Source organism: Cygnus olor, chromosome Z, assembly GCF_009769625.2.
Source record: "Cygnus olor isolate bCygOlo1 chromosome Z, bCygOlo1.pri.v2, whole genome shotgun sequence".
NCBI lineage: Eukaryota > Metazoa > Chordata > Aves > Anseriformes > Anatidae > Cygnus > Cygnus olor.
Genome location: NC_049198.1, coordinates 61719144 through 61834461, shown reverse-complemented (window position 1 = coordinate 61834461; position 115318 = coordinate 61719144). Strand labels below are relative to the sequence as shown.

Here is a 115318-nt window from a genome sequence, read left to right as displayed (position 1 = left end):
ATTAAAGCCACTAGCGCTTTCTAGGTGAAACAGCTACTTAAGGTTTATCTCTAATCAGGAAAAGGTGTCTCCGTTTCCTCATAATGTTCAACTATATTTCATCATTTTTTTGTTCACTTCTAGTTTTGGTCTTCCTTCACTAATTCATACCTTCCCGTATTTTGTCTCTTTAACCTTCCTAATACTGTGAGAGATTTTTCCACTTTCATTCTTACCTTCTCTTCAGCCCAATCATAGAATCTTTCCGGTTGGAAAAGTCATTTAAGACCATCAAGTCCAACCATTGGATGGACTTAGCACTGCCAAGTCTACCACTAAACCATGTCCCTAAGCACCACATCTGCACATCTGAATACCTCGAGGGATGGTAGCACAACCACTTCCCTTGGCAGCCTGTTCCAATGCCTCACAACCGTTTCAGTAAAGAAATTGTTCCTACTATCCAACCTAAACTTGAGGCCGTTTCCTCTTGTCCTATCTCTTGTTGCTTGGGAGAAAAGGCTGACCTCCACCCTTCTACAACCTTCTTGGAGGTACTTGTAGAAGGCAATAAGGTTTCCCCCCAAGCTTCCTCTTCTCCAGGCTAAACAACCCCAGTTCCTTCAGCCGCTCCTCATTAAGACTTGTTCTCTAGACCCTTTGCCAGCTTCATTGCCCTTCCTTTGGACACGCTCCAGTACCTTGATGTTTGTCTTGTAGTGGGGGGGGGCAAAACAGAACACAGCATTAGTCTGATTATCTTCCTGTGTAGACAGTCTTTATAATCAATTCTTTCCTTTTTGATTAATCTTGTTCTAATATGTACCTCTTACCTGAATAAGACTGTTGTCGTTTTTCTCACCACATTTTTTTTTTCCCTCTTTTTTCTTCCCGGGTGTGGGGAGGATGGTGGTACCTAAATAACCTCTGGTCTCTGAGTTCTCTCTGTTAGCCATTTTCTGTGATTTTATTAATCCCTGCTGCCCGTCTCTGAGCTCTTAATTAGTCCACACCCATCTTCATTGACAGTATCTACAGCTGGATAGCCTGTATGATGTGAGACCTTGTAAAACAGAATTACTGCTTGTTTTCCTGCATGCTCTTTGCTTTCTTCTTCTGAACTAGTGACGGAAAAACAATCACTTCAACACGTTATTGTTCTTGGATTTGTTTTCTGCCTATTTAGCAAGCCGAACTGTTTCAGCAAAGAGTCAGACAAATGCCAGGGCTAACACAAAATAATGAGAGGGTGCGGTTAACTGCTACTTTATGGGTGTTTGGGATCCTACAGAGCAAAGCATGTGGGATCTCCCTTTTCAGCAACAGCAAGTCATTAAATCAGGTCAGCTACCTTGTGAAACTTTATCCTTAGACACTCCCTCCATGCTGTAGCCTGATATGTTAAAGGCATTAATTGTGCCAGGAGCCTAATCATTATTACCCTTCTCCAGTAAAGACTTAAAAATGAATGAGTGAATAAGGGGAAAAAAAAAAAGACATTAGGAAGACATTAAGACATCTATGGTCTTCTGCTTCATTTGTTCCCCCTGTTTTGTAGAACCCCAAGTCTTTTTCTTTAATCTTTACCACCAAAGAATGTTTTTTTATTGCAATTTCATAAACTTGCCTGGTTGTACTTCAAACTCATGTGTTTGTCAGCCTAATACTCTTCTGTATTTTTGGCTAATCCTCCCATTCTTCCTTAGTTATTAGCCTAGCTCATTGAAGAGCTTAGGTAAACTAGAATTCTTACAATTCTTTGTGCTTGACTACCTTGCATATACATTTTTACAGAGTTTCTTCAGGGACTACAATCTCTCCTAAACTACCTTTCTAATAAACATATTCCCCCCCCCCCCCCCCCCCCCCCCCCCAAATTTACTTATTTATCCTTTGAGTTCACTAAAATCTGCTTTCTTTAAATTTGTTACGCCTTTTTGAAAGGAATGTCGTGACACCCACGTAGGACAATCTGATAACGGTCAGACCTCCATTAATATATTGGAGTTGGAAAGGAATCTAAACAGAACAATATAAATACAATGATTGTATTAATAAGATTTTAAATGTTACCATGCAGCACACTCATTTTTAATTACTTGTGAGTTTGTGTTTAATCTGCCCAAAAAAGATGCTTAAAATATATATATATATATATATATTTCAAATAGAGTCAAAAAATCCTCACTAACAACAATGAAAGTGTTTTCTTCATAAAATACCCTTTTTCAAATGCAGTCAATTTCTGTCAGATTATATGAAATGTTATGTGGAAGGCAACATGTTTTTCCATTTTCTAAATTTAATTGTTTAATGCACATTAGGCAAATTAATGCCATTATGCTTCTCCTTGAGCAATAGAATTAGAACTATAACATTTTCAAGATCCATTTGCCAATTTATAATCCAATCTTCATGAACAAGATAGAGTCTGTCCAGTATCTTGTGCTTCATTACTATCTTCACTTATCCCACATCACTAAGGAAACAGCATAATTAAAATTAGGTAAATACAAATGATCAGATAGGTCAGGAAAGCAAATGAAATAGTGAATATTTGACACAATATTTCAGTTAGTATTGGTTACTGAATTTTCTTCATACAGTAAATGGTTGAATTATTGAATTAATAAATTATAACTATCATTATTAAATGCTTTAGTCAAAATTCATTGCTTTCGTCTTCTTGATCCAGAGGTTATTCAGCTGTAATAGTTCTTCATAGTTATTAACAAATTTTCCTTGGCATGGTTGCTTTTTCAATTCCAGCCTCAGTTCCCATCGATATCATAATGTTACTTCCATATATTAAAGTTTCCCTCATTTTGCAAGGTTACTTAGGTTACCTGCTTCATTCTTTCAAACATTTTAATATTTCTTTCTATTAACATCAGAAGATTTGTACTTGTTGCCCTTCTATCTATATTCACAGCTAAGAGAATTTGATGTTCCCTACTAAAATTACATCTTTGATCATTCTGTTTATCTGTGTGTTAAGTATCTGTTCTACATTGCTTTCAGCATTCTAGTAAGCCAAGGATTTGAACCCTGCAATAAGCATGTCTTAGAAGTTTGACTCTCCCCTTAAGAAGAATATATACAGAAAATGTTTGCTTTGGAATTATTTTGAATATATATTTATATTAAAAATGTCAGTGAGATGAACTTTCAACTAAGGTTAGAAGGTGATGAGACTGTTAAGTGTTCTGTATCAGTTCCAAGTTCGCCACACTATAGGCAACCAGTCCTTTCTCATTGAGCCTGCTTTCTGTTAGCTTGCTCAAATTAAGAAGACTATTTCCCATTACAGATCATTTGTGCAGCCAGTCACCACTGAGGCATGTTGTAATAGCTTCAAAGATTCCCTCTGGACACTGCAAACAGGCTAGAATACCATTATCATGTGGTTAGCTGAGAACAGATTGTACATATACAATTCAAAAAAGAGTGAATTATTCTTCCCACTCAGGCATCTTGTTTCACAGTAGCTTAGTCCTGAACATCCTTCTGCTTGGAAGTTTGTATTGTTTTATTCACTATTCGTGTTGGAGGGTGGAAGGGGTTCTATAAATAACATAATAACATCTCTCTCTCTCTCAAAAAAAAAAAAAAAGTACTTTTAAATTCATATTGTTTTCAGCTTAAAATGCATCATTATTTGTTTCTGAATGAATTAACGAATAACCTCAGGGTAGTTAGTAACTGACTCAAGATCTTTAATTTAGTTCCTATTTGACCTGTCTTGCATTTCTTTTAACATTCACAGATCATTTTGCCAAAAATAATTCATGTGTTCATGCACAGAGTGTAGTATATGCTCTTATCCATTTATAGTAGGAATTGAAATTGTTAGAGTAATGTTTGTTTTAAAAGGGTGACTTGAATTACTCCTTTTGTGGTTGATTGCGTGTGCATGTGAGAAGTATACCTGATTGTCTTGTCACTTGGTCTCCTGTTATTTGGCTACTCACTGCTTTCCTGGTAAGTAAGCCTAATCACTTGGAAGGAGGAAAACTTCCATACAACATTTTTTGGGAAAAAAATACCTAGTGACTTATTTATAGTGAGCATACTGTACAGTCTCTATTTTCCCATGCTGTGGTATTCTTAGACATCCACATTTTTCAAAGTTTTAACATAGTTGTCTTGAGGTAAGACATCTTAAAGGTTACACTGTGACTGAAATTTAAACTGAAATAATTTCACAGAATGACATTTCCTGGTGATTAATGATGAAGGGAATCTCTTATATCACCATTTTCTCCTCATCACTCATTTATTCCTAGGAAACCCCTTGCATTTTGAGAGCACTAATAAATCTAAGTTAAACTAAGGGCCTAATTTAGAGTCCATGGGAGTCAGTGAGAAGGTTTCTTTGAAAGGATGACTTTAGCAGATTTTGGATCATATCCCAAGTGACCAGCTACAATAAGGTCTCCCCAGAACCTTCTCTTCTTCAGGCTGAACATCCCCAGCTCTCTCAGCATGTCTTCACAGGAGAGGTGCTGCAGCCCTCTGATCATCTTCATGACCCTCCTCTGGACCCGCTCTAACAGACCCACATCCTTCTTGTGCTGTGGGTCCCAGATGTGGATGCAACACTCCAAGTGGGGCCTCACAAGGTCAGAGCAGAGGGGGACGATCCCTGCCCTTGGCCTGATGCCCACTTCTCTTTTGATGCAGTCCAGGATGCAGTTGTTCTTTTTGGCTGCAGGTACTCACTTCTGGCTCATGTTGAGCTTTTCATCCACCAGAACCCCCAAGAGATTCTCTGCAGAGCTGCTCTCAGTGAGTCTGTGCTTATGTCTGGGATTGCCTCGACCCAGGTGCAGCAACTTACACTTGGGCTTGTTGAACTTCATTAGGCTCAACATGGGCCCACCTTTCTAGCTTGTCCAGGTCCTTTGAATGACATCCCTTCCTTCTGTTGTATCAACCGCACCACTCAGCTTGGTGTCATCTGCAAACTTGCTGAGGGTGCATTTGATCCCGCTGTTTCTGTCATTGATAAAGATGTTAAACAGCACCGGTCCCAAGACAGATCTCTGAGGGACACTACTTGTCACCAGCCTCCACCTGGACATGGAGCCACTGACCACTACTCTCCGGGTGCAGCCAATTCCTTATCTACTGAATGGACCACCCTCCAAATCCCCATCTCTCTAATTTGGAGATCAAGATGTCATGTTAGGCCAGTGAATAACTGAGAACTTTTAACCCCCTAATCCTTGCTGGTCTTAATATAAATCAAGACATCACCTTTGTTTTTCAAAGAGACCATTTTGGAAGCTGAACATGCTTAGGTTAAGAAGTAGGTTAAGAAGTAGGCAGAAGAACATCCTACAAAAAAAAAAAAAAAAAAAAAGATCATGGACTCATAGATGATTTGGATGCTGCAAGGACCAGCCTGTGTGTGCTAAGACTACACAGTAAGTATTCTTAATTAGTGACATTAGTGTAATGAAGAAAAGGAAAAGAAAATTTATTTATTTATTTATTTATTTTTACAGGTAGCAAGGTAAATTTAATTATAAGGATGCAAGAGAAAGATTCAGAGGAGGTATAATAGTTACCAAATCAGTGGCAAAACTTATTTATGCAGTCTAATAAACTACATATGACAAGAAGCATTAGTGCTGTTCTGCCCTAAGGGAACAATATTAATTAAAGACTGCTGGCACTTAGTCGCCTTTCCAATTTGGGAATTATATTCCTTCCCTTAAATAGGTGATTTCTAAAATTTTATGTGTGCAGATGCACAACATAATATTCTGGACAAATTCATTATTTCTCTAGGGCAGTCGGGCACAAAGACATATTTCAAATGAATGTCAAATACACGTTGGTGAACATTAGAATTTAGTGATGCATGTTGTGTTCCATTATCTGCTTTTGAATATATTTGCACGTGTATAATAAATCCTCATAGAAGATTAATTTAGAAACTACTCTTTGCTATATAGTATGAAGAGGAGAATATGGAGACAATGTATATAACTGTATATTTAGGAATAAATAATGGATATCAATGTTCTAGCTCCAAAGACCAGAATACTGGAATTGTGCTAAAGATGATCCCTAAGGCAGTGGTGACTTCATTGTGGTGATCTGTGTTGTGTCTCTACATATTTCAGAGGCAGTGGGTGATACTCAGATAGAGACAGTCCAAGTCCCAAGACTAACAACCAGTAACCCATATTTGCATTTGCAAGCGTTTGCTCATGCAAACTATCCACTTACATCAGTAACTGTGTGCCAGTGTGAGTTAGTGTCTGGGTTTAGATGGACCAGATAAATAAAGAGCTAGAGACAGGATTATTAATCCCATTATGGAGATGGATGACTGTGTGATACAAATATTGAATGACTTGCCCAGGCATGGCTATGGCTTTATCATAAGAACAATAAAGCCATGAATCTAAGACATGAATTTAAACATCTTTTCCACATTTCAGTAAGATGTCCTATCTGGGGGATGGCATTTTCTCTGAAAAGTTGCTTTTTGAGCTAATTATATTGCACTGTGAAGTTCCTTAGATACTAGATGGCATGTTCTCTGCCATATGTATTGTTTCTTCTTTTTCTAATTGTTATGCAGGTTACAAGGTAACTGCTTTTTAAATGTCTCAGTCACCAAAATTACAAATTTGCAGCTATCTGCTAAGTCAAATTGACTCTTTGCTTCTTTCTCACAAAGTTAGGTAAGATACTGTTCGAGCAAAAACTACTTACAAGATAGTTGGATATAGGCTATTAGAGATCTATTCCTGTTATGCTTTTTACTGTATCATCTATGGAGTTAGTAGTTAGGTTAGTGTTCACTAATTTAATTGATTTCTTTTTACTGTGTTGGATGATCTCCAGGTTAGACCTGTAAAACGGTCTTCTACTACATGTACGTTTTCTACAAGAAGGAAAAAATTGTAGTTTGTATCAGGTTTATGGTATACAGCATCTGAATCACTCAAGAAGGGGTATACCCATTATTTTTTTTTTCTCAAAACTGACTGTAAAATGAAACATCAGGGCTACAGTAGAAAAAGTGGACAGCTATCAGGAAGTTGTCAATATGGATATTTTTAATTTACCACTTTAGGTATTAAAGAAATCTGTTGGACTCTCTGAAAGTTGACTGTGAAATTTCAGTTGAATTTAACACTCTGTGCCAAAAGCTGAATTGTTAAGATTGTTGAGATTATTAATTATTACTACCTTTTACAGTATATAACAGTAACCTCTCAGTCTATGACTTTGATGAGCAGGATGAAATTAATTAATGTATAGGCTGCTAATGACTGAGCAAACCACAAATCATTGCTGCAGTCCCATTGATTCTGATAAGGTTGAGGTGAATTTGGGTTCAGAAGTCTAAGATGATTTCACAATAAATGTTGAAGCAATAATAGATATAAAGCTGGATTATTTTAAAGAGGATTTTAAAACAATCATGCTATCATTTAAATGTTCTCTTTGCCTTAACACAAGCATATGTCTGACTTCCTAGATTTCTCTATATGAAATTATAAAAGGCATATTTTGCACTGCAGTGACCCAACCAGTTTAATTGTACAATTTTTTTATACTGAACACGTTATTTTATTTTATTTTATTTTATTTTATTTTATTTTATTTTATTTATTTTTTTGTCAGGAACTTACTGTTTGTTATTAAAATCTCCAAAGCCCACTGGTATCATGTTGACAAATTTATTTCCCTTTTTCTATTTCCTAATATATATTTCTTTCATTACCTTAGTGAATAGTGTCAAATTTCTGCAGTTACTTACATTAAAGATGTGATTTGGGAAGTCTAAATATTGAAAGTGTATATTAGAAACCAAACTGTCATGTAAAAGAAAAGAGGGAATGGCCTCAAGCTGCACCAGGGGAGGTTCAGGTTGGAAATGAGGAGACATTTCTTCTCAGAAAGAGCAGTCAGGCACTGGAACGGGTTGCCCAGGGAGGTGGTGGAGTCACCGTCCCTGGGGGTGTTCAAGGAAAGGTTGGACATGGTGCTTAGGGACATGCTTTAGTGGGTGATAGTGGTGGTTGGGGGATGGTTGGACCAGATGATCTTGGAGGTCTTGTCTAACCTTAATGATTCTGTGATTCTCTGATTCTGTTTATATTTAAGAGATTAATATATGGATTGGCACTCATGCAAAATAGGATATTTAATGTTCGTATATATTTATTTTATAAAAGCAGGATATTTAGAGATTATTTAGTAATATCTAATATCCATATGAACACTCTGCTCAGAAACAATCATTGCCCAAAATTTAGTTAGTTCTCTTTTTGAATTGGACACATAACCACTTGAGCCATGAAGTTCTTTTTAGCAACAGGTTCCTGTGAAGAGTGTAGTGAGTAAACTGGCCCTTTACAGCAGTGTGGTATCTGAAGTACAGTGCACATCAGGTCTAAATTATTTATTAGAAAATACATTAGAAATTATGGACATGTACTGTATATTCTTTGAAATTCATCATTAAGCAGTTTTTTCTTGGACAATATTAATCTGCCAGAGAATTAAATCCATAATGTGTGAGGCAATGGAATAAGTTTTAGTGATAGGAATCACTTACAGTTTATGTATGCTTTATTGCTTTCACAGAGAGTCTAAAACTGCAGTAAAAACAAACAAACAAACAGACAACAAAACAATAGATATAGACTGTTGGATGGTCCCAGTGGCTTCTTTCAGTCACCTCTCCTTTTCTGAGGATACTTTACTTGTCCTTTTCTGTATGTACAATTCCCGTATTTGCTATGTAAATATAAGAGTTTGCAGTTGGGTTGATCACATGGTGGTACTTCACCATGTGGGTCATAAGCAACTGTGGGTGTTCCCTATAACATGACTTATTACATGATATATGATATGGCAATACCATATCGTGTATTATAATGTGGTATTATTCAAGCACAAATACAGGCTGGGCAGAGAATGGATTGAGAGCAGCCCTGAGAAGGATCTGGGGGAGTTGGTTAATGAGAAGCTTGACATGAGCTGGAAAAGTGCTCTCTCCAGAAAGGCAGTCATGTCCTGGGCTGCACCAAAATCCATGTGGCCAGCAGGGTGAGTGAGATGACTGTCCCGCTCTGCTCTGCCCTCATGAGAACCCACCTGGAGCACTGTGTTCAGCTCTGGGGCCCCCAGCACAAGAAGGATGTGGAGCCTTCTAGAGTGGGTCCAGAGGAGGGCTATGAAGATGATCAGAGGGCTGGAGCAGCTCTCCTGTGAAGAAAAGCTGAGGGATTTGGGTTTGTTAAGCCCAGAGAAGAAAAGGCTCCAAGGACACCTTACCTTCCAGTACCTAGAGGGTGCCTACAAGAAAGCTGGGGAGGGACTTTTCTCCAAGGGTGTGGTGACAAGACAAGGAGTAATGGCTTTAAACTAAAAGAGGGGAGATTTACATTAGATGCAAAGAAGAAATTCTTTATTCTGAGGGTGGTGAGGCACTGGAGTAGGTTGCCTAGAGAAGCTGTGGATGCCCCATCCGTGGAAGTGTTCAAGGCCAGGCCAGATGGGGCTTTGAGCTTTGGATTGTCCTTTGGTCTGGTGGGAGGTGTCTCTGCCCACGGCAAGGGGGGTTGGAACTTGATGATCTTTAAGAACCCTTCCAACCCAAACCATTCTGTGATTCTATGATTCTATAATCCTTAGCCAAGCACATGATAGACTGCAGAGCCTGCTCTGGCAGAAAGCTGAGATATTTTTGCTTAGTTGCATTCTATCCCGTTTAAAAAAGCAAACAAACAAACAAACAAAAAAACTGATGGTGTGAAAAGACAAAGAAGATGAAAATAAATACCCTTTCAAACTATTTTTAGTACCTTTTCTCTCTCCTTCAGTATTGTTTCTCAGGGTACTTCCACTAGTGCGCCACTGTGGACGGGTGAATAGCAGACAGCCAAAGTTAATGCACCACAGCACCATGTTCCTGAAGAAAAAGGATTTTTGTTTTTTTCATCACTTGAGAACCAAATGATCAATAAATATTTGCTTATTTTTGCTACTTTTTAACATCATGAAAGCACAGAAGATCACTGTACAAGAAATGTGAATTGTGCTATAGTTACACTTCGGTAATTCAGTGGTGTTAGGATGAAACCACAGGAACCCAGTTCTGATTTCTATGAAGGCAACCAGACTCTTGCAGTTTCAGCTGGAACTACTTCCTTTTTTAGCTCCATCTTTAAGGATGAACCTCTTGGAGCACAGCTTGCATCAAATATGGACACATTTCTTTCAGAGCAGGCATAGCTGGTGCATCTTGCTTTCTGGATATCTAATTTAAAATACATTACTAATGATTTTTTAGTAGTTTTGAAAACTTGGAATTATCAGTGATTTCAGTTGGAATTACTCAACTATCCACAATACAGAATTCTGAAACACGTGCCTGAATCACCTCACCTTTAAAAAGGAAACAAAATTAAGTAATTAGCCACATTGTATAGGTTACTGTACATAAATTGGCTAAAAGACTCTACAAATAATATCTTTTGCTGATTTGATATTGTGCTTCTTCCTAATGCCCTCCTGGATTTGTCATTTTAACATACTGTATCAAGCTTTCTTACATGACATCTGTTGTATTACTGGAAGGATCTCTTTGTAGTAATCTTAAAAGAAGATTTCTAAAATCCTGGTCCAACTTCAGATAAATTTGTAGGAATTGTTCCAGGTGAACTGCATGCTACCTGAAACTAGACCACCCATTTTACACGTATTTAGCAGCTATTCTACATTTTTAAAACAGTTCAGATTAAACAGAATCAAACATTTTGGAAAAACATTTCAGATTTCAAGGAAAAAAACTGTTAAAACACTGTCAGTCAGTTCTCAAGAAATATGTTTTCTAAAGCAATGGAAATGCGACTTCTGTTGTTATTTTTTTGTTGCAGATGCCACAATAAATGAAAGCATAGGCTGTCTTCAGATCTGTTTAAGACTGGAAATGAATGCAGACCTATGCTTAAAGGTGCTCATGTGTGTATGATAGGCTTTTTCAACAGACCTGCATATATTATCACCTCCAGACATGCATTACAATGTAAAACACAATTTGCATTCAGGATCCTTCACAAAGAGCTGTCAGACTACTAGATATATTGTGGAATTGAGAAGCAATACAGCAACACCCATAAACGTTACACAGTAATTTGAGATGTGAAATGAGTACCTTCCTGGTTAACATTGCAGAGAGAACTTCAGTTAGCCATAAGGATTATATGTAAATGATATAATAATTAATACGACTATAATTTTTAGATATTTATTTAAAAATAAAATAGATATTTTTCATAGGTGTTTGCAAAACCAATTTGGATTCTTAGCAAAGTAGCATTTTGCTAATACATTCTCTATTAGCTTTGCTGATTTTATGAAGAGTTTCCAGATACTTTTAGTGACAATTAATAGGCTAAATTTGATATTATGTTATCCAAATAACAACATGTTACCAAAAACTATTGCATTGCTCACCCACACTAGGAGTTGCACTGCAGCACAACTTGGAACAGATTCAGTGGAATAGCATACTAAATAACCATTAATATATCACCTTGTATTTGCATGTTTCTGGCATGTTGTCAAAGATCTGAAGAGTTCTCTGTGGACCAACAGGTGTGTGCTACCTGGGTTCTCTGTATTACAACTCAACTCTGGAGGAGAAAAAAGGTATAAAGGTTTTTATCTGGCTTACTTTGTCCATTGAGCTTCTTTTTGTTTCTACATGGAGTGCTCCAGAGATAACCCCGTCATGTGCTTATTAATTACACCACCAACCCTTGAAGTTTTGGGCATTCTCTCTCACCTGTCAGCAAGAATCAAAAGTGTTTACTCCATTGAGGGACATGGACTGAATTCCCATGAGATATGCACAGAAGAAAAACTGATTTTCTTCCTCATCTTGTCTTCAGAGCTCAACACATTTGTGTTCAATGAAGTCAGTCCGTAAGGACACAGAAATGAGAAGCTTGATTCAATTGCCCTCACATATGTGCCTAGGATCTAGTTTGCCTTAGCTATCCCTGTAGTAGAGGCAGATAAGCTCACAGGGCCTATGGTGGACTTGAATCCTCCTGGAATGGCAGCTGGTTATTTTAACACCAGTTAGGTTATTTTACAGCATTTCAAATGATATTTGGCATCTTTGGGTGGCCAATTGTATCAGATACAATATGACAGTAGATGGATCTCACACTTAGGATTTCTGTATGAAATTGTTCCTGTGTTCCTGGTTACAACATGGACTCATCCACAAGCGTTGTTATGATAGAGGTTAACATTTCCATTGTAAAGAAAAAAAAAAAAAAAGGAAATGGATCAGTTATTAACCATTGGAAGTTGGCTTTCATCTTAGTCATCAGTTATGCTCTTTGATGATATATTTTCGTTCTCTGCCCGAGTGCATGGAGGACACACTGAGGTGTGCTGAGGCTCAACTTGCTTTGACTTCTCTATGACTCCTTACTATATTGGGACAACTTAAGAGGAGAGTGGAAATGCAACAAAATATATGATAATGAAAGGACTGTCTTCTCATTAACAAGATAGATCACTTCTGAAATTTTGTGCAGTGCATAAAAATGAAATGCAGAAAAGGACAAACTATTTGCGGCATTGCACTATCAGCTTTTTATCAAATACCAGTACAGTGTTCTAGCTGGGTGCAAATTAGCTTGCACACTGGATGGAACAGCCTATGTTCCTGTTATGTCACTGGGAAGTTCACTAGCCTGATAGTGCTTGAGGTGCTAAACAAAGTTGAAATGGTTATCAAAAAGAAATACAGACAAGACATAATGTGGACCAAAAAATAAATAATATATATATATATATATATATATATATATATGTTTCCTAGGCTTGTTAAAGAAAGGTCCATTTTGATTTTTCAAGAAGGCAAAATATTTTGTCTCCCATGAGCTAGCAGTGATAATTTTGCCTAGGAAAATGTGCCATGTACAGCCTTTGCTTTGATTTTTCCTGGAGTTATGCTCAGTAGATTTCTCTGTGAAAAGCATTTCACCTGTCCTTGGATTTCAACAATGGACTACAATACACCTCAGAAGGAAAAAAAAGAAAGAACTTATCTTTATTTTTCTTAAACTCTTTTTAATATTATTTCTGGTACTAGTTATTAGTGTGTCATCATTCACTCAGTCTTTGAAACAGGAAACTGAAACGAAATAATATGAACACATAGCTCTATTTTCAGTCATGTTCATGCAATTAAAAAGGGGAATTAACGGTATCATGTCTCTTATTGCCAGATATGTTATTTCCTGTATAATTAGTGTAAAACTGTATCAGATTTTTAGTAAAAGATTTTTACACACATGATATTATCAACTTCTAGACTTGAAAATTACATCTGCTGATAGTTGTGTACACACGAGATGGAGTATGTGGATGTTCAGATGATTTAGTCCCAATAAGTCTTCATGGATCTTGATACACTGATTTTACATTCTAGGATCATGGTGAGAGAGGGAATGGAAACATATTTCAGAATAGTTTTTTAATGTAAATGGTATGAGTTACAACTCTTAAGTAGCAGAAAAGAAACCCAAGCAACCGTCATAACACACATTATGTCTTGCATTTAGTTTCAACAGAATTTTTAAAATTATTATGGAGATGAGTGCTTTCCTCTACTCAGCAGAATGTTAATTTTCTTCTCTGAAGACATATTTACTGGAATAGCAATAGCATCAACATCAGTTGCTGAGTTCACTGGCTACTCTTCAGGTGCTCTATCATTTCAGTAAACTAGAATTATTGTTCTCTAGGATACTAGTAGCACTCAATGGTATATAAAAAAAAAAGATATATTTTAGTGAAAATAAAGTTTAAATGAATTAATTTAATTTTACTTCATTATGTAATTCCCATCTAAGGAAATGCTATTAATTAAAAATCCTGATAAATACACTCATACTACATGTAAGCCACTTGGAGATTTTTTTGAAACATATTCTCTAATGCATTAAATGATGCTGTACTGTACTGCAAATAGCTTCTGCTAAATAGATTTTTTAATGAGAAAAATCAAATCTGGGTAAACTGGTGAGATGAAATGCCTAGTCTAAAGACATATAATATTTTTGTAGGCACAATAAAATTTGTCCAAAGTTTGTATTTTTCATCTGTGTTCTACAAATAAAGATGTTGGTTCAATGACTTTTTTTGTCCTGTGAAAGGAAAAAAAAATGTCTTGATCTGTTCTTTACTACTAAGGTAGATCAATTATCAGATGTCTGTCAGGCATAGCACTCTTCAAACAAGAATCCTCGCTTGATTGTAAGCATGCTAAGCAAGCTGGAGACTATTTAATCCAAATGACAATGTTTAATTTTATGTTATTATAGGATATTATATTACTGAATATTCTGCATGTTGCATATTTTCCCCACTAAAATAATTTACACTTGAAAACCTAAGAACTTTGTCTTGTTAATGCCTTCATATTTTTCTAAAGGGATCTAGTCTGAATATTCCCTTTTGCTCTTGACTTCATACAAGTATCACATAAACATTTTTAAGTCTTATATTCTTCGCTCAAATTGGGCAGTGCCCAAAGAGTAAACAAGATCTAATTTACTTTGGAATATTTTACTTTTTTTTTTTTTTTTTTTTAACTTACCTTTTCAGTACATTACTGACACAGGAGATTTTAGTTTTGCTACTGCCTATTACATTTTAAAAGTGGTGTGTAAAACTCAATATATTCACTTACAGTTCCAGACAAATAAGATTTAGCAATGCCTATATTTTATATTTTGCATCCTATAAATAACCGTGAAAAAAATGAAATGAATCAACTGGAATTAACCTGGCATGCAAGCAGAATGACTAGATTGCAAAGGACACTGCTCCCAAGACATGTAGTTTTAGTAATATGCAAAATTTTAAGAGATCACCCCACCTCTGGGAAGAATAAATGTAGTGTATGAATTTGCAAGTTAATACTTTTTGCTGTAGGCTAGTATTTCCAAGCCCCCAAAAAACTCTCTGTAGAAAATTAATGAGGCCTCAGTGTCTGAAAAGTATTTATCTAAGAATGGAATATATTTATTTCAAATTCTAGAAGCTTCTATGAATTGCAAATTCAGACTATTTCTCAGATATTCTAGTGCTCATTCTTTTCTTAGATATAATTTTACTTGTAAAATGTTAAACAAATGAACTATCAGTTAAAATAACTTCTAAAACCCCGTTTGTAGTGATTGACAGCCTTACTTGTATTGCTGAAGTCAGAGTGATAAATCGTAGAAATATTTTTTCCCCTTGAATCTGCAGTCTTAGATTTACAGCAATCTATTGCCAATACTGAACTGTTACTAGAATATGTATTTTTCTAAAGTCAGGAATTTTGCAACATTGATTTTTTTCCCCATAGTTTATTCATGCAACGAATGTGATGACAGCTGTCTCACTGGTATTATCTATTATCAAGAAAAGCAGAGAGCATAATTTATTTTCACCACATGCACTTCTGCTTTATCTGTTTTAAAATATGAATATCCTCTCATTAAGATTGAATAGAATAATTTGCCTTTAGCTTGCATGTAACCAGGACTCCAAGTAGGAATTTCTGGGACTGAAGTCAAGGGAACAATTCCCAATGGCACTGATGGGTGGTGGATTCCACCCAGGGCATTACACAAGATCATATGAATACCTCAGAATAAAAAGCTCATATGTATGTTGGTGAGAATCGTACTTTGACAACAAAAGATACACTGGATAACGTTGACTTACAAGATGATACAAAACCTGAAAAACACTTCACAGTTTATTGGATACCTTTAGATCTGTTTCATTTGATGTTTTTTTCCACCATTTGATGTGGTTTCCTAGTATTAACGAGTTTCTGCCATCCTATGAAATGATTTTTTAATATGAAAAAAATTATAATCTTCATCCTGCAAAGACTAAAAAAAATATGAGCAGACCTCCTGAAGTCAACAGGCTAATTCATATGGAACAACAGCTATTCACATGCTTGTGAGTTTTCAGGTTCAGGTCTTAAATTTGTTTTGTGACTTCTCAATAGCAAGTTTTAAAATTGGCTTGCAGTCATTCTACATGGTAGAGAAACATATGTCCTTCAGGTCTCAAAAATTCATATATTGAGAGAGGAAATGATAGTTGATGACTATCTCATGGTTTTTTTCTATGACAAAATGATCATATATATTTCTAGAGAAAATTCAATTTTATATGAATAAAAATAATTAATATTCAAGTGAAAGGTGGATGAAATTATGAGAAAGGCGACTGAATTTTTTTATTTATTTATTTATTGTAATTTCCCTGGGGGTTAACCCTACACACACAATTTATTTATTTAATAATTAATCCTTTGCAAAGATAAAAAGAAGTGGATTGGGCAGCTCTTTGTCTTGACTTTTCCTTTTGCTCCTGGACTGGAGTTTATACCTACCTGCATGCTTCTGCTTCCGGCTGTTCTTGATCATTTTTGATTGTATGCGTATTAGGCCTCTACAATGATATTTTGCATGTGCTTACATCTAAACATAAAATTATTTTAATAAATTCACTGTTTCTATGCACTCCAATGCTTGATAGGACTGGATTTTTAATAGCTTCTACAGTGACTTTAAATCGTATTTAGATTAGGCCATTAATTCATTTCTTCCAGATCAAGCTACTCTGGTATTAACTTACTTGGTTCTACCTTCTTTTTGTATGGAAGTTCAGTGCTTTTTTCTTTATTGCTTTTTCTAAACTCAGTTTGGGTCTATCCTTATCCCACAGAGCTAGGAAGCAATGTAACAATATAAATATCATCCCCATAAGGAAAATGATGCTTATTCTTGATGCTCCCTAATTTTACAGAAGCAGAGAATTTATAGATTGACATAGAAGCAAGAGTTATTTTTGGCCTATTTTGTTCCAGTTACATGGCCATTGGAAATCTCTTTGGAACAGATTAAACAAGCATCTGGTTAAATTAATGTAGGTATGGTCTTGAAACAGGGAGTTGGAGATAAGGATCTCTAAGGGCCTCTTAAGCATTATTTTTTAATTTAACTGTCTTTGTCAGATGCCCACAATACATGTATTGACAACTTCGAATTTATGATTTTAAGATTTAATTAATAATTTCAAGAAATGAGGACTGTGGATCACAAACATAAAGATCAAATTTATCAGAAGTCAGAAAACAGTGTTAGACAAAGTTGCATAAAATGCTGGTATTTGTTTTTGAAAAGGCTACAAAACTGGGAGAGAAAATGATTCCTTTGAAAAGTAATACTGTTCAGACGGAGAATAAAAGAATGTTCAATTCTTTTTTCCTTTGTCTGAATGTTAAAAATATATTGGGTAAACACCACCATTTAATTTTGAAAATACTGTGTGTGGATACAAATCTATTTCCTCCTGCTGGAATTTCTTAGCTGATTTTTTTTTTTTTCTTCACAATGATCTAAAAGACTGAGAAAGTAACCTATTAGAAGTTACTATATATATATACACACATATATATATATATTTACAATGGGCTCTCTGAGGATGGATAGCATATTAACCAAATGAGAGGAATAAGCGAAGACTTCATTCATAATTTCTAAAAATCCTTATGGTTCCATTTAGCTTTGGCAGAGGAAAAAATAAGAGGCACTAAACTAGTTAAAACTTGAGAATTCATTGTATGAAAATAGATTATTTTGTAGAGTATATGGTAATTTATATAATTTGAATATCAAAAATAAAGCTACCAGAAAAAGTACAAAAGAGGAAGGGGGAAGGAGTGCAGGAGGGAGGGAGTGTGCACCTTTCACCTTTCAAGCAGAAAAGAAAATATAATGAAATAATAGCATAGACCACAAGCAAAGCTACAGCCTACGTTGATAGAAACTTGAAATAAATTTTATATAGATTGCAAGTTATATCTCTAAAAGGCTCTAGTCCATGAAATTACTAGAAATTACTCGAAATAATAGTAGAGAAATTACAGTAGAAATATAAACATTTAAATTGGTAATGCTGAAAGATGTAGCATTATTGACAGATAATTGTAGATGTTATTAAATGTACAACTGGAAGGCAAATTGTGGAATTATTTCAGCAGAATTTATGCTAAGAATAAACAGCCATAAAGTGGATCAGATCATAAAATCTGGAAGATGTTACATCCTAAGAGAGAACCGCACGGCTGTTTACTGGAAGGATTAGAAAATATTAAATTAGAAGCATACTATCTCAGATACCTTTTCAAGGCTTGGGATTGTCCTTTAAAGTCTTTCTACTCCTTTTCCTTTGACATCTTGTTTCAGCTACTGATATTTCCTAATAGAATCCAAAACTTTTTCTTCATAACCTTTCTTCTGAGGCCTGGGAGGAATTGTTTAGCCATAAGGATAGTTTCTTATGTTTATTCAGGATTGTACAATATTCAGCCTAGTGTATGTGCTTATTCATGCATTTCCTTGTTCAGACTTTGTGAGTTTCAGCCTGGCAATTCACATACTTTTTCTTTTCCTTCTGGTGTTATTGATTCTTGGGGAAAGAAGTAGAATGTCTACATTTTGTACTCCCAGAGCTTTTAGTGTAGTTTCAGAACTACACTAGGAACAGAAGAGCTACACTCTTCTCACAATGGAAGTATATTTGTCCAGACACCTCAGAGAATTTCCTTTCATCTCCCTCTCTCACCTCCCAGCTGAAATATTTCCTAGCATGATTTTCTTTGTTTTTAAGGGTGGCTTTCATTATTGCTCTAGTTCAACAGCTTCTAAACCTTAGAGAGAAACATCATGATGAACAGCTTTTATGCCCTACTACCCATGAAATCAATGTTCATTCTCTTGTTTGCAGCTTACGGTAGGTAACGGACCTGGTATTAAACGCCTTTATGTACTGTGGTTTCCACCTAAAGCTACACTGCAAGGTGTTCTTCTGCCACATGGGAAAACAAAAATATGGTGAATTTGAATGGAAAAAAATATAATTTCAATGCAGTTTTTTGAAAAGAGAAAATTGCTTGTATTTTTCAGAATCGGATGCACAGAGATCCTTCTTCAGTGGTATGTTGGCTTCCTAAAGTACTGTACCAATCTTAAGATAAGGGAATTTCCAAATTTCAATGTCTTGTGATTCACTTCTTTTGTCTGAAACTGCCACTTCACTTTATGAAGACAAAAGATTACTACAAATCCAAGACTGATGTATGTTTTAAATCTTAATTTTTAGATAATATAATAATAAAATTTCTTGGAATACATTCCATGTTATGAGATATAATCACATAGCAGTTAAAATGCCAGAAGAACTTCAAAATATACAAAGATTAAATGATGGACACGGGGAAGAACAGTCATATAGAAAATGATGGGCTGATCATAACTACACAGACCCTAGTTTATGACATGTCTGTGCAAAACTTCAGCTTAGTGCTTCGTAGACGCCAAAAAATAACATCAGATGTTAGAAATCATTTAAAAAGCACTATGAAATAAAACAAAAATACATATATTGTTCTGATCCCCTTATCTCAGAAAAGCAGTACTGGAACTGGTGGAAAAATCACGGAAGTGTGACAAGGATGACCAAAATATGGAACACATTCTTTACATGGAATGACTAAAAAAAGTAGGAATTTTCAGTCTGGGAAAAAAAAAAAAAAAAAAAAAAAAGAAAAAAAAAAGAAAAAAAAGGAAAAAAAAGGAAGGATTATAGCAGAAGTCTGCAAAATCGTTTTCATCATCATTAGAAGCATAGAAGGATCAGTAAATTCAGCAGGTCTTCTAAGAAAAAAGCCAAGGCTGGGAGGAACCAAGTCCAAACCAAATAAAATTCTTCAGACAACTGCTAAGTTTTCTGTGAATATTCTTACTACGGGATGTTGTTGATGCAAAAATTTGACATTAGTTTAAGTGGAGCCTTGGACTAGGATTGCGAAAGAAATCTGTCTTCTTTTTTGTTGATTAAAACAACACCTAAATTCCTGGAAAAACTCTTCCCACCCCTCCCCTCTAATTTCTTTACAGAATGTCTAATAATTTAGATATAGCAACTCATTTGTAAAAAAAAAATATATATATATATAAATAAAAAATAACCCCCCAAACATATAAAAACAATTCACTTTGTATCTATTTACCTACCCTTTCCACATAATCCAATATTTTATAAAGCAGCCGCCAGTATTTGTAGACTCAAGGATTTTCATGGAAAAGTAGTTCATAGAAATGTCCTTGATTTTTTCATAGTAATCATTATCCCCTGTGCTTAGTATTATACGAACTATACCATTAGTTTTTGTGAATAAAAAAGACAAGTTCTGTGGAATTAGCCTTGTTCTCAGTATATTATTAGTGAATTTCTGCAAAAATGTATATAATAATGTCAACAGAGAGCACGCAAGGAGCTCTCAAAACCAGACTTGTATTGAATTAATGAAAAGGTAATGATGTTAAGGAAGCCAAGCAATTAATATCTCATCCCTCATGCTCTACCTGACAGAATAAGTGGTTTCTATTTCTGGATGGAGCATTTTTTTTCTTTCTTCTAAATCCATGTGAATCCAATTTCCAGAAATTTAATATTCGTATCTCAAAAAGATATGTACAGCTTCTTTAGGGTTACTGCTCAAGTAAAATAAAATTACAAGCTTTCTAATTCAGAGCTCGTGGAAGAAGCTCTACAAAACCCACAGCATAAACACAAATATAAACAAAACCAATGGGATATCATTTTGCATGTGAGTTAAGAGCAAAGTTACTTTTTAGGGCAATGTTCTGCCTTTATTTCATGTCTGTTCACTGATCTCAGCTTTCAGAGAAAACATAAAATAGAGCAATCAATAAACTGCAATATTTGTAACTAGAAAACCATACAAAAACAACCCAAATCTGAATATGAACTGTACTACTGTAAAACCAGTTAATGCTAACATGAGGCTAAGACTTGTGTGATGATGGATATGATTCGCTTCTCTTTAACTATCTAACAAAAACTATACAGTCCCATCCATTTCTGTCAGCACCTTATAGGGGAACACAAATCTTAATTGAATTCTCTACTTCATCCTACACAAAAACAAAACAAGGAAACAAACAAACAAACAAAAACACAAATAACAACAAAACCTCCACCTTGGTCTAGGTAGCAGAGTCATAAATCTGTCTGTCAGCTCTGTATTTGATCAGTTCCCCAATTTCAGGAAACATTTTAAATGTCAGTGGGCAGAATGCTATTGATTAGGTGGACAACTAGAAAGCCAAGGAGTTCCAATGAAAATGGAAATCCTGTAGAATCTGTTTAGCTTGTTTAGTAGAGTGACACAACTCAAGCGCCTTCATGCTTTTCCAATAATCAAACAGCTGGTTTGATAGAAATGTCAAAATGGAAGTGTACTCACACTCTGTAGATAGAACAAGGTTGGAAAATGTCTTCTAGAAGGTAAACAAGGTGCACAAATGACATAGATTTTGGTATGTAAGGGTAAAGGAGGAAAAGAAACTCATCATATTGGACAGTCGAAATTAGGGTATACACACTATAGTGGTAGATACAGAGTCCAAGGGCTTCCTACAGAAAGGTGGCACACAGGAGGCTGTTGTGTTTAAATAGATGGAGCTCTTGATGTGTGCAAGAAAGCTGGTTTATAGAGACTACAGAATACGTTCTCCTTAGAAGTAACAGAGTATTCTTGATAATCTTACAAAACATTGAACGAAAAGTAATTGGCTTTGGGAGAGAGTGGCAATCATTCAGCAAGCTAATTAATGTTTCCCCTGTTCTGAGTACAGTTCTGCTTCCCCACATACTCTGCATTTAAATTACCTCCTACTATATTTGGTGACCTTGGACCATATTCAGTATAATAGCATACAAAGTAACTTGGTGCTACTGTGAAAAAATTTGTCACATTTTTCAGACAAATTTTCATGAGAAGCAGACAAAATACAGACAGTGGTAGAATTTCCTTTGGAAAACATTAAAGGCCATTAAATGACATATATGAAGGAGTAAAAGATCTAGTAGATGATGAGGGGGATGCAGAAGTGTCAACCAAAAAAAAAAAAAGTTTATTTTGCACTTTTGCCAGCTGCTTCTAATAAACCTTTCTTGTCTGCTTTGTTGTTCATGTAACCTATTCTGGAAATGATTAGTGGGCAGAGTGGGTGAGTCAGTTATTGAGGAGCAGCAGTTAAAACAATGGCTGGAAAATTTACATTCTGCATGACAGAAGAGTTGCTTCATTAATGCACAATGTGTGCTAAGAATTAGTGCTTTGTGACTAATTTACTGTTGATTTTCTAAGGTAGAATTCAAACAACTCATAAATTAGAGAACAGGATTTGAGGACAGTGTATTGGAGATAAAGCTTAAAAATTTAGATTCAAGCAATGGACTATTCACTGTTTTTCTTCCAGAGAAAGGATTAGGAATTACTATAAATGCCGGTGATGCCAATTCATTAATCATTTAGCAGCTGGCATATGAAAGAAGTACAATTTATAACACAGTTTGGGATGTATTAGCAAATCCAGCATTTAAAAAATCCTAGAACTTGACTAACTGCTTTTATGAAAAGAAGTCAAAATATTGCAGAATAGCTTGAAACACATAAATGGTTTATTTGTACTCACAGACTATTACTTTACAAGACAGAAAAATAAACACAAAGAGGCAGTACCTCAAATACTCAAACAATTTGAGTATGTTTATATCATAGAAGCAGTTTTTCTGCTTTTTTCCAGTTCAACTTGCAGCCAGCCAGTTGAGACATTTCTGAAACATTGAAAACAGTAAATGAGGTAAAGAAAATATGCAAAAGTATGCATTATTGAAAAAAAAAAACTATTAAAAAAATCCTTAAAATACATTAATAATTAAATTAATTTTGCAGGTGTGCCGAAATGGCACCAGTGAAGATCGACATGTCCTCTTTCTGAACTTTCTGCAACTGTGATTTCCACAAGCTTTTAAAAGCTCATTGTGGTCCATTAGTTTGGAAGGAATCAGCCAGAGCACACCACTTTTCTGTATCTCTTTCTCATCTGCAGTTCTTCTAAAGAAAAATTGAAAACAGCAAACTGCCAAGAAGTCTATTCAACCAAGAACTTCAGGATTGTGGAGAAAAAGTAGAACAATGTATGCATGTAGCTCAGATGAAGCAGCCAAAGTCTGCTTTTGCTTTTTTACTTAAAGCACAGACATCCTGTCAGCTGCTTAATGTCGTATGATGAACGAGGATGATGTATTACAGGGATTCTCAAACTGGGCATGCTTTTTGCCAACATCATCAGCAATGACATTACTATACCAACAAGAGCATGAATTCCTATGTTTTTGTTGGGCTTCAGTCATGCAGTACAGAAGGCAAGCCCCACCTTTCTCTCACATGGTGCTATGTCTAGGTGCCTTGGTATGTTCTCTACGCTGAGGACTAAACACTGCTCCTAATGGTTTTAAAATTTTGGAACCTACACGTGTACCTCAACCCCAATCTGCAAAGTCCAGCCAGGTAAGGCTTTCTGCTTCACAAACACCAAGTGCTGCCAAACTGCATGAACTTTAGAACAAATGAAAAATACCCAGTTTTGTTTGTTTTCCCTGTTTGTACAGGGAAAACACATTTACATCAGCCAGAAACGGATTTCCTTCACTGTCTCTCCACAAAGAGCTAAGAGCTGGCTCATGACTCTGTAGCTTACTTACATTACAGGGATTTTCATTTTGCACAGTTGGAACTAGAAGAATAAAACTTAAGCTAAAAGTTAGAGCCAAACAGAATTTAGAAGATCCATAAGAAATAATTAATTTACTGCAGCAGTTTGTATTACTGCCTGTTTAACTCTATTTTTAGGTGGTGAGATCTTCTTAAGTGCCTGGATTAAGTTACAGGATTCTGAATGGCAGAAAGGACTGTGATCAAGATACCACAGTGAGAGCAAACATTCTTGGCTTGTTCAAGTCATAAGAGTGGGAAAAAACAACAACAACAACAACAACAACAAAACACTACTTAGAATTCAATATGCACTTAAAATATTGGATGGAAGGAGGAATATTATGATTATCCATTCCATGTGTGTGAAAATAAGTAAGTTCTTAAAGATCTTAGAGATCTGGAAAAGCTGTTGTTAAGGGAAATCTGATCTGTAACACTGAAAAAACAGAAGGTATGTCTGTGGGCTCTTTTAGCACAAGTTCTAAATTTAATAGTATCTGATAATTAAGTGTTCCTCTATGCCATGGTGAAATTAAGTTCATCAGAAAACACTGCATAAATGAAATTGTGTAGGTTACTAGAAATAGACTTTGAATTTTCACTGCAAAACAATAGATATTAAAATGAAAGTTGAAAATTCACAGGGAATGAAATATCTCAACAAATTTATCATAAAGTACTTAAAAAAAAAAAAAAAGCTTTGGAAAGTTAAGAGGCATGGTATTAGACAAGCTCTGTTATTCTGCTGTGTGCACAGGAGTTTTTGAAAGATTCCCTGACAGCGATAATGTTCAGCCTAGTATTAACACTTGAGCTAATTTTTTGTTCACTTGGAACAACATTTGTTCGTGCATACCTCACATTATAAAGCTGAAGCCACAGCATTCCTTTCTGATTTTGTGTACTTGATGGTATGCTATGCCTGTGTTTTCTTACTAAGAGTGCAAACACATTTTATACATAGCAATTACCTGCTTTGTTCAGCACTGACCATAATTCCAACCACCCCAACAGATGCACTTTTTCTTCAAATTTCCGATATATGGAAGACATCTTTCCCTTTTGCATTTGTTCTTCTGCTAAATGGTAGTATTGAAGGTTATTAAATAATATGCTGAGTTGAACAAAAGGAAAATGAATTTAATTTTTGAAGTCAGAAATGATAACTTTACTGCAAAAAGCCCCTACAGCTTTTACATACAAAAGTCTGTATACATCAATAAGTCTGTACACATCGATAGGTTGCAATAGACTCTTTAGTAAAGGCCAGGGAATGCAATATTAGGATTTGTGAGAATCTGTCCATTTCTGATTAAGGCTGATGTCAAATTCGAGGATAGATTCTGCAAAACAAATCTGGAATCACAGTAATACCATGCTTATTTTTGTCTCTCGTTAGCTGCTTACAGGAGTGGAAAGCTTAAGTGCCTGACGGGATCCTGCAATAGTAATATTAGTAAGTATATGCCCATTCCTGTTTAACAAAACCAACTTTTACAGATGGAAAACTTGTTGTACAGCAAAGTACAGATCTGTCTGTGGGCACTGCACCCTACATGGTGATGAAGAAAACCAGGTGAATTCCTGTGAGGAAGTGAGATCTCCTGAAGGAGAATCGGCGATGTGCATGGGACGGGAGGAGTTGTTCACAGGACTTGCACTTCTGTGAATGAACGACAATGATGTTACCAAGGTCCACCTTGTATACCGGCACACAACAAAAAGGTTAGCATAAATGCAATTACCAGTGGTTTTAATTTGCAAGATCACAGCAAAATCTTTCTTATTGGGTGTAACAGTGCAGGTTGCCTAGAGTTTTTTTGGCAAAGGGAGTTAAGACGTCCATTGAGGCTAGGTTACAATAGTTGGTGAAAGAGGACTGAGCGCTCTTAAGGCCCCTCTCAGCTGTATTGTCTTCAATTCTTTTGTTCCACAAGGACTTCCAGAAGTATCTGGAAGGATGCAGCACGCTCCAAATTGACCCTGAAAAACGGTCTGGGCAAGCAATGCCCAGGGTCTGGCAGGGGCTCCAGCGCTTCTTCCTCCCACCCGCTCTCCTGCCGAGACACGGGCTTTCAACGAACTTTTAAACACACTTTTAAGTCTCCCAGTGAAAACGCAGAGACCATTTTTATGGGAAGTCTTACACTTTGCGGAGCCTCGGGGCAACCTCGGGCAGCGCGAGGACGGGGACGGCAACGGGCCGCCTCTCTCGGCCCGGCGCTGCCCAGGCAGCGGCAGAGCGGCGACGCCCACGCCCTCTCTCATTGGCTACTTCCCCCGCCCTTCAGCGGGCCTCGACTCTCTCCTCCTTTCGATTGGTTGGAATGACTGCCAATCTCTCGCCTCACGGGCGGGAGGTGCCACAGTGAGCCCCGCCCTCCCTCCCGCCCGCCCGGTGCCGGGGCCGCGGCGGGGCCGGGGCCGGGGGCCATTTTCTGCCGCCGGTTGCCCCGGGGTGCGTTCTACGCCTCGCCGGCTGCCGAGGCGGCGCGGAGCCGGTGAGTCGCCCGCCACGAGCTGCCCTGCCTGTCGGCCTGGCTTATTTTTAATTATTTTTTTTTCCTGTTTTCCTCTGAAACGTTCCCTGCGAGCGCTGCCTGGCGTGTGCCGGGGGCTGGCCGTGGGCGCAGCGCCTTGTTGAGCACATGCTGTGGGGATAAAGGACTTACCTGCGCCCTCTGTGCGCTGCGGATAACTGTGCAGCAGGTGCGGGTTATCCTAAGCAGGGTTGGGGTGGTAAAGCCCAAGGTGAGGATAGTGAAGGTTTCTTCTTTTAAAAAAGAAACTAGAGCTTTTTTTTTTTTTTTTTTTTTTTGTTAACTAATGTTTAAGAGATGTTCTGCTGCCCTCAACATCTTTCTCCTCTCAGTCTCTTCTTAATGCAGAAGTTTCAACAAGTGAAACAGCAATCGCAATGGAAATAAGTGGTATTGTATTATGCTGGGCTGAAACAAGCTGGTAAACAGTGGAGGGGTTCATTAGCAGAAGTTGATTTTCAGCTAAAGAAATGAATCTTTTGTCTTGCTACTTGTACGTTTGAATCAAATTGATTTGCTAATATAGTAGTGTTGGCTAATAAAATGTAAGTGAATTTCAGAATCTAGAACTACCAATTCTGATGCAGTGACACTTGTACAACTCTGATACAGTCACATCTTCTGTATCCTGCATGATCAGGGTGAAGGTTTTAAAGATTAGTTAGGAGATGCAACCTGTGTGCTCTGAAGACTTGCAGGCACTGTCGTAATAACCTTACTAAAGTTGTTCTTCCCCACAAGAAAAATTATTGAACCTGCTAAAGAGTTCTTTCTCATCCACTTAACATGCAGTTAACAGGACTGAATTTACTTACAGTGCTAATTTTTTCACTTTTCAGCAATCATGTAGCTTCTAGAAATAAACAGGTTTAATGGAGTTGATAGAGTGTTTCAAAACTTAGTGTACCAACTACACCTGCAAAGTTACATCCTACAAAAATAAGATTGTTTATGCTTCTATAGTGACTATGCTGAGTTGTTTGAAAGTTAGAAGTGTGAAAGTGACGAGTATTTGTAGCATCTTTATTTTTGTCTTAAAATTGAGCTTTAACAAAGAAAATGTAACAAAGCATCCCGGTGTTTAGGATAAATTTCATTTTGTTTGGACTTTGAGATAACAATAGATCAAATGTGAGGAATAGGGAAGTGTTAGTTGTTACTTTTCTCAAGTATCGTGTAATGACACAAAGCATCTCTATAAAGAATGAGGTATTGATTAGCTGTATTAACTGTCTGATTTATATTAATAAATTATACTGGCTAATATAACTTTTTCAATCTGTTTAAACAAGAAATACCTATATGCTTTTTTTTTCTCCTTAGGTCTTTATTTTTAACTGCTTGTTTTGAAATGGCTATGGGTAATAAATCAATTGATGACACAGACAAATCACGGGAGGAAGGAGTTTTAAGGGGTGTCGTTTTCCAGTTACAGCTCACTGATTCAACCAGAACCTAATTGCAGGAGTTTTTGCCCAGTCCTACCCAACCCGCAATTGCGAGAAGCGGATGCAGAGCTTAGAGGGGGAGTGGCTCAGTGGTTTTCCGTGGCTGACTCGTTAGATTAGCTTAAACGGATCATGATACTTGAGAGTTATTCAGCAGTGAAAATGGGATGGGATATTCTCAAGGAGAATCCAACCTGGAAGGATAGGCAGAAGCATTAAGAACTGCAACGTGCCGTTTGCTTTGTTTCTGGGCCTTTAACATTCTTTTGAAATGGTTTGCGACTTCGATATGATAGGTCTTTACTTTTTAGTAAATCATGGAAAAGTAAGTTTTGTCTGATTGTCTTACTTTCTTGCAAACCTTAATTTGAAGATTGTTGGCAGTACAGATGCTTTGACTCCCTCAAGGCTGCTGCAGAACCAGTGCAGTGAAATCAGTCTGCTGTTTGTGATCTTGTTTTTCTATGCTTAGTTCTGAGTAGCATCCTAGATAATATCACTGGGATTCTGGGAACTTGTGTGCTGCAATTGAAATAATTCAGTGAAGGAAAAAATATGTGTGTTTATTTAGGCTAAGTATTAGTGTAAATAAAAGCACAATAGTTTGTTTTTGTTTTTTTAAATAAGTCAAAAGTTAGGGGAATAGGGAGAATACCAGTCTGTACTGTAGGAGTGGTTATGATTTTGATGACTTACCTTTGTGAAAGCAGTAGTTTTAAATGAATTTCTGAAACTTCTAGTAAGTAGTAGAGTACTCATCTGTATTCAGAAAATACAGATGAATGCTGTATGATCTTCCCATTAAGCTTATTACCCTCTTCAACTTCTACCATACCAAGACTTTTTAAAATAACTTTTTACTTAAAATCTGTTGATAATGTAATGTAATTTTCCTGGAGTGGATATTTTTTCAGATTGCAGGGGTGTAATTGCCGGGGTGGCAGTTCATGCCCTTTGTCAATGTTAGCTTCGAGTATTAAGCTGGTGAGAATGTGGAATATAAGAATGGAGGGTAATGTCCTTTTCAGTGGTACAAAAATCCTGCGGTGTCTTCTGACGAGCAGGACCTGGATTCCATGGTGAAGTGTGTGGTTTGTCACACTGTAATTTCTATGTTTATTTATTGACTATTTCTGAGAAGCCAGTAAACTATGTACAGTAACACTAAGTAGGTGAACCGGTCACAGGTAACAGTACTGTCTGGGTGGTAATTAGCCTATGGAGGTCTATGAACATTTTCTCTTTGAAAGATGCCGTAAGTTTACTTGAAACACCAGCTATTGAAATTATGCGGGGTGCTTGGTCTGATTTAATGTCTGGCTGCTGGAAGAGTCCTCCTTTTTACTGCCAGGTGTTTCTTCTCCTTGCTCATTCCTGCCTGCTCAGTTTTGTACCTCTTCCCTTGCTCTGCCTCTTTCTTATGTATCCTGAGTGAATTTAGCTGCTGTTCAATAGTGAGTTTGTGTACTTCCTGCATGGCTAGTGAATTTAATAGTTTTATAGCAGGCTTTAAGTTCGGAGTTTGTTGTGAATTAAGCAGTTAAAGCAGCAGGTACCTGTGGCCAGATGCAGCAGGAGAGGAGACCCTTCATGCTGAGCCATTGTATTGCCTAACTGTATTTTCCAAAACCGTTTCAGACTTAGATTGTCTGTACTGTAGCTTTAAAACTGACCTTTTTGGGTTTGGTTCCTCTTTGAGCATGAGGTGTTAATGAGCTAGTAAGTGTTCATCTGCTGTGTTTGGAAGGTTGCCTGAGATATATTTTTGTAGAAAACTACTGTAGCTCTTTGGAGGTAGGGGCTTCTCGGCAGATTACGTTTGTGATGCTAGAATTTGTGATTTAGTATGACCCACCTCTGCGGCCTAGAAGGCAGTGCTATTGAAAAAATGTGTTGTTTTCCACAGAAAATCTCTCAAGTACCATTTTGACTTAAGACACTAAACAATTTCCATTTTAGGTATTTATATTTGGCCTTACATGGAGCAGCTAGCATTTCTATATGTAAAAATAGGAAAGGCTTTTTGTTTCAATAGCTTTTTAATGTAATGGTATAATTTTGTTAATTATTTATAACTTTATAAAGGTTTGCTTTAGAGGAGTTCCAATATCTTAAAATGGAGTTGATAATTATTTTCAAATGATTATGATATTGTGTATGTAAGTTTACATGTAGATGATATCAATGTAAATGAAGATATCGTAAAAAAAAAAAAAAAATAACAACTGTGCTGTAGTCTCTGGAAGATGCAGTAATATTGTAGAGATTGCTGTCAGGGGCCTGATAAGGATCATGAGAGGTATGTGTCACTCCAGCCTGAACCTGTATTTTCTTACTTGTGTTACACTGACTGGGAAAAACAATGTGTTACACTGGTGGAGGGAAAAAAAAAAAAAAAGGAAGTCCAGTAAAAAATATTGTGCCATTCTTTCTCTTCAAGATTGCCTCAAACAAACGATACTCATTATAGTGTTCTAGGAGCGGGTTCTCAGGAGCAGGTTATGAAACTTGCACTTTTTACTTCTGTTCAACATTTTCTTTAAATAGGCTGAGCATCTTTAAATCTGGAGAGATAACAAGTGCTGCAACTTGAGTTTATGGGTAACAGTAACTGGGTAGAGATGAATGTTATCAACAGCCAACTGGAAGACCAAACGGTTAAATTTAATTTCAGCTTTTACCAAACAGAGATAAGTATCTCTGACTTCCAAAAATGCCCTTTTGATATTTGTTTTAAATTTTCTGACTTTCAGCTCTAAGAATGATCCATTGATAGTATTTGGAATGTTCTTCCAAAAACCTTTAGTCTGTTTTCTAAAGAAATAAGACGTCTTAAAGCTTAAAAAAAAGCTGTTTTTTTAAACTTTAAAAAAAAAAAAAAAAAAAATTATTTTTAAAAAGTTTTAAAAAATGACACACAAAAAGATTGGCTATATTGGATTTGCAAGAGTTAGACTGTTGTTCCCCTTGTGTGTCAAGTAGATGACATTGTTATGATTGAATTAAGTTACTGATGAGTAAGTTTCCATTATGTCGAGGTTACTTTTAGACAGTGCTATCCAAGAAATGTGTAATGATACAGTAGTTGGCAATTTTGATACAGTTTATTGATAGCTGGAGAAAGAAATTGCCAGGAGAAATTGTTTGGAAATGGGTTTTTGTTTTTCAAAGCTCATCTCCAAGTAAGTAGTATATATGGAAATCATATACTGAATGTTTCAGTACTTTATCTTTGAGTTGTCTAAGAATTTTGTCTTTACTTCTGTGATTTGGAAAATTAAGAAATAATATTAAGTCAAAATCAGATTGGATATTTTCATGTGAGTTACGCAATTAACTTTTTAACGTTTATTTTTAGGGTTTGTATATGGCAGTCTGGGATTTGGGGGGCTTGATAAACAACTGTCAAAGTGGTGTAATACCAATGTTATGAGCATCTATTTGAATGAAAACTACAGTTATAACTGAATTTATTTTTAATATAGGCTGTAGGAACATCAGCTCTAGTTTTATGGGTCACATGAAGACCATGTGAAGACTTGAATTTCTCTCAATGGAATAAAATTTAAAAAATCACTGTTCAATAACTAGATTATTTTTAGTTTAAGTAAACAATGAATCTTAGTAAATTGTGTATCAGTTTAGAGCTATTCTTCCTTTTAAATACCGTCACAAGAGTTTTTGGAGCTTAGAAACTCTTAGAAAAGTTTCTAAGATATAAGAAAATTAAGTTTCAAGGGCTGTTCAGTTGTGAACCTTTTTGCTGTGAATTTGAAATTTCACAGATGTCCTCTATTGTACAGAGACATGTTTATAAAAATGAATGAAAATGATGCAGTCATCCCAGGGCTAGGCTAGAAAGAAGAGCTTAATCTTTCCATAATGTGTAAAAACAATACCATAAATAGTTTATTAGATATTTGAATGGTGTTTTGATTGCCTCACAAGGGAGCTCTCAATCTGATCTAGATTTCTGACATGTAGTATAAATTACGTGTTTTTTTTTTTTTTGGTACTATTAAATACTTCTGAAGGAGTTTTGTTGAGTAAAATTCTGTTATTCTGTCTGTCTACGCGTACTTGTAACATTTAGGTGAAGACTGAAAACTGAACAGGACTGTTCTTTGTTTGAAATAAGGGCTACTGAGTAGGTGGATTATTTCATAAAAGCTGTACGTAATGTTAGAGGAACACTGTTGGAAATCAGAGGCATTAGAAACTTTCTCTGCATGTTTCTGGAAGGTGTGAGGAGAAGCTTTGCTGCTGGACTAATGAAAATGCCAAAAAACCAAAACAAAACACCAACAACCATGAGACCTTGAGAGTGGAAGTACTGTGAACCAAGAAGTCTGAGGGACTAGCAAAACTGAAGACATGAAAATGGTGGCGGCTTGGGTGATTTGTTCAAATGCTTTGCGCTTAAACATGAAGTGCTTTTTACAGTCTTTTTGTTTCATGGAGTCTTTTCTTTTTCTCCCTATGTCTTCTGCTACTGTATGCTTTTTCTAAAACTGGGGGAAAATGTCAGTGTACTGATACTAGCACTGATACAGGATCTTGTAATTATGCATTATCTTACATAGTTTAATTTAACGTTATGATACTTAAAGGAGAAGTGACAGTTGTTTGTTTCATTTAACTTTGTTATTTCCTGACAGGGAAATTTTTTTAGCAGCTTTGGTGTTCACTTAATATTTTTATTAAAGAGTAGATCTGGAGCATAAAAACTTTCTGGCTGCTTTTTTCCTTTTAAAGGTGATTTGTGTATCTGAGAGAGAATATTCTGGCATACACCTCAGAACGTGTAAGCTTGCATATAATTACAGTGGTGCTGCTGCAGCACCTGTAATCTAGGGATGTCTAACTCTTCTCTGGTTGTAGGCTCTTCTTGAGTGTCAACCCCTGTATTAGAATTTTAATTTTAGGAACGTGACACTGGCTGTGATTAGACTTTGACCCTAAAACTGATTTTTTTGAGCAGTGTTTTCTTACATCATGTTCTGTTGAGTGTGGCTGTGCAAGATATTAGAAACACCCCTGTGGTGATAAAATTTAATGGCACTTTAAAGTTGTTAGCCCAGCTGGCTCTCTTGAGTGAGTCTGAGATTTTTCTTTTTAACCTGTAAATGTGAAAGAAATTGTTTGAGTGTTAGTGTGAGATCTTTGGTAGTGGTGCAACCTAAAGAGCTGATGGTCGTTTCCAGTGAACTTGAAAAATGAGAACTTTTAATACAAGCAATTAGGAGATTTGATCATTTTTTTTGTAGCCTTGCATGATTTCCTTTTTTCTCATAGCTGTTGTTGCAATGCTTTGAGGTTATGAATACTGATTCAAGGATGAAAAGATTAGGAGGACTTAAAATTTCTCTAGTGTAGGTTCAGGGAAAGATCGTTTTGCTTCACAGACTTTCTGTACCAGCATGTGTTTGCTTAATATATGATGTGTTCCTTTGGGGTGGTGTGTGAACTTGGAACAATAGCGGCAAAGCTGCTGACTATACTGAGTGTATAATGCAACAAAAGACAGACCGTATTTTTTTTTTTTGTTAACTCATCCATTTATTCAGAATGTGTATAGTATTACAGTGTTTTGTTTCAGTACCTTTTCTTCAGACTGTTTTCTTTTGATGTTTAAGTGCATACTTGTAAGTAGTTCAAAGGTCATGATCTGTCAGAAGAAAAAAATATAGAACTTTTTCCCACAGTGAATTCATTTGGAAGTGAGATATTTGCTCGTTTCCAGTTTCTGTATGTCTAATTCTTAGGGAATTTTCAGTATTCTGGGTTCTTCAGATTATCCTACTGCAAAACATGAATTTAAAAAAAAAAGAATATAGTGGTGAGTTGAGGCTCGTTTTTATGTCTACATCTGTGTAGTTTCATTAAAACATTCAGCTTTTTGTGTATGTAGAATTTAGTTTGGTAGAGTGTGTGCAAAACAAGCGTTTAAACAAGCTGCGTTTTCTGAGTTGGAAACTCCTTGATTATATAAGCAAGCAAATCAGAAATGCGCAAAGCAGTTCTGTAGAGTAAAAATGTTCTCTCAAGGAAATATTTGAAGAGAAGGCTGAGAACTATCACAAAACGATCATCTAACTTTAGACAGTAGAGTCTTTAGGGAATGGTCTTTGTAATCTTTGCCTTGACTTTGGTGAACAAGCATTTAATCACCTATTGTATTTAGAAATAACATTACTGAAGTTGTAACATCAAGAGCAAAAAGTTTGAGAGAAGTAACGTGTAGATAAACTATAACAACAGGTTGCTATCATGGTGCAGAGCACAGAGCCAAACCCTCTTTTAGTGGGAATAACTACTGTAGTTTCAGAGTTGGTATGGCCATACCAGCACGGTGGTCAATCTAGTTTTGCTATTAAGTTTTGCCTTTGACTTCATACTTCAGCCGATGTAAAGCAGTACTGGCAGAAGTATGTAATTCTCTGTGTACCCAGCAAATGCAGTTGCTCTCATATGCTTCTTCCTTAAAATGGGGATTTTGTTTCAGGATGACATTACTGTAGTCTTATGGCTAATTTTATATTTATTGGGTTGATGTGACCATGTGTTCTCAATCTAAGCAGTATATTGACAGGGACCAGAAGCCTGTCTGTCTTTTACTGTCAATTTTAATTTCTGTTTCTAAAACTGAATCCTAGATTCCTTTTATACTTCAGCAGGTGTAAGGTGTAAGACTTTTCTGTCAGCTGAAACGTGTCTAGCTATTGTTTTCACTATTCTTGCTTGTCTTTACCACTCCTTTCCCTGCTTTTTAGGTGATCTCTTTACAATGCTTGGGAATATCTGTTACATTCCATCAAATAAATAAAACCTCTATTAGCTCATATTAACTTTGCATTTCTATGACCGTTAATTGCTTCCTTACAGTCTCATTTCACTTTCTATCTTCCATCTATATGAATTGAAGACTTAATTTGTAACTAATAGCTATTTTTTCTTGCTGTGCAGTACAATTTTGATTTTTTTTTTTTTTTTTGTTCAAGGCTTTTGTTGCATACAAGCCTTATATATTATGTAGAGTCTTTGAAAAAGTCTTCTGGGTCTTCTCTAACAGTTTGGGAAGACTAATGCAATTAACCCCTTAACATGCTTTATATGCATTCTACATCAGGACTCTTTGAATGCCAAAGTAATTGCAAATGCTGCATGTATATATTTCTTTTTAGTGCTTTTCCTCTAAAAAAGGAGCATTATGATGAAGAACAGAGATTGGCATGAGCAGCATTATTCTTTCATAGGTAAGTGCAATATAAAAAACAAACAAACAAAACCATTAATGTCTTTTTGTAATTTTAAGGTAGATATTTCATAAAATGTTGTACAGGAACTTGTGTGATGAAAGTTGAAGTGATCTCCATATGTCAAATTAACTGCAAATTATTTTATTAGCAAGTATTGTATCCTGCAGAAACTCTGACAGGAATGCGTAAGTGTCTTCCTACTGACATAGTGTGCTAAAAATGTAATGAGCTTATTATGTTCAGTTAGCAGAAATCTGTTGAAAGGTGCTAATTTTAGTTTATATAAAGAAGCATACCCATAAAGTAATTGGAATATCTGTTGGCTCAGTAGCAGAAGAGGGAAGTATTTAAATTACCATATAATAGATTCAATTGTAATTTATCTTTTTGATTTTTGTTTCCTTGTTTTTTAAAATGATCTGGCAAAATCTGTGTGTGGATACAAAAAAAATTTGGAAGTAGATGTTCCTTAAATTGAAAACTCTGTGGTAGACTATTTCTACTGAAAGCGCTTGCTGCTTTAGAAAAGCAGTTACCTTTATTTTTTGGAATGTCACATATCTGAAAGACGTGAACATTGTTTTTGTAAGTGTATTGGTTATCTGTGACAAGACGTTGACAGTGGATAGCTGCAGGGTAGCTTCTGTGAGAAGAGGCCTGGGGCTGCCCTGTGCTGGACACAGCTGCTCCATCCAGCTCCAGTGACCCTACCACAGGACACAGCTGAGCCCAGCAGCCAAGTGTGTGTGCCCCTCTGGGAAATCTCATTTTAGAATGTGTAAAAACTGCTGTGCAGCAGCTGAGGAAGAGTGGAGTGAGAGAAATGTGAGAGAGACAGCCCTGCAGTCACCGAGAAGGTGGACAGCAAGTGCAGAAGGAGGGCAGGAGGTGCTCCAGGCACGGAGCGGAAGTTCTCCTGCGTGGGCTCCTCTCCACAGGCTGCAGGTCTGACCCGGGGCCTGCTCCTGCGGGGGCTCTCCATGGGCCGCAGCCTCCTCCAGGCCACATCCACCTGCTCCACCGGGGGCTCCTCCACGGGCTGCAGCGTGGAGATCTGCTCCATGTGGAACCCATGGGCTGCAGGGGGACTGCTGCTCACTGCTAAAGGGGGAGCTGCTGCCTGTGGGACCTGTGCTGGAGCTGTTGGCTCTTGAGGAATGGACCCCGTGGTATGGAGCCATGTGGGAGCAGTTCTTGAAGAACTGCTGCCTGTGGGCAGGGCCCATAGTGGAGCAGAGGAAAAATGTGAGGAGGAGAGTAGCAGAGAGGATCTGCTCTGCACTGAGCACAGGACCCTTTCCCCAGCCCCTTGCACTGCTCAGGGTGTGGGGTGAGGTGTTAGAGGAGTTGAGAACAAATGTGTGAAATTGAGCCTGTGAAGAATAGGGTAAGGAGGTAGGAATTTTTATTTCTCACCACCTTAGTTCATTTTTAGTTGGCTATAAATTAATTTTCCGCAAGTTGTATCTTTTGTCTGTGATGGTAATTGGTAAGCGGTTAGAGAATCATAGAATGGTTTGGGTTGGTGTGCTGGGTCTGGCAGGGATGGAGTCAACTTTCCCTGCAGCGGCCCATACTGTGCTGCGCTCTGCATGTATAGCTCAGACAGCCCAGGTATCACACACCAGCGTTTTGTCTGTTGCTGAGCAGTGCTGGCACAGCATCAGGACTCTGTCCAACCCCCACCAAGGCTATAGCGGGGAGGGGCAAGAGGATGGGAGGCAACATGGCCGTGGCAGCTTGCCTAAACTTAACCAAAGGGATATTCCATGCCATATAGTGTCACACTCAGCAATAAAACATCTGAAAGGGGAAAGAGGGGGCTCTTGTTATGAAGATGTCTGTCCTCTCAAATAACCACTAGGCATATCAAGGCCCTGCTTCCCAGGACATGGCTGAACCCTGCTTGGTGATGGGAAGTAGAGAGTAACTTATTTATTTTCTCTCAGTGCTTCCGTGTGGCCTTTGCTTATTTTTTCCCACTTCCTTTCCCCTTTAATTAGCTTATCCTTATCTCAACCTGTGAGTTTTTATTTCTTTTCCAGCATACTTTCTTCTCCCCTCTTCTGAGGACGGGGAGTGAGGCAGTGGCTGTGGTGGAGTTCAGCTGCCCACCTGGGTACAACCACAACTGGAAGAGATCTTTAAAGATCATATATCTCAACGCCTTCTCTGGGTGATGGGGATGAGGGGGAGGAGGGACGAACACTAGTTTGATGTCCACAGTTAAGATATTGGCATTTTGATGACCAGATACATAGCAGAAGTGTGTTACTTTACTAAAGGTAATTTTTCCTCTTTAGTTCTTCAGGGTCGCTGGCTTGGAATGTTGGTTTAGGATATCTAACATCACTTGAGCCTGCAAGAGTACATTGCAGCCAAATGTGCTTGTATTATTATTTCTCTTAAATGCATCTACTTGTATTATACCTCTACATTTATTACTTACTATTGTACTTTTCTGTTGCATTAGGCTTATCTAATTGGATTGGAACCCGTATTTGTGTTTTGTCATTGTTCTGGAAACAAGTCATTAATTCCCCTTTGATAGTAGTCATGTTTCTTCACCAAATAAATTTGCTTGCTCTTCATTGTTCAGCAGAAGTTTAGTCAGCTCTTGATTAGTGATTTTTTAAACATCATCTACTTAAAGCTGTTCTGTGAGTATCCCTGATTCAGCAGATGCAGTTATTTGGGTGGTTGTTCATATTCTCTTACGACTTTTTCTGTGCTGGCTCTTTGATTTTTATGACACGGTAATCAGCTGAAATGCGTGTAATAATAATTCTATTTCATGATAGTTGGGTTTGAGAAATTACAGCATCTTCAGTTCAAACCATTGAAAATAAGCTCCTGGTGACCATCTTTAACAAAGGCTGTATAAACAGCACTAGGTACATTATTTTGTTTCAGGGGATGTTTTGTTCTTCTGCCATGTATTCTCAATATTGAAGCAACTGTAGCAAAATAATTCTGAACAGGTATTTAAATCTCCCTGAAGTTTTGGCTGTGTAGTAGCCAATCTTCTCAATTTTGTTTTTAAAACCACTGTTTTCAAATAGAAAACACCAGTCACTATTCTTAGAGGCCAGATAAAGCTGAAAGCTTTCTTTAATTCTTTATTGCAGTAGTAAGTTAACATGCATTTTCTGAAAAAACTGTTGGAATTAGTGTCTGGGCAATGATGCCGAATGGTGGACGGGGGGGGTCGGAAAGCAAATGTGTGACCTAATTAAATGGGGCAGGAGAGAATAAATATTTTGAGTAAATACATTTTCAAGTTCCAGAAGTTACTGAATGAATTGTGGTGTCCTTGTTGTAAGTGTATAAATCATGCATCTCAAACTAATTCAGAAAAGATAATGGAATCATTTTCACTTTGAGTATCTTTCAGTAGCATAAATTACTGTGTAGCTTAAGCATTTCCTTTGGTAAATAGATACTACTTGGGTGAACTGTTGTCTCTTGCAGAGCTGGCATTAGATGCAATGAATGTTTAAATAGCAATTTTACGTCTGTTCACAGAGTCAGGAAGTAGTTTTATAGGGTATTTCATATAGAGCCTTGAGATTTATTTATTTTTTTTAGCTCATCTCAGTTGCACCAATATCTGTAGCAGTTGTGTGCTGGAAACAGACTTTTAACTATGCGGCTGTACTTCATAGAAGATCTGTAAAGCAAATATAGTTACATTTTAAGTGTATGACACATTAAAGGAAGATGTAACTTTGTACAAGGATTTTACTGTCTTGAATAACTTTGTTTTCCTTTGACAGAGTTCTTGTAAATGCTAGTAAATATTGCTGGTTGCATACATTTTGAAGATACATTTCACTGCAGATACTCCCAAGGGGAAAAAAAAAAAAAAAACAAAAACAACTTCACGAATGGGATGAATGCTCTGTTGTTGACTGCTTCCTGACAGTAACCAGCTGGGTGCTCTGCTAGTGATGTTCGCATACTCACACTGTCTAACTGGAGTTTCCTTATACTGATTTTGAAAAGAGGAAGAAATAAAAGTGGAGTACCGTAAACTTGACATGGATAATAAAAAAAAAGACAAGGACAAGCCAGATGAAAGAGTCCCACGGACTTCTGGGAGGTCAGGCCATATTCCACGTGGAACTGGTTCAAGTTCAGGAGTGTTAATGGTTGGACCTAACTTCAGAGTCGGCAAAAAAATTGGAGGCGGTAACTTTGGAGAACTACGGTTAGGTAAGATGACTGTTCTTTATTCATTATTCAAAGCCTTGTGTGTAGGCTAGGCATGAAGATACCTACATGATATCCACATCATACGGCTCTTCAAACTACTTGCAAGCTTCAGATATGTTCATTTTGCCTTGTAGCTCTCTTCGGGGTTGAACCCCAGTCCATATAAGCTTTGTTACATATTAAGACTCCAATGCAGCAGGAGACTTTCCAGGGCTAATAACATTTCATAACTGTGTGCAGTGCTGTCTCACATTCAGCCAGTTATCTCTTCTAAGATGCTGGAAATGCTTTCATAGTTACTGTATTTTGCTCTCTATCCTGACTTCCAGAAGCAGCTTATTCAGATGTATTTGAAGCTAAATGTATATGAAACATATCGTCCACCTGTTAGCCTGGCATGAAATACTGTCTTAAGAGGTCTCTTGGAAGACAGTGCAGCAGGCTCTCCAGAAGGTTTAACAACAGCAAGCTGTTGGATCCCTTGGTTTCCTTTTCACCAGTAATGGTATAGTGAGGCTAAACAGTAAGCTGCTGTTAATTAGGGGCAGTCAGACTGTGTCTGGAGTTTTGGAGAAGGAGGGGGAAGGGGGGCTGGATATTTTACCATTTATAAAAAAGTACACGACAGACATGATGGATATGTGGTTTTGGAAGGGAAGATACAGATTTATTTTTGGGCACTTAAATTTCCATGATGAAAGCATGGTTGTCCAGTGTTTTTAAGATTTGGAAATTCTGTATGTATTAACTAACCTAACTGAACAGTTAATGGCAAGAATTTGCTCCAATATTTATGGAAGACTTGACTTAATGCTGTGTTTAAAGGTTAAAAGGGACTTGTTCAGGTATGGGGCATCTGAGAGTAGGGTGGGCTATGTTGTTGTTGCATTTCTGTTGATACTCTGCTTTTGGTAGAACTACTTATTGTGCTGCAGAAAGATAATAAAAACAGGTTTTAGTATAGTGCTTTCGGGGGGCACTATACTCTGTGTCAGAATGCAAATAAGATGAGCACAGTAATGCTGTAGAGGAATGAAAGAGCATTTCTGTACTCCTTAATGAGGATACTGAATTTAAAACAGTCTCAGTAAGAGGCACTGTAGTTATTTCAGCCGCAATTAAATGAGATTGTTATATATGTGCCTCTGAAAATCAGAAGTCAGGCAGGAGCTCTGTTTTGAACTTGTCTTAAACTTTTCTAAACTCTACTCAAATGATTACTTTTCACTTAAACGTCTCAATGAAATAAAAGAAACCAGTATAATTAATATGTCACATTTACTGCTGAAGGTAACTATGAAATAATTAAGTTGAATATTTTCTTGTCCATTATCTTAGTGTGGTCACAACATGCAGAATTGGCTATCGATTTCAGATTATTATCATATCTATTTTGGTTACAGCAGATACAGAGTGAAATCATCCATTTCTTTTTAAAAGAAATAATATTGAAGTAGCTAAAAATAGTGTGATAGTGAAATAAATTGTGCATACAGGTGAGAGAAAGCGGGGAAAGAGTATTCTGTCCTTCCATCTGCAAAGCGCAGCAGGCTTTTCTTGAACATCTGCTTATTTGTTTCATACATAGATTCTTCAAGTCCTAATTTATTAGGGGTAAGATGTTTTAATCGTATAAACTACTGAAAGTGACAGCTAAGATTGGTATTACAGATAGATTTTTAACTTATTTTTCTGTATGCATTAGTACAGTAGAAAGCAACTTAATGCAGGCATCCCTCCCTTGTTGTGTACAAACCTGTACACAAGCACTTAATTTATGGACTTCATCAAACTTGAATATGTTTAGCCTGTGTCTTAAGGTCCAGTCTTAAGCCATACAGGAGGCATAAAGTTGTTAGAGTGATGAAGTTGTGCTTCAGAAAGTAAGAAATTCAGTTGCAGCCTAGTAGCCATTGCAGTACTACTTCCTCCTGAGAGGAAAGGAATTGCCAGAGTTCTGTGGCTTGTTGTGGTTAGCATGGTAAATTGGCTGTATGTCAAATGAGTATCTGTGATGTGCAACCACTAACTTGCAAAGAACTAAATTATTTTCAATATTGAGCTGTTAAAGTTTTACTCTTAACAGCTTTTTTATATTTCTTAGTTATAGTTAAGATAAGCTTTCTTTTGTTGTCCCATCAGTCTATGTTCCTGCTGGTTGTGATGCATTACATGTTACCTGCTTCTGTGCTTTCAGAGGCATCATCGGAAGCATCAAATGTGATGTCCTACATTATTTGAAATGATAGTCTTGATTCATTATATTCAAAGTTACAATATCCCTTCTGACGTTTCTTCAGAATGTTAAACCTGTCATCACTCCACTTGGGTACTGGAACTGAATAGTTAGTCACTGTAACTGGATTTGTTAACTACTGTAGTAGATGACAGATATCTAGTTAGACTGAATGAGCATGTTCACTGCAAGACTTTGTTTTAAATGTCTTCAATATGGTAATACAATGCAAAAACACAGAGACAGTTTCAAAGCATTATTTTAAAACTAACAAAAAAACTCGATCCTTAAATAAGTATTTTAGGTGCCTGGGATGTCTGCTGTAGTCCCTGGATAGATCATTGAATTCTCCATTTGCTTGGTAATCAGGTTAGGGTGTAGCCTTCAGGTAGCTTGCTTTTTGTAAATTTGATCCCGTAACAGACACATGATCTTATAATTCCTTTTTTCAGCTTTGCAAGAGTAGTCTATTTTTAAAAATAAGGACTAGAGCTGAGATCAGTTTCATACTATAAATGTAACTATATTCACCTTTTTGTGTTGGTCCATTTCTTCCTTTTCCTGTTCAATTTCTTTAACAAAAATGAATTAAATATGTGAAATTTGGACATGAGTAATGTTACAGAGAAAAACAGGGTTGTTGTTAAAATAGTATACACTGGACACATTTGAATCCTGTAAAGAAATTAGAAATGTTAGAAGTGATTAATTATTTTTTTCTTTACCTGATACTTTTCAGTTCTACGTCTATGTAGCTTTAGTGTTACAGTCAGTGCGTAAAATTTTGCAGTAATGGTGATTGAAATATGCTCATCCAGTTGCAGAATTGCTTTTAAACCAGCAGATGCATTTTCCAAATGGTGTAAGTACTTAACTTGGTAATAATACTCTTGCTCTCTTTGTCCTAAGTTGGAGTTTAGTAATGTAGAGAATTGGGGTGTTGGAGGGGAGAAGGGAGTGGGGATGGAAACCCTAGTCAATTCTAACCTGTTAGTGTCTAATGTTGCAAAACCATATAACAATTTCAGAAAAAAAAAAGCTTTCAGCAATTAATCTGAAAACATAGAAGATCAAATTTGACTTGGATACCAGAGAAGGTTGCAAATTGGTACATTACTGTAAGAATGTTGTAAACTTGGTGAAACAGCTGAAATTTTGTCTCAATGAAACTGCCACTTCTGACACTATTCAAGAACCAAGTTCTCCTTAAAGTATGGTATCACAGTAAAAAAGCCGCAGTTTTAAAATGAGTACCAGAATATTTATTATCTTCGACCAGCAGTTCCAAAGAACCTTAAGCGAGGTTTAAATGTAATTTTCCTTGATTTCACAGTACCAAATTCTGCTGTTTTTTTTGTAACTGAAGAGTGTTTAATTTCAGTGTGTTTAATTTCAGTGTTCAGTGATTAAACACTGAAGAGTGTTTAATTTGCCTTTCCTTTTTCCTTTCCTAAAGGCCTGTGCTTTTAGTTACAATTCTTGAAGTGTAAATAATTTATCTTTAATTGGTAGGCTTAAATCTTGAAATGAGAAGATTTATTTTACTCAGATGTGTACAGTAATGATATGTTCATGATGTCAACTTGTTCCATTTATCTTCTGTGTTCTTGGGATACCTAAAGCATTTGTAGGACATGTTGAAAATGTTTGTGTTTGTGCTTTTTAATTTTTTTTTGTTTTTGTTTCTTGTAGTCCTCTTATTGTCATTTTAAAAACAATAATTAAAAAAACTCTGAAACCTTACTAAATTATTTCTTTTTTTTACTTTTGAGTAAGACATTTATGGCACAGTAACCCTGTGTTTGTTACCGTGAACTATAGTGAAAATTATCACAGAAATTCAGTATATTTCAGTAATTCAGACCAAAAATCTTACACTCTCTAAACTATAAATGAAGTCCTAAGACTTGCTGTGAGTTTAAAATGCTATTCATGCTTTGCTTGTAAAGGTACTCTTATTTTAACACTGTTAAAGCCCAAGTTTGCTGAGTGTGTCATCTGTGATTTTCCAATGAGTTCTTGACAAGTAATTTACTTTATTGCTAAGGAAAGTAGTCATGAGTCTTCCGTGTTTTATGAGGATAGTTTTTGGCAGAATAGATCTCCCGCAGCTTTGTTTTTATGAACTGTCACTGCTGAAGTCTCACGTTCTTGTTTTTGTTGTTTTTTTGTTTTGTTTTCAAGGAAACAATTTATACACAAATGAACATGTGGCAATTAAGTTGGTAAGTTAATACTTTTTCGTTAAGATTTGGGATGAAAAACTAATCGGGATTTTCCTTACATATACAATGGCTTTTTTCCTTAATTGAAATCATTAATACTTCTGTGTGTTTTCATAGAGTAGATGAAAGCAGTTAGTGGTAGTCATAATTAAATGCTTTGGCCACATTGAATAATGCCAGTGTTAATTGTCACTATTCTGAGAGCTAAATCAATGTCTTTGAAGTCAGTGATTGACTCCTGCTTCAGCAGTATGCTCAGTGGTCCTCCTAGTAGACTACTTTCTCTTGCCACAAGTAGATAAAAGCCAAATTTAATGCAAATCTGATATCAGATGACTACAAAAAGTTCCAGAAATTCTACAGAATGTCTTTAGTTCGACACTCTTATTCCAGCACCAAACTGTTTTTCATCTGTTGTCATTGATACTTGCACTTCTGATTTGGTAGGCTTTTTATTTGTGATGGTGTGTCAAAAGTTCCCTTTCACTTACAAATATGTAAAAATTATATATTTGTTATGTGATATTGTTCTGTTTTTTCTGCATCTTTCATTAGAGCTATTCAACTTACTTCATGTTTTGCTTCTGGGTTCCTTTTAACTTCTAGGTAAATGTCTGTTTTCATAACCAAGGTATTTCAAGACAGAATTAGTTTACTTTTTGTCCTTGAAATTTTTTTGGGACTGCTGTAAATTTCTTGTTGCTACGGTAGAACAGAATGCTTTTCACAGCATAGAGTGGTGAAATTTTGGGCTCTGTAAAGAGGAAGACGAGCTATGGAAACAGAGAAATAGATGGCTTAAAACTGGAAGTCTAAAAAGTATTATGTTTATATAATCCATGAAAAATGTGTGTGCAACTATCCAATGTTTAGAAAAAATATTACTAGAATAATAATTATTAGAAAATAATTATTTCAGGAGTAGTTACAGATTTAAAAACGGCCAGGTTATACTTTGAAAGAGTAATGCTGGATGCAGTTCAATGGGTCATTGTGTGTGCTTTATACCTCCTCTAAATTCACTTAGTTTTAAAAACAATCTTTAAGTGATTTTTTTTTAATGTCTGGTGAAACTTGGAAGATGTTCTGAGAACTCCTCTAGTTAAAAACTACTTACTGAAGAGCACATTCAGAAACAGTTTGCAAGAGAGTGATATTTTGAAGTACTAATTACTTGGTGTCAAGTGAGAGAATTTTTTAATCTGCTCAGTGATAAAACCATTTTTATTACATATGTTGTTCTTTTGCTGAATTTTTGCTTTTCTGTAGTTTTGCTTCTCCTGTTGGATAGCATGCCAGGACTCTGTAATGGTTAGGGAGGTTGTACCTGCTCATGGCATACATTCTTTTCCTTTTATAAACATTAGTTTAACAGCTTTTCCCCATGCCTAGCATTTATTTGCTTTTTGTGTTTTGCGAGCAGTCATCAGGTCTGTGCTCTTTGTTTTGTTAGCTTAATTAAGGCGCTCATAACTTCCTCTTCCTTTTAGTAATTGTCTGTACCTGTTGTAGTTCATGTTTACTGAATGAGGTAATTTGAATAATGCATGTATTCTAGTTTGAACAGCAACTGGTGGAAGATACGGTTGTAATACCTCTCCTGCACTATACTAAAACTGTATTTTAATTCCTTATGGCAGCATTGTACTATTTACTTACTGGTTTCGTGTGAGCAGCTGGTAGGAGAATCTGCTTTCTCCTATGCCAGATGTTTTGTATGTAAATGTAACCATATACCTTTTTCCAAAAGGATGGTGTGGGTTACTCCTGAAAGCTTGCTGGAGTATCTGTTACTGATGTTTAAACTAAATGGATTTTATGATTATTGTTATGACTTCAAATTTTCAGTGTGTTTAATATTTTCTCTCTTGTGCAGTGTACAAATATGTTCTTCTTCATGATACTTGTGGCAGTTTAGGGATTACTTGTGAAAGAAAAAATTTTAAACTATGTAATTTTGTTCTTACAACCCTTAGGCCTCTCACAGATACTCGTTTTAATTTATGAGGTTTATGTAAAAGTGTGTATTTATTGTAGTAAAACAGCTACTGTTCCAGGATCTTAATGCTTACAACCTATTTTCTTTCATTTGGGCCTTTATTTTGTTGGACAGGTAGTCAAGACTGAAAGGCCAGAACTGCTTTTTTTTTTTTTTTTAAACTGGAAAAAGAGTGTTAAGAATGGGTTTTGTGCTGTCTAACTGTAGGTTTCTACTGTTCTAGTAGTATGCAAACTAGTACCTTTTAATGAGGTAGTTCTGCAATTACATTACCATTTGGTGTACTGTAAATAGTTCCTAGCTAACCCTTTTATTTATTGCTAGATTTCCTTCTCTTAATACATGATTCTGTACTACGTTTGCACCTCGTATTTGTTATTCAGCTCTGTCTTCTCCTTCATTCATCTTCCCTTCTCCTTTGACTAACTTCTCCATTGCCCAAACATACCTCCATGGTAGGTTGCTGAAGCACTAACCAAATATCAACGGAAGGAATTTCTGCTTGAGCTACTTCTGCAAATAGCTTGATTTTCCTTTGTCTTTGTGAAAGCCTACAAATTATGAGGTAGTCACTGGTGCTTTTCATCTGTAATGCTTAGTTCATTGATTCATTAATCATCTAACTTCTTAGATTTTAGTCCATAAAAATTGTAAGAGGTTTGTGGGAAAGAAGATAGCAGTTCCAAGGCTAGAATGTTTTTTCCTTTTTTTTAAATTACTGCAGTCTAGAATGCTACCATTTCAAAACCTCTCTACTTGAAATGTGTAGACGAGTAAATCCAAATCACGTGCAACTCTGTTTAATAGACTGATCTTTTCCTTTAACAAGAACCCTACCTCTTACAGAAAATTTTCCTGAAAATAGCTTTTGTTTGCTTCTTAAGAAAATATCAAATAGAGACAGAATATACACTGAGTTCTCATTGGATTATTAAAAATATGAAAACTAGGTAGTAGGTGAATATTGTGCTTTAGGCTAACAAAGTTGTTGAAAACTTACAACGCTATGGATAAAGTAAAGTGTTTTGTCATGGACCTCGAGATGGAAAGGGCGTATCGTGAAAACTGTAGTAGCTTATTCCATGTCTTTGGAGCAAAAATAATTGCAATAAAAATGCATTATGAACTTGAAATGGATTTTGCATTTCAAATGTCTTTATCCTTTTGTCTGAATGTATAAGCATCCCACAAAAGAAAAAAAGAAATAAGGGAGAAAAGATTATGAATTAAGGAGCTGTTTTTTCTGCTTCTTTGGTAACCAGTACTTAGTCAACTGCATGCTAATTCTTTGATGGCAGGAAAATCTCAAACTCAGGTTGAACCCCAAGCCCCTCATTAAGAGGGAATGCTCTTCTGTGGCAAAAAGAAGCTATCTACATTAGTGAAACAGCTTTGAAATAATAATGGCTTAGATATTCGCCAAAGGATTCATAAGGAACTGTTCCAGTTCTGCAGTGTTCTGTAAATCACATTCACAATGTTGCTTTTACATTCAAGACTAATTATGTAAACCGAAAATATACTCAATTTCTTTAGTAAGAGGAGGAGCTGGCTTCAGAGTCTTTTGGGATTAATGTGGCATTTGAACAGTGCTTCAGTTTTGGATTCCCAAGCTTATTTTTAGTTCCTGAAATCTACTGGAACACTAATGAAAACAGAACCATGATGTGTTACTTCTTTTTTATTCTTGAATATAGTTCTCTTTTTAACAGTCAGGAATAAAAATGTTGTATGTAGTGTATCCTTCACTTTCATCTTACAGTGAAAGTTTACATGTAACATATCTTTTTTTCTGGATTTAAGCTTATGTATCCTATTCTTCTAATTTTCCCGTGGTTCTCTCCATACTTCAAAGTACGATATGTAGGAACAAAACTAATTGTGTATGCATAGTAGGTTATTGTTCTTGCCCTCTCACTAGTTTTCTTGAATGAAAAAAATTATTTCCTTTGTATGTTTGTAGCTACTCAACAGTCAATAAAGCATCTAAGCTACTTACACATGCATGCAATTGCAGAAAACTCTCAATCAGTAAACTCTCAATCAGTAAATAAATTACAACTACATTTTGTTAAATTTTTCTGCATTACTGGAGGCAGTAAAAGTGTTAACACTGTCTATCTCCTAGACAGGATTTTAACTTAGTCTTTATCTAGTGGCCAGCTGGCAAGTAGACTTGTTAGACTGTTTGTGAACCTGTACCTTTTGGAGACTTAAGAACTTTTCTGCTGATGACCTGAACAAGTGCCATTTATTTGAAGACGCGTCAATGTAGATGTTTGTGTCCAAAATAGAATTCTTTTCCCTAGGAATCTCCATTTTTTTTTCTTGGCTATTCACATAAATTTAATATATGCAAGCTGTTTTTCTTCCTCGTTATGGGACCATACTACAATATTGAATAGTGAGAAATTGATAGTGTCTTGTCTTGTTGTGTTAAACTGATGCAGAGTTTTATGGACTACAATATTTTACACTTAGCAAAGTTGCAAGCTTTAATTAATGTATGTATACATTAATGTATGTACATAGTGTAACTGTTAGATTTGTATAATACCACTGCAGGCAAACTGGTAGCAAAATTTTTGTGTAGTTCTGTAAAAGGTTAAAATGTTTTATGCTTTAGAGTGGATTTATTTAAATGTTTGAAAGCTGTATACTGAGGTTAATAATTGCACTTATTTGCTGAGACCCATATTTACAGTAATATGCTTTAAGTGAAATCTGTCTTTAATATGTGATAATAAATTTCAAGTATTCTCATAAACTGGAAGTGAGAGCTTTTGGTGGCCCAGCTAGTGTAGCTTAACAACTGTGTGTAAAGGTTTAACACCTTTTTGTTTTCAGAAAGTTCTTGCTCAGTTCTTTGCAAAAATTTCCAGTAAGCAACTAGAGTGAATGCTGTGGAGGATAAAAACATATATTAAATTGTGCTTAGTTTTTGTAAAAGCTGCTGTGTTGGCCTCTTTTTACTTGTGGTCCTCAACTTTTGGCGTCCTGCCAGAATCAAATAACAAATGGATTCTGACAGGGATTTTGGCTGTAGCACGAGCAGCAATTTGAAACATCTGAGTGTTGGAGGGAGATGGGTTGAGGAAGGGAACTCGGCTTCTTACAATTGCAGATTGGCTTATGGCTTCTATAGCCCGGATGCACGACTTGGAAAGAACATAGGTTAATGAGCTGTTAGCTTCTTGAGAAGATGATGTGAGGAAAGAGATGAGTACCTTGCCCAAGCTTTTCCTGAAAATTGACATTCAGCACTATCTGTTGTTGTTGGTAAGTGTTCGTATTAACAATCTTCCAAGTACATGCTGCAATTCCAGTAGCAGCAGTCGGTGCAGGAATAATTAGCAGTTAATGTCCAAATTGTCACTGACTCACTAGGAGATATCATATATCACAATAAACCAGGCTTATCTTCTAGAAGGTGCTCTAGGAAATTACTTTAACAATCTTATGATAAAGTAGTATTTACTTTGGAAAGGGAAATACTCAAGAAGTTCGTGCTTAGATTTAGGCTGCTTGTGTGTTCCTGTGTTTGATATCATGTCACTTTATTCTGAGATTTTGCAATATTAATAAGTATGACACAGAACTAAGATTTCATTAACCTATGTAAGCAATGCCAGGGAAAAAAGGTTTAAAAACAAAGTTATTTTGGTGCTTTTTTTTGTACTTAAAGTTTTAGAATGATGCAACTTAATCTGTGTTAGGATATGGCTATTTGGTGAAAGGATTTATTTTTTCTCCTGATCCTAGCATAAAACTATTTTTGTTGATAAAAATGCATTTATCATGTATAGCAGGAATGTGGACTGTCTGATTTGTTAAGCTCCATACCGATGCTACCTTTTGTCTGAGAGCTTTGACACATACTCTGGGGAGACAAAGGTTTTTTTTTTTTTTTTTGTTTTGTTTTTGTTTTTGTTTTTTTGTTACTCCATTGAGGGTCTGGGAATCAGTTTGCAAGTTGGACTACAGGATAGTGGAGTGATACAAGATGTAAAAGCCCTCTACACTACAGTGTCACCTGTCTGGGCTTTGTTTCCTAGCTTCCTAATTACCTGTCGGTTTGGAGGGAATGTTCAAACTTTTCATGTATCTTGGGAGCAACAGGGTTAGTTTGGCTGGTAGTAGGTTAGTGTATTAGTTTTTTAGGGTTCAGCAGGAGGCTCAATGGCTTTTAAATGTTGTCTTTGTTTTTAAATCAGGAGCCAATGAAGTCGAGAGCACCACAGCTACATTTGGAATACAGATTCTACAAGCAGCTAGGATCTGGAGGTAAAAAGCAGTATCATTTGTTTTACTGTAATGTAATACAGTATGCATTTTTCACAGCAATTTTCTCATTTAGGGGTGAATCTTATTTAATGAAGTGTCCCTAGGTACTTAAAGCAGGAAAAAGACCCATAATCAGTGGATTAATATACACGTTCTTCTGGTATTGTAAAATTTCTGTTCTTCTTTAAAGTGTCTGAAATCCTCAGACTACTTAATAAACATAAAATATCACACAAATCATACCAAATCATTCAACTAAGCAGTCTTAAAATTTATAAAGTGTTTTCTCTTTGAATAAACACTATAAATAAATTGCTGATCTAATAATATTTTTGTTTAAAGTTGATAAGATATTTAAATAGCTTTAGTCTTAGTTTTACTTCAATTCCATTGATACTATCTGTATGCTGCTTATTATTTTAGACTCTAAAACACATATTAAAAAAAAGCTTAAATGCAGAGGAGACTTGCTTGTTTCATTCCTGTTGGTGCTTTTATACCCAGAAATACCCTTGTGATTGTTCCCTCAGTTGTCCAGTTTTCACCTTTTCCTGCTATAGGTGAGCTATCCCTAGTATTTTTAATGTAATTTTGCAACTTTCACAAAACTATAGGCACTTAGCAAGAAATAAAGCTTCTTGTACTGAAAGTGAGTACAAATCTTCCCTAAATTAGTTATATAACTAGGAAGAATATAAGTTGCTTGAAAATGTTCTTGAATTCCTAGAATAGTTTTTCATAGGTCATGTAGTTACTTTTTTTTTCAATTTTTAGTAATGTTTCTTTTGCAAAATGGGCTATTTTGTTTATACTTTATTTTTACATGCAAACTATTTTTTTTCCTGTCAAAGGCTGTTTTTAATTGTGATCTTAAAGTTATGTTTAATCTGCAATGAAGTGCTGTTTAAGCGGAAAAGTGCTCCCCAAAAGTCAGGGAATACAAAATAGACGTGCCGCTTGTATATTATTGCCTTGAATGTATGTGTTATGATGAATTTTAATTAATACTTTTTAATACTACTTTTATTTTTTAGAATTCAGGATCTTATATTTATTGATACACAGATTGGATGATGTTTCTCTGGTTGAGTAGCTTTCAAAATTTTGTCCTCTTGTTTAAAGATCCTCTGTTGGGAAACACAGTTTCTAAACCTTTTACTTCATGTAGAACTTCGTGTTTGATGCTGTTGCACCAGGAACGTTTCTTCAGAAAGAACTCCTCATAAGATATGATAATGTCTATTCCTTCTAATAGATGGAAAATTAAGTTGCAGACTGTCTCATCAAAATCTTGAGTCTTACATGCTTGCTAATGTGAGAAAACTGTCAGGGTACAATGTCTTTTTTTTAGTAGTTGTAAATTGTTAACGTACACTAGGCTGGTATTCTGAAAGAGCAGATAAATTAAAAGCAGAGATCTTAATCCCTTAGCTAATGAGACAGTCATAGTTGTATAGTCTGTTTTACTTCTGATATTATTCAGTCTTCAAAACTCTGGGTAGCAACAACTTGATCACCTGTTCAGTTACCTTATAGTGTTGTTAAGTGCTGTAAAGGAGAATAAACTCTGATTCTTTGTATATTGACTGAAGATGATGAGGTCTTTGGTGTGACCTTCTCTATGTTTTCCAAGTAACTTTCCAAGTCTTTTTATTAAAAAGTGAAAGCCTCCCACATCAAGCCTAGAACCCTTTTAAGCTTCTTTTGAGACTTGTCTGACTTTCTCAAGCATCCCACTTGAGATTCATTTTAGTGGGTTGTGTGGGATACACCATGAAGAAAGTGATATTCATGCTTCCATATTCCTAGAGAGAAGTTCAAAACCTTGTTGTCTCCTTTTCTTTCTGCAACACTCTTTTCCCATCTTTGCCAGAATTGGCCGCTTATGTGTAGGAACCCATTCAACCTAAGAAACTTGTAGAAGAAAAATTGCAGAATTATATATTTTCTATCCTCATGTAATTTGAGGCAATCTGTTTTAGTTCATTTTTTTTGGCATGCATGTTTCAGTCAGATGTGGGTGTAAGAATTTTTCACATGTGAACAGCTGAAAACCATGATGGAGGATGGACCAAGTGATAAATCTTATACTAGTTCTGACTATATAGGCAGTGTTGCTTTTTAAGCAGTGATTGTATTTTTGTCAGAGAGTAAACTGATGAAAATGTATCTTCATTGTACAAGCGGCATTAGGAGGTATAAAAATAGCTGTCATTGCTAGAAGTCTTAACTGTAGTAATTGTGAGCAGATTGGTTTCTCTGATAAGATATTACTCATTGGAGTATCAGTTCCAGTTGTCTGGAGCCTTCTGGCTTCTAAAAGTCCGTATTTGCAGGCTTTCATCATGAAGTTGTTTTTTTCTCAAACAGTTTTTTATTTATGCAAAACTTTACATAATTTAGGTGGTAGTTAATACTTGAGAGTAAACTGAGTTTGTATTTAATTGTAGTAAATATCTTCCATTTGTTCTCCACATCTCTACATGCATTCATATAAATTAATAGTAAGTGACTACTAAAAATTGGTATAGTGAGTGTGAACCGATTTTTCAGAAGTAACTGTGGGAAAAGGGTATAACATATTAATTTCTTTTCCAATTCTGAGAAGTGGCAGAGCCATTGTTTTCTGAAGACAGATAACTTCATTTTTCACAAATAAGAACTATGAATTCCACAGGTGATGCTACAAACAGCCATGGTGACTGTGAAATAACCTGAGGCTTAAGGGGTACTTTGTAGCTCCTGTGAAATCACAGTTTATTTGGGGTGTTGGCATGGGAAGAAGGCTCTGATGTGAATTAATAGTTCTGGAAGTAAATAAGGTTATTTTCCTGAAATAACCTTCTCGAAGTCAAGTAAACAGTGTTATTGGGCAGTCTATTACCTTGCTTTCTAACAATTTTTAACAGAGTAGCTTGGTGTTTCCTTTATCTTATGAATTCCTTTGGTGGAAAGATTAACATTTTGAAATTCGATATTTTCTTGGTATTCCTTTATCTCTAGCCAGTATTTGCCTGCTACAGGTCTACTTATTTCTATAATATCCATTTTTCTTTCTTTTGTAGTGGATTTGTGACTTAAAGATTAAAAAATAATAACAATAATACTGTGATTAGACTTACTCTTTTGCTTTCTTTTGTTTCTTGAATGCCATGAATGGGTGGAAGATGTGCTTGGGTGCAAAAAGCATTTTGAGAGGGAGATCTCTTGTAATTCTCCTCTCTGACAGAACAAAAGAGTCAAGGAAAAAATAGGCAAGAAATATGCATGTAAAACCAGAAACATTTCAAAACTGTTTCCCTTTGGAAAGAATCTGCGTATAAAGGACGCTAAATCAGCCTCAGATAGGCTTCTTACTGAACATGCCTGTCAATGTTCAGTAGAATGTAGGAGTTTGTCAGGAAAAAAAAGTGAGGTCTCTTTCTTAAACAGGAAACATTTTATCTACTATGGGGCTACTCTTGAAACATTTTGAATTACTCAGAGGAATGGATCTAAACTTCCTAAAAGTAGTTCTTAAATCATTTTAAAGATGTAACTAATTTTGGTCACATCATAATTTACTTTTCATTATAAGTTTTATGTAGACCAGTAGAGATTTTTCTGAATATTGCTTTTCTTTTTTTCTACTATAACTTTGTTTAGTAGTTGTGGGCAGGAGAATCTTGCTTGAAGTTCAAACTTTATGAGTATGGTATGTGATCATTTAGTTGTTGGTATGCCGAAGTTTCTAGCTAAGTGAATAAGCACCAACAGATGAAATTTGAGATACCTTGAATTCTAATATAATTTTAGTTAAAATTATTTTTCTTAAAACCCAGTAAGAAAAGATAAGAAAAACAGATACATCAGTTATAGCACAGTACTACAAATAAAACTCCAGCAGAGTTCTTATCTGAAATTATACTAGGACTTTTAGCATGAATAAAAAGTTAAGTGAAGAAAAAAAAGTTCAGTTTTGTATGCTTTCATTTATTTTGTGGTAGTTATCTTTCACACTAAATCTTTCCCTTCATGATAAGAAGGTGAACTTCAGATATCAGCTCTTTTTCACATTTTACGTCTGTGAATAACCCTTACCGACATAGGGTCTGTAATTTAACCACACCCAAACTCAGTGTGCTTTTCTATTCGGAAAGACTGTGTCAGAGAAATCAGTAGCTGTTGGCTCACTTCAACTTTTGAGGAGTAAAGCTGAGAATTTTTTTTTAATGTGGGACTTAATGGTCCCTCATGAGTGAAAACTTCCAAGGAAGGAAGTTTTCCAAGGAAGACAGGTAGGAATTTACAGTATGGTTCAGTTTTGTCTTAAAATAAAGAGTCTGCATACACGTTAAAGAAGTTGTTTTGTATGTGTTTGAGAGTATAAAAGCTATTCAACTTCTTACTGATTTTTTTTCTTACATCTCTTAACAAATCTGTAGGCCATTGATTGTAATGGCTGGAAGCCTCTACAAGAGAGTGAGATCTCATACCCATCTGACAAGTAGAACAAAGGCAGACAGCTGCTGCTGCCATAGCAAGCTTCTGTCTGCAGTGCTGCTGACTAACTGAGAACAGTGTTACGAACAGTGTTACCTGTCCAGAGCAACAAGGAGGACCCATTGTTAGATTTTATTTTTTTCATTTGAGATAATTTGTGAAAGAGACAAAGATCTGTTTAGCTCTGGATTATTCTAATCCTGAAATTGCTGCATTAACATTTCATGCTGAGTCCAATATTGGTAATATTTTATTTTTCTTAACTTTTGTACATCTGTTCTTTCAGATGAAGTTTAGTTGACTCTTCAAATCGGCAGTTAAATAATGTTTCTTACAGTGCAATCAAAATGTGACACGTGACCAATGAAGGTATAAGAGATGCATTTGTTCTGTGGAAAACAGTATAGTGTCTTAAGTGGTTTTGGCCACTGTGAAAAGAATGCTAAGTACTGCATTCTGTACATGACAATCTTTTCTACAGATGGATACTAGTAGACATGTGGTAATATGTTCTGCATTAGTATCTAAAAATACATGTAGCTTTCTGTTCTGAGGTAATAAGAGCCTACCTTAGACATTAAAAAAAATCATACTACTTGGATGTTTATAATAAAAAAAAGTTACTCTTGGTTGGAGGACATTGCAGTGTGGTTGTAATGCGATTTTCAACGATACAGAAGCCAATAGATCATGTGTGTATATATTGGCTGGTAAAACAACGTTAGTTTAAGAACAGGACTATGTAAGAGAAGCTACAGCCAGGGAAGTAGTAAGCATTTTTGCAAGCTTGTCAACTGAGGAGTAGAATCTACTCACTGTTTTGGCAATTGGGGTCAGCTGAATATTTATTTTAGCATTTGGAGCATGTCAGGATTCTCTGTGTTGATAACTGGGTTTTGATTTGGGAAAGTAGCAGAAGTGGTTTGAAATATCTTTTTTCTTTTAATTTTTTGGTGCAGAATATGTTAAACTAAACATTTATTACAAGGTACTTTCTACACCATTTAATGTTGCTTTGGTAGAGTAGACATTGCTGGTCATAGTTCTTTCTTCTTTGTTGGAAAGTTGTTTGTCAAGCTGAAGGTGAAGAGTAAAGTTGGTGTTCAGTACTCTTTCCTGTAGGTAAAGACCAAAATATTTAAGGTAATGAAAATAAAATTGTTCCTCTAATTTCAGTTCAGACCAACTTGATCGTGGAGGACAAAACGAAAGGTTTGAATGTTCATTGCCAACTTCTCAATTTTTTTTGTACAGCCCTTTCAGGGTATAGAATGCATGATTAACCATCCTTTTAATTTCCAGTATCTGCCCATCTTTACTGATAGGAGAGTGTTTTTTTTCTACTGTTTCGCAGTACACTACTAAAAAAAAAAAAAAATACTAATTCTGTATGGGAGAGGATTTCCTATTGCTACAGAGGTCAATCCGTTGATCACTTCTGACTTATTGCCAGGGCCGTGGCCAGCTTACCTTCATAAGTAAGGGAGGTAGTTTGTTTCCTCCGCAGGGTGACACTTATAATGGAAAAAAGGTGGTTTCAGGTGCTGACACCATACCAGGATGGTATCAGCATTTCTGATCTGATCTGCTCTAACTCCTCCCAACACCACGATGACTCCTAATTCTCAGGGCGCTGAGCCTCATGTCCTACTACCCTCTCCTTTGCAACCCATTGATCCCAGTACATGACAGCTACCAATGTTCTGGTACCATGGCACAGCGTAGTACCAAATGTGATCAGAAAAGTGTCATCCATGTGTCAGTTCAGGATAGCCTTAATTATATACATATACATATTTATGACTTCTTGTGTATTTGGCTTTGAGTTATTGCAGTTTCTTAACCTGCCTGTGTATCTTGCTAGCAGACATTCGATATATACTCAGTGATTTTTTTTGTAATGCTACATGAACGTTGCTTAGAACCATATTCTTAGGTAAGTGGTGGGAATTTGCTCCTGAACTGAACACTGATTTTTTTTTTAAATTCTTTTAGTACTGCTGTCCTACATACACTTTTGTTCTATTTTCACTAGGGATGGTATGTAGAAGAACAAACAGTAAGTGATTTTTGTGTTTTAGGCAAGTCTTTTCTAGCATTTCATTTAAAGAAATGTGCAGAATTTTTGCAATTTATATTTGAAGTATTCTTCCCTAGAATTAGTTCAGGAGATCTGTTAAGAAATGCAGTTGTGCAGATTTAAATTTAATTTACATGTGTATGTGTTAATGATTTTGAGAAATGGTAATTACTGACTGTAAGAAGCCTGGCTTCATACATTACTTCAGAAATACTGAAGTAACGGTGCTTATATATTATGTCCTTGTTTAGTTTGCTGTTTTGCAGTCATGTGCAGGGATGATTGTGGTTTCCATAGCTGTAAAGTGCTGAGTTTCTGAGATTGTATGGCCTTCTGCATATGCTGCTTTGGTTTTCTGTATGCATGCTTTTGTGTATGCTGCTTTGCTTCAACTTGAAAACCACATGCGGCATTATCCTGCAATTCTGTCATCACTTCTTTCCTGGAGGATTCAGGTCAGATGCTGCACTCTTAGTGAGGAATCCTTGTATGGTGGCAGGTTGTTGAATTGAATTGTTGACAGTATCAATACAAATGTGCCGTGGAAGACAGCTCATACTGCATTTCTTCGGTATCTTGAGCTCGGATTATTTCAGTGTCTCTTGAGTTGCTATATATGAAAAGTAAAACTACAAATAAAAGACAGTGAAATGTAGGAAACTGAATACAGGATAGTGTGTTCTATAATTGCAATCTTGTGTATTTTACTGTCATTTAGGACTCTGATTTAACCGACAATCTAAGTAATAAGATATAATAGGTCATTTCAGTAGGTGTGTTTCTCAACTGGATTTGGAAGAAACTATAAAATGACATTGATATTAAAATAAAACGCTGAACAGTCACCTGTCCAATAGCTTTACCAATTACAGATTTTATTTTTTAGTGATATTGAGTTACTGGTCACACATCCCATCAGTAAAAATTTTTGAATCCCCCCTTTATGTGTATTTATAAAATAAGTGTACCACTGTATTAATATTATGTACATTAAAAGATGTACAAAATGAGAAATTAAAGGGATGAGATACAGCTTAAATAGTATTTAATATATATATTGTACACAATCTTGCTCTTTAAAAAAATTACTGCCTCAGTGAGAGTTATGTGCTTGAATATACTTCATTTTTCAAAAAAACTCTTGTTTTTGTACTTTGTGATACAGTGATTTGAATGTCTGGCTCAAAGTTTGGTTTGAGTTTGTTTTAATAACTGTCGTAAGTGGAAAATGTTCCTCACAAAGATATATAGATCCAAATGGAAGAAGTGCATCTCTGGCTGTGGTTACTAAATCGTGGTACTTGTTTTTAATCCCATTCATTACTTATTCTGCTTTTTATATTTAATTCCACTATTTTTCATCTTTCCAGATGTTAATCACTTGTTCTTGAAAACTAATCAGAAGATATTAAATTTTCGTATTTTTAGCAAATAGGTTCAAAATGCAGTTAAACTCTTTAGGAGATTTATGAATTGGTTAGAAAATTCTGTTTCCAGGTGTAAGTGTAAAATAGTTTGCAAGAGATTTTTTTCCAGGTCAGATTGCATTGTTTTGCTCAATGAAATCACTTAAAAATGGAAACATTTCCAAACATCAGTTTCTAAAATGCTGTCTCCATAGCACAAGTTTCTTTTGAAAATCAGCTACATTCTTGCTCATTGTTCAAAATGTCACCTTCACCCTTATGTGACGTCCTATTTTTTGAACAATCTGTGAAGTAGCCTACTACTGGCAGCCACTTGTATTCACAGAGGAGGTCAACATATTTGGAAGTCTTGTCTTTTTGTAAAAGAAAAATATGCAACTCCTCTTTAAGTTCAACTTCTTGAAGATCTTTGCCACAAGATAATTGGTAAGCAGAAGATTTTTCGTGGTTAAGCGCCTGTTTGAGCAACGGTTATACTGACAATTTTTCCATAAAACATGTTGTTTATTGTCATTTAGTGTTGAGAGTATATCGACTCCAGTACATCTTTCTGGTAGTGATTCTGAAGAAAGTTATGTGTATGCTTTTATCAAAGTATAACCTAACAAAAACCATAAGCTGAGTTGTATTTGAAATGTGTAGTCTAACCCACCTGTATGCCAAAACTTCCACACTGACTAATTTGTCCTAATAGTTGTTTGCTTGAGTCTTCAGCAGTATGTTCTTGTCTTCTGATGGTACTTGCTGACAAAGGAATGCACTTCAGTTTGACACCATCTTTTTCTTAATGCATTATTTTCAACCATTTTTACTACAGCAGGAAGATCAAGTGTTTCCTCAAGGGTCTTTGGCTTTTTGTGTCTTGCTATTAACAAATTTTGAAAGACACTGCCAAAGATTTATCATAGAATTTAGTGAAATGATATAAAGGTTGTGGATTCAATAACACATGTCTTGAAATGCTACTGAAAATAATTGTAGAGGCTTGTTTTTCATGTTCTGGATGCTTAGTTTTAAGGTTTTTTTTAAATGTTCAGTTTTTTAAATGTTTTTCTAACTGCAGTTCCTTCATACTATCACTAGCTAATATATCAAAGCATAATAAACACTCAGGGTGAGGTTCTTTGTTAATAAGAGTGGATGTAAATCCATATTTCAAATAGTTTTCTTGATATTTTCCATTTTTGGCCATTTTTTTCTTTGAAAAGATTATCACTGTTTATAATGTGGCAGGTGAAGAGCTTATACTACAGTAGAAGTGTCTGCCCTGCCTTGTTCTTGTTTGCTCATGTTTGCATTATAAGCACTGTTTTCAGTCTGTTTTCTTTTGGAGGAGTCTTTTTGTACTGCTCCGCCATTTTGTGAGGGGTAGCCTAGTTAAAACTAGACAATATAGTCTATAAATCCACTTAACTGGGCACACGTAATCTGCAGCACACTGCAATATGCTGTAAACGGGTGAAGGAACAAGGATGATACGTTTGTCATCTCCACATCTCCATGTTCCTTTGATCATCCACGTGACCCTTCTCTGGACTCACTCTAGTAGGTCTATGTCCTTCTTGTGTTGGGGACCCCAGAGCTGAACACAGTGTTCCAGGTGGGGTCTCACGAGAGCAGAATAGAGATGGAGGATTGCCTCCCTTGCCTTGCTGGCCATGCTACTTTTGACGCAGCTCAGGGTATGCTTGGCTTTCTGGGCTGCAAGTGCACATTGCCAGCTCATGTTGAGCTTCTCATCAACCACCATCCACAAGTCCTTCTCAGAGATGGTCTCAATCTGTTCTCCACCCAGCATGTATTTGTGCTTGGGATTGCCCTGACCCAGTGCAGGACACTGCCCTTGACCTTTTTGAGTCTCATGAGGTTTGCACAGGCCCACCTCTCAAGCCTGTCCAGGTCCCTCCAGATGGCATCCTTTCCCTCCAGTGTGTTGACACCAAGCTCTGTGGTGTGGTCATCAGAAAACTTGCTGAGCGTGCACTGCATCCTACTGTCCACATAGCTGACAAAGATGTTAAACAGCACCAGTCCCAATACTGACTCTTGAGGACCACCACTTGTCTCTGATCTCTACCTGGACATTGAGCCATTGACTGCGGCTACTTGTGTGACCATTCAGCCAATTCCTTACCAATCAAGTGGTCCACCTGTCACATCCATGTCTCCAATTTAGAGACAAGGATATCATGCGAGACAGTGTCAAATGCTTTGCATGAGTCCAGATAGATGATGTCAGTTGCTCTTCTCCTATCCACCAATTCTGTAACTACATCACAGAAGGCTGCCAGGTTTGTCCAGCATGATCTGCCCTTAGTGTATCCATGTTGGCTGTCACCAGTCACCTCTTTATTTTCAATGTGCCTTAGCACAGTTTCCAGGAGGATCTGCTCCATGATCTTGCCAGGCACAGAGGTGAGACTGACTGGTCCGTAGATCCCCAGGTCTTCCTTTTATCCCTTTTTAAAAATGGGGGTTATGATTCACCTCTTCCAGTCAGTGTGAACTTCACCAGACTGCCACGAGTTCTCATATGTGATGGGTAGCTTAGCACCTTCATCTGCCTATTCCTTCAGGACCCCTGTGGCTATATCTCATCAAGCACCATGGACTTGTGGTCCTTTAGGTTCCTTAACTGGTCTTGAACCTGATCTTCTCCTAGAGTGCACAGTTCTTTTTTCTCCCAGTCCCTGCCTTTGCCTTTTGGGACCTGGGCTATGTGGCTATAGCACTTGCCAGTGAAAACTGATGCAAAAATGTCACTGAGTACTTCAGCCTTCTCCATATCCTAAGTAAACAGGTTCCCTTCCAGATAGGGCTCACAATTTCCCTAGTTTTCTTTTTATCACTGATGTACCTATGGAAGCCTTGTTGCCCATGATGTCCCTAGCCAAATTTAATTCTAATAAGGCTTTAGCTTTCATAACCTATCCCTAGCTTCTCAGATGATTTCTCTATACCTCTCAGGCTACCTGTCCATGCTTCTACCCTCTGTAGGCCTTCTTTTTCTGTTTGAGTTTGGCTAGGAGCAGCTTGTTCCTCGATGCAGGTCTCCTGATGTTTTTGCCTGACTTCCTCTTTGTTGGAATATATTGCTCCTGAGCTTGGAGGAGGTGATCACTGAATATTAACCAACTCTCTTGGGCCCCTCTTCCTTCCAGGGCTTTGTCCAATGGTATTCTACCAAGGAGATGCCTGAAGAGGCCAAAGTCTGCTCTCTTGAAGTCCAGGGTAGCACAGTTTTATAAAACATGAATTAATGTTGGAAATATGGTATACTCTATAATTTACATGGTGCTGTATAGCACATAAAATATAAAATATAACATCAAATATAACGTTCTATAACCTTCTACATAAATAAATGAAATAATTTCTGGATAGCTGTTATATTAACAAAAATATAATATACTTTAAGTGTGGCAAAATTGCTTCGAAAATTATAATACTTTAAATCCTATGAAAATACACAGAATAAGTGAGGTTTTATGGTATTGCAGCTAACAGTTAAAGATTATTAATGAAAATAATGATGCAGTAAACAGGCCAACCCCCTTCAGCTATAACTATTTTTTGTCCAAATATAAGTTATTTTTTATCGGTGTTTCGAACTATTAGAATTAACATGGTCATTAAGCTAGCAAGAAGACATTGCATTATCCTTTTGCAGCTATTCCCCATGATAGGAGTTTGTTTTCTTATGTGATCACTTCTTTACAGGAATAAAAATATTTCATTTTAAACTAAGTCTTGCATTTGCTAATCAATTTTCAGAAGTTATTTTAAGAAGTTGGTGTTTTTTGAGTAGTTCAGATGTTGTCTGGGTTAATAATTTTTTTTTCTAATTCACCTTATTTTTCATGAAGATTTATATAAGAAAGCTTCCACTTAAAATCTTTATTGTGAAAAACAAAAATAAAACAGATGTTCTTCATTAATAGCACGTTACTTGTACACGTACCTGGTGATCTGGAGAAAAGACGGAATAATATAATGATGGAATGATGTTAGGTTATTGTTTTTAAGCAAAAGCAAGGTCTAATATGATGAAATCTTCTAGTCCTTTGACCTGTTAATATGAAATAACTTTATAAGTATGGGGGATTTTAGGCATAAGACTCCATTTTTGTATTGCAGAGTTAGTAACTTAATACATTACGCACTACAATTTTTAGGTATTTTGGAACTTCGTTTAGTCAGAAGATCTGGTATTGTAGATAATACAAGTACTCGTCATGTTAAATAAATGGTGTGATTTGGTAGAATATATGTTCTAAGGGTGTTTTTGACCTGTCATCTAAACACATTTCTGAAGCTGGCAACTCTGCCTCCAAATCTGAAAATGCTGCGAAATGAATTCCTGTCTACAATTCTTTTTTCTTCCACCTGTATTCACAGAAGCCAGTTCTAGAAATCTTGATAAAGCCCCAAAATCTTCCGACTTCCATATTTTTGAAGTTCTTTTAGTATTTTAAAATCCTATAAACAGACACAGAACAAATGCAGTGCTAATAGAGGGGAATTTTGTAGTTCATATCTTTAAACGTGAAGATACAAGAGCAGAGATTCTTGGAATGTGTCTCAGACCATCACATATGTTCTCTTTTCTTCTTTTTCTGTTCTTTTTTTCCTGTCTGTGCTCAGTTGTTTGTTTTTTGGACTTATTTCTGTATGTCTGTTGGATATCACAGTTCACTGCTTCATACTCATCCACATTTCCATGTACAATTCCACAATACCATAAAATGGAGGCAGGAAACTTGACTACTAGGGATATCTAGAATTATGATACCCTTTTCCGTACAGACAGCTTTTCTGAGCCATTATTTGATGATTGGAGATGATCTTTTAAAAATCAAGCTTTGTTGTACCATGTTCTCATGTAGCGTGTAATGTGGTTTATGTTACTTCCTTAGTAGGAATGAGCTGCTATTGCAAACTTTCTGGAATGGGTATGATAATGCATGTTAAGTATATAGGGTATAGTTGTGATTAAAATTAAATAAATAAATGGAAGGTCTACCGGTTAGTTGTTAGGGGTTACGTTTTCATTGTTATCACTTGTAGGAAAAGATATCAAGGAAAATGCTCTTAGAAAACGCTGCATTTGTTTGCTTAAATATAACGGTGTTGGTTTTGGACACAGTTACACATCTGTGGCTTGAGTGTAAGTTAGCATTGTACTAAGGTATGGAAAATATGAGATCACAGAATCATTTAGGCTGGAAGAGACCTCCAAGATCACCTAGTCCAACCTCTGACCTAACACTAACAAGTCCTCCACTAAACCATATCACTAAGCTCTACATCTAAACATCTTTTAAAAATCTTCAGGGATGATGACTCAACCACTTCTCTGGGCAGCCCATTCCAACACCTAATGACCTTTCAGTAAAGAAGTTCTTTCTAACATCTGGCCTAAACCTCCCCGGCACAACTTTAGCCCATTCCCCCTTGTCCTGTCACCAGGCATGTGGGAGAATAGACTAACCCCCACCTCGCTACAGCCTCCTTTAAGGTACCTGTAGAGAGAGATAAGGTCGCCCGTGAGCCTCCTCTTCTCCAGGCTGAACAATCCCAGCTCCCTCAGCCGCTCCTCGTAAGACTTGTTCTCTAGACTCTTCCCCAGGCTCATTGCCCTTCTCTGGACACGCTCGAGCACCTCCATGTCCTTCTTGTAGTGAGAGGCCCGAAACTGAACACGGTTCTTGAGGTGCAGCCTCACAAGAGCCGAGTACAGGGGGACAATCGCTTCCCTAGCCCTGCTGGCCACACTGTTTCTTATGCAAGCCAGGATGCTGTTGGCCTTCTTGGCCACCTGAGCACACTGCTGGCTCATATTCAACTTGCTGTCAACCACAACCCCCAGATCCCTCTCTGCGGGGCTGCTCTCCAGCATCTCGTCGCCCAGTCTGTACGTATAGCCAGGGTTGCCCTGTCCCAGGTGCAGGACCCGGCACTTGCTTTTGTTAAACTTCATGCGGTTGGTGATTGCCCAGCTCTCCAATCTGTCCAGATCTCTCTGCAAGGCCTTTCCACCCTCGGCCAAGTCTACAACTCCTCCAAGTTTGATGTCATCGGCAAATTTGCTCAAAACAGCTTCTAGTCCTACATCCAAATTGTTTATAAAAACATTGAAGAGGACTGGCCCTAAAATGGAGCCTTGAGGGACCCCACTAGTGACCATCCGCCAGCCAGATGTGTCCCCATTTACCATAACCCTTTGAGCTTTACCTGTCAGCCAATTGCTCACCCATCATATGATGTTTTTTGTTTAGTTGTATGCTGGACGTTTTGTCCAGTAGGAACCTATGGGAAACCGTGTCAAAAGCCTTGCTGAAGTCCAAAAAGATCACATCAGTTGGTTTCCCTTGATTGACTAGACGGTTGTTAGGCAGGACCTACCCCTCATGAACCCATGTTGGCTGGGACCAATGACTGCATTGTCCCCCAGGGGCGCTTCAATCTGGCTGAGTGCCCTCCCTCAGCTTGCTGGCTGCTCCTGTGTTCGCGAGTTTGCACTGCTAGCTCATATTTGGAAAACTATTAATACTAACAAGTGATGACTACAACAGTTTGTTATCTATGGCATTTCTGTTTTGATAATGCATCTGCAACTTGACTTAATGTCTCATGAAGCTTAAGGATTCATTAATCTCTTTTGGATTTTTAAATGATTAATATAAAGCAGTTTACTCTTGAATGTCGCTTTATCTCCTGAATATAGCCTTAATGTAAAAAGTTTAATGTAAAAAAACTATTTTTTTGAAAATGAGTTTATTTAAAAGCTCTCAATACCTTTTGTAAACCCCATTTCAATTTACTTTTACAAAACCCAACAGATTTTTTTCATTTTCTATAAAAGATTGTAAATTTTTCATGTCAAACGTAATGTTCTTAAGACGTTTAATACTACTGACACTATTTTCACTACTCCTATTCTACCTTTTACTTGTATCTTTTACAAAGTTTTGTTGTTGCTTTTTTGTGCAATATGTATTTTTTTTACTTAAGATCATCTTGAAGTCAGGTAAGAATTTTAGTGTTATGTTCATTAACATTATTTAACCCCTTATAATTACATTGTATCTCTCTTCTACAGACGGACTACCTCAGGTCTACTATTTTGGCCCATGTGGCAAATATAATGCTATGGTGCTAGAACTACTTGGACCTAGTCTGGAAGACTTATTTGACTTGTGTGATAGGAAGTTTTCTCTTAAAACTGTTCTTATGGTAGCCATACAGTTGGTAAGTAGAACAGATTTGAATTTGAAAGTTCATTAGAGTAACTTAGTCTTCAATGGATTAAATACTCATTTCACTTCAAAGACTTTTGCTTAGCATGTTTTAAATTGGTATTTGTGGTTGTGATACAATTTTAGCAGAACGATTGACTTTGTCATTTTCACTTGCTTTGTTCTAATTTTTCAAAAATCACTGCATGAATGTACTATCACTGTCTTCTGAGTCTCTTACCTAATGACAACCTGAAATCATGGATTTTAGTTTGACATACACAACTAAAAACAACATCTTCTTGAAATATAAATAATTGTAATTACGAAAGGAGATGGAAGCTAGGATTCCTAAATAGCATAAATATTTAACCTGTGCTTTCTCAGGAACAAAGAGAAAAAATAAAACTCCAGAAATACTAAAATATAACCAAGTTATTCAGTGAAAAATTTGTCAGATTTTTTGAAGCATTTTGATTTGGTTTCCAGTAGGACAAGTGTGTGTGATGGAAGGAGGAAACAAGGCATTGCATATTTGCCTTGATATAATGTGCTTTAAGTAAATGTTTCTGAAATGTTAAAGGTATTGAGTCTCCAACTCTATAAATAGATATTGATATTTGGGCTATATGTATATTGCTGGAATTCCAGCACTTCTCTTCTACTGGCATAAAGGTTTTATTCCTTTAATATATAGTAGATCTATGTGGAACTTGTTTTCTCACTGTTTTAGTGACATAATTTCTGGTTAATGCAAACTATTCATTAAAACTATGCCTAGTAATATGCACAGAATATACCGCGTGTCAGCTGTTCTTAAAGATCAACTCCTATTATATACTGATTCGTGTCTAATGTCTGGTTTCCTATACATGATTTGGTGTATCTACTAAGGGCATGTGTGTAGTTTTCATTGACTGGGTGGTACTGTATTAAGACCAATAGCCGTTTGGTAAGAGGGGTGACTTCTAAATATAAAGCAAATGTAAGATATTTAGCTTCTACCACAAGTTCATGTGGCAACCTGATGCTTAAACTAAACTTTGTCATTTTTTCGTTTTATTAAAGATTTCTCGTATGGAATATGTCCATTCAAAGAACTTGATATACAGAGATGTTAAGCCTGAAAACTTCTTAATAGGACAACCTGGAAACAAAACCCAGCAAATTATTCATATTATAGATTTTGGTTTGGCAAAGGAGTATATAGATCCAGAAACGAAGCAGCACATACCATATCAAGAACACAAGAGCCTTACAGGAACAGCTAGATACATGAGTATAAATACACATTTAGGAAAAGGTACGTGTGCTTTTAAGTGCAGAAACAAGAATTAGCAGCTGTCATTTGTGTGAAATCATCTTCTTTTCAAGTTGTAATTTTTCTCTACAGTGTGAAGTTTAAAGTACTGTTCAAAATTAGTTTGGACTTGCTAAAATGCTATTTATGGAAATAGGGTTCTCTGGGTCTCTATTGATCATGATTGTGTCTCAGCAAACATTTATGTTATTTTTGTTATTTATCCAGAAGAAGAGGTATATCTTTATATTGTAACATCTTCACATTAGAAGTATGCTATGGGGAAAATAAAGGTAGATATTGTTGAGAAAGATATCCAAGTTAATAGATTGCAGCGATATGGGTTTTCTATGCTGCCTTGCCAGGTTTTTTGATCCCTTTGAAATGGAATAATAGTGGAATATTAGTATAGGAATATTAGGAATATTAGCCTAGTGGAATAATAGTAGTTTCCACTTTCATGCAGATTTGTTGATTTTTTTTTTTAATGGCTATACTGCTAATGAGGCTTTGTCAGAGTAGCTAAATATTATGTTTGTATTGCAGATGTGATGGACTAAGGAAATGACAGGATATATATATAGAGAAATGATTTTAATTGAAGGAATAAATTTACCTGGAAAAAGGTGCACGAGCATACAAGGCAGTCTTGATTTTGTCCCATGGCAGGGACACCTCCCACCAGACCAGTTGTGTAGAAGATTTCTAGTGACAATAGGGCTGACATCTTTGAATTTGCGTAAACCAGTAGCATATAATTGCATGGTAAATAGGTTGCTGTTTGAATTGGTCAGAAAGACTGTTGCACAGTTCTTATAGTTCATGTTAATATGACAAATGTGATACTGTTCATGTTTTTCTTAGAGTGATGGGGGGGTTTAATCAATAAAATCAGACAAGTTCAGTTAGTGGTGAGCAGTCATAGCTGAGGAAATGATGGTAGATGTTTTGTAGTAGTTTGATTTTTGACATTTTTTATAATACTGTCACAATAGATTCCCTTCATAACAATTGTAGCCACATATATTCAGTCTTCATATTTTTCTTCAAAATAGGAAGAAATGAGTTAGTTACCTTGTCTATAGGCAAATTTTTAATTTAATCAGTGTGGAACTGTTCCACCTGTTTATGCTTTTCTCTTGGTTCCTGCCTCAGTCTCAATTTAAATCAGAAAGATCTTTCTAAATTTCTCAGCTACTTACCTGGCTTCCATGCAAATGTAGAGAAAGAATATATATGTTCCTTGCTCTGTATATCCCACGGCAAATATAGACCAGTATTTACAAAATATCATTCAACATCACTTTAGGATAGTAAACTTTGGAATTTTGCTCTATCTCTGGGCAAGTTAAAGAATGTGGAGCTTTTTCAATTAAATAAAAAAAAGAACAAATCTTCAGAACAGGAGAGAGGAGGGTTTAAGTAGGTGATGATGGAAAGATATTTTTCTATGGTGACAATTCAAAAAGGTATTGATTTTAAAATGCTAAACGTTACTTTATAATTCAAAACATTTCAGATGTTTAACCTGATTTATATCTGTGCATTCTTCACAAACAAAGCTGAAAGATTTAATTTATGATGTGCAAACAAACTGTAGGTCTTGGATTTTCCCTCCAAATTCCTAAAACAGCCTCAATTTTCTCCATTATATAGGGAGAAGGAAGCAGGTATATGTATAGCTATGCTGTATGTTCATGTGTAAGACTGACAGTGCATATAAGGTCCCCAGATTATTGGAAGGGTTTATTATTATTACTCATGGAAAGGTTTGAGTTGGAAGGGACCTTAAAGCCCATCCAGTTCCAACCCCCCTGCCATGTGCATGGACACCTCCCACCAGACGAGGTTGTTCAAACCCCTATCCAACCTGGCCTTGAACACTTCGAGGGACAAGGCATCGACAGCTTCTCTGGGCAACCTGTTCCAGTGCCTCACCACCCTCGTGGTGAAGAGTTTGTTCCTAATATGTAATCTAGATCTACATGCTTTTAGTTTAAAATGATTTTCACCTGTCACTGCACTCCCTGATAAAGAGTCCCTCCCCATCTTTCTTATAAGCCCCTTTTAAGTAGTGGAAGGCTTCTAGTAGCATTAGACAATGGCTGAACGGCCACCCCACTCATATCTGGTAAGAGTTATATTTGGGTACTTTTAATCTACATTGAAATAACTTATTACACACCTGCACACTGCATGTTTTAGAGAAACAGAAGAAGTGTTATTTAATGTGTAGCTGTTTTGTATTTGAAACCTGATTTTGGAGGTAGCCTTGTTGTAGATTTTAAAATCTCACTTGCAGTCCCATGTTCTGGGAACATCTTCACAGGGTGGCTAACTTCTTTAAATACGTGTTCTACGGGGAATTTTTAAGAATAGGCTAAATAATAATTGCTTCCCTTTTTAAAGGTGGGAGATTGTGCTCTTCTGACCATCTTTTTGTTTTCTGTGGGGTTGCTTCTGTAGTCAGAATGGAATTGATTAAAGTAAAACACATTTGAGATAATTTCTGCTAGGCGTATGAAGCACTGGTGTAATTCTTGGTATTTATACATCAGGAATGCATGAGTTTAAAGAACATTGTTTGTCAAATATATGTAATTTAAAGTATATAGCCAAGTCTTGTGAGAAGCAATTGAGACTTTTGGCTCTGAGTATCATGGAATGTATCTTGCTTGGCTGAGCTTAGCAAGTGGGTTTATGTTTAAAGGAACAGTGAAACAACTAGTCTGCCTTTCTGTTCCAACGCTGAAGCTTTCGTGTGTTAAGTTAATGAACATACCGGTTTTAACTGTCACTTTGTAGTTGAACAGATGAAATGAAACAGGTGAGAACTTTTGCTGGCAACTTGAGGGATTTTTTTGTCATCAGTCTCCCAAATTTAATTTTCTGATAATATAAACTTCAGCAACTTCTTCACAGCATTGACATGAACAAAAGGTGGTAATGTGCACTTTTGCATATTAAGTGTCTGAAAAAGCAATCCACAGATTTAAAAATACGAATTACTGTTTCTGAAGTTCATGGCTTTAGAGATCATGTTCACATTTGCCATAGCATCATGACCACTGTGGTTCCTTTAGTCGTTATGGAAGTGTCTGCCAACCCTTGGCAAGTAAAGAAAGAATCCAGTAGGGATTCTAGTAGAAGAATTCCAGTAGGGATTCCAATCACGGAATGCTTGGTGTTGGAAGGGAGCTCTGGAGGTCATTTGGTCCAATTGCTTGTTCAGGCTGGGCCATCTAGAGCTGAGGACCACGTCCAAACAGCTTTTCAGTATCTCCAGTGGTGAAGACTTTACAGCCTCTCAAGGCAACCTGGTCATGCTTTATTTGATATTTATTAGAGGTAACGGTCATTAGTTTATACTCATATTTTATCTTGTTATGGCATGCCAGTTGTGTAAAAATAAGAATCTTTTCCTTTTTTTTCCTTTTTTTTTCTTTTTTTCTTTTTTTCTACTTACATTATTTCCACAAAGGTATCAAAATAATTACTGAAAACTGGCCTACTAGAACACTTTTTGGCTTTTTTCCCACTTCTGAAATGGAGTACAATATGCCAGCTTTATTCCAGCAAGTACTTTAGTGTTTGAAAATGGAAAGAAACCTATTCTAATGATACAGCAGTATCATTACTTACTAAAGTGCTATGATATTTTCTGTTTTCACAATAATGATAAATTTGTTGCTGCTCCAGGTCTTGTCAGTGGGTTTTGAACTGCTTGATCTGAAGCAGTCTCTTAATTAAAACAGGTAGAATAGCATATTCCTAGTATATACATATGATGAAAAACCACCCACTCATGCATTGAAAAAAGCGTGGTACATGGAACTACCCTCAAGTCTGCATGTGTTCACATAGTAATTGGATGTGTAAGAAGTAACTGAACTTTTGTAAGCTTATCATGTGCTAGATTTACTATTCTTCACCAGGTAAAGATTTCAAAAATGTCAGTTTTTAAACCATATTACAGCCAAAGAGCTTTAAGATTAGTTGCAATATTTTTTTCATTTAAAGAATAACAATGTAAATATTAACGTTTTCTTGTAGTATCATGAATATTTTTTACTGAGAACACATTTTAAAATTTGATAATGGTGTTTAAACTTCTTAAACATTTTTTTAGAATGTAAATTTCTCAAGGAAGCATTTAATTTGTGTTTTGTGCATGGTGTATCAAATTGGTGTCAGTTTAAGAAGAGACAACCGATTTTAGAGTCAAACAACCTATTTAATCCTTCTTAAATAAGACAATCCTCTTACCCCCAAATCATTTAAGAAAGAAAACCACATAACTTAAAGTTGGTAATTATGTGGAGAACACACCTGATTTTTTAGGGAATTACTTGTCTGATATTAACACATTAGCATAATAAATGACACTTTCTCCTTCAAGGGGAAAGTCTTTTGCATTCTTTAGGTAAAATCTTGAACTCTAGTTGGGTAGACTTATTTTTGTTTAAATGACATGTATGTTTGAAAATTCTGCCAAATCTAACTTTTGTATTGTGAGTAGTCCTATACCTCTCAGCAAAGCTGTGGGGAAGGGTAGCTAGGTATATACTGACTCCTCTGGCCGTGGTAGCTGTGGCAAAGCTAATAGTCTTTTCAGTAGCTAGTCTTACTTTACTGTGATAGGGCTGCTTCTCAGAGGAGTTACATAAATATTTATGTAATTCTTAAATGTAAGTGCAAAAATTTTAGCATGCATATCTGAAATCTGCTGTGACTGGGGACTGTAAGTGATTATACCATGCAAAAGACCACAACCTCATGTAAAAACTTCTTCAGTTCAAACTCAGAGCAGTAATTCTCCTTGACCTGAGTATTTTGTAGGCATTTCTTGGGTGTCAGAGAAATACGACCGCTTAAGACAAATTGAATATGACCTCTTGTGACACATTGAACACTATGAATGGGGCACTTACTTTCCCAGCCTCTCCTTTATGTAGATTTTTAATTTATTTTTTTAAATTTATTTTTATAAGTTCTATGATTTTTCTCTGAAAATGTAGCATTTCTTTAGTTTGTGCAGCAGGACATACAGTACACTGAAGTTATTCAAGTTCTGTTTGTTTTGAATTTCTTAGAGTTGCTGGGACAGTGGAATATAGGATACATTCAGCACTAAAGATACAGGCAATGAGAGAATTTTTAGGACAGTATTTTCAGTCTATAGGTAATCCCTCTCACAATATCAATGGTCTTGTAGCAAAGCTAATGGATATTTTATTGCTGCTTGACTATCCAAGGTTTCAGCTGACCCATGTGAAAAATAAAAGCCTTTTGAGTAAAGAGGGAGACAGACTGTCATGTTCTTATTCTCTTACAGGTTGATCTCAATTATGCATTTAATTGAACTACAACTTACTCTACATTATTACTTATAAACAAGAAATCGTGTTTTCTCATGACCAAAAATATAGTTTAGGATCCGGATTGTTTACAAGTGTCAAAACAAGTGCATAGCAACAAGAAAAGAGTTTTAAGTGTTTGCATATGTTTAGTTGAAACTAGCACAAAATTGCCAAGGCCCAATATTTTGAAGTGTGTATAGAAGGTGATTTATAGTTACCAAGCACTGTGTAGCCAGTCATTTCAATTATCTTTTTTCCCAAAATGTGCATTTGGTCAAATGTTTCTAGTGGCTTTGTACTACACTGGAAGTTTGTATCTAGAATAGAAGATATTTTGTCTATGTGAAAAATAATGTGGATTTATTCAGATAACTGTTTGAAAGAAATATAGATATTCTGCAGCCCTTTTCAGCATTTGGTTGGTGCACTTGCTTCTGTAAATTAACTTCTCTTGGGGATAAAATTATTCCATGCTTCTTCAGTTCCCTTCATATTCAGGAAGGGAGAGTGGGATTCCAGAGAATAAAGATTCAGTATGGGAGCTAAAAATCTCCATCTGTAAGAGTCCTATGAACTTTTTGTATCTGCGGGAAATCTACATTGGTAATTGGGGGATTTCCCTAAATTCAGAAAAATAGTGTACTGGATTTCTGTTCTAATTTATTGGTTAAAAGAAGCATGGTCAAATGAAGTGGTAATTGATATAAAGTGGGTACGTCTAATGGTGTCTGGGGAATGACGAATATCCTTGGTTATATTGGTCTTTTCCTGGTAGCGCTTGATTATTGAAGAGGCAGAGGTTAGTTATTTTACCACGAATGCCTGAGACTCCTGGGAATGAAACAGCTTTGCTCTGTAATGCTAATTGAAAGGCCAAATGAAGAAATTAACGGTAATTTAACAGTAATTATGTTAAGGGGGAAAAAAATGCAACAAAAACAGCAGCAACAGCAACAAAACAAAGAACACCCCTCCTTTGAGCCCCCTACCCTTCACTGGTAGGTCCACTCTGTTGTCAGAGCTGTCATATGTTCTGGATTTAAAATACATTTTTTTAGGACCAGGCTTTTCTGTAATCTAAATCACCAAAAATATTTGTAGATTGGATCAATGCTAGTGCATTTCTTAACGTAGTTTTGTTCACAATAAATGTCTGTACTAGCCTGCATTCCAGAGCTTTTTCATAAACTTGAAGAAAAAAATAATTTCTGCAGTTAAGGGGCCATAGCCTTTCAGGGCCTAGCAACTCTCACTTGTTGCTGAGTCAGTGGGGCAGAATGAAATCTTTTTCCAGACCTAGTACTCACACCTAGAAGATTGAGTAGTCCTAATCACTGTATCATTGCTGAACCTCAGGGGCAGGGTTGTGGAGAGGCAGGCCTAAGAGCTAGTGAGGCTCAAGAACTGATCTTGCATAGATACAGCAAGTGAAATTGCCATAACCTTTATGGAGTTAATACAAAGCAGTATGTCTGGCAAGCAGAACCAGGGTTAGTGAAGTGTTCTGCTATGAAAGAGAAGGGGAATGAATAAAGTGGCTTTTCAACAGCAAGTGGGGTTGAAGGTTTTGTTGGTCGTTTGCTTTCATGCCAGGATTTTTCCTCCTGATTTTTCCTCCTAATTTTTCATAACGAAAATGCACTTCTTTGATTTTCGAGACATTAATTGCTTTTATAGCCAATTTAGTAGAATAGCTTCAAAACTGTGTCCTGAGCAGGTATCAGAGATGTGTTGTCACAGTAAATCAATATGTTTGAAGTGAATTGTAATAGTTATTAAATGATATTGCTCAAAATAAGTATCTCTGAAATACAAAATATACTAAAATTTGTGGTTCTTTGATCTCAGTTTATTTTTGGGTAAGGGTAATAAGTAATATGTAATATGAGATGAATAACTTTTTATGCGTAAAGAAAACCTGGAAATCTACAATTATACGAAACAGTGCTTCTAATACAAAATGATTTGAGATTCTAATTGTCCAAGATTCAGACTTAACAAATGCAAGGTAATTTTCTTTGCTCACATAAAGGTATAACTGAAAACAGTTTGCTTAAAGCCCACATTATTCTTAATGCAACAGTATGGCAAACAATGTGTTTATTATAAAATTGGCAGAATTACATTTTTAAACATAATGATTTTGTTCATGAAGGGATGCTGTTCTTTCCCTCAAATTATGCTATTGTGTGGAATCATATCATTTTGAACAAGATTAGAAACTCTGGGTGATAAATTTCATATCTACAGGATTCGACTCTACCTACAGGACATGTAGGTATGTCACTTGCCATCTGCTTAGTGATTATAGTAAAGAGCCTGAGTATTGCACAGTCTCATGCAGTCATTCCTGGCAGCGAAAACCATGTTTTCTGATCCAAACATATAGTAAGTTTCTGCTGTTTCAGCATTCCTATAGCAAGTAGTAAAACTTTCTTTGGAGGGGGAGTATGGTGTTTATAATGGGTTTATACTAAGACTGAAATGTCTTATTTGGCCTGTTATGGTTACTTTACCATGTAGGCTAAGAGGTAATTTCTGGAGATAGCCTGAGGAATGAGGTTCTAGTCTTGATTAAAACCAACCTATTTGAGTCAAGATTTATGTATAGCTTGTAAACTAAATAATGGGTATTAGTTTCTGACTAATTTAGCTGGCTTCAGGTGACCTCACCTCCTTGAGGGAGAGAGACTGTGCCCTAAAATCTTGTGTTTTTGTTATCTTATGATTGTATTACAACAGATCCTCTCAATCTCATTAATTTGTGATGCACTAGGATCAGCAAATATCAGCAACTCTTCCTCCAGCTGATGCTTGAAATCCTTTTGTTTTTCAGCTTGTCCACTGCTCAGTTTTTGTGGCTTGCAAAAGCCCTTTCTCTAACAACAGCAATAAAAACCTTGGCAGGATTGTCTTGAAAAATTTCATCCATGAGAAAGGATATTTGACTACTATTTTAAGTTAAAGTTATGACCAAAGAACTCAAATGAATTCTAAATAATAATCCCTCTCCAGGATAAAATATAAAACACACAACGACAAAAAAAAAAAAAGTCGCCACCAAGATATTTCCCATAGCAGAATCTTGAGGGCATTATGAACTCAAATGGCACATCCTTGAAATAGTTAGTATGGAACTATTCAACAGAAGTGTCTCAAAGTGCCCAAAGCTCATACAAAAATCATCTTAATGAGAAATCATTTCAGGATAAAAATTGAAAGTTGCTCCTTTTTTAGAAATAGCTCTCAGTGAAATAGCAATTGCTCCTAATATATATGTGTTTTTTGTTGTTGTTGTTTTTTACAAAGCGCTTAATTTTTCATCAGTGTAACCTGTAGAAGTTAGTGCAAAAGGGAGGAATTATTATCCATCAGCAAATGCCAAGTAGAACTTTCCAGATTTATTTTTGTGAGCCATACTTTAGTGTTGTTCATAGATGGGCCTTGGGTTGCACACTTGCAACATTTTTGTATGCTTTGCCACCATTTTCTTGCAGCCACTGAACTGATTTACATAACGCACGCACAGCTTTGCAAAAAACATTTGTTGTGAGCAGTGCTCATGAAGTACCCGTTTTCTCTATGTCCATCCCATAAAGAGCTCTGGACAGAAGTCAACATTTACTGCACATTCTGAAACCTGTCAAACATAAAACTCCGCTGCTTATTTTCACTCCAGTAACTTCAGTAGTGGTATCAGCATTGCATATGCTCAGCAAATGGGATACTGCAGGATCAGCAGAGAAACTTAGAGAAAACTAGGTTGTCTGGAGGTTATTCACTGAGGAAAGACAGCAGTGGACAAGAAGAGTAGCAGAGCGGATGCAAACAAGATGAGTGTTGGTATGGGATTTGGAAAGATGGAGAATTGTGAAGGAGAAGTGACTGTAGAAACACCTCCCCATGGCTGTGTCCTGGTTTCAGTTAGGACAGAGTTAATTTTCCTCCTAGTAGCTGGCAGGGTGCTATGTTTTGGATTAGAATGAGAAGAGCGCTGATAACATGCTGATGTTTTAATTGTTGTAGAGCAGTGCTTACACCAAGCCAAGGACTTTTCAGCCTCTCTCTGTCCTGCTAGCGAGCAGACTAGGGATGCAGCAGAAGCTGGGAGGGGACAGACCCAGGACAGCTGACCCAAACTGGCCAAAGGGGTATTCCATACCATCTGACGTCATGCTGAACAATATATAGGGGTGGCTAGCCGGGGGGGGGGGTGGCCGGCTGCTCGGGGATAGGCTGGGCATCGGTCAACGGGTGGTGAGCAATTGCATTGTGCATCACTTATTTCGTACACATTATTACTATTAATACTATTATTATTATTATTATTGTTGTTATTCTTTTCCCTGTCTTAATAAACTGTCTTTATCTCAACTCACAGGCTTCACTTTCCCGTTTCTCTCCCCCATCCCGGAGAGGGAGGGGGGAGGGTGAGCGAACGGCTGTGTGGTGTTTGACTGCCAGCCGGGCTAAACCACAACAGGCTGGCAGATGTGTGATGAAGCAAGGGACTAGGTGTAGTCCAAGCTCGGGATTATAATAAGTTTTTGGTGTTTTTTTTATTTACTTGCTAGTATGTTTAATTCAGTGTTCAAGTGAGAAGATGGGCATAGAAAACAGTAATAAATAAACTGTTCTTTTTATATTAAGAACTGTTGTTCAGATGCAGTGTATTTGCAGCGATATTTTGTGTTGATCTGGTCAAAGCCAGGTTTGCTTTTTTAACATTCCTGCGTTCAAAATGTAACATGTCATGTACTTTTCTGTTCAATTTCTCTTGCTGTCAAGGCAAGTGGTTTTGTGACAATGCTGAGTAGAAGCAATACTAGTATGTTGGTTTTCTGCCTTCTGTAAGGGAGGAAGTCAAAGTTAGAGGGGAAATTGTGCTTGTTACTACAAAACATAATACACTGTGTAACAGCTCTTTCGACAACAGAGCAGAATGAAGTCAGGTGAAAATGTAAAATTCCTTTTCTACTAGTCCTTAAAGGTTTTTACTAATTCTATTACATTGAATTTTCCTAAGTAGATTTGATTTTACTTTAAAATAATATGGAATGTATTTTGAAAACTTTGAACTGTGAATAAACTGCATTTTGTCTGTTACTCTTCCGTTTTTCAAACATTCTATAAATTTTTTGAAGGAATGCCATTGTACTACTGCAGATGCTACTGCAGATGCAATGTTATGGTTCATGCCAGACACTTCTTTCATTACTTAGACTTTAAGTCAGTGAGACCTGAGAGTAGACTATGCGTACATGTCTCTTTATGCTGCTTTCTGGTCAAATAATAAGACTTCTGAGCCTTCTTCGGAAGACCTTTGGCTTACTTACATATCCAATAAAGTGAGACTGAGAAATCAACCATCTTCCATGATTTTACAGATGAAAAATAAGTTAAGTTAAAGCTTTTTTTAAATTTGTTTCAAGTCCGTAACTAATATATGAAAAAATGTGGGACGAAAGTGCCATTATATATGTAAAGGATCAAAATCTATTTTAAAATAAGATCAATTTATTATAGCATGATAATTTGTTTAATGTACTGCTGAGTTTTATATAGTTGCAGTCTGCATCCGCGTGTTCTGATTTACCTCTGTTCTTAATGTAGGCTATAGTACTTAAGAAGCCTTAAATGTTTGTTTTGCTCTCAAGTACTTTACACCTCTCAATTACTTTTACACAATTTTGAACCTAGGCTTTAAAATATAATGTTAAATTAAGCAGATTGACTTCTAATAATATTTGAATTTTGTTTCAGAGCAAAGTAGAAGAGATGATTTGGAAGCTTTAGGTCATATGTTTATGTATTTTCTCAGAGGAAGCCTTCCATGGCAAGGTTTAAAGGTAGTAGTTTTTTGTATCTTCACTTCCTTCCTGCTTTTAGATCATCAGCTTTTCTTGGTATGATCTTTTAACTTCTGAAAGCTTGTCTGAAAGCTGTATAACTTCATAAGTTTCTTTTGCTCTTTTATCATAGGCTGAAACATTAAAAGAACGTTACCAGAAAATTGGAGAAACTAAACAAACAACATCTATAGAAGTATTGTGTGAAAACTTCCCAGGTAATGTCTGCTGCTAATGAAGATGTTGTGTATTGATGTATTGATTTAGAAAATGAACCTAGTATACGTTATTGTTTTTTAATATCTGTTTTTAAAAATAAACAATACTTCCAAATATCTATCACCATAGTGTGTGTGTGTGTGTGTGTATATATATATATATATATCTTTTGAAACAAGCAGTAAACTAATGCTGGTGTTGTTCGAAAATAATTTTTTAATGTGTCCTTTAGAATTATTTATAATTATTCTTAAAGTGATCAGCTAGTCTACACTTTTGCCTTCAAACACAAAATTTTGGTATTTGCTTCATAACCATTTTGAAAAGAATCTGCTTTTCAGCTGGTACATGATTATTAGAAGCAGCTTGAAATAGTATTAAAAAATATATATTACTTGCAGATGCTTTCCTGTGACACTTATAGTTGTTCTTAAGAGAAGATACCTCCTAATAAGGTATTTGGAAGACCAGACAGAAGCAAATACTTTTTTAAAAGTTGGATTAATAAACAGGATAGGTATGGTGTGGTTGCTAAAATAGAAATAGACACCTTCAAAGATAATCAGCATATCGATAGGCAAAATGGATTTGCTGAGACTAGGTCATGACAGGTTTGATTGTCTTTTATGACAAGACAGCGGGTCTTGTAGACAAGAGGCAGATGTTAAATGCCATGAAACCTTAGTACTTTTGCTTTTGACACTGCTTTTAAATATCCTTATAAGTAATATTAAAAGCATAATTGAGAGGACTCTACTGTGGGACAAAGAGTATAAAACTGTTTGAAGTAGTCAAGAACTTGTCATTGTTATCAAATTGGAAAAATGAAAAAGAATTCCACAGAGATCTATGATGGTTCTGCTCAGTATTTTTGTTAATGCCTTGTATAATTGAGAATTCTTATTAGGCTTCCAAATGATAAATTTGAAATTCATGGGCTTGATAGTGGGGTTGGAAAGAAAGGATTTTGACAAATTATAAATACAGTCTAAAAATACAAGGTACAGTTCAATAGGTCGCAATAGTATATAAATAAAGGATCAAGTCCAGATTAAAAATTACTGGATATGGAAAGGTTCTTTAGGTAATGACTTAACGATGAGTCATAAGGTAAATGAGTGAATAGTGTCATGCTCTTCTATTTAAAACAAACAAACAAAAAAAACCCAACCAAACAAAAACCTGTACTAAACTGCATTATATAAACCAGTTATAAACTAAAAGATACATGAATTGCTATTTCTCCTGTATTTGATTCTGTAAAACTGCAGCTGAAGCAGTATGTTCATTTCTGGGAACTGTACTTCAAGAAATATACTCTATTTTAAGGGTGCAAAAGCAGGGATACTTTTTTGCTATACCTCTTTCCAAAGACTGAAGTGATAGAAACTGTTTTGGCCAAAATAAGACTGTGAGGGAATTAAGTTCCCCTGTACCTTTTGCCTTGGTACAGCCATGAAAGGAATTAGCTTACTACATTCACAGTAAAAAAGACACAGTAGTGGTTGTAATCCACTGTAAAACTGTTTAGAGTTGAATTCGTCTGTTTCATATGCAATGAAGAACAGGAGGGGATTGTTGAGGAGATTGTGGAGTTCCTTTCACTGGAGTTGTGTGAAAACCAATTATGCAAATGTGGCTGGAACTGATTTACTCTGGGCTAAGCTTGGTGTACTAGGTGGCATCTTGAATTTCTTTCCAACCCTCTTATAAAAATTAATTCATTACCATTTTTTCTGATGCTTTCCTTTTTAATTTCTGTGTATTCTATTAAAAAAAAAAAGAAAGAAATGGATTTTAATTACAGAACTGGAGAAATGTCTGAACATAAATTAGTTCACCTAGCATAAACAAATACGTTAAATCTAATGTAGAGGGTATATGTTGCAATTCTTGCAAACAATAATGAGTAAGAGTAGCTGCATATCTGACAGCAACATCACTAAGCTGCATTCCAAATTCTTTTTTCCAAGCTGGTCTCAAACCCTCTTTCTACCCCTCTGCCTCTGGAAGAGTTTAACTTGGTGTAGCTCAGTCTCCTGTGCACTTCTCTGCAATCCTCTGTTAGAGGGCAGGTACCTTCTTTGTACTACAAAATATCTGGTCCTTCACACTTAATGGAAATCTGATGTGTAGGTGAGGGAAGGCACGCGGTGATACTGTGGTTCTGTTTCTCACATACATACTGTAGGCATCAGCGGGTGCCAGTGGAAACTACATTGAACCCTATTCAGCCTCTGACTCTCTGATCATATAGTTGTGTAAGTTTTCTCTTCTGCCTTGGAGTCATTTGAATAGTCTTTTTGGCTTGAGTGTGAGGAGTCATTGCTTTTCTCAGAACGAGTTAGCAGTGTGTGATTTCCCGCCCTTTCATGGGCTTCAGAAGATTCAAAGCAAAGTAGATTTCAAGATCTCTGCCTGTCCTCCTGAATTCATGCTTCAGGACTCAGGTCGGGTGTTTCATCTGATCAATATTACAGCCTGTACTATGTGTCAGGACAGTTGGAGCTTCCCAGTTCAAGAAGCAGTTGTAGATCCTCTCAGAAAGGAAGTTTGCATTCAGTAACTCGTGCTCTTAGAGACACAGTCCACCCTGTCCTATATACACCCCTTCTTTACCTTTCCTTAGGCTTGTCTGTATGCAAAACATTGAAAAAAGTTGAAAAGTGGAGGCATTTCCCTTCTCACTTTTTTGTTACATTATTATGCATGAGGATTGAAAGGTTAAACGAAAGATGAATTGTCTTACATTACCTGTCTTACAGGTGATGCAAAGGTAAAATTCTAGGGGGAATCACTTTGTAGGATGTATTTGGAATGTGGCAGTATATCTTCAAGAATATAATTACTGTGAAGCAATGCTTCTTTCTGCTAATGCACACATGCATGGTGAACCACTATTCATGTTTTGTGTTAAGACAGAAGTTATTTTAAAATACAATAATAAATACTATTTTTGAGTGCCACTAAAATGTGTTACAATTAGGTGTGTTTCTTTTTACGTAGAGGAAATGGCTACATATTTACGTTATGTAAGAAGGCTAGATTTTTTTGAAAAACCAGACTATGACTATTTAAGAAAGCTCTTCACTGACTTACTTGATCGAAAAGGCTATGTGTTTGATTATGAATATGACTGGACTGGCAAACAGTTGGTGAGTATGATTAAGCTATTAATAAGGTACTGTTTTATTGTTTGATCAGTTTTGAGCCACTGTTAGTCTTGAGTTTTAGAATATATCTTATGGCAACTAATTAGAGTTGTGAACACCTATGACAAACACATTTTCTATTGCATTTTGAAACATTGTGTTTTAGTTTGACTTGCTTCATATTGAGTCTCTTTCCAAGTATACTTTTAATATCCAAGAAGACCTCTGTTCAGTCTAAAATGAGGTTATAGGAATTCAGACTGCTTTCTGAGTTGAAGAAAGCTTAAAACTTTGCAAGTGATTGTTGTCATTGTTTATATTTTCTTCCTTTATGGACTTTGTTACTCCAAGCTTTTTTAGAACATAAAGCAGTCACTTCTCTGCATCTGACATATATTCCAGATATGTAGCTTTTCATTATGAAGAAACTCTTTTTTTTTTTTTTGAGTTATTCTATTGAAATGTGATGTAGGATATCAGTTTCCATCACAGTGCATATAAAAGTTGCAGAAAATACTGTGTTTGTATTCTTTAAAGAAATGGTAAAAAGTGAATTTTTCAAGACCTCAGAGCTTTCCTTGCTTCTTCTAATAAATTGGAGAAGAGTTGTGGGTGCAAGTTGCACAATTTTAGATTACACATTTTACCCTGAAGTTCCTTGTGTGACACCTTGGAAGAATTGTGGAATTTTATTGCTAAATATTTTTTCAGTGTTTAACATTTAAAATTACTTTAAGCTTCTTTTCAGATTGTCAGCAAAATATCCCATAAACAAATGCTAACTGCAGAAAATACCAGCTTAAATCCTCTCAGAAAAAAATATCATCTGATAATACTCAGAATTGCTCATGCATGAAATTGTGTAAGACTTGGTTTGCTTTTTTCTTTCTGCTATTGGCAAATTCTTTGTGACAGTTTTGCTTTAATTTTATAGTTCTAGATTATGGGAGACTGACAGATTTAAGGATTTATCTGGATTACAATTTAAGAACTTTTAGTAAGACTTAGAAATTTATTTTTTTTACCAGTTGCTACGTATTATTTATATTTGTAGCCTACTCCATTGGGTTCAATGCATTCAGACACTGCATTGTCATCAAACAGAGAAGCTTATCAGCACAGAGATAAGATGCAACAATCCAAAAATCAGGTAAAATGCTTATGTAAGGCTGTCAGCATTACTATGACTTTTATCTAAAAGTCTGTGCTATGTTGTTGTTACTTTTATTATAACTTCAAAGTAAAATTGACTGCAGTTTTTTTTTTCTTTTGTTTAAGTAGGTCCTTGTTAATATGTTTCACATCTGTAGACATTTCAACATTGTAATAAGTTACTTGTTTTGATGCTATAATATAATTTACCATGCATCAATATTGAATTTTCTCTCTGCTTCAAATTTTTTTTAATTTCTGTTTTAAATCACATTTCCCATTACCCTATATCATCTGGTGGGGTTTTAACATGTATTTCTAACATTTTTACTTTTTTTTTTTTTAAACCAGGATAGTGACCAAGGTTGTAAACACATTAAGAAGCTAAATCTTTGACTATTTATCTAAGCTTAGTTACAAGGTTGTGTCAGTGGGTTTTGTTCATTTTTTATAAGGAATTTTTAGTTTAGATACTTTGTAACTTCTTAATGAAATTTTTATTTTACTCTGTAGGTAATGTTGATATACAATCTGAACAGGAATTGAGTAGGTAGTGCTTCTGTGCTTAAAAAAATAATTTATATTTTATACGTGAATTGCTTATTTTTGGAATTTTTATTTTAATTTTGCATATTTTCCTAATACATTCAAAAAAACGTAGGCAACAGATCATAGGGCAGCTTGGAACTCACAGCAGGCCAATCCACATCATTTGAAGGCTCATCTAGCAGCTGACAGACACGGTGGCTCAGTACAGGTATTTTCTGCTTCTTTGTTTGACTGATTGCTTTCACATTACATATTACTAGTCTCCTTTAATGCATGGCAATGATTCCTGCTTACCTCTTAAGCTTGCTCTCCAATTATATGCAGAATGTACCTATTCTTCACTACTTGACAATTGCCAAACTGAAATTAAAACAGGTGCAGAAAACAATAGGTCTTTTTGTATGTGGAAGATCTGCTGCATGTTTCTTACTAAAACAGAAAAAAATAGTCTAACGCAACAGAATTATATGTCTTCCTGGAAGAATATGTTCCTACATCAGTACGACCAACTGAAGTTTTGACATTTGATATGTTACTTGGTTTTGCTAGCAGCTAATACACTATTAACTTAGTTCATGATTGTTCAAGTCACACTTTATGTTCCTTAAGCAAACTCCAAGTGAAAGCACTAATTGCAGATTTTACTTAAACTGCTACTTTTCTTCAAACACTAGGTGACTAGAAGAATGTTTACCAGGGCAGTACTTATCCATAGAAAAATGAGTAGAAACCAACATTTTTTCTTCAAAGAGCTTTTTTGTCCTGGTGTGCTCTAAACTTTATTTTTTGGTGTCTTGCTCTTTGAACATACTTGGGAGTGGAATGGTTGGAACACTACATAAAAAAAGCTAAATTGAATGGAGAAGGATTCAGAATGCCAACTGCCAAGCTGCATGTAGTTTTGAGCTTTTGGTCTGAAATGAAAATAACTTATTTTGTAATGTGTTATGGGGAAAAATATATATTTTTGTCACCTGATTCATTTTTGATTCTGAGAATAAAAGTTACATACAATTCTTTTCAAGTTTTATGTTTTGGAAAATCGATGTCAATGTTTGAAGAAAGAGTGAGAAGTCCAGGGTAATGGAAACAATGCTGCAGTCTTAATGCTGTGATAATGAAGTGTCTTCTTCAATTACTTTGGAATTTAATTTGAATTTAACATCCTTCAGATTTTGCTGCCTTATGAACTACTGTTACACGTTGTGTAAGAAAGTCTAATAGGTGATAATTACCACTGTGTATCAAGAAAAGTATAAAAATTGTTCTGAAGTTCCTAGTCACAAATATTTTGAAATTTTACTAGTATTATTAACTTGAAGATTATAGTTCTTTCAATAACATCAATTTTAAAGGTAGTCATACATCCTTTGAGAACAGTACAGCATGTGGAATCAAAATTAGATTTGGAGTTGTCTTCCAAAATTATTACATTTCTTACTTTTTTAGTCTTTTACGTTACAGAAATTTAAACTTATTAACTGCCGGTTAATAGAATTTTTAAATTGTATATTACTTCACTGTTCTGGCAATCTTAGCACTTAAACCTTTTTTTTTTTTTTTAATTTCTCTAGTAAAATGTAAATGTTGCAAGAGACTTTTTCATTGTAGAGTGCCTTACATACATTTTGAAGGTGGGTAGAGTGGGAAGATTTTCAAGGAAATGCCAGTTGTCTGCATTTCTGTAAATTTTATTTTTATTATTTTTTATTTTTGACAAACAGTATGGGTATTCTGAGTTCAGATAATGTAGATCACTTGAGAATAAACAGTTACCGTGTAAAAAGAGCAATGTGCAAAACTGCAACCATTTGTTCTGTGTTTGAAGATCAAGTTGTTCAGAAGGATGTTTTCAAGCCAGATGAATTGATTTTTAATGTACAAATGGTCATGCTTCCTTATTAAAAGCAGATATAAAACCACATAGTATAGTCAATTTAGTTTTGAAGTTTGAGCCCTTGAGTGTTGTCAAATACCCAGATACTGGGTATATATGTTGTCAAATATCTTCATTGTAATAATACTAACCAAGTCATGCTAGTGAGTTGGACCATTAGCTAGCTAGTTTATCTAGATTCCTAATTGCCCTCAATAAGCCAAATTTTAAAAGTGCCAGGTACAATTGTTCAAAGTAAGGTTGACTCTGAGAGGTGAAACTGAATTGTGGGTTTTGTTATTTTTTCTTTGTGTTATCCTTGAGTCATTGCCTATCTGTGAGATCAGTTGTACGCAGAATTACCAGATTTTCGTCAAGATATGAAAATCTCTTGGCAGAGAACTTCCTTTTAAAGGAAGACATCAAAAATGTTGGTACACTGCCCCTACAGGTTTCATTTATTGTCATCTATGGGATCCTTTTGTAGTAGGTTATTTAAATGTGTTAATGATTCCTCAGTGTTACTTACTAAATTCAAGTGGACTGTCTGTTGGAGTGTGTGTATGTATCTTAGTATATATGCTAATATTCTTAGTAATGATGTTCAGTTGGAAGCATTCAGGTTCTAAATGGTTCGATAATTAACAGTAATTGTTCTGTTTTTTTTTGTATAAATTTAAGTTATCTTAGATTATCTAGGCCTGTGTCACTGTTAATGTGCTTAATGTATCTGATTTTGGTTTGTAGGATCAGTTCATGTGAAAAGTTCAAATACTACTAGCGAACTGAATTGTAAAAGGAAGATGTCCAGAAATGGTCCTCTCTTCTGCTTATTTGTGTTTGGAATTAGATGAAAATGCAATAGCATCACAGTCTGTCTTTCTAGTTTCTGTAGCCTTAGTAATGAAAGCAACTTCTTATACCTCCCGGCAATTCACTCAGCAATGTATTGTCTTTATTTTTTAGATTTTCCTCACTTACCAGAAACGGTAGTTGCATAATACTGAATTATTTCCTTCTCTACATGAACTCCAAACCTCTTATGCACTCAAAGACTTTAGTCATCGGAACAGAATCATCTAGGTTGAAAAAGATCTTCAAGACCAACCATCAGCCTGACGTACTGAGTCCCATCGCTAAACCATGTTCCCTAGTGCCATATCCATATGACTTTTAAATACCTCCAAGGGTTGTGACTACACCGCTTCAGTGGGCAGCCTATTCCAATCCTTAGCCACCTTCTCCATTAAGAAATTCTTCCTATTTTCCAATCTAAATCTCCCACGGTGCAATTTGAGATCATTTCCTCATGCCCTATCACTTGGCACCTGAGAAAAGAAACCAACACCCTCCTTATTGTAACCTCCTTTCAGGTAGTTGTAGGGAAGGATGAGGTCTCCCCTCAGTCTCATTATCTAGACCGAACAACCCCAGTTGCCTTGGTTTATCCTTGTTTTCTTGTCCCTTCACCAGCTTTGTTGCTCTTCTGTGAACACATTCCTGCAACTCAGTATCCTTCTTGCAGTGAGGGGCCCCAAACTGAAAACAGTATTCTAGCTGCAGTCTCACCAGTGCTGCATAGAAGGTAACAACCACTTCCTTAGTCGTGATGGCCACACAATTTCTGATCCAGGTCAGGTTGCCCTTGGTCTTCATGGCCAGCTAGGCTCACTGCTGGTTCAGATGGCTGTTGACCAGCTGACCCAGGTCCTTTTCTGCTGCGCAACTTTGCAGCCACTTTTCCGCAAGCCTATACCACTGCATGGGGTTGTTATCACTCAAATGCAGGACCTGGCACTTACCCTTGTTGAATGGTCATGCAACTGGACACAGCCCATTGATCTGGTCTGTCCACATTCCTCTGCAATCCTTTCTGCTGTCAAGCAGATCAACAGTCCTGCCTAAGTATCATCTATGAATTTACTGAGGGAGCACTCAATGCCCTCATCCATGTCATCGATAAAAACATTAAACAAAACTGGACCCGAGACCAAGCTCTGGAGAACACCATACTGATTGCTGGTAAACGATTGAAAGAGGCTTGTTGAGCACTTCCCCCACCTCTTTCAGTACCCTTGGATAAATCTCATCCGTCCCCATAGACTTATGAACATTCAAAACATGGAGGAGGTCATTTACAGTTTAGTTTCCCATTGAATTATAGGAGCTTCATCTTACTCTGTCACCATCTTCCAACTCAGGGGCCCGGGTACCCTGAGAATGATTGGCCTTACTAATGAAGACTGAGGCAAAGAAGGCATTAAGTACCTCAGCCTTAGCCTTAGGCATCGTGAAGCTTTTAGTTGCTTATAGAATATTTCATGTACTCATTATCCTGGTTAAGATAGCAATATGTTAGATGAAACAAATCAATTTGCCTAAGCTTTTCTGAATGATAAAGGTAGTGTCAATTATTTTCATTCTTTTATCTGGGTAGTTTCTGAAAGTAAAATATATCATTCTATAGTATCATTAATAATAACTTCATGCTTAGGCATGAAGGCTGACTTTGTTTTTTGAAGAGTGAGGAATTCAGTTACTGAGATTTGTAATAAAATGAAGGATTATTTTCTGTGTCTTCTTGACAATAGGCTGATTTGTTTTATGAGAGAATTTGACTGATTTTTGAACATAGCAAGTTTAGTTTATGTGTATGCCTATTCAAAACAAAAGCATAGGGCTAGCCCGATGATTTACTTTAACTATTTGGGGAATTGGTATTTAGGCTTAATTTTGTCTTAATTTAACTGGCCCTTATTAAGTTTCTAAAAGTTTCTAAAGAAGCATACATCCAAGAAACTAATCTTTCACTATTATTATGGCTTATTATTAGATAGTGGGTCTAATTTTCTTTTTTGTCGTGTGGTGTAGATGACGGTAAGAAACTGTGATTCATACACTTTTTCATATACGTACTCTTCAATTGAACTTTCAAAGACCAATTTAATTTGTATGAACTAAATTTAAATCAAGATAAGATCTGTTATCACAATGCTTAGTTGTTTTAGATTTCTAGTTTAGTAGTTAATTTCCAACTTGCATACGAGTAGCTTAACTTCATCTTTAACATTGTAACAAAATTTGAACCTTAGTTTAAAATAATAGTTTTCAGAAACCTCTGTCCGTTACTGTTCATGGAAAAAAAAATCATTTAGTTCTTGTTAACAAAATTTATAGATGAAAAAAGATAACTTTAATATCTGCATTTTTCCCTGCAGTAGTATACAAATTTATTATGAGATGAATTATGCCTTAATGGATCATCAGCCTACGGAGGAAATCTGGTCCAATTCTACTTATAAGTAAAGAAATGAAAATAAAAGTTTCTCTTTAAACATTATTAGTTTTGTGTACTTTTCCCCCTCATTTCCTAAAGTTTCAGCCTTTTTTTGTAAAGCCTGAAAGATGATTCTTCTTTGTGCCTTATTGGTGGTACACCGAAAAAAAATTGGTGTACCATACCTTTACTGCATGAGTTGTCTTCCAGATGTCTTCTAGACTTACTCTTGCTTAATTTTGTTGGATTCCTATATCTTTCTTCCTGTGTTGAGCTGATTTTTTTGACTATTAGTAGGTAGTCTGAGAGAGAAAAGTCTATGGTTGGTCTAACTTAAGAGCCCGTGTGCCAGGTTTGGGAGTGAAGTGGTAATACTGCTTCATTTGCCCTGTATTACAAATCTTTTGACAAATGCACTTTTTAGTCAGATACTAAGATACTTTACTGTCAATTTAAATACTGACTTATTTGCTAACATCACAGGGAATTTATAGCATTGTAGCTTATTTTAGCAAGCTACAGAACTTAGGACTGTAAAATCACAGTCTTTTAGCCTTACCCATGCTGGAATGAGAGCATTCCTACCTATTTCTTGAGCACTACCAATTAAATGAATTTATTAATGTTTAAGTAAATAAGGTTGATAAATTTTGCACATTTTACTGCTGCAGTTGTGTTAATTCTTGTCGTTTCATCTTAGACCTTTACTAGATCTATCATCTGCACTAATAGACTAGAATGAAACTCAGGGTGTTTGTGATTCTTGAGAAACATGCCTGTTGCTATTTTTGGGGCTATGAATATCCTTTGGTTCACTTACATCTTAAGAGGCTGCATCTCTTTCCAGAAATATAAAGATTGTTTTCCTCTCATCTAAACCAAGCCTTACAGTATGCCATTGTATTTTATTACATTTGGATGCACGTTTGCATCTGTATTATGTATATAGGAAGAAATGAGGTCTCGTCTTTGAGCCTCCAGAGAAATCACCCAGAGGGAGGTAGGACAGTCTCTTGGTACTCTTGGTGCAAAGGTTTCTATAAAGTTGGTGTAGAAGTTTCTTAGAGAAAACTGCATTCTTAAATTGATCAAAAAGAAAATAAACAACAACAACAAAACAACAACAAAAAAAAGGAAGACAAATGCTATCTTCAAAAAGAAGAAAGACTTCTCCTATTAAAGGAAACAGCTGTCAGGAAATAGTGTTCAGTTTTGGAGTTAGTATGAAGACTTTAAAGAAAAGAATCACCAAACAGGTTGTTACAGCTTCAAAAGTGCCTCTGCATCCTCTTTTGTAAGCGCATAAACTTATTGGGAAACCCTTAAAATAACTTTGTTCATCATTACCATATGGCATTTCATTGACCCAAGCAGGTTATTATTACTCCTTTAAAGTTGAAGTCACCTTAGATTACAATGACTTCAACTGTGGTTTAAAAAGTTAAACAAAACAAGTAACAAAAACAGAATCAACCCTGTCAGAAACAAGGAGATTTTTTGTTTTTATGAGCTGCTCAAATCTTGCAAATGTTCTTTAAAGCATTGACAGACGGGGTTCCAAAGAGGCTGGTAGAGTTGTTGACAAAGGCTGATACAAAACAACCACAAATCTTAAACTAGAGCAGCAAATCTTTTTTTTTTTTTTGCTGTTCTGCATCTCCAAGGTAGACCTCTTCCAGAAGTGACAGAAGGGCATAATGTTAAAAAAAAAAAAAAAAAAAAAAAAAAAAGCTTAGGTATATTTTTATTCCTGTTGAAATGTTTTCCTTTCTTTTAACTTTTGTTAAAAAAGGGGAACACATCAAAATGGAAGAGGAAGCTAAAATATACAGTTCAAAAATAATATTTATAGCTAGAGTATTAATGTTGAAAGGGCTTTAGAACTACCTTCATGTTTTGTGAATTTGTATGAAGAATATGTATGTGTTTGATGTATGTGTTTGATTCTGTTTTTTGAATCTGCTCTTCAAGGAGGTAGAGATGAATGGGCACTCCTGTGAAAGAAGTGTGAAGGAGAATGCCGTATGAAGTCTCCAGAGATTACAAAGTTGAACATAGTGTTTTATCATTGAGAAGGATAAAAGTCCTAAATGTTTTCATTTGCTTTTTGTAAGAAAAGAGAAAAATTCTGAGTTATTGCAAATACCCTGCTATTTGGTCCAGAGAATGTCTAGACTGTTTTTCCCTTTTCTGATGAGTGCTCTTTGAGGTACAATTGAAGGACACAAAGGAACCAGAATGCACTAAAGAAGGAGACGTAGGGGAAGACTGACAAAATTACACTCAGAAAACGGCCTGGTGCCTTCCATTAAGGTTCTTAAGAGACATGAGGAAGACCAGCAAGCCTGATGAGCTGCATTGCTTTGCTTAGTCCACTCTATTTGAATGTCACATAGATGTATGTTACTGTATGTTTCATGTCTTTTACTTTTGAAAAAGGCAGAAAGTCGGGGATGCAGGAATAACAGTTGGAATGGATACTTTTATTGTAATTAAAAGACTTACAGAATTAACAAAAATTGAGTTTCGAAGATATAACTTCAGAAATTTATAAATGTGTTTCTGGCACTAGCATAATTTCAAATATCTCTGGTGATTTCAGGTAGTAAGCTCAACAAATGGAGAATTGAACACAGATGACCCAACTGCAGGCCGTTCAAATGTGCCCATCACAGCTCCTGCAGAAGTAGAAGTAACGGATGAAACAAAGTATGTTCTTCTTTCCATATTCTTTAGATCTGGTCTTCTCAGCTACTTCAAAATTTTTCTTGTTTAGTTACTCAAAGAACATTGTCTAAGCTGAAAAGACACTGGTGAGTGGCAAAGTATCATGGTGCATTACTTAATTTTGGCTTTAAACATTTAAGTAATAGACCTTCCGTAGCTTGTGCTTTTTAGGCTCAGTTTTTAATAACACATTTCCCTATACTAGAGAAGTGCATGCATTTTTTATATTTTAACTAATTTTGAAATATTTATTTTAACATAGTGTCTGATTAAAAAAACATATCTGTGAAAGATGTATAATTCTTTCTGTGTATTGTATCTGATTCTCTTTTTTCCCTTACTCTCTTTCTGTATAGCTGCGAGAAAGTGTTGAACATGTGGTGAGTTCTACAGCACAGGCAGGCAGAAATAGCCCCAAGGACTATTCTCCTTATTTTGCTTAAAACTCATTTCAGAGGACTTTAAAATAACAAGTCCAATTGGAAATCATAAAACGTTTTTAATATCATGCAATAACTAACTTTTTACAAACAGATAGCCACCTTGAGAAGCTATTTTGCCTGCTTCAGATCTTGCTTGTTCAAGTTTTGTAGTCTGTGGTGTGCCTTATTCAATTATGTTTAGTGGGTAGTACAATATTTTGCTACGTTGTTTTGGAGGGGTAGAAGTTGTTTTCAGATGTTACAGCATTCAGCTAGTGTTTTAGCATCTAGAAAATAACTCACATGAACAAGCAATAAATGCTATATGATGTTTGAGCTTTGCCCATTACATCTGTAAACAGTATTTACCAAAATATTAGTCTTTGACAACTTGCTAACCAAACCATAATTTCAGGGTACCTTAGAATTACAGTGGAATGAAAGGGGAAAACACTGATGTCGGTTAACCCAAGATGGCTAATATCTATGTATATATATTAGTAGTACAGTCAAACCTGCAAAGCAGTGCAGAAAAAAAGGTTTTGATAGATGAAGGCAGGATAACTTTCAAGATACTTTATTTTATAATTGCACTTGGAATAGAATTTCAGAAGGGTATGGATCTAGCTGATTACAGATGCACAGAAGCATGTAGCAGAAAAATCTAGTAAGCATTCATTAGTAGAATTTGTTTTCTAGGGCCCATTTTCTGTATTTTTAAACAAAGATAAAGTTCATAAAGTACAGTTTTTTATTGAAGTGATTGTTCTGTAGGTTCTAGTTTTAATATGTGTGATTTATGTGCATAAGTAGTTAAAAATCTTGAATGGCAGTGCTTATTGTCCCACTTCTTGCACTATCTTTCTATTGGGCACTGAGAAGACCAGTTCTTTACTTGCAATCTTTGCAGAGTGCTGTACTATTTTTATTTTTTCTCACAAGAATTTAGTTTTCTTATTTCAAAACAAACAAAAAAGGCCCAAAGTCTTGTATAACAAGGATGTTGATAGGCTGCACATAGAGAAATTCCCAATTCCTTCCCTTTGGGTAAGTGCAGTGATAACCTTTATTGTACCCAGTGCATGTATACACAGGAAAAGATTAAATTTCTAAAGCTTTGGGTAATTTTCATCACAATTAAACCTACGTTTACTTATATACAGGAAAAAAAAGAGAATTCTCAGAAACTAGGTGCTGCTGGCTCAATTAAAAATGTAGAAGTTATTTGTTCATTTCACAGAATCACAGAATCGTCTAGGTTGGAAGAGACCTCCAAGATCACCTAGTCCAACCTCTGACCTAACACTAACAAGTCCTCCACTAAACCATATCACTAAGCTCTACATCTAAATGTCTCTTAAAGACCTCCAGGGATGGTGACTCAACCACTTCCCTGGGCAGCCCATTCCAGTGCCTAACAACCCTTTCAGTAAAGAAGTTTCTCCTAATATCCAACCTAAACCTCCCCTAGTGCAACTTTAGCCCATTCCTCCTTGTCCTGTCACCAGGCACATGGGAGAATAGGCCAACCCCTACGTTGCTACAGCATGTTTATATTTAGTGTAATATGAATAATGGAGGGACAAACAAGCTGTCCTTGACTGTTTTTGACCTATACTTACTGTTTTTTATATATGAAATGTCAGTTCTTAATATCCTACTTTACGGATTAATCTTCTTCAGTAGGAAACAAAAAATTAGTTTTCCAGTAGTATCTGTTTAAACTGCAATTTCTTTGTTCGCTATTCTGTTAGAACTTGTCTTATACTTTGTCAGTAATTAAGGCACACCCATCCAAAATTGCCACCATACACCACTGTATACATTCTTTTCTCAGTAAGAATAATTCAGAAGGTTTAAGTAACTTTACATTTTAACATGGTAATTGCAAACTTAATACCAAAAGCAGTTGAGGTATTTGAGGTACATCTGTTTGCAGATGTAACGCTGTTGAATAGTGTAAGGAAATGCAAGTATAGGTTCTTCATGTATGTGATAGAAACTCTTTTGTTTTTAAGGAGACAGTGTCATCAAAAGTGTATCACTCTACCTTTTTTTGTAATCTTTTTTTTTTCCATCTGAAAATGTGAACAAGGTTAGTCCTTTGCTTTTATCTTCCATATGTATAATTTCCTCATCCTCTGAGGACACAAACTTGAATGTTTTCCAGGAATGCTTCGTTTTTTGTTCTAGATGTTTTCATACTTTTAGAAACTTCGCATGACTATATAGCGTTTTAAAATACTAAAGAAAGGGAACTTTCTTTAATGTGCTGTTTTAACTATGAATACAAATACTGCCTAGTTGAATTTTAGATCTGTTTCCATTCCAGTGGGATGCCGCAAATTAGAAAAGCTAAGATTTTTTCATTGAGCACTTAATTATTTTATTCATACAACACTCCATTATTTGGTGTATTATTTGTTTATGTATGTACGCACATGGAGTATAATATTTGAAGTCTATAGCTTGTCACCATTGTGCTCCTCAGATGTTGCTGTGCTTCAAGCCCGACCTTAGAAGTGGGTCTGTCTTAAATTAACTCACTTGTTTTTGTAAAATAGTAGCATTCAGCCCTGTGTCAAGTGTTACTTATTAAAGCTGTAAAACAGGAAGAAAATCAACTTGATCACTGTTCTGCCCTGACACTTGCAGATCTTAGCTTCTTCAGCTGGTCTTCCATTTATCATTGAGCAATTAGCGTTTATTTCCATAACTCTTTGCTAGACATCTTCATCACAACAGTTGCTTCTCTGAAGCATGTGTAATTTGCATAACCAAAAGGCTTTGCCACAGGAGGACAGAGAAGGACAAACAGAAACAGGTTAGGTGATCTGTGCTTTTTGCATCTCACATACTTTTAGTCACTCGAAGCACATACTAATAATTTTACAGTAAAGTGGTGTCACGTGCCAGCTTATAAATACAAAAACACTGGTGCATAAACACAAGTGAAAGCTGAAGTTGCTTTAGCATGTTCTGCTAGGGGGCAGTTGAAGTGATAGAGGGGAGGATATTTAACAAAAAAAAAAGGTGTAAGATTTGGAAAAGAAATGGTAGTACGCATAATACTGAGACTGCTACTTTAGCTACTATCACAAAGGTCACATTGGATTGTACAGAAAAGCAAGTTGTTTCACTAGTTTCATACTTAGAGCTTATACTGCCTGCTAGTATATAAGTTGCACTGTATTTTACCCACAGAGAAAGAAGTTAGGAGTCATTAAATGCTTTCACAAAGAAAAGAGAAATTTCTTTTCTAAAATGAGATTTCTTGAAGTCTCATGCATGAATTCTCATGCATTTTTCATACATACTGAGTATTTGGAGAAGTTTGTGTTTTAATGCTAAACAATGTCCCTCCATCCTTTGTAGATTTAAATTTGTCTTCAAGCAGTGTAAAATCTATACATGATAATGATGCCATCTAGTGACAATATTCTTAAGAACAAGTCAGTATTTCTATTTTTTCATGATGCTCTTCAAGAAATGATACACTATGGATCTTTAACATCAAGGCTACATTTCTTTCATGAAGTAAATTGACAGCTTATTCTGAATTCCCTTAGTTCCATGTAAATGTGCGTATATTTAAAAATGCTGTTTATTTGTTCTTAGAAGGTTTGACAGATCTAGCATTACTAGGCTGTTAAGTATACAGTAAGTATAAAGAATACTTATTTCAGTAAGTTTTCAAATCAATACTATGATTTACAGTGCTCTGTGGAATTTATATTTCTTTAATACTTCCTACACACATTAGTAAGACATTAATTTTCCCATACCAAATAACTGCATTTAGCATGATTAGTTAAATTCCCTGTACTGGAATACAGTTTAATAGCTTCTATCATTTTAAACTGATAGCTGCTAATAGAATACTCTTTATAATAGTATTATACAAAATCCAGAAGACAGAGTTTACAAAAGCAATGCTTTATGTTGGCTAAAGGTAGCACTCTTGAATTCCCCATTACATGATTCTGTTCTCTGATTGACAGAAAAGGAGCAAGCAAAACAAGCTATGGAGCAGGAATAAAGGGCAGTACAAGATTTTCAGCAAAGGATAGGTTAAAACAACTTGCTTGGAAAGAAAGAGGAAAAAAAAAGTCCTTGAATTACACAGAGGGTCTAAGCAGTCCTAAACACTTACGAAGTGTAAACTGCTGTTCCTTGAGACATATTCCATTTAAACTAAATGAACTTAAAAGGTGATGAGTTAAACTTCAAGGTTTGTTTTTCTAGAATTTAAGTTAACTGTCCACTATAATTTCATCTTCCTATATGGTTACTTACATAATTTGTGCTCTGTATATTAACTATGAATCTACAAAATTCTTTTGTAAGCTTTCCTTGAGGCTTCCTAATCTGGAACAAGTTCAAAAGTGATTTACTATCACAGTCCAGGTCAGCATTTCCTGATTTACAGGATCATAGAATAATCCACACTGAAAGGGAGGGACCACTGTAAAATGCTTTGTTTTGATACGGTGTTTGTTGCGTATATACATATATAAAATGCTTGGGAAAAGATGGAGGTGAAAGAAGGATAAAGCTAGTTTGTACTCCATACATCTGCTTATAAATTCAGTAATAGCTTAAGTAATAATGGGTGTTAGTGGTTGTAGACAGCTGGTAAGAAAAAGGGCTAGCGGTTATGGAGAATTTCAGCTACAGATGGTATTAACCAGCCTTCAAGAGCAATTATGTCTCTCTCATAAGTCCTTTAAGGTAAATAATACAGTATTATTTCTGGTAGCTGTACAAATATTATCTCTGCAATTTCCCCTATTGAATTTTAATGTGGGTCTTCCTCTCCCTCAATAACCAATGTTTTTTTCTACTGAAAGTTACATAACTTTCAGAGCAGCCCTGGTCTGCCTCTGCCCACTGCTACCTTTTCAGTGACTGAGCAACAGGGTGCCATTGGATATTTTGAGAAGGTAACTTACGTCACTTACTTTGGATGTTCTCACCCATTTTAGAACTTCATTTTTAGAACCCTATTCTCCTTGATTTTCAAATGCTTTTCCCTTTTCCCGTATTCCAAATTAAGTTGTCAAGACTCCTTTTGAAGTTTAATGACATCTAATGCTTGGTGAACTTAAGGGCTTGCTGATAGGCTGCTGATAGGCTGCTGATACAGTAAAGCTGTAGTTTTCACTTTCGTTGTATTTAATAGTTTGAGAAAAACTCTTCAATATCAGTATTTAGTATAGTGTATAGCAATGCAATTGAGAATTCAGTAACCAAACAGCAGAACTAACAGTGGCAAAATCTGCCATTTAAAATGCTTGCATGTTCAGTTTTGATTATAATTAAAGTATTACGAATACTTTCCTAAGTCAAAGCTTTAATTTCAAAGTGATAGTCAGGAGCTAGGAGTTGCTTAAAATAAGCTAGACTACCATGACATGCAGATGAAACGTTTTCTTTGTGTATTTGTTGCTTTCATCTAGTTTTTCAAAAATGCTTCCTGGACTCCTTCAGTCTTCCTCTCAAACTTCCTCCAATCCTTTTTCCTTTTGTAGTGTTTTCTTAGTTACTTTCAGACTGCCTCTTTCTGCTAAGTGAAATTGGCAGTATTTATCAGTTTCAATTTTAGTTTCCTTCATGTAATATGCAATGAAGCAGAGGAAAAAATGTCAGTATACTTTAATACACTTAAAGCTGTGATTCTCACTGCAGTGCTGTCATCACAGTAATGAATTGGAGTATTCATTTTGTTACTGATGAAAGTAGTTTTCTAAAATATTTTTGGGGAGTAGCTTTGGGGAGGCTTTTCTAAGTTCTGGTTGACAAAAGAAGCTCAAGCTGGGTTCTTGTATTAGGCACGGTAGAGTCTTAAGTGCCCAGTTCAGGAGGTGCAAGTTTAAGATAAACTCAAGCTTGTCTTTGTCATATTAACAGTTAATGTGAAAAAGTGTTCAGGTAATGGAACATTACTTATTTTTACAAATGCATTTTTAAGTCAGTCTGTAATGCCCATGTTTTTCATACCCTCACACAATACTCTGGATTCACTACCTATTTTTATTATAGCTTTTTTCCTTTGACAGACCTTGTTATGTCAACAGTAGCTCTCTGTGCTTCAGTTTTTCACAAATAAATCAATCACATACTTAGAACTTGATTTATTCCTTGTGGAGGTCATTATAACTGAGCTACATACTTCAAGTGAAACAAAATGCCAACAGTTTTGGGGCTTCTTTTTAAATTGTATGTAATTCATGTCACACCTGCAGGTGCTGCTGTTTTTTCAAGCGAAGAAGAAGGAAAACCATTCAGCACCAGAAATGACTAGAACCAAGCAGAACATTGGAAATTGCTCATTTGTTCAACCGCTGTCTTGTGATCCTGAAAAAAAAGAGAAGGCATGAAAAGAAAAAAAAAAAAAAAAAGAAAACAAACTACAACAAAAAACACCTCTGTAATGACTACACGTTTTCCAAGGACTCCCTTCAAAACAGTGTTATATTTCTGTGTTTTGTAGGTTCTCCTACATCCATATTTTGTTTTTTAAATTCGTCTCTTCTGAAAGCTTTAAGGTTTTGTGACATATAAGTACTTTGACTATCAACAAATGGACCAATGAAATGGTAGAAATGACCACTTTCTACAGCAAAACTAAACTTCAGAAGTATTTCTGCCATCCTAGAAAGTACTAGTGGTGAAGAAGTAGTAGCTGAAGACAGATGTCACGAATCTGGTATTTGAGTCTGTAACAGCATATCAAAAGCAGTTTTGAAAAAAAAAATGCAGAAGAAAAATATAAATGCACAGCCATTTAGAAAAAAAAATAATCCTGCATTGACTCCCACTGCCTAACCCTGGTACTGTAGCCAAATTATATCAGCATTACGTCCTCTCTCTGTTACTGTGGTACAATCACTGTCCAGAGATGCTGAGGAGGTTGACAATTAGCTAATGACATTGTCTAAATGTTGATGATACTAATGAACTGAAAGTATTTCCTGTAGCTTCTGGGTTTGGAAACCTGTTTTTGTTATGCTTATATGCTTGCTATTGCAGTATAGCAGAAATGACAAGAGCATTTGTACAAAGAATACAAAAATTTGTATTATGTAACATTGCTTCCAGTAATGTTAGTAAGATTGAATTTACCTTCACAAGAGAGGATCTACAGAGGAATTATAAAAGGAGAAATAAATGTGAATCTGGTTAAAGCAAAGTTGATATTAAAGCCCATATGTTCACTAAGGTAACTGCTGATTGACAACATCTTCAACTTAAAAATATGGGTGTGCCATGTAATATTATAGATATGTTTGTAAATTACTTTTCTCTTTGATTTAGAAGAGAAAGACAATGGAATTGTGTTAGGCTTCTCTCTTCTCTGCATACTAGCCCTTAACAGCGTTTTTTTTTTTTTCTGGAATTTTCTAATACTTCAATGTGTAGCATTGCTAGCACAATAGGATGGCAAGGATGGGTCATGTACTTTTCCCACAGTCCAGTGAAGTGCCTGCAATATGAACAAACCAGCACTTTTGTAGACAAGGCAGCCCATTTTATATTCTCTCTTAAAGAAAATACATGCTTTATTTAAAGCCATAATGACAGAGGTGTGCTTTTGTCATGTTTAGCTGCTAGTTACTTTAAGAAAGGGTATAAAAGATTGAAGTGACTAGACAGATTTGTTGACCAAAAATCAAATTAATTATCTCCATGATTTTAAAGTTCTTCTGAAGCTAACTAGTGATTTGTGTGTGTGTGTGTGTGTGTGTGTATGTGTCCACAGATGCCTTTTCGCATATATATTTATTTTAAACTGTTTTGTGGTAACATTTAAAATGTATATTAAAAATAAATGCACACTGTTAAATTCATTATTGCATTTATGGGGATTTTAATTGTATTTTGTAATTCATTCTTCCTTAATGGCCAATAGTGTAGCATATTGTTTGGGTTATTTGCTCAGTGAATACATGGTATACTTTGATATTTGTCATTATTGCTGTTCATGATATTAAGGTTTTGTTTTATATAAAACAACAACAACAACAAAACTGAACTTGGCCTACCAAAACATACTGTATAACTTTGGTCATAAGTTTCCTCTTCACCTGTTTTCACTGTTGATTATTTTAAACTCATAGAGTTGCCTTTTTTTTTTTTTAATTTGAGTTGAAAAGGTAAGAGGTTTCTTGACCATTCTCATATGAAAATGCATCCTTCCTTTTAGTATTTGACTAAATTTGTTATGTCATAATATTTGTAAATATTTGTGATACGTGTATTTCTCACATACCTAATTGGTTTTGTTGTCTGAAGCTCTTGACCTGTATAGTGTTCGTAGATTCTGAACACAGCACACATATCAAGAAAATACATATATTATGGACTTGAAATATTCAGAAGTATGAAAGCTGTGTATTTGCTGAAATGACCGCTATCCAGGCACTTGCTTTTCAGCAGTATTTTCAAGTGCTTAATTGTAATGCTGAAGAAGGTTTTCTTCTAGCAAAGCAAACTGCTCATTTGTAAGTAATGCAGATTTATTTGTGTTATGAAAATATGTTTTGCATTTCTATACTTTGTTTCCTGTCCAAGCTAATGAAGTCAACGTTGCCTGGATGTCTAAATAATAAAATACACTCCTGTTTAAGTGTAAGAAAAGAGAACTAAAGGTAGACTTTTCCCCCTTTCCTACAGTCTTGGATGAAATGATGGAAAATGTTGTTTGAAAAATAGCTTAATTGTTTTAATGTTTTTCGATGTCAAGAAATTTGAAAGTAAGTTACTCAAAATACTACTTCAACATTGCAGTTATAGGTATGTCTGCTTAGTTAACAGGTGTTATTGTTAAGTTTTAATACACCTAATGATAACAATGGAGAGAAGAGACTTCAGTAAATGTTTCTAATGAGGAAATCTACTCAGGATCTCTTTGGGTTGCTGTCTGTGCCACAAGGAATAAAAGCCATCAGACATACTATGATGTGGAATAGATGTGTGTTAATTTTGAAAGACAGGTATCTAGAAAAGGAAGATAAATACAGTTAATTCTTCCATCACAAACTTTTGTTCAATAGAGGTGATCACTCCTAGCTGTAGAACATTTGATAGCTCTAAAAATAAAAATGTGGCATATAAACTTGAAAAAAGTTAATAGACAAAATAGTTTGCTAGACCTCTAATTCATATTCCTAGGACTTTGCTTTGTAGGCAGTGTTTTCATTTGCTTGTGCTCTTACAGATTTATAAAACTAATGTAATTTTTTTTTCTTTTTTCAAGTTCGTGTTTTAATTTCAGCTGAAGTTTTCCTCTGAACTTTTTTGACACTTGGATTTTTAACACCTGAGAGCTTAAAAAGTACACTCTTGTGCATTTTTCTGTAGCACTTTAGGAGCTTTTAGGAGCTTTTTTGAAGGATAATAATACCTTCATTAATGACATAGTAGAATCAAGTGCACTCTCAGCAAGTTTGCAGATGACTCAAATCTGTGTGGTGCAGTTGACATATGGTAGAAAGAATGCCATCCAGAGGGACCTGGACATGCTTGAGAAATGGGCCCACTTGAACCCAGTGAAGTTCAGCAAGGCCTAGAGCAAGGTGCTGCACCTGGGTTCAGGCAACCCCAAACATGAATACAGGCTGGGGGATAAAAGGATGGGGAGCAGCCCTGAGGAGAAGGACCTGGGGTCGTAGGTTGATGAGAAGCTTCACGTGAGTCATCAATGTGTGTTTGCAGGCCGGAAAGCCAGACATGTCTTGGGCTGCATCAAAAGCAGCATGGCCAGCAGGCCGATGGAGGGGATTATCCTCCACTGCTCCACTCTTCTGAGACCCCACCTGGAGCACTGTGTTCAGCTCTTAGGCCCCCAATACAAGAAAGACAGAATAGATCCAGAGGAGAGCCATAAGGATGATCAGAGCACTCGAGGACCTCTCGTCCAGGCTGAGGGAGTTGGGGTTGTTCAGCCTGGGGGAGAGAAGTCTCTGAGGAGACCTAGTTGCAGCCTTTCAATACTTAAAGGTGGCTTGTAAAAAAAAAGGTGGAGAGTGACTTTTTACAAGGAAGGGCATGTAGTGACAGGACAAAGTGTAACAATTTTAAACTTAAAAAAAAAAAAAAAAAGGTTTAGATTAGATACAAGGAAAAAATTCTTGACTTGGGAGGTGATGAGACACTGGAACAGGTTGCCCAGGGGGTTTGTGAATGCCCTATCCCTGAAAGTGCTCAAGGCCAGATTGGACGGGGCTTTGGGTAATCTGTTCTAGTGACTGATTATCTAGTCCTGTCTAGTAGCACACTGTAATCATTCTGTAATACTGTGTCTTAATAGTGAAGTCTACAAATAACGTATAAAACAGTGAATATTCCTGTACTGGTTGTATGGCATTCAATATCACCACTGAATTCCATGGTTAATATGCTAGCATGTTTTTGAATGCAACTTTTTTAGGGACTTAGTAATAGAGCTCATGGCTCAAAACTTGATTATTAGTGCTATGCATTCAGTAGTTTGAGAGCTATTTGCCCTGCATTTTGATCTATTGTAATTATAGATCACGTATGAGTGCGTTAATAGGCAATAGTATTCTGCAGCTAGTTGCCATTTGTGTATCTCCTATCGAAATAACAGTAATGACCTCATTCCCATCCCCATATAACATCATCTTTTTTTCTGAATACTATGGTGTATTAAATCAACATTGCTGGATTTCATTGGATACATCTGGCATGCTTTGTGTTGCCGTTAGTGTTGAGGTTATTTCTATCAAGTTCCATATTTTCACAGACACAGTCCCTGCCTCAGCTGATCTATTCTTGTACAAGTGCAACACCTTGACAGTAAGCATTTGTATAACCTCCACCCTTACTTAACACACACTTCTTTACCTCTGTTTCGCAATCTAACTGCACAGCTGGTAAACTTCAAGTCTCCCGACAAATTTAATCCCTTGTGGAAACTGGGAAGGACCGAGGTAAGGATTTTTGTGAGCCAGAAGCTTGGCTGGCTAGGATCACCAGCATGGAGCTATTGAGAGAGAGAGAGAAGGAGGCCCAGATTAAAACATTTTGTACTACCTGTGCAGATTAAAAACTGACATTGCAGCTTTATTTTATTTTATTTTATTTTTATTTTTAATTTTAATTTTATTTTTATTTTTAATTTTTATTTTTAATTTAATTTTAATTTTATTTTAATTTAATTTTATTTTTTCCTGTGGGGTTGTATTTCCTGCTCTGGGTGCTAAAATACTTCTTTTCAGCTGTGCTGCAATGCTAGGTACCACATAGAGTGGGCATTTGAAAGTTCTCATAACATGTGCTTTGCAACTGAATAAAATTCATATTATTGGGAATTGTAACCAGGAATGGGATAAGTATTTCAGGAAACATTCCATTTTGTAGTTAAAAGGCATTGTTTTAAAAATGAAACAAACCAAACCAAACTGTTCTTGTGTTCAGTATGTGAAACTGAAAATGTTGACACCATATAAATGTTCAATAGGTGTTTCATGTAGCCAGTTGACAAAAAAGATTGTAACCTTGTTGTGGTTTTTTAAGCTGTAAATGTTTGTATATTGTACAAATTGTTGAAATTGTTATAAATTGTGCAGTAGAGTATTTTTTTGTGAGCATTTCTCATAGAATCATACGTAGCAAAAAAAAATATGCATATTTCTAAATACATTCATCTGCTTACAGAAAAAAACAAACAGAAAACAGCAAAAAACGATTAATGTTCCTAACTAGAAAAAGAGGTCGATTTTAGTAGACATCTTTTCATGATAGCAGTAAGTGTTGTTCTGAGCCTTCCAAATACTTGTGGAAGTCTAGTGTACATGTGTGTAATACTTAAATTAGCACAGTAGCTATAATTACTGCATACTGATGACCAGCTGGAAAATGAGACACTGGTATTCAGACAAAACTGAATTAGACATTGATCATATCTTTCATCATGGACCTACACTTGTGCAGTTATTCTTACTGATCTGGTTTATAAAAACACCAAGCTAACAGCTTATAGATCTCTTTGGGATCCTTTCTTTGAAAAGGATCGTGCTCCAGAAAGGTAAAAGTATTTCTCCAATGGGATAGTTTACAGGAATAAAACTCAGACACAATATGGCCTGGGACAAATTTCATTTCATTTCGATTATTATTTTTCCAGCTGTATAGCTCAGTAATTTTTGAATCTGTATTTGGTATTTTTATCGGTGGGGCAGTGCTAATGATGATAAACTATATGCCTGACTTGACAACAGTGCAAAGAGGGACACAAGTTAAAAAAAAAAACAATTTTGGCCAACACTGTATTATAGGTGATTAAAACAATGAATATAAACTGCATGCCTCAATAGTAAAACATGAAACATTTCCTTTCCTTTTATGTGAAGCTGGTATGACCTTCATTGTTTGAAATAGCAGGAAATTTTATTTCTCAAGTAACTATATTTTAGCCCGATAGTTGTTAAGCACAAAGCTTAGCATGAATAAATATAGATAGAAATTGTCAGGTCACGTTTCAGTGAGAGTTCATGTTAAGCAGTAATATAAATGTAAGAGCTTATAATGAAATGAAATTCATAATGTAAAGGTCAAACCTGCCTATAAGAGTTTCAGGCAAGCTGTTGGACTGAAAAGATTGCAATTTTGTTTTAATAGAGGTAACATGGTACAACAAAACTAGGGCATTTCTACTGGGTAAAATACATGACATAAATTAGGGTCTGATTCAGCAGAAAAAAACCTTCATCTGCTTCCATGTGGGTAATCTTTTTATGCAGGAAAAATTGTCTTTTTAAATATGAATGTTGCTCTTAGATCCAAACAAAATAACATGAAAGCATGGATAAATAGCTAGCTGTTATATTTTTTTTCACTTTAAACTATTAACTTGGCTTTATGGTTGCTGAAGAGTTTGGGTGATTTAAATTCAAGTGTCCAGTGTTAGGATAAGTGAAAAGTTAGCTGATAATTCTTGACCTTGTGCTTGTTTGCAACTTGCCTTCAGCAAGTACACTAAGTTAGAGCAATGCAGCAGTGAACCATCATAACCCATGAAAAAAGGTGCAAAAATCAGTTTGCATGGAAATTCAGGAGATTACTCCTAGTCAGTATTTCGTGTGACGATAGAAGGTTGTCTGACCCAACAGATGTGAGGCTTTTAATGAAGTACATTTAAAGTCATATGGTCTATCAGAAACCACAAGCAGTCCCAGCATAGGATGATAACAAAGACATGTCTAATGAATTTCTGTAAGTGTTTTCACATGTGGTTTATCCAAATATGCTTGGTTCAAATTAAGAGTGAAAACAGATATGGTTTTGAAAAATCTCTGCTGCAATATAGCTATAGTGACTGAATGTATACTTGGTGAGAATCCTGTTGCCAGCAATGATCGCCATCAGTTACTGCAGGAAGAATATGTGAAAAGCCTGTAGTAATCCTTACCCTAGTAGTCGCGTCTTTCAACATTCCATAGTTAGGAACTTCCTCCATCATAAGCAGTATTTTCTTGTTTAATGGTGGATTTTTTTTTTTCCTACCATTAATTTGCCTGATTGCTTTCTGAACTCAGACATCTATGCGTGTCCTCGGCACCATTGACACTGTCATGTGCTGCAGAGAGCTAGCTGTCATGTACCTCTTTAGACACTAGACTTGGAAAATCTTGCTGGTAACCTTCCTAGATTAGTTCAACTGTGCTTATCCAGTATCTGACTACTTTTTTTTTTTTAACTTCTGAAAATATGCATTAGCCCTTCTATTTAAAAACTGGTAGTTCTATGCAACAGTTGCAGAACTTCAGAGGCTGCTTCTTAGAATGCATGATGATAAAATGCTGCCACTTGACTGGGATAATTTTGTTCCCCATTAAATAACCAGCTCTGCTTCTCACAGGTTTAGTTCCTTTATACTAACTGCAAAGGGCTTTAAGATGCAGCAGTGTGCTAGAGCTCTGAGGATTTTAGAAGCTTATCATAGACTGGAACTGATCCACTATAGCAATGCCTGATCACAGTATTAGAGCCTGATTTCAGAAGTGTCCCCTATATTGTTGTGGCATGGTAGTAGTGAGGAAGTTCAGTAACAGCTGCAACATTACTTGAATTGGCACTCTCTGATTGTAGAGTTGGTTGCACTGGCACATTATAAGTGCCTGTAATTTATGGTTCTGCAATTTTTTTTTTAATTTTTTTTTTCCTCCTGTGTGTGTATGTGTTGTTAATGCACTGCCATATTTCATGATGTCAAATAAAATAATCTGAAATAGACATTTTATATATCTGGAATGTCTGTTTTGCGATCTTGCATGTTTTGTCTGTACTTGGTATCTCTTTTTTTCACATTTGCTTACATTGTGCAGACCAGTTAGACTTGTCCTCAACTGGTCATATTTTGAACCTTTCAAAAAACAGTGAAAGTCTCAATTTATGACCAACTAATAAATGGTAAGATGTAGTCTATTCAATTGTCTTTCTCCACACATCTCTCTTTAAAGGTACTTAAGGCAGAAATTAAAAATGTTAGTTTGATACCAGATGGTCCCAGCTGTGATCTTGGAATTTCTCTCCCTCCTCTCCTTCTCACCCCCACCCCCCCCCTTTTAAAGTGTCAATTCTTGGCTCATGATTAAAATCCTGTCTTCTCCCCCCCCGCCCCGCCCCATATTCTGACAAGTGTAGCCCCTAGTTCCTTTGAAACAACAATGTAAATTTACACTGCAGTTGGAGTGCTATTAACTAACATTATGTGTTTGTGCCTGTGATTGATTTAACTTATTCTGTGGATTTTGGCTGTCTTCATGATGTCATTTTCCCCTAGGCTTCTGCTTCTATTTCAGTTCTCATTTTAGCCTGCATATTCACTGACACAAAAGCTTATCTATGGTGTTAACGTTTACACTGGGAATGTACTGTTTTGTGGCTCTATACATAAAAACACTCAGCAATAAAGGACAAAATACATGTTTCTTCCTGCTACCTTAACACCATTGCTTATGGTTTATGAACTGTTTACTGCAACATTAGGCACTTAAAAGCAAAATTCTGGAATCATAATAGCTAGCTTCAGTAAACCCAGTCTTTTTTTATATCAGCAATTGACTACTTTAAATTTCTGGTTGTAAAACTCTGGAGTATCTAGTAATCTAATAATGCTGTAACATCATAAAGGTTGTTATGGTTCCTTGCTTATTATATATTTGGTATTCAGTAAGTATGACACCTCCAGGTATAATACCTGTAACTGTCTGACTGGGGATGGTTAAAAGTTCCAGGTGTACACAAAAGAATTGCTTTAGATCACCGTTTCCTCAAGAGGAAGATACACTTCACTGCAAGCTGTCCATGCAGAAATGATCCATGGAGGAAAGAGCCACTGAGCTTACTTAGATAATCTGTTTCATAGACAAACCAGATGGGAAAAATAAGCATCTCTTTTTCAGAATAACTTTCCGAATAGAAAAACCAGCTACTTTATCCTATATAGTTGTATTTCTGTTCATTAGGCGAAAAAATGTTGAAGTGTTTTTAAACACAATTCAGCCCAAAATATTTATTGGGGTTATTGTCTGAGGAGAGACAATGTCTTTCTGACAAATTCTACACCTTTTGCAAGGTAAACCGGGCTTCTCTATTTTGGATATCCTGTTCTACATAGCTCACAGTAATACTGTAAACAGCCTTGCCTATACATTTTTTTGGAGGTGGTCAAATGTTAAGCATTGTGGGTATGAGCTCCCAGGACACAAAGGGTTCTTCTCCCTCTCTGACACCTAAAAGTCTTGTGAAGTACACATAGCACCTTAAATTGCATTTCCAGTATAGCAGCAAAGTGTCTGACTTTTTTTCCTGGGATGTAAGTGTGAACAAGTTTATTTAAGACTGTGATGAGACCCTTTAATTTACAGGAGGATGAAATGTACTTACATTTGTTGTGATTGGTTTAGAAAGCACGTAGACTAAAGTATACTGAAGGAATCATTGACCTTTTGTGGTCTCTCTTGAGGCTAGGCTCGTCTGCATTGAAAAGTCATGGTATGTTTGCTGCTTTTTGTTATTGTACTGACCCTGGTAGACGGTAATGTATTGAGTTTGAGGTGGCCAGCAGAGCTGAGGGAACTTGGACGAGAGCATCCGCATGCTGGAAGAGCTGTGAAGCCTCTTGAGTGCCTGCAAGAGGTGTGAGCTGGGAAATTACGAGTATTGCAACTCCTGGTTTTGCCACTTGATGGAAGCATTGACTACATGTTTGCAGTTTTGTAGCTGTAGGGCTGGTCTGAGCTCCTGTTCAGGCTCGTTAAATATCAGTCGTGTAAAAGATTGATAGCAATGCAAATGTATTTATAACCACTAGAGATAGTCACCTTCCACCCCAATTAGCCTTTGAATTGATTTAGTGAGAAAAAACATCTATTATAGAATAAAAGTCTTAGAGATTAGTGTTGCATTATTTCACTACATTTGAAATATTTGTAGGTAACAGGGCCTTACAGGCATCAATAAGCTTTATTATATTAAAGTGCTTTTAGCCTACATCAAAAGCAAATTACAAGTTGATGATTTGCTTGCTGAGTAAAATGCAACTACAGGTAAAATGGATTATGTTAGGCCTCTGTGGCATTTATGAAAATGAGTGTATAAAATTTTTCTTCCCATTATTTTATTTGTAGAAGAGATTAATTTATAAGAAATTGTATATAATAAAATCATTCATTAAAAAAAAATCTTCTTGCAAGTTAGCAGAAATCAATTATGGTTCAGTTTTATTTATTTATGGTTTGATTTTTTTTTTTTTTAATTTTCCCTTCTTTGTAAACCCAGTTTGCTGAAGAAAGCATGGGGTGTGAAGGACAGTTCTCACTATGGAGTGCACATCCTAGATATGTACTGATGATGACCGACTAGTACTGCTGGGAGAGGATTCAGGAAAGAAGAGAGTTCTCCACTCGACATAGAGTTAAAAAAAAAAAAAAAAAAAAAGGATTGTAAAATGCCTGTAATGTTTTAATTTAAAGACAGACACAGTTTAGGTCACTTTGAGTCCTTGTTACAGGTGAGAAATGCTATTTCTCTGAAAGGAAAATTTTTCCTAAAGGCCTTAAAGCACATTGTTTTTTTCTGTTTTCCACCGGTGATGTAAATTACCTCTCTTGCTAAGGAGTACAGTGTGAACAAGCAGGAGCTTTTGAAAACAAAGTTGGCACTGTTGGTGGGTGATTCCTGATTAAGGGATTTTTCCAGCCTTGTGCAAAATCTGTGCACAGCTCTTTGCTTTCTATTTATGTATTCATTCGTGTTTGTATAAAGGATGAAGCTTAATGAAGTCTATGTGGTCACAGCGGGATAAAACAGTGGGAGATCAGATGTGGCCCTGTACTGTGTGTGAGAGCAAGACCTTTGAGCTGTGAGTGTTCTTATTCTCTTCATTGTTCCTCAATCAATCTTTATTCAGTATGTAGCTTATATAGTTAAAACCATTTAAACATAAAAGGTCATTTCAAAATATATTTGTCCTTTTTAATTTTAGTGAAGAATATGACATGATTTTTATGACAATAGAAAAATATTTCACACAATACAGCATACTGGTTTGGGTGTCTGAAACCGCAACGATCATGTTCCACTCCTCACAACAACTATTGTAACCATTTCAAAGCCTAGCCTGAAATTCGCTTGATTTCATAAAGAACACTGGTTCCCGGATGGCAAAATATTTTGATTGGCCCCAATAAAGATGCCCTCCTTTGTATGGAGCTGTAGCTTTACTTTAGATACCTGTATTTATATTTTGCATTCTAACATTTAATCAATGTGTATGGGGATAAAGAAATAATGTAGTAAACATTACTAATTTGTTTCTTTCTTGCCAAGCATTTCTTTGAAAGTGCAACAACATTGAAATATTTCCTAAATATGGATTGTTCTATTAAAAATGATAATAATAATAATAATAAAAAACCCAGCCAACAACCAAGTGAATTACCCTACTTTTAGTTTCTCTTGTAATTCTGTATTGGATACCTGTGGTGCATTGCAGTATTGATATCAGCTAATACAATGATATCCCACTTAGTCATTGTGAAGCATGCTTGGCAATCAATCAAAAATCAGCTAGAAGCAAAATCTCCTGAAGGCAGCCTAGATCTGATGGGATTTGTCTTTGTGTGTGTGCACAAGTGTGAGACACGCAAGCTTTAAGCAAAAATGGCATGCATGCAAACTACAGTATGATTTAAAACATAAATCGTACATTCTGCAAAATGTTTGCTTCTGTATACATTCTATTCCAAAGAAATAACCAATTTGATGAAAAATAGTATCCAGGGAACTAAAATCAGTATTGATTTTTAATTTACACAGAAGTTATTACAAATATACATCAATGTCAATTAAAGTACTTTCATTGCTTACAATATATAGGAAATCAAATTCCATAATTACATTTGCCATGTGGACAGTAGCACTACTTGCAGAGTTCAGAGGTCACTGACAATTAGCATAAAATTTTAAATTAAATCACATTAAATATTGTTCCCTTGCATTGTTTGAAAATTTGTCAGGATATTATGTATGTGAAATATATATCACATGTTCTGGCAGAACACCTACTTGTCATTTTCCCTGAAGTTTGTAGTTTCAGAAGATGAATTTTTTATTTGGTTCATAGAGTAAGGTTTGTGTCATGGATAGAGCTTATTTACCATATAAACACGGCTTTATGCAATGCAATTTTTGTAGTAGCCTGTGAACACAACAGTGCAGATAAGACAAATAAGAATGCAAAGGTAATAATCTGGCCCTGGTTACACATTTCACAGTATAGCAACAAAAAAGTCAGTTCTATCTGTAACTGTAGGGTTATATTTATATTTGTTATGTTTATTTATCTGTTTTTCACTACAGAATATATATATATATATATATATTTTTGGCATTCAATTTTTAATCAGACTGTATTATATTTTTAGCCATTAAAATTTGTGTGTTCTAAATCTAGATGATGATTTTCTCAAAGGAAATAATAAATTGTGGAAGGCCTTTCTGTGAGAACACAGTTTTAAAACAGGTGTTCTGATAGTAGAGAATAGATTCAAAGAAGAGACACTATTTCAATTTTCTCTGTAAATACAATTTGAATGGTTTCCACAGCAATTTAAAGATACGATGGTAGGAGCGTGTCAATGCAGAACCTACCCTAACCGAATTTTGTCTTGTGTCCTGACTGGCAATTTCAGAATTGCTAAGATGATCTGCACAGCTAGCTGAATGTGGAATCTGTGCCCTTTACCTAGCCATAGAAAAGAAGTGGAACAGCGTTGGGTCTACTGTTGGAAGGCATTGCTAATACGTGTTTAAATGAGGGTAAACTGTCAGCGGTTTTAAGAAATGTAATAGCTCAGTCTCTCTTCACCTGAGAAACTGTTGTTTGATGCTATTATCCTCTTTAATTGTTTCCTGGTTTCTAAGAGACTGAAAGATATTGTAGTTTAAGGTGCTTCCTACATGTCGGTAAAACTTAATTGTGTCTAGTTAAAACAGGGATATGTTTATAAGTTAGATGGTTTAAGATCAGTCTTACTCAAGAGCTGATTTTCAGAGGATGGAAATATCTGGTAGTCCATTTGCGTGAACATGTTTTTAGGTGTGTACATAAGACTAAAAAAATTATCCTATGCTCAAAACTTTGAGGGAGGGAGAAGTGTCACAAAGCATGTAAACCACAAATGCATCAAAGATTTCTCCCATTCTTAACAGCTGGGAATGATATGATTGATGTGCAATGTGTTACATACACAAGATGTTTGAACATTGGAGTTTTCCATGTTACAGAACATAATCAAACAAGCCTTGAATTTGGAAAACAAGGTAACACTACTATCATCTGGGTTACTGTGTTACAGATTTCTAAGGAATATGCAGAAGAGTTAGTGAACTGAGTAAGGAAGAATATTCAGTATGCAAATAGGGTTAGTGTGCACTGATCTGCAGGGTGAATACTTGTTATGTGAGGAGAAAGAAATAATTCTTTTAGACAGTTACTAAGAAATAATAAGAAACCACATTGTTTTGAAACTTTTGGTTAAAGAAAAAAATGTACCTTATTCAGTGGGTAAGTTTTTTTTTGTAATTCCTATGTAGTAAGTAAGAATTATTTGTAGAAAATGTTGAAGGGTCAGTTGTGAACTAATGATTATACTTTTGTGAGTGGAAACTTTATTGTTTAACTTCACGTGAACCACAGTATGTGCGCTCTATCACTATTTGAAGAAAAAAAGAGTTTCAAAAAACAGTAATGTTCCAAGTCATACAGTAGTCATGTTATAGAAGTAAAGAATGTTGAATATTTTCCTGTTTCTTTCCTGTTTGAGAGAAAATATAGGGGAAATATAAAAATTTTGGAGCCAAAATAAATGTTGGGTCTCCAGCACGAGAGATTTGCAGTTGATCAAACCACATCAGCAGAATGGACTTAGAAAAGCAGTACAAAGGTTGCTTTAAAGACAAAAACAAGGAGTGACTTAGAGACTGTTTTTTTTTTTTTTGATGGTGTTCACTGTATGCTTTTTTTTTTTTTTTTTTTTTTTAACAGAGAAAGATGTAAAGTAACTTCTTCCATCAAAGTCTTGACTGGGATTTAACATCCTCAGAATATTCTGGTTTAGATGGTTTTGGTTGCTCAGTTTCTTCTGTGCTGTATCTCTTGAAAAACACGAAAACACGCAGTCTTCCTTGCTCCCTCCACCTTGCTCTTTCCTCTTGTTCTCTCTCACTTTCCTTTAATGCCTATTACTTTTCTTATTTTTTTTTCCTCATTTTATCCATTTTATCATGTTAAAAAGCACTTATGAGCTCTATCAATCACAGACATTTTCTTCAATGACCTGAGAACAGTAGCTGGTCCAAAACTGGGAGAATGTCTTGGAGCCACATGAGTACCTAACTTCTCTCATCTGGAAATGTTGAAATATTCCTGTGAGTAAAAGCAGTGAATGCTTATCCTGTGCAGACAGTAGGTAATTTGATGAATTTGTGACCATAGGTGGTCTTTACAAATCCAAAAATAGCACACAGACTTCTGTTCCTTGGGAGGAAGTTCTTTAGGACAAAAGGAGAATAAACCTACCTTTAACAATAGGCTTGATTCTACAACCTGCCACTCACAAGAGTGGTTGGAATTCCTAGAGGTAGTCTCGCTGTTTGCAATGAAACAACATGGAAGAATAATACTGAAGGCTTAAGACATTCCATTGTAGCCATATTTATTTTTGAGAAGTACAAAAAGATAGTCTGCCTCAAATACATAATTTAAAGAAAAGAAATACAATCCCCACTACACTTACTTTAAGTAAAGAAATGTAGAGATTCTTTAGGTATTTGCCATCTTTTTTTTTTAAAAATCTTTAATTTTAATCTTTATTGTTTTGCAGTTGAGGCTGAAGAAAGCACTCTTGTGCATTAGAATCATTCTAAACCATAAGAATTAAAGAATATATGTATAAATATATGTATATATAAGGCAGAAATTACATAAGTTTTACGATATACATCTAGAATGTGTTTAACCTTTTTGGAACCTTATTCATCTTTTATTATAGGTACAGCCAAGGATTAAAGTCCTAAAACATGACATTAACTATGTCAACAATATTAAAAGGGGAAATTTTCATGCATTTTTAGGGATCCTGCCAAGATAGGCTGGTAATGCATTCCAAAGATCTGTTGTCTATTGGTCAACACCTGATTTAAAACTTCTTCAGTTTATGTGCCTCTCTACAAATTCAAAACTCCTGCTTATTACTTTTCAAAGATCTCTTAGAAGTATGTACTGAAACAGATGTGAGAAACCCAAACAGAGTTGTTCTATATTGTGTTTTCAAATCTCATTTAGGTTAAGAACAGTCACTACCTGACATACTTCAGTGACATTAATGCTTTGGAACTGGTTTATATTTGACAGAATTCACATGACGTGAGCCATCACCAGGACTGTTACATTCATTGGCTTTCTCAGAAGACACAATATATATAAATCAATACAGTGATTAAACAAGGTTAAAAAAAATTATGATTTAAATGACAAATTACATATATGAAACTGAACTGGAGAGTGCTGCCTTCCAATTGCAGATATTTTCAGGATTGTCACCCTGGAGCAGGAGACTTTGCAAGCATATTCCCATGTCAGAACCACTTCTGGTTGTTTTTCTCTTGTATTGATAAGAAAGGATTATATTATAAATAAGTAACAAGAATTCTAGTCCTAATTCATCCAAGAGTAGAAATTCCATGCACTTAAGTCAAATGAGGATAGATGATCCCTGGATGTGCACGTTCTTGGCTTTTAGCTCTCTCTTTTGAATTTTCATATACTCTGAGGCCATGTATAATCTGATATGTATCAGACTTTTGTGTAAAGTAGGTAGCAGGAGATCCATCTTGTTACCTCTAGAGATATAAGAGACAACCTTGTAGCTTCTTTGGTTCAGGGTTACAGATAACCATCACAGCATGGTTAACCCTATATAGCACAATCTGGCATTTGTTTGATGTTGCACATCATATATGATGTTGCATGATTAGGTAGCCATGCAGAAAAATATAAGCCATATCTTTCCCAAAGTATTATCCGCTATTAAAAGCATTGCCATCCCCATTTTAGAGATATGTAACAAAAGCTGTGAGAGATTAAATCTCCTTGCTAGACAATATGCTGCTTGAATCTAAAGCTTCAACCAGTAGTTCTGCACACACTCACGTTATAGGATAATTTGTGGTTTAGCGTCATTCTCATCACACATTAATGGATACAACGGCGTGTTTTAAATATACTGTAAAAATGCTTTGTTGTAAGAAACTGCTTTATTATTTTTATTTTATCTTGATTTTTAGAATTTGTTATGAAAGCCATGCTGTTTGGATCCCTGAATAATTTTACTGTCACTCTTAATGTTCCTCACTACAAGGTAGTTAGCTATTGCTACCTTTATAATTTGAATGAAGTATAGTTAATAATGAGTTAATCTTTTTTTTTTTTTTTTTTAATTTTATTTTGTTTTGTTTTCAACTGACTCTTCCAATTTGTGGAAATGTAGAATTTGTTTCCATGGTAACTTTTAGGCTTCAAGGCTTGTGGGAAAAAGACTGGTAAGTGTATGATTTAGATTATAGTTACTGAATTTTATTGCATTTAAAATGTAGTTAAGTTGGAACAATTTCGACTAGTGAGATTTGGAAGGTCTGTCTGAAATATTTTGCTAACGTATTTGTTATTCTGAGGTACAAATAATTCCAATGAAAACTTGACTCAGACCAGGCATTTTTTTCATTAAGTGAACATATTATGCAATAGTTGCATTTGAGAACTAAAATGATATTCCTTGCTGCTGAAATAGCAGAAACACTTTATTTTGGGAAAACTGAACTTCTTTATGGGTAAATATTGAACTTGAAGGCCTAATTAAAGTCCCTGTATTTGTTGTTGGTAGTTATATATATAAGGTGTTTATTTCCTTATTGCTGATTCAGTTGCCAAGATTACTAGAAAAACACAAATACTCTTATGTGATTCCACCTCAAGGTGAAAAAAATCAAAAGGAAGTTCTTGAAATTTGAAAATAGTGCTGCAGTTTTCACCTACGGTCTTGTGATTTCAGTATTATCAAAGCCAAATGTGAACATGGTTTTGATTCAGCTTAAAACTGTGGTCTATATTATGTGAGTTCAGTTGCTATCTTAATTTTTTTTTTCACTGTTAGGCCTTGGCAATACAAAAAAAAGCTAGTAATCTTTAAGGTTGTGATAGGTTCAGATGTTCTTCAAGGCTCTTCTGTTCAAGCTAGGAAACATCTTGTATCTCTAGTGTTTTCACGTAAATAAATTATGAGCAATTTTGAGGGCTGACAGAAGAAGAGGGTGCAAAAAGCTAAAGAACACATGGTATATATTGAGTATTGGGTATTTTTAACGTCCTTCAATGTAAGAGATTATCTCTGACCATTCAACTTGATTGGACACAAATACAGCATCTGAACTTACATAGTAAAAGAATAGTTTGTTTTACTTTAGCTTATTTTTCTTTGATTGGACTCATTTCTATCAGTCTTCTTCTTTATCTAGTTTAGAGAGATTAAACTGAGATGCATATATATATATATATATATATATATATATATATTTTTTTTTTTTTTTGGTGTTATCCTGCTTCCTTTCCAGCTTAAATCAATGATCTCCACCTGGTAACTATTCTTCAGATAGTTCTGTTGTTGAGACCTTCTTCTCCAAAATGTGTTCTTTGATTATATCAAATATG

The 115318-nt window shown here is 35.8% G+C and overlaps 1 protein-coding gene across 23 annotated transcripts; it reads left to right on the top strand.

The window, feature by feature from the left end:
- The first annotated feature begins 24909 nt into the window (after positions 1–24909).
- CSNK1G3 (casein kinase 1 gamma 3) lies at positions 24910–99979 on the top strand. 23 transcript variants are annotated; one of them, XM_040541335.1, is made up of 16 exons: positions 24910–25429; positions 31935–32087; positions 34877–34948; positions 38957–39166; positions 43587–43627; positions 49841–49910; positions 65002–65150; positions 66206–66440; positions 77561–77646; positions 77780–77864; positions 80872–81020; positions 82072–82167; positions 82831–82926; positions 90474–90580; positions 95871–95963; positions 97266–99979. In XM_040541335.1, exons 3-15 carry the CDS (start codon positions 34903–34905, stop codon positions 95926–95928), a joined length of 1428 nt encoding a protein of 475 aa, XP_040397269.1. In that variant the 5' UTR covers positions 24910–25429; positions 31935–32087; positions 34877–34902; the 3' UTR covers positions 95929–95963; positions 97266–99979. The 23 variants fall into 23 exon arrangements, 22 of the variants coding, with proteins under 22 accessions (XP_040397269.1, XP_040397279.1, XP_040397275.1 ...); XM_040541334.1 differs by lacking the exon at positions 24910–25429 and adding an exon at positions 26103–26205; XM_040541333.1 differs by lacking the exon at positions 24910–25429 and adding an exon at positions 26213–26413.
- The last annotated feature ends 15339 nt before the right edge of the window (positions 99980–115318 follow it).

What these genes read in the sequence shown, in the direction of transcription:
- CSNK1G3 (XM_040541335.1), top strand. Translation starts at nt 34,903, where the DNA reads ATGATGAAGAACAGAGATTGGCATGAGCAGCATTATTCTTTCATAG. An exon ending in CTTTGGAGAACTACGGTTAG is followed by an intron (nt 39,167 to 43,586) that starts GTAAGATGACTG and finishes TTTGTTTTCAAG; the next exon opens with GAAACAATTTATACACAAAT. An exon ending in AAATACACATTTAGGAAAAG is followed by an intron (nt 66,441 to 77,560) that starts GTACGTGTGCTT and finishes ATTTTGTTTCAG; the next exon opens with AGCAAAGTAGAAGAGATGAT.